The sequence below is a fragment of the Oryctolagus cuniculus genome, chromosome 6 (genome assembly GCF_051225735.1).
Source record: "Oryctolagus cuniculus isolate XC-2025 breed Fujian yellow rabbit chromosome 6, ASM5122573v1, whole genome shotgun sequence".
Taxonomy (NCBI): domain Eukaryota; kingdom Metazoa; phylum Chordata; class Mammalia; order Lagomorpha; family Leporidae; genus Oryctolagus; species Oryctolagus cuniculus.
In genome coordinates this window covers 123,842,215-123,976,296 of record NC_142872.1, presented here as the reverse complement: position 1 = coordinate 123,976,296, position 134,082 = coordinate 123,842,215, and the positions used below count along the sequence as shown (strand labels likewise).

At 43.9% G+C, this 134,082-nt stretch overlaps 1 protein-coding gene across 12 annotated transcripts; it reads right to left on the bottom strand.

Annotated features, from left to right (window-relative positions):
• Positions 1-37,992: 37,992 nt before the first annotated feature.
• On the bottom strand, positions 37,993-109,450 carry MTDH (metadherin). Of its 12 annotated transcripts, XM_051843933.3 has the most exons (13): positions 108,733-109,450; positions 92,562-92,663; positions 72,603-72,687; positions 71,682-71,858; positions 70,195-70,260; positions 68,747-68,983; positions 65,342-65,431; positions 62,994-63,092; positions 57,683-57,807; positions 50,691-50,798; positions 46,339-46,479; positions 41,632-41,788; positions 37,993-41,090 (listed from the first exon to the last, which is right to left on the bottom strand). In XM_051843933.3, exons 1-13 carry the CDS (start codon positions 109,111-109,113, stop codon positions 41,020-41,022), a joined length of 1,839 nt encoding a protein of 612 aa, XP_051699893.1. In that variant the 5' UTR covers positions 109,114-109,450; the 3' UTR covers positions 37,993-41,019. The 12 variants fall into 12 exon arrangements, with proteins under 12 accessions (XP_051699893.1, XP_051699895.1, XP_017197085.2 ...); XM_051843935.3 differs by lacking the exon at positions 46,339-46,479; XM_017341596.4 differs by lacking the exon at positions 65,342-65,431.
• Between the last annotated feature and the right edge of the window lie 24,632 nt (positions 109,451-134,082).

Below are 134,082 nucleotides of genomic sequence, written 5' to 3'. Positions count from 1 at the left end.
AAGCCTCTGCCTGCAGTGCCGGCATCCCGGGCATCCCACATAGGCACCAGTTTGAGTCCTGACTGCTCCACTTCCAACCCAGCTCTCTGCTATGGCCTGGGAAAACAGTAGAAGATGGCCCAAGTCCTTGGGCCCCTGCTCCCACATGGGAGACCTGGAGGAAGCTCCTGGCTCCTGCCTTGGGATCGGCACAGCTCCAACTGGCACTTGTGGACAGTTGGGGAGTGAACCAACAGATGGAAGACCTCTCTCTCTCTCTCTCTGCCTCTCCTTCTCTCTGTGTGTAACTCTGACTTTCAAATAAATAAATAAATAAATCTTTTTACAAAATAAATATTTAGGGAGAAAAAAACTATGAAGACAGCAGCAACAGAATATTAAACCAAGGGCAGGGCACCCACTCCTGCCTAGGCCACCCACCCATGGAGCTGGCCCTAAAGATGGGCCTCCTATCTCTGTTAGAAATTCAACACAAAATGAAACAAAACCCGCTGGGAGAGCTGCCTGGCTGTCTGTCAGATATGGAGTGGCGGCTTCCTGGAGGCTGTGATAGATGCTGGTGCTACAGGAGTGTGTGCCCGGTGACTCATCCAGGAGTCTGCCAGTGGTCTCGGGAGTCAGGCCTATGAAGGTCAGCCTGGCTCCGTCCCTGAATGGCAGCCAAGGGCAAGTCAAACCCCCTGATGGATGCGAGCTCAGAGACCCGCAGAATTAATCACACATTCATTACAGCTCGCCTCTGGGGGCTGGTCAGGTTCTGGCCTGGCAGTTGTGGGGCAGAATGCATCATGCCCACCTCCAAGAACTCACAAAGTAAAAGAAGACGACGGGCCGGCTGAGTCACCCACGGTAGGCAGTGTGGCTGACAGCAAAGCGACAAAGAGTGCTGACCAACAGCGGCGACCATCCAGCGCTCGGCCCAGCTCATGAATGGTTAAAAATTTGGAGCACAATCAAGTACATCTGAAACAGAGGGAAGGTAACATCGGCAATTGGTCACTGTGATAAAATAGTGTGCAATTGCCATCTTGACCCAGTTTTGAAGTCAAGGCTACAAACATTGAGTTTCACCAGCTGACTGCTTCCCTCATTGGACTTTTTTTTTTTTTTTGACAGGCAGAGTGGACAGTGAGAGAGAGAGAGACAGAGACAAAGGTCTTCCTTCGCCGTTGGTTCACCCTCCAATGGCCACCGCAGCCGGTGCGCTGCGACCGGTGCACCGCGCTTATCCGAAGGCAGGAGCCAGGTGCTTCTCCTGGTCTCCCATGGGGTGCAGGGCCCAAACACTTGGGCCATCCTCCACTGCACTCCCTGGCCACAGCAGAGAGCTGGCCTGGAAGAGGGGCAACTGGGACAGAATCCGGCGCCCCGACCGGGACTAGAACCCGGTGTGCCGGCGCCGCAAGGCAGAGGATTAGCCTACTGAGCCGCAGCGCCGGCCCCTCATTGGACTTTAATGTGCCTGAACTACAAGTACCACACGTACCCAAAGCCAGACGCCCCAGATGCCTAACACTCAGCGCTGGTCCCTTAATCAGGGGTCCAAAAAAGTACTACAAATATCCAGTCCCTAAGAAGCCCATGCATTTGTGGCACAGTGGGTAAAAGCTCTACCTGTAATGCTGGCATTCCATATGGGCACTGGTTCCTTTCTGGGCTGCTTCACTACCAATCGAGCCATCTGCTAATGACTTGGGAAAGCAGTGGAAGATGGCCCAAGTGCTTGGGCCCCTGCACCCATATGGGAGACCCAGAAGAAGCTCCTGGCTCCTGGCTTCAGGTCCGCCCAGCCCCAGCCGTTGTGGCCACTTGGGGAGTGAACCAGGGGATGAGAGACCTCGCTTTCTCTGTAACTCTGCCTCTTAAATAAATAAATAAGTAAATAAATAAATAAGAAGAAGAAGCAGCAGCTCATGAAACCCATCTCCCCACACCCTGCCCGCCTCCAGTTGCTGGCTGTGGAGTCCCCGTCCTGGGTGTAACCCCACTGGGGCTGGGGCCCTGTTGAGCAGCCTCCTCCACTGGAGCTGTGACTAAGATATCTGCCTATCATCTGCTGTGTTGTGTCCCACGAGCCAAAGACTGTGTCTAGGGGAGCATGTGTCCTAGCAGTTAGCATACTGCATCCCACATCCGAGCGCCTGGGTTGGAGCCCTGCCTCTGGCTCCTCCTTCAGCCTGGGAGGCAGTGGCAGAAGCTCAAGTAACCAAAGCCCTTGCCACCCTGTGCGGGAGACCTGGGCTGAGTGCCCGCCTCCCAGCCTCTGCCTGGCTCGGTTCCAACCATTATGGGTATCTGCAGGGTGAAACAGTCCGGGGGAGTTCTCTGTGTCCCTGTGCCTCTTGGGGTGGGGGTGGGGGAATGAAAAAGGAGACTCTTTAAATGTTATACCATAGTGTGATAGGGACCTTCTGGAAAGAGACGAAGAGAAGGGCCGTATCTGCTTGCTTGTAACTGTTTCAACGTCTGCTTGTCAGCACGGTGCGATGGTGCTGGCCAGTGCCAGCCAGCATATAGCTCACTATGTGTGGGGAAGAAATATTAGGTCTGTTAAGAGAAACTAGTTCAACGTTATCAGTAACTATGCACACATGAGTAGTCTTACATCTATTCCTACGTAGCATTAGAATAGCCAGTCAAAATATATGTATCCGTATAATGGAGAAAAAAAAAAAAACTAAAAGGTATGTAAGAAAATGCCCATTTGTTCAGGGCCCAGTCCTTTTGGATAGGAATCCAACTGAGCCTTATGCTCAAGTCATAATAAAGATTGCTCTCTAAGGGTCTGTTGCAGTGGCAAAGCAGGTAAAGCAACTGCCTATAGTGCTGGCATCCCATATGGGTGCCAGTTCAAGTCCCAGCTGTTCCTCTTCCAATCCAGCTCTTCACCATGGCCTGGGAAAGCAGTAGAAGATGGCCCAAGTCTTTGGGCCACTGTACCCACATGGGAGACCTGGAAGAAGCTCCTGGCTCCTGGATTCGGATCGGTGCAGCTCCGACTGTTGTGGACAATTGAAGAGTGAACCAGTAGATGGAAGATATTCTCTCTCTCTCTCTCTCTCTCTTTCTCTGCTTCTCCTCCTCTTTATGTGTAACTCTGACTTTCAAATAAATAAATAAATCTTTAAAAATAGCCCCCAACATTTAAATGTATGTTTTGATGATATTGCTGTCACTTTCTGCAAGTTCCTTTTTTTCTTAAAGATTTATTTATTTATTTGAAATGCAGAGTTAGAGAGAGAGAGCTATATGGAGACAGAAAGAGAGTGAGAGAAAGAGCATTTTATCTGTTGGTTCACTTCCCAAATGGCCTCAACCACTGGGCCTGGGCCAAGCCAAAGCCAGGAGCCAGGAGCCAGGAACTCCATCCAGGTCTCCCATGTGGGTGCAGAAGCCCAAGAACTTGGGCCATCTTCTGCTACTTTCTCAGGAGCATTAACAGTGAGTTAGATCAGAAGCAGAGCAGCCAGGACTCAAACTTGCACCCATAACTGCAAGTTTTTCAATGTATTTCCTTCAGAAGTGAGCCAACCAACTAGCTCAAGGTGTTGGGGAATCTTTGATTGAGATCCCCACAGCTCTTGGCATACCCAAAGAATCTTCTGGAGCATGTTAGGTTTATGAGACCTACGAGTATTATGACTCATATCAGCACTTTAATTTCCCACTCTCCATCCATGGTTATAAATTAACAAAGGGCTAAAATGCAATAAAGTACTTAAAAGCGTGCACGAATAATTCCTTAAGAGGGCAACACCTCAGACACTGGCAGAATCCGCAGGTGAGATCACAGCCTGGCTGTCAACTCAGAGGTGAAAGTTCAAATCCAGCAGGAAGAATGATCCCAGGCGTGTGGGCCAGTGTGCATTGCTGACCTGCTCATTGCACAATCTGTTCTGTGGTACCCCTGAAAAAATATTCAGACTGTAACAACAAACATTTTTTATTCCATCACTCAGATCCCAGCACATCCTAAGAGCTTACCATTTGTTCTTCATATTTTTTCTAAAGAAATAAAACATTACAGATGCAGTAAGTTTAAGGTTCCTGGTCCAGTGGTGTGGTGTAGTGGATAAAGCCGCTGCCTGCAATGCTGGTATCCCATGTGGGCACTGGTTCGAGTCCCAGCTACTCCACTTCTGATCCAGTTCCCTGCTAATGTGCCTGGGAAAGCAGTAAAAGGTGGCCCACGTGTTTGGACCCCTGCACTCATGTGGGAGAATGGGATGAAGCTCTTGGTCCAGACCCGGCCATTGCGGCCATCTGGGGATTGAAACAGCAGATGGAAGAGCTCTCTCTCTCTGTAACTCTGACTTTTAAATAAATAAATACATACCTATTTTTAAAGTTCAAGCTTCCCATACACCTTTTCTCACCCTATTTCTCTCCTTTGAATAGTTCATATTGTACAACTTCAGTAAATTAATCACAGAAAAAGCTAAAAACCACCAATATAACTTCGGAGGCCCGTGCTATGGCTTAATGGATAAAGCCACTGCCTGTGGTGCTAGCATCCATATGGGTGCCAGTTCTAGTCCCGGCTGCTCCACTTCCAATCCAGCTCTCTGCTATGGCCTGGGAAAGCAGTAGATGATGGCCCAACTCCTTGGGCCCCTGCACCCACGTGGGAGCTCCCGGCTCATGGCTTCACATCGGCCCACCTCCAGCCATTGTGGCCATTTGGGAAGTGAACCAGTGGATGGAAGATCTCTCTCTCTCTCTCTCAGTCTCTGCCTCTCTATAACTCTGCCTTTCACATAAATAAATCTTCAAAAAAAAAAAAAAAGAAGAAAGGAAAAAAACTTTTACTTCGAAAAAGTACACTTTTTTGGTGGCAAAACTGAGAAGCATACTTAAAAAGAAAACACACAATTTACTTTATCAACCATTGAAAGTGCCAGCTGGGGGCAGGTGTAGGGGGCAGCACGTCAGAACACTGTGTGGGACACCCACCTTTGTCATCAGAGTGCTGCTTCAAGTCTCAGCTGAAGCGGGAGACAGCTACGAGTTAACTGGAGAAGCTGAAAAAAGCAAATTCCAAAAATGCTTTTGTAGTCTGTCTCTGAGTCCCTTATCCTTGACCTTGAGGTGGGAGACATAAAAGGGATAATTAGGGAAGCTGAGAAAAAAGAAATTGCAAGCTTAAAACCCTTCACTTGGAAGCTGTATGGAGGGATGGCAGTGGCCGGATGGGCCACTCACCTGGTAACTTCAATAGGGCACTAAGCGCCCCTCCCCCAAGACCACCTCTTATAAAATCACAGCCCCAGTGATCTACCTTGAGTCTCAGCCTCAGTCTGAGCTTTGACCCTTGGCTTCTACGCTTTGAAGAAGTGACCTGTCTCTTCCTGGAATGAACCCTTGCTCTTATCCTTATCTGTGTGAGCTTCCTTCAATTCATTGTCACTAAAGAACCCATGCCAGGCTCTGTTCCCCTTTCTACTCTTGATTCCCACAGCACCACTACTCCATGCTTCCCATCCAGCTCCCTGCTAATGCTCCTGGGCAGGCAGCAGACGGCCCAAGCGCTTGAGCCCCTGCCACTCATGTGGGAGACCAGGGTGGAGCTCTTGGCTTCTGGGTTCTGCCTGGCCCAGATCCAGCTGTTGCAGCCATTTGGGGGGTGACCCAGCAGATGGAAGATCTCTCCCTTACCTCCTCCTCCTCCTCCTCCTCTTCTTCTTCCTGTAAATCTACATTTCAAATGAATAAAAATTCTTTTTTTTTTTTTTTTTAATGTTGACAAGGACAGGCGTTTGACCTAGTGGGTAAGCCACTGCTTTGGATGCCCACATCCCACACTGGAGTGCCTGGGCTCAAGTTCCTGTCCTGCCCCTGATTCCACCTTCCTGCTCAAGGGCACCCTAGAAGGTAGCAGGTGATGGCTCAAGTACTTGGTCTATGCACATAGGGGAGACTTGGATTGGGTGCCTGGCTGCTGACTTTGGCCTGGCTCAGTTCTAGCCATTGCAAGCATTTGAAGGATTTGGGTAGTAAACCAACAGATGAGAGAGCTCTGTCTCTCTCCCTCTCTCTCAGACCACATCGCATGCATTTTTTCCCCTCTCTCCCTTTCTGTTTCTCAAATAAAAAGAAAGCATTTAAAATGGTCAGAGGAGGGAGTTGAGGGAAAGATAGGACACTAATTTGTGAATATCTTATAGTCTTAGGCAGCATTACACTTGCACAGTACTGGCAAATAGCGTTGCTCCAGCCCTTATGGATGTCACAAGGTCACAAAGTTTCAGAGCTGGAATGTGTTTGGAGCCACCTTGAACCAATATGTTTGTTAGCAGAGGTGAGTGGGATAGGTTCTTGTCTGCGCAAGAAAGAATTCAAATGTGAGACAGAGAACAGCAGTAAGCAAGGTGGTGAGGTGTAATATGGTAGAGCATCTGTCAGAATAGTTGGGACAGGATCCGAGAGAGAAAGTGCGCAGTCATTCAGACCAGGGGAGGCAAGGTCACATGGCTTAAGGGGGAGAACACACGTGGCAGGAAAGGCAGGCATCTCAGGAGAGAGCTGAGAGCTGAGATCCAATCTGTATTGAGACTGGGGCTTATAAGGGATTGGAGGTCCAATTCTTCCCCACCATCCCTCCTTTCCCTCTCCCTCCTCCTCCAGGAGTGTGAATTGGGTTCTTCCTTGGGAGGAAGGCTGAGAGCACCTGTAAAGTATGGACAAGGGCAGGACGTAGTGTAAAATCCTGGGCTCCTTCCAAGGTCTGCTTCCTACCTCCTGCAGATGCTTTGTTTTCCTTAGGCCTTTCTCACACACACGAGCTAATTTCTAAATTCCTACCTAACACTGTTGCCCCCATTTTACACTTGAGAAACTGAGGCCCAGAGAGGGGGAGCAACTTGCTCAAAATCACACAGGAGATTCATGACAGAGCTCGGTCTTTGTTTCCACATAGCATCACCTTCCACACTGGTAAGGAAGACAGATTTTGGAGGGGAGCTTTGCAAAGTGGAGCTCCTGGAGGGGCGAGAACAATGCTGAGGTGTTGGAGATGGGGGTTGGAAAGGATGGAGCCTGGAGACCTTAGGAAGCCAGGAAATGCCTATTAACTGTTCACCAAGGCAGGGGTGGAGGTGGGGATGTTGCCTTGTTTGTCTGAATTTCAGGTGTTGCCTGCTGGGACTGATATGGGGGAAATAGGCAGGAAGATGAGGTAGGAATAGTTGAGATGGGAGATTTTCCACAATTTGTGCTTCTAGCCCTGTCAATCTGGTATGCCCACTTTCCCATGATGCACCTGCTTCTCCTCCACCAGGTAGAAGAAGATGCCGTACTGGCCATGTGGAAGTTAAAGTCCACGTGGCAGCACCATAAAACTCCCAGAAAGCCTCACACGCACAAAGCCCTGCCCAAACCCCACCCAGTTTGTGTATGTAATGAGGGCAGGCGACTGCTACATGAGGGAGTAACAGTCTCCCTTTGCTTTTTGGCTTCTGGCCCTTGTTGGTCCTTCCTTGGCCTCCTCCCACTCTGCCCTCTCCCACTCTCTGGCCCACACAAGACGGTATCTCTCCGTGTGGGGATGCTCACCCGCACGCGTGAATGCATGTGCACTCGCCCCTGTGCCCCCAACTTTTGCCTCTGCTGTGATTTCTTCTCTGTGGGGACAAGCATTTGGAATACAAATGAAGATACTTTCCCCTAACAGGATCACCTTGACAACCAGAGCTTCCTTAGGAGGCTGAATGGGACTTGATCAGGCTGTTACCAGTCTCGAGGGGGAGGGTGGTTGCTGGAGGAGTTTTGTGGGTTCTTTCCCTCAGCTCAGTATAGAAATGAAAAGCTAGGAAACAATTTGTGAAGCAGCAGGAACTTTTATTTGATTGGCAGGTGACAGAAAAGCCTCTGGTCCGAGAGGAGACCAGGCGGAGTGCCCAAAAGGGACACTGGCTTTGAGGAAGTGCCCCGAGTTTTTAAGGCATTACCCTCTGTTCATTGGGTCATGCTATGGGGGTGCCCATTGGACAGGGTTTTCACATACGGTTTGTTGATTGGCTTGGGGCTCATAGTGGGGGTCTCCTGGAGACAGCCCAATTCTCCTTAGGGGCTGAGCCCCCTCCTCTGCTAGCTATGGGTGGAGGATTGCAGCTAACTTAAAGATGCGATTTAGAACCACAAGGTCACACATGCAGCACAAGAAGCTATAGCGGGGGAGATGTTGGCTGGACCGGAAACACGCTTTCCAGCCACAGCTGGCAGCCTGCTTGTGAAGAGGGGCCCACAGACCCCCAGGCCCACTGGGCGGTCTCACAGGCTCTGCTCTTAAACTGGGTGCAGGGGCCTCGGTATTCTGAGGGCCCCAGAAAAGCCGGGATGTGCCAAGGCCATGGCCGGCTCCTTCTCTGGGACCAGCTCTGCAGGGGCATGGTGGTTGCTTTTGTGGTTTGTTTTTGTTCCTACGCTTTAAGGGAGGTTGCTGGCTTCTTTTGGCATTGGCTCCTTTACATTTTGCTGTGGCTTTAACAAAAACCAGAAACAAAGAATGGATTTAAATTTCGTTTCCTTCTTGAAATGAGGGATCCTATCAGATTAAGTGAATCCCAGGGACATTTTCAACAGGGTATTTTATTTTTTAATGTTCTTAAAAGATTTATTTATTTGTTTGTTTGTTTGAAAGGCAGAGTGACACAGAGAGAGAAAGTTTATCTACCTGCTGGTTCACTCCCCCAAATGGCAGCAACAGCCGGGCCTGGGCCAGGCGGAAGCCAGAAGCTTAGAATTCCATCCAGGTCTCCCATGTAGGTGCAGGGGCTCAAGCACTTCCACTTCCACTCCCAAGCATTGTCCACTGCTTTCCCAGACGCATTAGCAGGGAGCTGGATTGGAACCAGTGCTTATATGGGCTGCAGAGGTGATGGCTGCCCTACAATGCCAGCCCTCCTGCAAGTCATTGCAACCTAGTCAACCTTTTCAGATTATGGGAAGCAATCCTGTTACCTAGCCAAGTCCCCTGCCACACTGAGGATTTAGCACATGGCTCAGAGGTGCTTGAAGCAGCCGAAGGGCTCTTTGTTTCTGGGAATGCTTGGCAGCCTTCCCTGTTTTTCCCAAGGGGGGAGTGGAATTTGCACTTTTAAAAATTGGCTGGGCTAACATCCGGGACTCCATACTGATATAAACAGATGCCTGAATAAATAAATAAATTGGGGAGAAGACAGGACTTCCCCATGCAGAAAACCTCAAATAGCTATGTAGATGAAAAAATAATATGCACAATTTTAGTACAATTAAAAAAAACAGATTGCAGTGTTTAAAAAAAAATCCCCGAACTTACTATTAATTCCTGAGTTTGCTGTGCTGCCACAACACATCAAGAAATTAGAGAATTAAATATTTAGGAACATTCAACATGAGAAAAAAGCCAATCAGAAAGCTAAAACCTGCATTAAATATTTTTTCTTCTCTACCAAGAATCTTACCAGATGTGCAAAAATCTGTAGCTTTTATACTGAAGCGGATATTGAGCTGTATGACTTCATATTTTAGCGAAACCATGACCTGAGCACACACGCCTCCCCACGCATGTGTCACTGGGTTCCAGATCTGAGGTTCTTCAAGAAAAGAATTTCTCGGCCCGGCGCCGCGGCTCACTAGGCTAATCCTCCACCTTGCGGCGCCGGCACACCAGGTTCTAGTCCCGGTTGGGGCACCGGATTCTGTCCTGGTTGCCCCTCTTCCAGGCCAGCTCTCTGCTGTGGCCAGGGAGTGCAGTGGAGGATGGCCCAAGTGCTTGGGCCCTGCACCCATGGGAGACCAGGAGAAGCACCTGGCTCCTGTCTTCGGATCAGCGCGGTGCACCGGCCGGGGTGGCCATTGGAGGGTGAACCAACGGCAAAGGAAGACCTTTCTCTATGTCTCTCTCTCACTGTCCGCTCTGCCTGTAAAAAAAAAAAAAAAAAAAAAAAAAGAATTTCCAACCCAAGACAGAGAGTGGCAGTGAGCAGCTGACTGAGCTGGCGGGCACCTCAGGGAAGAACTGAGGGCACAGCCTGCATTCAGCCTGCAGTTCTTATGGGTACGGGCAAGGCCCCCCGGTTCTCCTCCCCACTCCCTCTTCTGGGATATTGGAGGCTGGAGGGCTTTCTGGGGGTGGTGGAATTCCAAAATGCCTCCCAGGAGCGGGCAGAGAAGGGTCTCCACTCAGCTGCCCCCAGGAGAAGGCTGGAACCCACCTAACAAGGCCATGGAACCAGGGCAAGCCTTTTTTTTTTTTTTTTTTTTTAAAGATTTATTTATTTGAAAGTCAGTTACAGAGAGCCAGAGGCAGAGAGAGAGCTTCCATCCGCTGGTTCACTCTCCAAATGGCCGCAACAGCCTGGGCTAGGCGGATTGGCAGCCAGGAGCCAGGAGCTTCTTCCAGACTCCCATGCGGGTGCAGGGGCCAAGCACTTGGGCCATCCTCCTCGCCTTCTGGTTCATCCTTGGAGGGCCTCTCTCTTTAGTTGCGTTTGTGCCCTTGGCACGGCGTGTGGCAGTACCCGTTTCCCGTTTCCCAATCCCCTTTAGCTTAGCTGCTCTCTGCTTGCAGGGCGGTTCATCTTGGGCTTTTAGAGCACACCCCACCCAGTGTTTTTGCAGTGTCCCCAGCGAACAGGCCTTGGTGTTCACTGTTGGCCTTTGGGTAGTTGTCAAGGCAGAACAAAAGAAGGCAGCTAGTGGTCTCTTAGGAACCTGGGGAGCGCTTCGCTTTCCCTCTGGGGCACTTCCGGGGGGATGGTAGCGTTCCAGCTCCTTGCCATGGCCAACTTTACCATGCTCTGTCTTATCTTAAGACTTAAGACTCCCATCTCTCGGAGGAGTTCTTGGAGAAAGTGGCCAGATTGATGGGATGAGGACAGGGTGTTTCCTCTTACGCACTTCCAGGCAGGGCTACACCAAGAGGATGTGTTGCTCTGCAGCTGCGTGGGCTCTCCCTAACCCATGACGCCAGAACAGCACCTGCCTGGTGCGAGATTTTCCCAGGAGTTCCGAAGAGCAGCTGGACCTAACAAGGACACTGCTTCCCCTGGGGGCTCCGTCCGGGTTGCCTTCCAGGAGTTGGAGCACAATTTTCCAGTCCTGAAGTGTGGGCGGAGCATCCTGACTTCCTTCGGATGAACCCAGCACAGAAAGGGAGAGAATCCACAGTGACTTTACCAGGAGAAACTTGCTTCCCTTCAGAAATATAGCCAAGCATGTATAACCACATAGTTTTAAATTAATGTGTCTGGGGCTGGCACTATGGCACAATGGGTTAAGCCTTAAGCCGCTGCCTGTGGCATTGGCATCCTGTATGCACACTGGTTCAAGTCCTGGCTGCTCTGCTTCTGATCTAGCTCCCTGCTCATGCGCCTGGGAAGGCAGTGGAAGGTGGCCCACATACCTGGGCCCCTGCCACCCACGTGGGAGACCCAGATGGAACTTCCGGCTCCTGAATTATCCTGGATGATCTCTCTCTCTGAGTCTCTCCCTCTCTCACTCTAACTCTGCCTTTCAAATAAATAAATCTCAAAATAAAATAAAGTAACTATTTACCTGAGAAGTGGAGATGGACACAGAGAGATGAGAGACTGAGAGAACGCCCATCTGTTGATTCACTACCCACGTGTGGCCAGCTTGGGCAAAGCCAAAACTGGGAACCAGGAACTTAACTCTGATCTCTCACGTAGGTGGCAGGAACTCAGTTACCTGAGCCATCACTATTGCCTCTGTTAGTAAAATGGCGCTGTCTTATCTGTGGCGTGATCTACGCCCCGGACACCATCCTAGGCTCTAGCCACCCTGCCGCCATTGCTGGAAGCCAGGTGACCACACGACCCAATCACAGGTGTCAACTCCACCCCCACCCTAATGGGATTCCCTGGTCCTACTTCCCTGCCCCCTCTGCAAGGGTTTAATAGGAGCTGTTCCTGTACAGGTGCTCTCTCTCTCTCTCTCTCTCTTACACTCTCCTACTCTCTCTTACTCTCTCACCACCACCACCCTGCTGGTGGGGCTTCCCTCACCCAACAATAAACCCTATCCCTTACACTGGTGCTTGGTGTGCTTTGTGGTGGCCTTACAGCCTCCCATTGTTTGCAAGAGCAGGAAGCTGGATTGGAGGTGGAGGCTGGACTCCATCCCCGGCACTCTGATATGGAATATGGGTGCTCCAAGTGGCAGCTGACCCTGCTGCACCACAACACCTGCACGTACAGCCAAGTTCTGATCAACAGCCGACACTCATATGGGACATGACCACACAACACTGCCTTCCCCTGCTCTGCCTGCCAACAGCTAACGCCCTATCCCCCTCACTCACGCTGTGGATCCAAGTCTAAAGCAACTCCTGTTTTAAAATACAAGTGGGAATCCAAGGTAATGTCTCAACACAGAAAGGTCTACAGTGACTATGCTTCTCGCCCGCTCGGCTTCCTCATGTACCCTTGCCTCCTCTCTCCACCTTCCCTCTTCCTTACGCATGAACCTCACTGGGTTCCAATTGCTTCGTGGTCTAACTTCTGCGTTTTCCCTTCACCATAGGATTCGGACCTAAGCATAGCTTGCAGTGTTCTCTACATGGCTTTGCAGGATTGACAAGCTTGTTATGAAGCTCCCTTCTCCTCTGACTGTTCAAACACATGGTGTTACCCACGTAGGTCAGTGGAGGAGCACCCAGCACAGCGTAGTGGGAAGACGTTGGCTGTCCCCTGGGGCTTCAGATCAGACAAGCATTCGATGAACACGTGTGGACTAGTGAGCAGGTGCCAGGTGCTCTGCTGGATATGGGTTGAATTAGAATTCATCAAAGCACTTCCCTTCCATCTGCACACACACATAGAACAACTGTCCCAGGCTTCCTTGCAATTAAATGGTCCATGCGGCAGGATCTGGGCCCTGAAACATGGGTGAAAGTGATGTAGGCCCCTTCTGGGCCTGGCTCACAAACAGTGCCTCATCAACATCCGCTTTCTTTCCTGACCAAGAATTCCTTCCCCTGGAGCACAGTAGATGATGGACACATACTTGGTAATTAGGTCATCTGACTCAGATTGCAAAATGCTAACACTGGGAGGGATCTGTTAGGTTCCTATCACTGAGATGACTAAAAGCAAGTTAGCACCATTTATATTGACTTCCCTCTAAAACACATTCCTTTAAAAAATTTATTTACTTATTTGAAAGGCAGAGTTACAGAGAGACAGAGGCAGAGAGAGAGAGAGAGAGAGAGAGAGAGAGAGAGAGAGAAAGAGGTCTTCCATCTGCTGGTTCACTCCCCAGATGGCTGCAATGACCAGAACTGAGCCGATCAGAAACCAGGAGCCAGGAGCTTCTTCCAGGTCTCCTGTGTGGGTGCAGGGGCCCAAGGACTTGGACCATCCTCTACTGCTTTCCCAGGCCACAGCAGAGAGCTGGATCTGAAGTGGAGCAGTGGGGACATGAACTGTCGCCCATATGAGATGCCAGCACCGCAGGCGGCAGCTTTACCTGCTAAGTCGCAGTGCCAGCCCCTTTCTAAAGCACATTCTTAGGGCAGGCGTTTGGTGCAGGAGTTAAGCAGCCACTTGGAATGCCTACAAACTGTACCAGAGGGCCTGGGTTCCTGTCCCATCTCTGCTCTCCATTCCAGCTTCCTGCTAATGCACAGCCTGGGAGGAGCGATGATGGCTCAAGTAGTTGGGTCCCTGTCAACCCCAGGGGAGACCTGAGTGGAGTGCCAAGCCCTTGACTTCAGCTTTGCCAAGCCCAGGTTCTGGTGGGTATTTGGGAAGTGAACCAGCAGATGGATTTCTGTCTCTCTGCCTTTCAAAAATAAATAAATAAATAAATAATAAATATTGTAAACACATATTAAACAAAATACACCTTTGGAGTTTGCTCAACTGAGTGATGCTTGAAATAAAATTCCTAAATACCACCGTTTCCTTATCTATTCCGCTTCCAATAACAGTATTCCAAAGCAGTTATCCGAACATTTAGTCCAGTCTTACTTCCAACATTTCTTCTGGCCCTGGGTAACATGGTTCATTGACAGTCAACCATCGCCACTCCCATAAAACATTTTGCTGCAAAGCAGAACTTCCTAGATTCATCCTGTGTGATGTTAAGCATTTTTTTTTTTTTGCTTGTGCTATAATTCTCAGATGATTATTGTAATTACTTTTCTTTCAGATTCCGGGGAATGTACAAAAGTTAAATTTTGAAAAAAAAAAAAAAAAACACAGAGAAAACCGGTCATCCTGACACAGCTTTCCACATGAAGCCCAGGCAGCTCCAGCAAAGAGTTGTAAAGTGTGAGCCGAGAACCGAGAACCGGGCAACAGCAGCTGAAGCCAGTCTTCCTAAGTGCTTGGAAGCTTCTGTGTCTACAGCAAGATAAATAAATATTAAAGATTTGTTTTATTTATTTGAAAGGCAGAGATACAGAGAGAGGGAGAAACAGATCTTCCAACTGCTGTTTCACTCCCCAAATGGCCACAACAGCCAGGACTGAGCCAGGTGGAAGCCACAAGCCAGGAGCTTCTTCTGGGTCTCCCACATGAGTGCGGGGGCCCAAGCACTTGGCTCATCCTCTGCTGCTTTTGCAGGCCATTAGAAGGGAGCTGGATTGGAAGTGGAGCAGCTGAGACTCTAACCAGTGCACATATGGGATGCCAACACTGCAGGCGGTGGCTTAACCTTATGCCAAATGCTAGCCGCCAAAACACCAGCCCCATCTACAACAATCTTTTTTTTTTTTTTTTTTTTTTTTTTTTGACAGGCAGAGTGGACAGTAAGAGAGAGAGAGAGAGAGAGAGACAGGTCTTCATTTTGCCTTTGGTTCACCCTCCAATGGCCGCCATGGCTGGCGCGCTGTCCGGTGCACCGTGCTGATCCAAAGCCAGGAGCCAGGTGCTTTTCCTGGTCTCCCATGTGGGTGCAGGGCCAAGCACTTGGGCCATCCTCCACTGCCTTCCCAGGCCACAGCAGAGAGCTGGACTGGAAGAGGGGCAACTGGAACAGAATCCGGCGCCCCAACCGGGACTAGAACCCGGTGTGCTGGTGCCGCAGGTGGAAGATTAGCCTGTTGAGCTGCGGCGCCGGCCTACAGCAATCTTAATGACAGCATAGATGCTCTGTTGGACAAGGGGTTAGAGTTCTGCTGTGCTTCATTTTTGACTCTCAGAGTCTTGGTTATGAGCAGCTCAAATAACATCAACCATCAAGCAAAGATCATCGTTAACAAGAAGGAAAGAATCCTGGAGACTTTAATAAGCTGGTTGTGTTATAGGATATGGCTAGACAGAGGTTCTTGTCTTCCTGTAAAAAGAGAATTTCAAACGTGAGACAGAGAGTAGAGGTGGGCAGGCTAGCAAGTTTTAAAGGGATAGAGCCTCTGTCAGCATGGACGGGCATCCCTCCAGGTGGATCTGAGAGTGCCCAGTCATTCACATAGGGGTAAGTGAGGTTACAAAGTTTGATGAAGAGAATACAACTGAGATGCCAGGCGACATCTCAGCAAAGAACAGAGAGCTGAGAGCCCAGTCTGCATTCACACAGGGCTTGCAAAGGAACCCAGTCCAGCTCCTCTGGCCCTTTCTCCCTTCCTTTCATTCTCTTCTCTTGGGAAAAAGGATTTGCTGGGTGTGAAATTCCTCCCAGGGTTTCACTCCGCAGTGTTATCAAGCTGGGTAGTCCTCCCCCTCCCCCCCCCCCCCCCCGCAGAGAGGGTACTCCTTGGGTGGGGGGAGTAGGCCTGCAGGTGTGGGAAAGGCGGGGACCACCTATCAAGTTACAGGGGTAGGGCAGGACTTTGTAGTGTAAAAATCTGGGCTGCTACCCAGCTTCTGAGGCTACTGCATTCCTCTGCACAGGTGCTTTGTTTTCCTTAGGCCCCTACCACACACAGGTAGGCTCATTTCTATCTTCCTAACAGTTACATCCAGAGAAAGTGTTATTTATTTTTTAGAAGAAGTATTTCTTAGACCTCGACTGTTGCCATCTGTCTCCCAGAAGTCACAGCCCAGTGATTCTGACCTATCAGGCTCCTGCTCACAGAGGGTGGGATGTCTGAGTGAGGGAGCAATGTCTGGGGACTAGCAGGCAAGCAGCACTGGACACGCTCCTGGAGGGTGACCAGATGTCCAGGGTAGCCTGGGTCAGGGGGTGGGCATAAAAGAGAAGGGTCCAGAATGCAGGATTTGCAGTGCTAAGACCAACAAAGTCCCATTAAGGTAGCTAGGTAGACAAAAATTTATGTGTGTAAGGGGGGCCAAAGAAAATAAAACTTTTTTAAGGAAAAGATTTATTTATTTATTTATTTGAAAGTCAGAGTTACAGAGAGAGAGAGAGAGAGAGAGAGAGAGAGAGAGAGAGAGAGAGAGAGATCTATCCGCTGGTTTCACGGCTACAATGATCAGGGTTGTGCCAGGCCGAAGCTGAAGCCAGAAGCTTCATCCAGGTTTCCCATGTGAGTGGCAGGGGCCCATCTTCTGCTGCTTTTCCCAAGCCATTAGCAGGGAGCTGGATCACAAATGGAAGAGCTGGGACTCCAACCAGCGCCCAAATGGGATGCCGGTGTCACAGGTGGTGGCTTTACCTGCTATGCTGGCCCCAGAAAATGAGAATTTTTAAAGAAAATGAATTTTTGTGCAATGGAGCAAGGACAGAAGCCCTGAATGCAGTCTTGCAGTTATACCTGAAGCCACTGCCCTTGTTCTCTCTCCCTGTGAGGGGTTTCAGCTCTCCTGAGGGGGGGTCCCCAAGGGAATCCCCCTGCCATAACACTGCGCTGATGTGAGGAGTCAGACGTGTCAGCAGGCAGTTAGGCTAGTCCCTGTGAACAATGAGGAAATGGGAGTCCCTCTAAGAGAGTGCAAGATGCTTGCTCCCCCTCCAAGTCTTTAGCAAGATCAAAGTGCCAAATCCCACTGTTTGTCCCCCTAAGCTGCCTTTAGCAAAACAAAAGTACCTACCCCACTCCTAAGGAGCTTCCAGTTTTATCATGAGAACAGCAAGGAAGAGGAGAGTCCACCCTTCTGATGAATTTTTGTCTTATCTTGAGCAAGCTCGACAGGACAGGCAAGATTGCAAACTCAGACTTTTGGTGGGTTGTGTCGCCGCCTTCTCATTGTTAGCTGCTGTTCTGTTTGCTTGTTTGCTTCCCCAAAAAGTGTGCTTAAAAGACTCAGACCCTCACAGTTCAGGGCGTCTGTCTCTCTTGGAGCCCCCTGCAGGCCACTTTCTAACTTAAATAAATCCTGCTTTTCTCTCTGCCTTGTCTGCGTGGAAATTCTTGCATGCAAAACAAAGAACCGAGGTCAGAGGTCGTCTTTTCACTCGTAATACTGATGGCATCCTGGGAGGATTTGCAGGAACTTACATCCAGAAATCCCCTACCCACAATTTCCCAGAGGAGGGAGGAGAGGGAAGAAGACACAGGAGACGCAGGGGCCAGCGCTGTAGCATAGCGGGTTGAGCTGTCAATTGCAATGCCCAGCATTCCCTATGGGCCTGGGGTTCCATTCTCAGCTTCTCCATTTCTGTCCCATCCCCATTGTCACAGACGCTCTCCCACTTGTTATCAAAGGGCCAGGTGGGTCTACAAAAAACCAAGTTTCCCCACCTGCCATAAAGGCCTAGTCCCATACCTAAGATAAGATAGCTGTGTGCCTTCCGAAATTGCCTTTAAGTTATAATTCCTGTATCTTTTTTTTTAAAAAAGTTTTTATTTAATGAATGCATTTTTTCATAGATACAACTTCAGGAATACAGTGGTTCTTTCCTCCATGCTCACCCTCCTGCCCCCCCCCAACTTTTTTTAAGATTTATTTTATTTATTCGAAAGAGTTACAGAGAGAGGGAGAAACAGAGAGAGAGAGGGAGTGGGGCTTTAACGTACTGGTACTGTCCCACAGCTTAGGCCCCTAATTCTTATATCTTAAAACTGTCTTTCCTTGCAGTTGTGATTTGTTAATCCCCAAGGACCTAAGATAGCAGTGTGCTCTCAAATTAACTCTTTACTGCCTTGCTAAATTTAGGCTATAAAAGTAGGGAAAGACAAGGCCGGCGCCGCGGCTCACTAGGCTAATCCTCCGCCTAGCGGCGCCGGCACACCGGGTTCTAGTCCCGGTCAGGGCACCGGATTCTGTCCCGGTTGCCCCTCTTCCAGGCCAGCTCTCTGCTGTGGCCCGGGAGTGCAGTGGAGGATGGCCCAGGTGCTTGGGCCCTGCACCCCATGGGAGACCAGGAAAAGCACCTGGCTCCTGGCTCCTGCCATCGGATCAGCGCGGTGCGCCGGCCGCAGCACGCTGGCCGCAGCGGCCATTGGAGGGTGAACCAACGGCAAAAAGGAAGACCTTTCTCTCTCTCTCTCTCTCACTGTCCACTCTGCCTGTCAAAAAAAAAAAAAAAAAAAAGTAGGGAAAGACAAAGGATCAGGCTTTACTCGTGAGACACCGGTCTCGCCAAGCCCAACACTGTGCCTTTCCTCCTGAGGTCTCCAGGGCCGTCTGGTTTCTGTGGTCTTTGTAACATCATCACGTGGTATCTCTATGCCTGATTTATTTCATGTGATACAATGTCCTCCAAGTTCACTCATGTTGCTGCAAATGATAGCATTTCATGCTTTCATTTTTTAAAAAAAGATTTATTTATTTATTTGAACGTCAGAGTTACACTCAGAGAGCAGGAGAGGCAGAGAGGGGGGAGGGAGGGGGGGAGGGAGGGAGAGAGAGAGAGAGAGAGAGAGAGAGAGATCTTCCATCCAATGGTTCACTCCCCAGACGGCCGCCGCAACAGCCGGAGCTGCACCAATCTGAAGCCAGGAGCTTCTTCGGGTCTCCCACACAGGTGCAGGGGTCCAAGGACTTGGGCCATCTTCTGCTGCTTTCCCAGGCCACAGCAGAGAGCTGGATTGGAAGAGGAGCAGCCGTGACTCGAACAGGCACCCATATGGGATGCTGGCACTGAAGGCAGTGGCTCTACCCTCTATGCCATAGCTCTGGCCCCTATTTATTTTTTCTAAGATTTATTTATTTGAGAGGCAGAGTTACAGAGAAAGAGAGAGAGAGAGAATCTTCCATCTGCTGGTTCACTCCTCAAATGGCCACAACGGCCAGAGCTGGGTTGATCCGAAGCCAGGAGCTTCTTCTGGGTTTCCCACATGAGTACAGGGGCCCAACCACTTGGGCCATATTCCACTGCTTTCCCAGGCCACTAGAAGAGAGCTGGACAGGAAGTGAAGCAGCCAGAACTTAAACTGGCGTTGCAGGTGGAAACTTAACCTCTTATTCCACAGCACTGGCCCAGCGTTCCATCCTTTTTATTTTATTTATTTTTTTATTTTTAATTTATTTGACAGGTAGAGTTATAGACAGTGAGAGAGAGAGACAGAGAGAAAGGTCTTCCTTCTATTGGTTCACTCCCCAAATGGCTGCTATGGCCAGAACTACACCAATCCGAAGCCAGGAGCCAGGAGCTATTTCCTGGTCTCCCATGCAGGTGCAGGGCCCCAAGCACCTGGGCCACCCTCCACTGCCCTCCCGGGCCACAGCAAAGAGCTGGACTGGAAGAGGAGCAACCAGGACTAGAACCTGGTGCCCATATGGGATGCCGGTGCTGCAGGTGGAGGATTAACCAAATGAGCCACAGTGCCAGCACGCATCCTTTTAAAAACATTAATTTATTTGAAAGGCAGAGTAGTAGAGAGATGGTGACACACACACCCATGTGCACACACACACACCTATACAGAGTGATATCATCTGCTGGTTTACTCCCCAAATGGCTGCGATGCCACGGCTGATACAGGCTGCATCCAGGAGCTGGAACTCTATCTAGTTCTCCCACTTGGGTGGCAGGGGCCCAAGCACCGGGGCCATCATCTGCACATCAGCCCAGAGGTGGATGGGACACAGAGCAGTCAGAACCTCTAACTTATTAATATGAGAGGCTGGCATTGCAAGCCACTGCAGCACAACACTGGACTGTCATCCCTGTTATGTTTTGGTACTATTCCATTGTGTGTATGCACCCGCTCTCCCTTATCCAGTGATCTGTTGATGGTCATCTAGGGTGAGTAGCATTCCATTGTGTGTATGCACCCCCTTTCCCTTATCCAGTGATGGACATTTAGGGTGAGTCCATGTCTTGGCTATTGTGAATAGTGCTGCAGGGAGCATGATGGCTGGCACCGTGTCCTGAACATTGCAGGTTCTCAGTACTGCAGAAAGAGAGGGTAACTCGTTGGCTCTTGTCTGCGTTGGTAGGCCAACTGCAACTTCTTTATAAAGTGGGCAACACGTTTGACCTGAATCCATCTATAGATGTGGCCATCAAATGAATATATTTTAGCATTCCGACTAATTCAGATTAGTTGTGGGCTTGAGGTGCCAGGGATACACTGATAAGCCCAACAGATACAATCTTTTATACAGGACGATGTTTAGAATAAATTCTTGGCAGCAGATCTGAGCTTGGCTGGGCTCACCTTCTCTTTTCCTTCAGAGGAGTTTTAGTTCTGTGCTTCTTACAGTAAGTATTCAATAAATCTTAATTGAACTGCTGGTTGAAACAAGGACAGAGTGGGAGATTTTAAATGTCCTCATTATCATCCCAATTTCCTCTTTAAAGATGTCGCTCGGTCACTCTTCCCTTTGAAGTTTTATAGCCCCGCAGAAATGAGCAGTTGGATAATAAGCGTGGGATATGAATTCCAATTCCTTTTCTGAGAATGTGTCTTTGTAACGCTCTGTACCGTTTCTCTTTGGACTTTGGTTGTGTAGAAATTTATGCAGAAGAGGCTTTCAGAGGCAGCTGGGCACACAGCATCACAATGTTATCTTTCCTGCTCCCAAGTTCTTAGCATTAAAGGTCTGATGTGCCACGGAAGCCCCCAGCTGCCATCCCCATTTCTGTACAGATTCTTCAAAGACCCATTTCCCTAAGCCTGAGATGTAAGTTCACTTCCAGTCAGTTATTGGAATAAAAATAGTATTTTCTATTTTTCCATCTTACATACATGTTTGTTCAAAAATGCATTTCTCGGCTCATCTGCCTTGATGGAAAGGAAAGGAAGCAGCATATTCCAGACTGGGGCTCTCCAAACGATGGAGTCTATTAGTGTTAACATGACCAGGTATGGGCTTAGGTGAGATCAAAGACAGACGTTTTTATTAACCAAGGTCAGTGTATTCTGATCTAAACACAAAGGATTTCTTTTCTAAAGATTTATTTATTTGAAAGCCAGAGTCACAGAGAGGCAGAGGGGGAGAGAGAGAGAGAGAGAGAGAGAGAGAGAGAGAGAGAGAGAATCATCTATCCACTGGTTTACTCCTCAGATGGCCACAACAACTGGAGTTGGTCTGATCTGAAGCCAGGAGCCAGGAGCCTCTTCTGGGCCTCCTGCATGGGTGTAGGGGCCCAAGGACTTGGTCCATCTTCCACTGCTTTCTCAGGCCACAGCAGAGAGCTGGATTGAAAGTGGAGCAGCCGGGACTAGAACCAGTACCCACATGGAATGATGGCACTGCAGGCGGCAGCCTTACCTGATACGGCCAGTACCTGACCAAAGGGTTTCTTTTTCTCCATTGACACCTTCATTTCCCTTTCCTGGCCCTTAGAGATATGCAGAGGACTCCCCCATTTTCCCATCCTCATCAGTAATTCAAAGTCCACTCCAGGGGCAGGTGCTGTGGGGTAGTGGGTAAAGCCACCAGCTGCAGCACCTCCATCCCATATGGTTCAAGTCCTAGCTGCTCCACTTCCAATTCAGCGCTCTGCTATGGCCTGGGAAAGCAGCAGAGGATGGCCCAAATCCTTAGGCCCTGCACCCACATGGGAGACCAGGCTCCTGGCTTTGGCCTGGTCCAGTGCTGGCTGTTGTGGCCATCAAGGGAGTGAACCAGTGGATGGACACGTGTTCTCTCTCTCTCTCTCTGCCTCTCCTCTGTGACTCTATCAAATAAAAAAAAGAAGAAAAAAGGCCCACTCCAGTGTATTATTTATTTTTTTAAAGATTTACTTATTTCACTTGAAAGGCAGAGTGACTAAGAAAGAGAGAGTTGATTCCATTTGCTGATTCACTTGTCAAGTGCCCACAACAGTCATGGCTAGGCCAGGCTGAAGCCAGGAGCCAGGAACTCCATCTGGGGTCTCCCACGTGGGTGGCAGGGGCCCGAGCACTTGGGCCACCCTCTGCTGCCTTCCCGGGTGCACATTAGCGGGATGCTGGACAGGAAACAAAGTAGCTGGGTCTGGAATAGTCACTTTCATATGGGATGTGGGCAGCCCACGTGGTGCTTCAACCCACAACGCCGACCCCTGTAACTCCAGCTTACCTCGGGCCTGTCCTCTCCCAGTGTGGGCCAGGCTGCTGCCTGGGGAAACACAGCCGGCTGGAGCATGCTGGGTGCCTCCATCTCTTGCCCTCTCCCACTTGGGAAGTGCAGGCGGGGACTAGGGTCCTCCTTGGGGACTTGCTCTTCCAGACTCCTCGTTTCTCTGATCCGGGAGAGAGGAGGAATCTATCTTCCAAATGAAGGCTCCTTTCTGTTGGAGGCTGTGACGCTTAATGGAATGTGTCACAGGTGGCAGCTTCACCTGCTGTGCCAGTGTCAGTGCCCGCAGTGGGCTGACAGAGTGCACACGGTGAAGGGCTGTCTTAGATGATCAACATTAAGGCAGTAGCCTTTGACACAGAGTATTCTTCCTCTGGGGGATCCCTTAGCGGCTCTGAAAGAACAGCTGAGACTCCCACAGGGGGCAGGAATTCTGCCTGCAGTCTGCCCGTGGGCTCAGCGGTCAGCCCCGGCCATGGCACGGCCAGAAGTACATCCCTCTGTGCCTCGATCCATCGGTGGCGTTTCTCTGGAGGAGCCCGGCGGTATCGGGGTTTCCGCTGATTCTCTGCCATCGCCAGCTGGCCCGGGTCGGTGGAGACGCTGTCTGCAAGCAGCCCTATCCGCGCAGGATTTCTCCCGGCGTTCCTCTTCGTTCTGCAGGTGAAGCACACTTCCCCTCTCCGCTGCCCAAAGCGGAGGGAAGCCCAGAGGCTGCTCTGCATCACAATCCGCCCTTGCCACTCTCTTCCCAGCTCCCCTCCTCGGCCTTTCTGGATGGCAACCGGGATGGACAAGACCGACAGAGGACGCCCCGGTGTCGGCAGTTCTCTTTGGAATGGGGCATATCTAGAGGCCCTTTGTCCTCAGCCAAAGGCCTCAGTGGTCAGTTCCAGGGCAGTGGGAACACTTCAAGTCAACATCAGTTACAATAAGCTTCCAGGATGCTGGAAGACAGTTCTTGAAAAATGAGTTCCAGGGCGGGCCTTGTGGTGCAGCAGTTAAGTGGCTTCTTAGGGACACCCACATCCCATACCAGAGTGCCTGATTCGAATCCTTGTTCTGCTTCTGGTTCCCGCTTCCTCCTAATGAGCGCTCTGGGAGGTGGCAGATGATGGCAGGTTCTTGGATTCCTGCCACCCACATGGGAGACCCAGATGGAGTTCTTGGCTCTTGGTTTTATCTTGGCCCAGACCGGGCTGTTGTAGGCATTTGGGGAGCGAACAAGTAAATGGAAGATATTTCTCTTTCTGTCATTCTGGCTTCAAATAAATGAAAATAAAGATAAAGAAAATTTTTAAAAAATGAGTTCCAGGTAGAAATATATTTAAGCATGACTAAATGAAATAAGCCCTTTTCTTTAGTGTAGGGCTTCTCTGACTCAGTAATATGCTGATATGCTGATGTGAATGTAAACTCAGAGGGGAAATAGCTAGAATGCTTAAAAAAAAAAAAAAGATGTATCTGTTTATTTAAAAGGTGGCGGGGGCAGTGCTGTGGCATATTAGGTTAAGCCTCTGCCTATGATGCTGGCACCCCATGCGGGTGCTGGCTCCTGCCCCCGCTGCTCCTCTTCTGATCCAGCTCCCTGCTAATGCACCTGGGAAAGCAGGGGAAGATGGCCCAAGTGCTTGGACCTCTGCTCCCACATGGGAGACCTGAAAGAAGCTCCAGGCTTGTGGCTTCAGCCTGACTCAAGCCTGGCTGTTGCAACCATCTGGGGAGTGAATCCGTGGATTCACTTCGATCTCTTTCTCTCTCTCTGTCTCTCCTTCACTCTGTATAACTCTGCCTTTCAAATAAATAAGAAAACTTTAAAACAAGATTTGTATTTATTTTATAAATAAAATAAACCTTAAAAAGATTTTTTTTTGTTTATTTTAAAGGTTGAGTTACAGGCCAGCGCCGCGGCTCACTAGGCTAATCCTCCGCCTTTTGGTGCTGGCACACTGGGTTCTAGTCCCGGTCAGGGCGCCGGATTCTGTCCCGGTTGCCCCTCTTCCAGGCCAGCTCTCTGCTGTGGCCAGGGAGTGCAGTGGAGGATGGCCCCAGTGCTTGGGCCCTGCACCCCATGGGAGACCAGGAGAAGCACCTGGCTCCTGCCATCGGATCAGCGCGGTGTGCCGGCCGCAGCGGCCATTGGAGGGTGAACCAACGGCAAAGGAAGACCTTTCTCTCTGTGTCTCTCTCTCACTGTCCACTCTGCCTGTCACAAAAAAAAAAAAAAAAAAAAAAAAAAAAAAAAAAAGGCTGAGTTACAGAGAGGAAGAGACAGAGAGAGAGGTCTTCCATCTGCTGGTTCACTCCCCAAATGGCTGCAATGAACGGGGCTGGGCTGATCTGAAGCCAGGAGTCAGGAGCTTCTGGGTCTCTCATGAGGGTGCAGGGGCCCAAGGATTTGGACCATCTTCTCCTGCTTTTCTAGACCATAGCAGAGAGCTGGATCAGATATGGAGCAGCTGTAACTCGAACCAGTGCCCATATGGGATGTTGGCACTGTAGGCAGCAATTCTACTCGCCACACCACACCACCTCCCCTTCCCCACCTAAAAAAAAACCCAATTTTTTTTAATTTATTTTTTTATTTTTATTTTTGACAGCAGAGTGGACAGTGAGAGAGAGAGAGACAGAGAGAAAGGTCTTCCTTTTGCCGTTGGTTCACCCTCCAATGGCCGCCACGGCCGGCGCACTGCGCTGATCCGAAGGCAGGAGCCAGGTGCTTCTCCTGGTCTCCCATGTGAGTGCAGGGCCCAAGGATTTGGGCCATCCTCCACTGCACTCCCTGGCCACAGCAGAGAGCTGGCCTGGAAGAGGGGCAACCGGGACAGAATCCGGCGCCCCAACCAGGACTAGAACCCGGTGTGCCGGCGCCGCAAGGTGGAGGATTAGCTTATTGAGCCACGGCGCCGGCTAAAAAACCCAAATTTTAACAAGAGAAAAAGGCAGAGAGACAGATCTTCCACCAAATCATTCACCTTCCAAAAGGCCAGGGCTAGGCCAGATCAAAGCCAAGAGCTAGAAACTCCATCCTGGGCTCCTGCACCTGGTCTCCCATGTAGGTGCAGGAGTCCAAGTACTTGGGCCATTTTCCTCTGCTTTCCCAGGTGCTCAGCTCCAGGTAGGGAGCTGATTAGAAGTGGAGCAGCCAGGACTCGAACTGAGGCTCCAATATTGGATGCTACAATGCTGGCCCCATTGAATTCCAAAACTTTGATCCTGGCACACTGGTTTGAGACTCAGCTCGTGAGAACTCCCCAAAGTGTGTCACCAGTGGTGACTCTGTATTCCCTGCGGATTCCCAACTGGACAGCCTCTCTGGTGTCTGGAACTAAAACAGCTTCCTGAGCTTTTGTGACTATTTGAGATGACATCCATAAAGTACCTGCTGGAAACAGAAATTTCATAAGTAATCTATTAATTAAAAGCATCTGAGGTTCACACATGTGGATAAACACTCATCATTAAAAAGTATATTTTGGGGCAGTTGTGACGTAATGGATTAAGCCACCGCCTGCAATGCCAGCATCCCTATGGGCACCAGTTCGAGCTCCAGCTGCTCCACTTCCAATTCCGCTCCCTATTAATGTACCTTGGAAAGCAGCCAATTATGGCCCAAGTCTTTGGGCCCCTGCACCCACATAAGAGACCTGAAAAAAGCTCCTGGCGCCTGGCTTCAACCTGGCCCAGCCCTGGCCATTGTGGCCATTTGGGGAGTGAGATCTCTATCTTTACCTCCCCCCTCCACTAACTCTGCTTTTCAAAGAAATAAAATAAATCTTTTTTTTTTTTTATTTTTTTTTTTTTTTTGACAGGCAGAGTGGACAGTGAGAGAGAGAGAGAGAGAGAGAAAGGTCTTCCTTCGCCATTGGTTCACCCTCCAATGGCCGCCGTGGCCGGCGCACTGCGGCCGGCGCACCGCGCTCATCCGAAGGTAGGAGCCAGGTGCTTTTCCTGGTCTCCCATGGGGTGCAGGGCCCAAGTACTGGGGCCATCCTCCACTGCACTCCCTGGCCACAGCAGAGAGCTGGCCTGGAAGAGGGGCAACCGGGACAGAATCCGGTGCCCCAACTGGGACTAGAACCTGGAGTGCCGGCGCTGCTAGGTGGAAGATTAGCCTGTTGAGCCGTGGCGCCGGCCAATAAAATAAATCTTAAAAAAAAAAGTATATCTCACCATGGTTTTTTGTTGTAAGAATCATCTAATGTATGATTTGCTGTTCAGCACAAAACCCAAAATTTTGAATTCCTTTTTAAAAACATTTCTGCTCTACTCACCCTTTTATTTTGCCATGTTTCAAACTTCATACATAGAAGAAATCAGAATATTTTCCTCAATCCTAAGAAGATCTGATCAGCTGTTTTTACTGATCACTTTAACTTCAAAGAAATGAGTGAAGTCACCAAGCTGGTTAAATATTAGAAAAGTCCATTTCCTATTACAAACATGCAAGCAGTAACCAGGATCTCCTGCAACAAACAAACAAGTAGAACCCAGGCCAGACAGGCCCTGAGATAGCAGGGATTGGGGTGTCACTAGGTTGTGTTAGCCTCTGCCCCGCCCCTCTCCATAGGAGGAGGTTGGCCTTGCGCTAGTCAGTGAGCACTTCCCTGTATCAGGGTGTGGTCAGAGTGATAACTTTCTGTTATCTTCATGCTGGTGCTTTCTGAGATGGTATAGACTGGCTGAAATTCGGTCTCAGAATGAGAGCTTGCAAACAAAGCGTTTCAAATTTATCATGATAACATGTGAAGGTACTTCAAGAAGTTTATGGGAAAATGGAATTAAGATATAATTTTATTTATTTATGAGAGAGAGCTGGAGGGCAGGAGAGAGACAGGGAGAGATTTTCCACCTACTGGTTCATTCTCCAGATGCCTGTATCAGCCAGGGCTGGACCAGGCCAACGCCAGGAGTTGGCAGAGACCCATGTACCTGAGCCAGGACCTGTTGCCTTCCAGGGTGCAAATGAGTAGAAAGCTGGAATCAGGAGCAGATCAGGATTTGAACCCAGGCGCTCTGACTTGGGAGGCCGGCAGGCCATGCTGTGCCTTAGCCACTAGGCCGAAGGCCTGCTCCTCCACCACGTTTTATCCACTACTGTAGGGTGAATGAGGAAATGACTTAACATTCAGTCATTTCTCACATGCTCAGCTGCAGGTGATAACAAAGCAAATCAACTGTCCCTAGGTGGAGTTTAAGGCTGCTTACACAGCAGCGTTATCGCATGTGACTTACTTTGGTCTAAGGCAAAGTTTATCTATCCATCATCTATCTGTCTATCTATCTAGCAAGCAGAGAGAGAGAGAGAGAGAGAGATTGAGATCTTCTGTGAGGCCGTCCAGTGGGGCTGGGGGTCTGTGGGCCCCTCAGATGTAGGTAGAATGTCCTTCACAAGCAAGCTGTCAGCTGTGGCTGGAAAGCCTGTTGCTAGGCGGAGGGCATCTCTCCCACTAACAGCTTCTTGTGACCTTGGCTTTAAATTACACCTTCATGTTGCAAGCTTCCACTCACAGCTAGCAGAGCGGGGGCTGCGCCTCTAAGGAGACAGGCCATCTTCAGGACCCTCCCCCAATCTCCATGAGCCGCAAGCCAATCAACATGTGCATGTAAAAACCCTGTCCAATGAGCCCTCCCCATAGAATGGTCCAGCGAACAGATGGCAATGCCTTAGAACACGTGGGACACTCCCTCAAAGCCAGAGTCCTACTCGGGCACTCCCCCCGGTCTCCTCTCAGACCAGATGCTTTTTCTGTTTCTTGACAATCAAATACAAGTTTCTTTTCTGTCAAATAAACGTTTCTGCCTTTTTGCAAATTGTCTCCTGGCTTTTTATTTCTACACTAAGCTGAGGGAAAGAACCCACAAAACTCGCCCTCTGCTCTGCAACCGGTAACACTCTATCCACTGGTTGCTTCCCACATGGCTAGGTCCAGGCTGAAGCCAAGAGCTGGGAACTCCATCTGGGTCTCCCTTGTGGATAGAAGGGGCCCAAGCACGTCTAATTTAAATCTAAATTTATGTTTTAAAAATATTTATTTATTTGAAAGTCAGTTACAGAGAGGGGCAGAGAGAGAGAGCGAGAGCGAGCTTCCATCTGCTGGTTCAGTCCCCAAATGGCTGCATCAGCCAGGACTGGGTCTGGGCCAGGCTGCAGCCAGGAGCCAGGAGCTTCTTCCGGGTCTCCCACATGGGTGCAGGGGCCCAAGCACTTGAGCCATTCTCCACTGCTTTCGCAGGTCATTAGCAGGGAGCTGGATCGGAAGTGGAGCAGCCAGGACACAAACTGGTACCCCTATGGGATGCTGGCACAGCAGGCCAGGGCTTTAACCTGCTGTACTGATCCACCACAGTGCCAGCCCTGGCAAATGGCTTCTTGAGTCTGGTGACTAGAACCTTGTAGGGCCAGCTGTGCCACTGCCTCATTTCAGTGAATTCCTTTGATACAGGACAGGCAAGGGACACCTTGGGCTAAGGCTGGGTCCTGCCTCTACTTTACTGGAGAACGTGAATTTGGAGGCTGGGGAAGTGGAGACAGAGATTAGAACAAGAGGAAGAGAAAGGCCGTAGGTGGAGGGAAAGACAGGGAGACAAAGAGACACAAAGGGCCAGAGATCTGCGGAGAGAGAAACCTGGGCCAGTGTTCAGAAGCACCTGCACGTGACCACACAGAGTCAAGAGAAAGGCACTCTGACTTTGGGGACAGGTGCTCAACTTCCCATTCGCCATTTCCTCTCTTGAACCATGGCAGGCACGGGACAGGGAGAGGGAGAGAATGCCCCGTGTCGAAATCGCCACCTTGTGGTAGCTTCAGATTTCTCCTTGAAGTCTTAACAATTAATTAGTTGGCCGGCGCCGCGGCTCAATAGGCTAATCCTCCGCCTTGCGGTGCTGGCACACCGGGTTATAGTCCCGGTCGGGGCGCTGGATTCTTTCCCGGTTGCCCCTCTTCCAGGCCAGCTCTCTGCTGTGGCTCGGGAGTGCAGTGGAGAATGGCCCGAGTACTTGGGCCCTGCACCCCATGGGAGACCAGGAGAAGCACCTGGCTCTTGCCTTTGGATCAGCGTGGTGCGCCAGCCGTGGCAGCCATTGGAGGGTGAACCAACGGCAAAGGAAGACCTTTCTCTCTGTCTCTCTCTCTCACTATCCGCTCTGCCTGTCAAAAAAAAAAAAAATTAATTAGTTAATTTGAAAGAGAATTACAGACAGAGAGGAAAAAAAATCTTCCTTCCACTGGTTCACTCCCCAGATGATTACAATGACTGGGGCTGGGTCAGGCCGAAGCATCTTCTATTGCATTCCCAGGCACAATAGCAGGAAGCTGGATTGGAAACCCAGCAGCAGGACTCCAATTGGTACCCATAGGGGATGACGTGGCTTAAGCCACTGCACCGCAACACTAGCCTTTTTCCTTAAGGTTTCTAAACCTGTCCTGTGGCTAACAGACAGAGGACCTACTTACCAGCAAAATCATTTCCTTGGAATAAAGATATCCTTAATAGGGCCAGCATTGTGGCGTAGCAGGTAAAGCCGCAGCCCGGGACACCAGCATCCCATACAGGCATCAGTTCATGTCCCAGCTGATCTACTTCCAATCCAGCTCCCTGCTAATGGCCTGGGAAAAGTAGGCCACCTATGTGGAAGAGCTGGATGAAGCTCCTGGGTTTGGCTTGGCCCTGGCCAATGGCCATCTGGGGAGTGAACTAGCAGATGGAAGATCTCTTTCCCTATCTCCCTGTAACTCATTTTTTTTTAAAGCTTTTTACTATTTTTTATTTTATTTATTTATTTATTTTTGACAGGCAGAGTGGACAGTGAGAGAGAGAGACAGAGAGAAAGGTTCTTCCTTTTGCCGTTGGTTCACCCTCCAATGGCCGCCGCAGCCGGTGCACCGCGCTGATCCGATGGCAGGAGCCAGGTACTTATCCTGGTCTCCCATGGAGTGCAGGGCCCAAGGACTTGGGCCATCCTCCATTGCACTCCCTGGCCACAGCAGAGAGCTGGCCTGGAAGAGGGGCAACCGGGAAAGAATCTGGCGCCCCGACCGGGACTAGAACCCGGTGTGCCGGTGCCGCAAGGCGGAGGATTAGCCTAGTGAGCCGCGGCGCCGGCCTCCCTGTAACTCTTTCAACTCGGTTATCATCTTCAGCTGTTTCTTTATAAGCCCCACTTGTCCCTTAGGGTCCTATGTATGCTTTTGTTTGCTCTGGGTTTGCCTTAAAGCCCCGGGAAGGGAAGAGGGACACACTGCAGCTGTGTGTCTGCACAGGTGCACCTGCCACCTTTCCTTTTCTTGCAGCACCCTCAGTTTTATTTTCTGTTGCCTCCTGCCTCAAAACACACACACACACACACACACACACACACACAAGGATACTTCAGAAACATGGCGGGTCAATGGAATTAAAAGACAAGTTTATTTTATGTAAAAAAAAAAAAAAAGAGAAAAATCCACACATAGCTTTCTCATAATATGCATTTTCCCTGAACTTTTTGAAGACCACTCCCTCCCATATATGCATGGATTTCAGCATTTTTTGTACCACGGTGTATCTTTGGGGGCAATGGTTAAGATGTCAGGATACCTGCATTCCATATGGGAGTGTTTGGATTTGAGTCTTGGCTCTGCTCCTGATTCCTGTTTTCTGCTAATGCACACCCCAGGAAGCAGAGATGACGGCCCAAGTGCTTGGGTCCCTGCCACTCAGGTGGAAGGCCTAGGTTAAGTTCCAGCCTCCTGGCTTCAGCCTGACCCAGCCTTGGCTGTTGTGGGCATTTGGGAAGTGAGCCAGCAAATGGGAGCTCTGTCTTTCAAAATAATTTTCTGGCACCGAGGTAAATCTACCTTTGAATGATATTTTCCATGAACCTTGCGGACATGCTCTATGGAACAAGACTACGTGATTTTTGTCTTGCTCTCATTCTGCAAGTTTTTGACCACTTTGGACCCAACGAATCATACTTATGCTCTGAGTTTACATGTCTGCTCATGGATGCCATTCGTCGTTTCCTGGAAAATCCTTGAGCAGAGTGTGGTATCAACACACGTGTCAGCAGAACTATGCTGGGGGAAATGCTGGTCTTGGTTCTGGGAGTTACCAGCTAATTTTGTATCACTAAGTCCTCCCTCCAGAGGAAGTGACCCGAACTACTTATCTCCAGGCAGCACAAGCTGTCCCTTGACTTGTGACATTGCTTCCCGGGGCTTGCGTTTTATCTATTTGGCTGCGTACTTTTTCCCCCTGTAGTTAAGTTGTATCAATCTTTTGAAAAATTGGAATTATAGTTGCACCCCCCCCTCCCCGACGCACATCGTATTTCTTCTAATATTTGAAAAGTTTGGTTTTTCTCATGTGGCTCTCTATTCCCTTGCCTTTTTTTTTAAAAAGAGATTTATTTTGTTTATTTGAATGACAGAGTTACAGGGAGGGTAGAGCCAGAGAACCATCCATCCATTGGTTCACTCACCAAATGACTGCAACAGCCAGAGCTGAGCTGATCTGAAGCCAGAAGCCAAGAGCTTCTTCCGGGTCTCCCACCCGGGTGCAGCAGCCATCTTTTACTGCTTTCCCAGGCCATAGCAGAGAGCTAGATGGGAAGTGGAGCAGCCAGGACTCGAACCTGTGTCCATATGGGATGCTGGTGCTGCAGTCCACGGCTTTAACCCACTGTGCCACAGCGCTGGCCCCAGTCGTTTATTCTTGTGCATGGGGTCAGCAATCATTTGGTCCGTGTGCCCACAGGCCAATGCCACACTCACTGGCACAGCTCTTGCAGTGGCTGCAAAGTGGGCTTCTCCTGAGAGCTCCTTCTGTTCCGTGCTTTCTCAGCTATCGCCTGCTTCTTCTCCCATGAGCTTCTGTGCCACCTTCTCCAGCTTGTTATGGTTACTTCTGGTTTTTAAAGTAGCACCTGATGGCTCTCCCCAAAGGCCTGCAACAGTTGATGCTGTCACCTGCATCCTCATTAGTGACGGGAATTCTGGCTCTTCTGGTTTTCTTTTTTTCCCCAACTCCTGCCGGTCTGATGGGTTTGAAGGGAAAGTTCTTTTCTTACTGAAATTCGTGCTTTCTTGGTGCTAGTGTGGCACAGCGAGTGAAGCAATCACCTGTGACAGGGTCATCCCATGTGAGCACTGATTCAAGGCTTGGACTTTCGATTCTGCTCCACTTTCTTTTTTTAAAGATTTATTTTTATTTATTTGAAAGAGTTACAGAGAGAGATAGAGACAGAGAGAGAGGTCTTCCATCCACTGGTTCACTCCCCAGATGGCCACAACAGCCAGAGCTGTGCTGATCTGAAGCCAGGAGCCAGGAGCTTTCTTCAGGTTTCCCACGTGGGTGCAGGGACCCAAGGACTTGGGCCATCTTCCACTGCTTTCCCAGACCACAGCAGAGAGCTGGATCGGAAGAGGAGCAGCCGGGACTAGAACTGGCACCCATATGGGATGCTGGTGCTTCAGGCCAGGGAGTTAACCTGCTGCGCCACAGCACCGGCCCCTCAGCTCCACTTTCAATCCAGCTCCCTGCTCATGTGCCTGGGAAAGCAGTGGAAGATGGCCCAAGTGCTTGGGCCCCAGCCATCCATGTAGAAGATGCAGATGGAGTTCTAGGCTCCTGGTTTCGGCTTGGCCCAGCTCTGGCTGTTGTGGTCCTTCCTGGAACGAAACAGCAGGTGGAAGAGCTCTCTCTGTCCTTTCCTTTCTCCCTGTAACTTTTAAATAAATAAATAAATAAATAAATAAGTAGTTTTTCAAATAAATCTTTAAAAAAAGAAAATTTGAGCATTTTAAAATATATTTGTAGTGCTTATACACTGATTATTTATTCCCATGATTTGTTTATTTTTTTCTCTGGAGTTTTTTCTCTTGTCAATTCTTTATGCATTTAAGTAGTAATTTGTAATTTATCAGCTGTGTTGCACATTTAAAACATTTCCATCTGACTGTTCTCTTCATATATGTAACGTTTGAGGTTTGTATATTGTTAGTTACATAAATGCAGCCCTTGAAAAAAAATTTTTATATTTATTTAAGGACAGAGTTACAGAGGGGGAGGGAGAGACAGAGACAGAGATAGAGAGGTCTTCCATCCACTGGTTCACTCCCCAAACGGCCACAACAGCTGGGACTAGGCCAGTTAGAAGCCCAGAGCCAGAAACTCCATCTGGGTCTCCCCCATGAATGGCAGGGACCATCTTCTGCTGCCTTCCCAGCCAAATTAGCTGGGAACTGGACAGGAAGTGGAGTATCCGGGACTTGAAGCAGTGCCCATCCAAAGCCAGGAGCCAGAAGCTTCTTCCTGGTCTCCCACGTGGGTGCAGGGGCCCAAGGACTTGGGCCATTTTTTTTTTTAATATTTTTATTTATTTATTTGAAAGTCAGAGTTACACAGAGAGAGGAGAGGGGAGGGGAGGGGAGGGGAGGGGAGGGGAGGGGAGGAGAGGAGAGAGGAGAGGAGAGGAGAGGAGAGGAGAGGAGAGGAGAGGAGAGGAGAGGAGGGAAGGGGAGGAGAGGGGAGGGGAGAGGAGAGAAGTCTTTCATCTGTTGGTTCACTCCCCAACTGGCCACAATGGCTGGAGCTGCAATGTTCTGAAGCCAGGAGCCAGGAGCTTCTTCCGGGTCTCCCACATGAATGCAGGGGCTCAAAGACTTGGGCCATCTTCTACTGCTACCCCAGGCCATAGCAGAGAGCTGGATTGGAAGTACAGCAGCCTGGTCTCGAACTGGTGCCCATGTGGGATGCCGGCGCTTCAGGCCAGGGCGTTAACCTGCTGTGTCACAGAACCAGCTCTGGGCCATATTCTGCTTTCCCAGGCCATAGCAGAGCTGGACTGGAAGTGGAGCAGCCGGTACTAGAACCGGCACCCATATGGGATGCCAGTGCCGCAGGCAGAGGATTAACCTACTGCACCATGGCGCCGGCCCCTCCTGTTGTTAATTTAATGATTAACACTCTTATTTATTTATTTATTTTTTGACAGGCAGAGTTAGTGAGAGAGAGAGAGACAGAGAGAAAGGTCTCCCTTCCGTTGGTTCACCCCCACAATGGCTGCTACGGCTAGCGCGCTGCGCCGATCTGAAGCTTCCTCCTGGTCTCCCATGGGGTGCAGGGCCCAAGCACTTGGGCCATCCTCCACTGCACTCCCGGGCCACAGCAGAGAGCTGGACTGGAAGAGCAACCAGGACAGAACCGGAGCCCCAACTGGGACTAGAACCTGGGGTGCCGGCGCCACAGGCGGAGGATTAGCCTAGTGAGCCGCGGCACCAGCCAACACTCTTACGTATGACATCAGTGATCACCCGAGGCTCTTGACATGAGCTGCCTTGGCTATGGAAGCATTTCGAATCCAGAAACTCCGTCAGTATTATTTAGACAAGGCCTTAAGCAAAGTGGAAGTTCTCTCCTCCCTTAAGAGAAAAGTACCTCCTTTCATGACCAATTCTTTCCACTGGGGTCTCACTCACTGAGGCACTGAAGTAACTTTTAGTATTTCATCCATATCAAATTTTTTAAAAAATCTAAATTTGGGATGGCTATTCAACTTTGTTAAACACCTCATTGGCATAATGTCATGATCATATACATTTTTCAGCTCTTATTCTGTGAGAAAATATGTGTACATATCAATACATTTCATTTGACCCATGTCTGCATTTTTTAAAAAACTTTTCCATGTGGTAAGAACATTTAACATTAGACCTACTCTCTTGTCAGATTTTAGTGGGTTTATTCTGATATTATTTGAAAGAGAGACATAGACATCTCCCATGTGCTGGTAGCTCAATTACTTAGCCATCTTCCCTGAATAGGAGGCTGGAATTGGGAGCGAAGCTGGGACTTGAACTCAGGCTAATACTGATGTGAGCATTCCAAGTGGCATCTTAACCACTGCATCAGGTGCCTGCCCCACACCTGCATCCTTGATTAGTTTTTATAAACTACTGGATTTGCTAATAGAAATGTCCCAAGTTTCTGCCATTTGGGTGCCTTCTTTCCTAGTGTCAGTGATATGAAAGGCTTCCTCTCATTTTTTTTTTTTCAAGATTTAATTATTTATTTGAGAGCCAGTTACACACAGAGAGGAGAGGCAGAGAGAGAGAGAGAGGAGAGAGAGAGAATCTTCCATCTGCTTGTTCACTCCCCAGATGGCCACAACAGCCAGAGCTGCACCAATCCAAGCCAGGAGTCAGGAACTTCTTCCAGGTCTCCTGCATGGGTGCAGGGGCCCAAGGACCTGGGCCATCTTCTACTGCTTTCTCAGGCCATAGCAGAGAGCTGGATCAGAAGAGGAGCAGCCGGGACTTCAACCGGCGTCCATATGGGATGCCAGCACTGCAGGCAGCGGCTTTACCCACTATGCCACAGTGCCGGCCTCCCCATTTTTCATTATTTTGGTCATTTCACTTCTGATCAGACATGGGAACAGCTGTCACTTCTGCAAGTAACCTCATGTTTTTACAGTATTTCAGACTGCTCAGAAGAGGAAGAAATCAGCTGTAATTACACCAGCTTGCTGCGAACAGCTCTTGGTGTTTTGCCACAAATCCGCTTTAGAGTTTGTCAGTCTCCAGTCCCATGACAAACTTCACGAGACCTCAATCTAAGCAGGGCACTGGGGCTCTTGGGACTCTGGGGGATGGCTGCTGTCTAGCAGAGAGCCTTGCTACCTGTCCTTCCTCTTAGCAAGGCTGCCACGTGCAGCTGTGTAACAACTCTGGGCCATGGTCATGGTGCAGTGTCTGGAGGAGGGCACTGGGAGGAAACTGTCAGGACAGCTTCCTGAGAGCAGGTCAGACGATCCCCGGGACCCTTAGCCACTCCTGGCACCAAAAAGGAGCTGTGCTAAGTCAGGCATCTGAGAGCAGCATTTTCATCCATGCCTTTCCTTAATCCTTTTACCAAACCACAAAAAAGGTTACTCCCAATGTTCCCTTCCAAGTACTGTTCTACTTAAAAATAAAAAAGCATCTTAAATTTTTCATCCACTTGAAAGGCAGAGTGAAGAAGGGAAGGAAGGAGGGAGGAGGGGGCGAGGAGACACACGTGCACACACAAAGTATCTTCCATCCATGGGTTCACTCGCCTAACATCCACAACTGCCAAGGCTGCCAGGCCAAAGCCAGGAGCCCAGAACTCCATCAGTTCTCTCACCAGGTGGAAGGCAGATGCAGTTATCATCTGCTGCCTCCCAGGGTGCATTAACAGGAAGCTGGATCCAAAGTGGAGGTGCCAGGACCAGAACCAGCGATCTGAGAGGGGACGCAGGTGTCCCAGCAGTGGCCAAACCTGCTACACAACACTCACACCAATGTTTTATTTCTTAAGCAGAATAATGATGGTTTCAGCGGTGTTCCTTTTATTATGCTGTAAACTTTATGTACATGTTACATATGTTCATGTTGAATGCTTCGATAGAAATGAAAAGTGAAAGCACAGAAATACAAACAGGAATAGGATTATGAATGACCTTGACTCTGCTGAAGTTTGCTTTTAAGTTAACCCATTCACAAACCTCAGGACTGTATCATCAGTCAGCAAACATGTTACAACAACACTCATGTTTTGATGCTAGGGTTAGGAATAACCTTCCTGATACAGAGTACTTGGGAAAAACAGAACAGTAGTAATGCCTTTTTGATCTTTTAAAGATTACTTTATATGCCATAGTTAATTCTTAAAGCTGGTAAAATTCATACTTGCTGTGTTAGTGTGATGGCAGGCTTCTAAGTTCTCTCAGCTGTCTCTAGAATTCAAAGCAGTCACTGAGTAGCAGAAATGTCTTCTAGAATCTATTATATTGAAGTTGGGACATTATTAGCCACGACTCTGAGTAGCATGCAAAAGCCTTCGAAGTTCCTGCTTAGCTAGAAAAGCTGAAATCTGACCTAAGAAATGAAGTTTGGGTATAGGAGATACACAGGGTGTCAACTGCATGCCAGAGACTGCTGGTGGTGACCAACGTCCAATCCTTTTCTTCGTCAGGAATGGAATACTGGCTGTTAGCTGCACCCATGAGTAACAGAAGGCTTATTTCCCACACTCCTTCACTCTGGTGCAACCAAGCAACTAAATGTGGAATGAAGTGTGTGCTGTGGGTAACTTGCAGAAGTGTTCCTAGAGGAGAGGGGGCACGTTCTTTCAACTGGCTCAAATGCGGAAAGGAAGTTGCTAGCTGGGGCACTTGTCTTCAAGCATGGCAAGAAAAGCCACAGTTGGGAGTGAGGAGGAGCAGTGTAGCAGGAAGCCGGGTGCCTGGCCCTGTGCAGGGTCACACCAGCCCTGGACTGCCTTCCCAGACTTTACCCCGTGAGAGAAACAGACTCCTACTCTGCCTAGGTCACTACTGTTGGGGGACACGTAAACTAAAGCATATGCCAGGCGTTAGTCTCATTTCTTTAACCTAAAAGGTGACACATGGCAAGTGACACATGGCTCCTGCTGGCAGAGTCATGTTCTGCTAAGACGATATAAACACAAGAGGTTTCCCACAGTGAACACCGTGTGTCACAAACACGAGTATTTTCAGAGGTGTCTGACTCCACAGATTTGAATTCCCGGTGGTAAGGCCTATACCTTGCATTTCAGGGAAGAGAAAAAAAATTAAAAACAACAAAAAAGTAAAGCTGCCTTTTGACTAGCGTAGGATGCAAAATGACTGACAAAGTCCCTTCCCACAAGAGAACTATAGCAAGCAATTTACACAAAACAAAAATGGCTTGTTTTATTTACAATACTCAAAGCATCTTACAAATAACATATTTGCATTCCCTAAGTCTTTTGGAAAGTAATTCCAGTTTGTGCAATCAGTTTACAGGAAAATCTTAAGACATCTATTAGATATCTTAAAACTAAATTCTAAATTTTGAAAGATAGTTCACACTGTGTTAATAGAGGACTGCTTTTATTTATTTAAGAAAAACTAAACTCTGTTGTTATATATTGCCCTCCAGTATCTTTAACCCAAATACAAACCGGATTCCCCTATGAAGTTATCTTTAGATCTGGGTGAATTACTTTGACCTCCCTTCCCCAATAAAATGCATGCACAAAGTAAACATGGTAAATTACATGAATCACATTTTACTTCAATCCCTTTTTTTTGGACTCTCTCAACTGTTGTTTTGTTTTATTCAATACAGGGCATAAAAAGGTAGGATTCCAGTGTGGAGAAACCCTAAAGCACTACTGCTCCAGAACAGGGCGGGCATTCCCCAAGTATGTGGAAGAAGGCCAGGATTCAGGGGACTTCAGTGGCTTCCTGGCAGGCCTTGCTTACTAATAGGAACCAGGTCCCTCCCCCAGGCCTCACAGAGCCTGGAGGGGCCAGGGAGTCCCCCACTGGCGCTTCTGAGAGCATCAAACCTGTGCCAACACAAGACAACACTCTCCTTTCTCCCCTCCTCCTGGGATCTCCACCTAGATCTCACTGCCTTCCGAGCTGACGGAAAACAGGTGCCCTGTTAGATGTCAGAAACTGCTTCGGTGTTAGGGAAGGGTCACACGAACACCTAAAGAATAAGGACCAACACTTTCTAATTGTCTAAGAGTTTGTATCTCACACATTGGGAAAGAGAATGGGACTAATTTTATCACTCATACAGCTGCCATCTCTTAAAATATAAAATCCATGCCCTGCTTAGTTCTGAGCAGAGAAGGGACAGAGCTACCTCTGTGCTGGATCCACCCCAAGTTCATATGTGCTTCATCTCCACAAACATACAGCTTTCCTTCAAAGATGGTGTTTTTAACACCTGGCACAGGTGGCTGAATGGGGAGATCCTAAGCTGCAGAAATAAAGCCCAATGTTTGACACAGCCACCGGATAAAAGGAATGGTGAGGTAGAGTTGAGAGAGTTCAATTAAACTTCTGATCATCGATCTTTTGGCACATTCTAAAATTATAGACTCCTTATTAAATTCTCTTTTGTGATACCATTCCAAAGTACTGACAACTTAGGAATCCTCACATCTATTTAAGAAACGTCTGTGTAAAGCTACTGGAATAAAGTCCTTTGAAAAAATCCTTTCCTGGCACTTTAGCTATTGTTTTCCCCCGTATTGAAGCAAATAAAAACAATACTATCCATTTGCTGAATTTATTTAAACAAATCGATTTAGAAATACCATAAAATTAAACAAAACCTCCGACATGTAAACATACCGCCATGTTCCTGAAACAGATGTTAACACCTGATAAAAGTTAACCCTTGTGAGGAAAGCCTCTATTAATAAGGCCAGTCTTCAGCAAAACTAAAACCATTCTGTTTCTTTAGCTTTCCTGGTCTGACAATGCAATATCATAAAACCACAATCAAAGACAACGCTGGATGGACAGATCAGTACCATTGGTTACAGCTGTTAAACAGGTTCATTCTTGGCGCCACATAAAAACAAGTAAGCCAATCACATCAAATAAATCATGGCTTTTTTTCTTTATCACAAGTCACTAAGTGATGTTAATTATGGTCCTTGTCAAACACGTTTGGTAAAGGCTATTTACAGTGTACATGGCTGAGCATGCACTATTTATAGTTACAAAGATACCTGCCAGTTTATTACAATAGAATTACACAGTGCCTGAAAATGGTGAAACATCTCACACATCATTTAAATCAATACAATTTCAAGCAGGAAACGTTCCTTATTTGACCACAATTGCAATAATTACATGAAAATTCTTATAAAAACACGAATCCTCTTCAAGAAATTGATGCATATTCTACGTACTACAGGTTAAGGCAGTAAAAAAATGTATTCCTGATAACTGGAGGTCTTGACAATGTCAATTAAAGCTGTCTGACTCTAGTTTTCATTCTCCATCATATACTCAAAGTGTGTGAATGATTTCAATTTTAAAGTCAAAAAATTACTAGCAACTAAGAGTTGATGCTGGAAAGAAAGTAACTGCTAGGGAAAGGAAAAATGTGAGCTGGATTTTGCCTGAAAGTTTTCAAATCATAAACAAGAGCATTATTTGTGAGTCTGAACCTTAAATGTATATAAAAGAAATACATAGTTTACCTTTAATTTAAAATATACTGTACTTTGAACAATTCAAGTAATGCAAGACTATCAAAAATAACTTCATAAGCCATACAAGTGTCAATTGCATTTTCAATGTCTGAATTAAGAATATTTTAAAAATTGTAAACTAAACCATGACAGTTTAGTTAAATAAATGATAAATGACTTTTTATTTGCACTTGTGATTCTTTTAATACAAATTGCTACCAACAAATATGTAAAGATATGGCAGATTATGCATTTGATCAAAGCACTTTGATTTAAGCATAAAATAGATTCAAATGGTGCAAGTTCGTGCATAAGATCCAAAGAGTTGCCTGCTAATTTGAAGGCAATCCTTCTCTAATCAGAATCCGTTATTCCTCAGCTGCAGATGAGATAGGGCACAATCTGTTGTAAACAGGGCACTGTTGTAAAACCAGGATAATATTCTTAAATTAAGATCATTCTCGTTCAATGAAAAGACTTTCCCAAGTGTCTTCCAGCACTGTATGTAGAATATTCTGCTGACCTCTTAATTTCATAAATTAACTTTTCTTTGATTCCATTTTTACGGTGGTTGTGTTCACAGTTTTGTTTTAAAAATTGGTTTAAATTTATATAAAACTCTGTACATGTCCACAAATTATTGCATAAACAGCATAATCTTCAAGACAGTGTTTGCAAACACATGTCCAATACAGGGAGAGAAAAAACATTCACGTTTCCCGTCTGGCTTTTTTCTTCTTTTTTATTTGTTTGGGAGATTCCCAGTTAGTTTCAGACTTGGCTAAAGGAAAAAAGGGGGGAGAGGAATAAGGAAAGAAAGAACAGTTAGGAGGATGGTAAATATTCTTGTGTTTCAATAACATAGAAGTACGAATGCTGAAAAAAATGCTACAAAATTCTCAGACTTCATGTTTAAGTTTTCAAGTCCTAGTTACATATTTTTAAGTTACTCTGTTTGCCACTCTTTTCAAGCCTGATGTATTATTAGGTTTAACCACATAGAGCTACTGATATTCAACCAGCTGCCACCAAGAAAAGCCGCCCTTTAATACTGCTCATTCTAACTACTGAGATAAAACGGAGTAGAAAACAATTTGCATCCAGACTGACAGGCAGGCAGGTGCCAAGTCTGCTCTGTCCCTCACAACTAGTCAGTCAGTTCATGTGATTTCAAGGAGTCCGGCATTCGCAAAGGAAGGAAGGGCTGGACTGTGAAACCATGAACTTCCTAGATCAGAAACTGAACGTTTACACAAGGAACATGTAAACTGTACAATACAAGAAGAAAAAGGTACAAAGGAACCAAAAAGAGGATCACTTACGCTGGGAAGGAGGCACACTATTTTGCTTCATATTTGACTTGGATTTATCTGTCTCTGATAGCATCGGTGGCACTTGGGAAGAGCTCTTGTCTGAATCATTCTTTGATAAGCTAACAGATGGCTCGGTAGAAACAGCAGGTGGAAGAGTCTTGATGGGCTATGTTGAAATAAAGTTATCTCAATTTTTTTTGTGAAAATTTCAAATAAAACTAAATATAGTGATATCAAGAAGTTGTTAACAGCAAGTAAATACTAAGATTTCTAAGATTTATCAGCAGTAACACTGTAACTCACGTCTGCCCTCTAGTGACAAAACCAAATAAAACATTACCTACAATGGGACTGCAGGCTGAGATAAAAATGAAAGCATAAAATCAGAAAAGTCTATCGAGGGGTTGGCGCCGTGGCTCGCTAGGTTAATCCCATATGGGCGCCAGGTTCTAGTCCTGGTTGCTCCTCTTCCAGTCCAGCTCTCTGTTGTGGCCTGGGAAGGCAGTGAAGGATGGCCCAAGTGCTTGGGCCCTGCACCAGCATGGGAGATCAGGAGGAAGCACCTGGCTCCTGGCTTTGGATTGGCACAGCTCCGGCCATAGTGGCCATTTGGGGGGGGCGAACCAATGGGAGGAAGATCTTTCTGTCTCTCTCTCTCTCACTAACTCTGTCAAAAAAAAAAAAAAAAAAAGTCTACTGAATCTTAAATAGGTGAAAATAATGCCATTTTCACGTTCTTTTACATTTGCTTGCTTCATTATAAATGGCATGATTTTATATTTGTCAGAGATTCAATGGTATCATCTACTTCCCATTGAACTCAAACCTTTTTATTTTCTAGGGCTGGTGCTGTGGCTTAGTGGATAAAAACCACTGCCTGTGGTGCTGGCACCCCATATGGGCGCTGGTTTGAGTCCTGGCTGCTTCACTTCCGATCCAGCTTCCTGCTAATGCTCCTGGGAAAGCAGTGGACTATGACTCAAATAATTGGGCCCTTGCACCTATGTGGGGGACCTAGAAGAAGCTCCAGGCTCCTGGCTTTGGATCGGCTCAGCTCCAGCCATTGTAGCCATTTAGAGAGCAAACCAGCAGATGGAAGACCTCTCTCTCAACTCTGCTCTGCCTCTCTGTAACTCTGCCTTTCAAATAAATTGTTTTAAAAAACCCATTTTTTATTTTCATTATTTTTTATTTATTTGAGAGGAAGGGAAGAACGGGGATAGGGAGAGCTTCACCCACTGGATCATGTCCCAAATGACTGCAACAGCCACGGCCGGCCTGGGTTGAAGCTTTCAACCCAGGTCTCTCACGCAGATGGCAGGAGCCTAAGTACTTAGGCCATCACTGCTGCCTCCCACGGTCTGCTTCAGTAGCAAACTGGAGTCAGGAGTCAGAGCTGGGACTGAACCCAGGCACTTTGGTGTGGGACAAGGGTGTCTTATCTGTTAAAGAGTTTTATCCAAGCTGGCAGTGAAATTAGAATGCTCAGGGCAGGACCTAGATTCTTGAGCCTTGCTTCTCCCTAGCCTGGGAGCAGAAAGGAGATAAAACAACTTTAAATTTGCTTCACTGAAGCGATACTTGGAGTGCCTTGAGGGTATGAGATGAGTAGATCATTTCACCCTAGAGCTCTGCTTGTGAGCATGATTCTGCCCACGGAAACCAGGGTGAGACACATTTCTCCTCTTTCAGACTCTATGGGTTCCAGAACAGGAAGCGGGCATAAGAAGAGGAAACAGTGTCAGTCATGGGAATTGCTAGTGTTTCTTTTTGCTATTTCAGGTATCTGAAGCTGTATTTGTGTTGCTCAATTTCTTTATCTTTATGCTCCCTGTATTTTACTTCATATCCTAAAGCTTTATTACCTATTTTTTTTTAAATTTACTTATTTATTTGAAAGGCAGAGTTATAGAGAGGCACAGGCAGACAGAGAGAGAGAGATCTTCCATATGCTGGTTCATTCCCAAAATGGAGGCAACAGCTGGAGCTGGGCTGATCAGAGGCCAGGAGACAGGAGCTTCTGCTGTGGGTGCAGGGGCCCAAGGACTTGGGGCCATCTTCTACTGCTTTCCCAGGCCATAGCAGGGAGCTGGATCAGAAGTGGAGCAGCTGGGACTCGAACCAGAGCATGCCCATATAGGATGCTGGCACTCAGATGGTGGCTTTACCCACTTTGCCACAGCACTGGCCCCTATTACCTATTTTTTAATCTCCTTTCCCCTCTATTTTCTCATTCTCTTTTTTTTCTTTTTAAGACTTTATTTATTTATTTGACAGGTAGAGCTACAGAGAGAGAGAGAGAGACAGAAAGGTCTTCCTTCCGTTGGTTCACTCTCCCAATGGCCACAATGGCCGGAGCTGCGCCGATCCGAAGCCAGGAGCCAGGAGCTTCTTCCAGGTCTCCCACGTGGGATCCGAAGCCAGGAGCCAGGAGCTTCTTCCAGGTCTCCCACGTGGGTGCAGGGGCCCAAGGACTTGGGCCATCTTCCACTGTTATCCTGGGCCACAGGAGAGAGCTGAACTGGAAGAGGAGTAGCCGGGACTAGAACCGGCGCCCATACGGGATGCCGGTGCCACAGGCAGAGGATTAACCTAGTGTGCCATGGCGCTGGCCCCTCTCACTCATTCTTAAAATAGATTTGAAAGGAAGAGTTGGAGAGAGAGAGAGATATGTCTTGCATCCACTGGTTCACTTCCCAAATGGCTGCAATGGTTGGGGGGCAGGGCCAGGCCAAAGCCAGGAGTCAAGAGTTCCTTCCAGGTCTTCCAAGTGGGTGCAGGAAATCAAGTACTTGGGCCATTCTCCATTGCTTTCCCAGGTGCATCAGCAGGGAGCTGGATTGGAAGCAGAGTAGCCAGGACTTGAACCAGTGCCTATACAGGATTCTGGTGCTGCAGATGGCAGCTTAACCTGCTACACCACCGTACCAGCCCCATCACTCATTTGCAATAAATCAGAGAGGGACTCAAACATTCTTTACAAGATGACTTCTGAAAATGATTTAAGCAAAATATCAAAATGTCAAATAACCCCCTTCTACTTACAATGAATCCTATGATACAACTGTATCCTTTTATTTCAAAATTACCTTAGGGAATTAGATAAAATCCAAATAAGCATGATTAAATCACTGTTTTTCATACAAGACTGTTAACAAGCTGTTTCACTAGATGTGTAAACTTCACAAAGGCAAGGCACAAGCATTCTGTCTGTTTTGTTATCTGTTGGATCCCAGCACCTCAAGCAGTGTGGGGCATACAAATGGTTCACAGCATTTTTGGAATAAGAAAATAAATGAATTATGCAACTCTTGTAGATTTTAATATATTTTAATACAATATTTACTCAAAAGATTTTGATTTCTTCAGGGCATTGGCCTAGACCTTTTATAAAATAGTCCATGTAACCGTCATTATTTTTCACAGAAGGCACATAATTCAAAAACATGTCACCAGGACTAGTGTTGTGTCGTGGTGGGTAAAGCCACTGCCTGCGACGCCTGCATCCCATATAGGTGCTGGTTTGTTTCCCAGCTGCTCCACTTCTGATCCAGTGTACTGCTAATGGGCTCAGAAAAACGGGAAGATGGCCCCAAGTGTTTGGGCCCCTGCACCCACATGGAAGACCCAGAAGAAGCTCCTGGTTCCTATCTTTGCCCTGGTCCAGCCAGGGCTGTTGGGGTCATCTGGGGAGTGAACCAGCGGATGGAAAATCTCTGTCCTTCCCTCTTTCTTTGTTACTCCTTCAAATAATAAATAATTCTCAAAAAAAAAAAAAAAAAAGGTTACCAAATTTTAAACAAATGTTACTTTCTGGAGGATGAACCTGTCCTATTATGAACAGGCTTTGGGAAAAATACAACAATTTACATTTTTTCTAAGCTATCTGTCCTTTACATGTACAGATATTTAGAAGAAGAAAATACAACATAGTATATGATACAGTACAGTAGTCCCCCATTCTTTGTGGGGGACACATTCCATAGGCTCCAGTGGATGTCTGAAACAGTAGATGGTACCACTAAGCTTTTTCCAATTTATTCATTCTCTAGATCTTAGCAATCTCAGCATATTGTTTTCTTTCCTTAACTCAAGAACTTTCACCTTTTCATTTAAGTAAGCACTTTATAGCTTCCCTTTGGTAGGTCTAAATTGCCAGCATCACTACTCTCGTTCTATGGGGCCATCATTAGCTAAGGACTACCTGAACACAAGCACTGTGATATGCTGACATTCAGCTGATACCAGGAGGCGCTAAGTGATTAACAGGGCATTGGTACTTGCAATGTGGATATGCTGGACAAAGGGATGAGAGTGACTGTCCCTGGAGGGATGGGATGGGATGGATGGGATGAGTATTCCTCAGACTACCCCAGAATCATGCTCCAATTTAAACTTATGAAGTGTTTATTTCTGAAATTCTCCAACTAGTATTTTTGAACTTTAGTCAATCACAGGTAACTGAAATGGCAGAAAGCATAATGGTGGGTAAAGGAGGACACTCCCATATAGTGGCTTTGAGTTTACTGCTGGTAACATGACCTTGGGCAAGTTACTCCACTTCTCTTGCTTTATTTACATAATGGGTCCTATCTTTCTCTTGGGGATGTTTTATAGACTAAATTAGCGTATTTAAAATGTTTAGCACAGTGCTTTGATAAAATACTAGTTAAGATACAATTCTCAAGTCAACAAAACTTTATTTCCAAGAATTACCTGACTATTTTTGACGAGTACTTCAGGTGGATCACTAGTGCTTACGGTCTTCGAGGAAAAAACCTTTTCCTGTTTTGGACGGGATTTAGAGGTATTCACTGGAAGCTCTTCTCTAATTTCTTTTTCTAATTCTTCTGTGTCCTACACACAAAAGTATTAGATAATATGAATTATTTGCTTTAGTAACTAAAATCTATTACTGTCGCTCCCCCTCTTCGCGGAGGAACGACACAGGACCCTGCGTTGTTCTTTTGTCTGCTCGGCCCTTCCCGGGTTTGCTGCTGGTTCTTCCCGGGTTGGCTGCCGTCCCTCCACCTCCGTGGAGGGGCGGGCCCCCTGCCACTTTCCCCACTTCCGCGGGGGAGTGGCACACCGCCGGCCGGCTTTCTCGGGGGTTGCTCAGATGTTATCCGGATGTCCCCCTTAGATGTTCCTGGTGCATGTTGTCTCTCTCCTCCTTTATAGTCCTCTTCCACCAATCCCAACTCTGCTACCCAGATGCCGAGTACGCTGCTCTCCTCCAATCAGGAGCAGGATCAGCTCCTGCAGGTTATTGGTCGAACTGGAGGCAGCTGTGTAAAAGCTGTTTACTCCTCTCCCAGCGCCATATTGTGGGAGAGCAGATGCATAGAATAAGGCTTAATTCCAGTAACTTAGTCTAGTCCGAGTTGCTCCCCACATATTACTGCCCCAAGGAAATAACTGCATTTTACAAACTGTCCAAACAAGTTAAAAAGCATATAAAATAACAAAATAATTACTCAAAATATTTATAATATATATATGTACATTGGAATACACATTCATTATTCCATGCTTTCCCCAGAGTTAAAATGTCAATTAAAAAATATATGGGGCACATATTGTGGAGAGGCAGGTAAAGCCACTGCCTGTGACGTCAGCATCCAATATGGGCACCAGTTCAGGTCCTGGATGCTCCACTTCTGAGCCTGCTCCCTGCTAATGCTCCTGGGAAAGCAGTGGAAGATGGCCCAAGTGCTTGGGGCCATACCACCCACATGGGCGACCCAGATGAAGCTCCTGGCCCAGTGCTGGCTGTAGTAGCCATCTGGGGAGTGAACCAGAAGTCGGAAAGTCTACCTCTCCCTTTCTTTGTAACTCTAAAAATAAAAACACACACACCAAAATGGGAACTGTTTTAATTTAAACAGACCAACTCAAACAGAATAAACTAAGCTGGTATATTTTCTGTTAAAAACAAAAGTATACAATGAGGGGTGGATATCTGGTACAGTGCTTGAGGCACCACTTGTGAGGCCTGCATCCCATACTGCAGTGCCTGGGCTGGAGGCAGCAGGTCAATGATTCAAGTAGTTGGGCTCCTGCTACCTATGTGGGAGACCCAGATTGTGTTCCAGGATCCTGGTTTCAGCCTGGCCCACACCTGGTTATTACGGGCATTCGGAGAGTGAATCAGAAGATGGAAGCCTCTGTTTCTCTTTTTGTAACTCTCTTGCATGTGCTGTCTTTCAAATAAATAATCTTTTAAAAAGCACATAATGAACTAGTCATGTTTGAACTGAGATTTTAAAAAAAAAGCATTTCACTAAGTGACTTCTTCAAGGAATGAAATATTTCTATGTAAGTGAAACTTCTAGATAGACTGAGTTTACACAGTAGAAAGGATATAGACAGGAAATTCCAATTTTAGCCCTGCCACAGTTTAGCTATTTTCAGGGACAAATCAGTTATTCTGAGCCTCAGTTTCTTCAACTACAAAATAAAATTTGTCTATATGATTTCTAAGGTACTATCAAAGCGTCAACACTTCCATTCTTAGTCTTATAGAATTTTAAGTAGTGTTAAGCACTTGAGTCATCATTTGCTGCTTTCCTAGGAGCATTAGCAGGCAGCTGGATCAGAGGTGGAACAGCCAGGACACAAATTGGTGCCTGTATGGGAAGCTGGTGTTGCAGGCAGTGGCTTAACCTGCTGTGCCACAAAGCTGACCCCAGAAAATTTCAACAAAGTAATTCTAAAGCACATTATATGCATGTATGTGAAAAATAAACACCACTGTGAAATGAACTATTCTTCAGCAAACACATACATTTAAATGGCTGTAGTTCTTTTCTTTCTTTCTTCTTCTTTTTAAAGATTTATTTGGGGGCTGGCGCTGGCTGTGGTGCAGTGGGTTAACGCCCTGGCCTGAAGCGCTGGCATCCCATATGGACGTCGGTTCGAGACCCGGCTGCTCCACTTCCTGTCTAGCTCTCTGCTATGGCCTGGGATAGCAGTAGAAGATGGTCCAAGTCCTTGGGCACCTGTACCCGCGTGGGAGACTGGGAGGAGGCTCCTGGATCCTGGCTTCGGATCAGTGCAGCTCCGGCCGTTGCGGCCATCTAGGGAGTGAACCGTCAGATGGAAGACCTCTCTCTCTGCCTCTCCTCTCTCTGTGTAACTCTGACTTTCAAATAAATAAATAAATCTTTAAAAAAATAAAATAAATATATAAATAAAAGTTTTGAAAGGCAGAGGCAGAGAGAGAGAGAGACAGAAAGTCTTCCACCTGCTGGTTCATTCCCCAGATGGCCCCAATGGCTGGAGCTGCGCAGATCTGAAGCCAGGAGCTTTTTCCAGGTCTCCCACACAGGTGCAGGTGCCCAAGGACTTGGGCCATCTTCTACTGCTTTCTCAGGATACAGCAGAGAGCCAGATTAGAAGTGGAGCAGCTGGGACTCAAACTGGTGCCATATAGGATGCTGGCACTACAGGAGGTAGCTTTATCCACTACGCCAGAGCGGTGGCCCGTTTTTCTTTTCAACTACCGGCTAAGATGATCTTAGAAGTTTCTTTTCGAGAGGCACCAAGATGGCAGAATAGGGAGGAAGCTTACTGTTCTAGTCCAGGGTAAGATAGTAAAAAAAAAACATGGACAGAGTGCAGTGTCAGGGAAGAGTTTGGGAGAAAATGGCTGAGCAAACTCCATGAAAATTAGAGGGACACTGTGGATCTACATGAAGGGTGTGGACGCGCTCAACTGAGGACCCCAGCAGCCGAGAGCCTCAGCTCCAGCTTTGGAGTGAGGTGAGACCAGACTGCAGCACCCCAAGCCACTGGCAACAAAGCTGCAGAAGAGCCTGGAATGAGCTCTGGCTTGGAGCCCTGTGGGGTTAGTATACTTGCCAACATAAAGGAAAAATAAAGGAGGCACGCTTCTCTTTCCCCTGACCCCCCAGCACCAGTGTCCTGTAACTAGCTGAGTGGGCAGGCGCCATTTTGGACATATATAACAGCTGCGCCAGCTTGTGTCTGTACCCAGCAACCAGCTGAGAGGAGACGCCTGAGGCAGGCTGGGAGAACTGACAGGGAGCTCTGTGCTCATGACTGTGGGAGCTTTGCGTGCTAGGACTGTGAAAACACTGTGGCTGCATGTAAGGGCACAGGGCTCCTTGATTCCCTGGGGAGGGTCACTGCCACCGAGGACTGCACGGATCCTTTGCATGGTTTTTGTGGTAGCGTGGATGAATGTTGTACCCACTGGGGCTAGGACTCAGGCATTGGTCTCCTTGGAGGAGAGGCAGTAAGCATGAGACTACGCCAACAGAGCTGAACAAACCTCCCCTCTGTTAAAAAAAAAAAAAAAAAAAAAAAAAAAAAAAAAAAAAAAGATTTATCATGCCCAATTTGAGAGTCACCTTGGACACTCCCCCTCACCCTGGAGCACTGACCAGAGCTCCCTGGCCACACCCAGCACACATCTCAGGGTATTCACTGAATGAACAGACACTCCACTAGGCCATCACAGGCAAAAAAAATAAACCAACAAGTATCTCTACAAATGCCTGAAAATAAATGCAGCAATTCAAGAAACAAGAATAAGGAACATGACGTCCCCAAAGGAATACAACACTTAATACTAGAATGTGAAAATGAAGAGACTGAAGGAATGCTAGAAATGGAATTCAAATATTGATCGTAGGATTCCTTAGACGTAATCAGAAGTGAATCCACAAACTAAAGAAATCCATACATGAAATTAAAGAAAATTTTTCTTATGAAATTGAGATTTTTTTTTAAACTTTTATTTAATGAATATAAATTTCCAAAGTACGATTTATATAATCAAGAATGCATTTGAAATATCTGGGATTTTATTTATTTTTGGATTTTAGCTATACTTTTGATGAGGTTTTAGAGCAATAAACTTTTAATTACAATATGCTATACTGCTTAAAATAGATTGCAATTTTTCAAATGTTTTCAACTTTGATGTCTTATATCTCTCTCATTTCTCTCATCTGTGCCCCTCATCTCTAACAACAGTACATCATTTTTTCACAATATCAGCAGTAGGTAAGTAACAAATGTTTGCTGTTTCTATATGTTACCTGTGCAAGAGAGTTATCTTCACCTTGCTTCTTCTTTTTCTTTTTTTTCTTTTTAGATTTTCCGCTTGGAAGAGCTCCCTCTCCCTTTTCTTTATCATCATCTGAAATCTGTGTAAAGCAAAAATTTAAAGTGAATCATGCTGTTTCCATTATTCAGAATTTATGAATTAAAATTTTATACATTAGATTCAGTCTTTATCCCCTAAAATGTAAATAAGAATAATAAGTAATAAAACCTGATCAAAACTTACTTACATATTAAAAAAAAACAATGAAGGAGCCAACATTGTGGTACAGCAGGTTAAGCCATCTTATACAATGCCAGCATCCCATGGGAGTTCTGGTTCTAGTCCTGGCTGCTCTACTTCTGATCTAGCACCCTGCTAACGCACCTGGGATCACAACAAAAGATGGCCTAAGTATTTGGGCCAAGGCCACCCACATGAGATACCTGGATGGAATTCCAGGCTCCTGGTTTTGGCCTGGCCCAGCCCCAGCAATCAAAGCCATTTGGGGAGTGAACCAGTGATGGAAGATCTTTCTTTGTCTCTCTCAAAGCCTCCACTTGCAGTGCCAGAATCCCATATAGGTGCTGGTTCTAGTCTCAGTTGCTCCTCTTCTGATCCAGCTCTCCGCTATGGCCAGGGAAAGCAGTAGAAGATGGCTCAAGCGCTTGGGCCCCTGGACCCACATGGGAGACCCAGAAGAAGCTCCTGGCTCCTGCCTTCAGATCGGCTCAGCTCCAGCTGTTGTGGCTATCTGGGAAGTGAACCAGTGGATGGAAGATCTTTCTGTATCTCCCTCTTTCTGTAACTCTACCTCTCAAATAAATAAATACAATCTTTAAAAACAAAGACAATTAGACAGCTATGCAAATCTCAATTCTAAAAATTCACTGGATAACTAATTCTGTTTTATTTTGGAGTTCCAATGCAGAGCTACTACCATTAAAATATAATTTGATCCTGTTAAGAGAATGAAATGACAAGTTATAGGGTGGAAGAAAATATCTGCAAATCGTAACAGTTCCCACAAAGAACTACTATCTAGACTACATAAACAACACTCAAAATCAGCAGTACAAAAGAATACAATTAGAAAACACACATAAGACATGAAGAGACATTTCACCAAGAATATATACAGACAGCAAAGAAACATATGGGAAGACGTGCAAGACCACTAGCCATGAGGTAAATGAAAGTTAAAACTGCAATGTGTTACCCTTATACACCTGATAGAATGGGTTAAACAAAAAAACAATGACAACTGCACATACTGGTTAGGATGCAGAAGAACCAGATCACACAAATATCAAGCAATACAGTCACTTTATGAAACAGCTTGCATGTTTCTTGAAATTTTAAATATACAATTGCCACACTATTCAGTGATTCACTCCTGGGTATTTGTTTTCAATGTGTTTAGAAGCCTTATTTTATAATAGCAAAAAACTGGAAACAACCTAAATGTCTTTCAATAGAATTAAGAACATGCAAACTGAGGTATACCCAGGCAATGGAGTTATCTATCACTCAAAAGGTTCACATTAGGGATATACACAACAGATTGGATCTCCAGAGAATTCTCCTGTGATCAAAACAAACAAACAAAAAGCAACAACAAAAAACCACGATACCAAAAGGTTATATCATACAATTCTATTAATATAACAGTTCTGATATGGAAAAATTAAGAGGTAGGGAATAGAATCCTGGCTGCTGGGACTCTGGAAGGGATGAAGATCAGAGGGAAGAACGTGCAGCCCTGGAAGGTAACATGAGGGGCTGGGGGGCTGGTGCTATGGTGTATTGGACTGACACTGTTTGTGATGCCAGTATCCTTTATCTGAAGGCTAGTTTTTTTTTTTTTTTTTTTTTTTTTTTTTTTTTTTTTTTTTTTGACAGGCAGAGTGGACAGTGAGAGAGAGACAGAGAGAGAAAGGTCTTCCTTTTGCCGCTGGTTCACCCTCCAATGGCCGCCGCTGCAGCCGGCGCACCGCGCTGATCCTGGCAGGAGCCAGGAGCCAGGTGCTTTTCCTGGTCTCCCATGGGGTGCAGGGCCCAAGCACCTGGGCCATCCTCCACTGCACTCCCTGGCCATAGCAGAGAGCTGGCCTGGAAGAGGGGCAACCGGGACAGAATCCGGCGCCCCAACCGGGACTAGAACCCGGTGTGCCGGCGCCGCAAGGTGGAGGATTAGCCTATTGAGCCACGGCGCCGGCTCTGAAGGCTAGTTTGAGTACTGGTTGCTCAACTTTTTTTTTTTTTTTTTTTAAAGATTTATTTTCTGAAAGGCAGAGTTACAGAGAGAGAGGTCTTCTATCCACTAGTGTACTCCCCAGATGGCTGCAGCAGCTGGAACTGTGCTGATCTGAAGCCAGGAGCCAGGAGCCAATGGCCTGGAAAAGCAGTAGAAGATGGCCCAGGTCCCTGGGCCCCTGTACCCATGTGGGAGACCTGGAAGAAGCTCCTGGCTTTGGCTTGGCTCAGCTCTGGCTGTTGCAGCCATTTGGGGAGTGAACCAGCAGAGGGAAGACCTCTTTCTCATTCTTTCTCTCTGTAATTCTGTCAAATAAATAAAATAAATCTTTAAGAAAAAAACTTTAAGACAAGGGGTACTATGAGACATTATTGTGATGGAAACATTCTGTATCTTTTTTTATTTGAAAGGCAGAGTTATATACAGAAGTGAGGGGTAGTGGAGAGGGACAGAGAGAAAGAGAAAATGAATCTATCTATTAGTTTACTACCCAAATGGTTGTTAACAGCTGGGCCTGGACAAGGCTGAAGCCAGTAGTAAGGAACTCCATAAAGGTCTCCCATGTGGGTTGCAGAGGGGTCCAAGCAGTTGGACCAGGACCACCTTCCACGAGACTTTAGCAGGGAGGTAAATCAGAACTGGGGCAGCTGGGACTCGAACCCCACTCATATAGGATGCTGGTGTCCCAGGCAGCAGCTTAACCCACTGTGCCACAATGCTGGCCCCTGCATCCTGCATCTCGACTGCATTGGTGCTAACATCTGAATTGTGATTTTGTACTATGGTTTTTCAATATGTTACCATTGCTGGAACTGGGTAAACAGTAGAGGAGATTGCTCTGCATTACTTCTTACAACTGCGTATAAATCTATAATTATTTCAAAATAAACGGCTTAGTTAAAATTGAATGTGGGGGGCTGGCATTGTAGCACAGTGGGATAAGCTGCTATCTGTGATGCCAGTATTCCATGTGGACACTGGTTCAAGTCCCAGCTACTCCACTTCTGATCCAGCTCTCTGCTATGGCCTGGGAAAGAAGTGGAAGATGGCCCAAGTCCCTGGGTCCCTGCACCCATATGGGAGACCTGGAAGAAGCTCCTGGCTCCTGATTGGCCCAGCTCTGGCTGTTGCAGCTATTTGAGGAATGAATCAGCGGATGGAAGAACTCTCTCTCTCTGACTCTGCCTCTCTGTAAATCTTTCAAGTAAAAAAAAAAAAAAAAAAAAAGAATTTGAGAAGGAACGTTACTGAAAGTAACCTGCATGCCAAAAATATGTCAAATTAGGACTATTAATATAATAAGTGCTCACAATGATTCCTTTTCACATATACTAGGTAGTTGAACTATTTTTTTTTTAAATTTATTTGACAGGTAGAGTTATAGACAGTGAGAGAGAGAGAGACAGAGAGAAAGGTCTTCCTTCCACTGGTTTACTCCCCAAATGGCCGCTATGGCCGGCGCTGCGCCGATCCAAAGCCAAGAGCCGGGTGCTTCTTCCTGGTCTCCCATGCGGGCGCAGCCATCCTCCACTGCCCTCCCGGGCCACAGCAGAGAGCTGGACTGGAAGAGGAGCAACCGGGAATAGAACCCGGCGCCCACATGGGATGCTGGCGCCGCAGGTGGAGGATTAACCAAGTGAGCCACAGTGCCGGCCCGGTAGTTGAACTATTTTAAGATTTATTTATTTGAAAGGCAGAGCTAGAGAGAGAGAGAGAGAGAGAGAGAGAGACAGACAGACAGAGAAAGAGAGGGAAGGAGAGACAGAGAGAACTTCCACCTGCTGGTTCACCTTCCAAATGGCTATAATAGCTAGAGGTGGGTTGATCAGAAGCCAGGTGCCCCATCCAGGTCTCCCACATGGGTGCAGATTCAAGCACTCGAGCTATCCACCATTGATTTCTCAGGCACATTAGCAGGGAGCTGGACTGGAAGTGGAGTAGCCAGGACTCGAACTGGTGCCCATATGGGATGTCAGCGCTGCAGATGGTGGCTTAATCTGCTGTGCCACAGTGTCAGCCTCTATAGTTTAACTTTCTATGGAAAAGTGCTATTTCTTTACTCTCAGAGGTGACAACTTAGATTCCTAGATTACCTTACTGGAAGAGATGTCATGGTTAATTGCTATTTCTCTGCTAGCATCAATAGCAATTATGTTGAGATTTCGATGATCTCATGAACAATCAAATAGCTTTACAGAAGTTGATAGCAGATGGGAAAAAAAAAAAAAAACCAACAAAAGTGGGCACAACAGGCAGGGGTTTGGCCTAACAGTTCTAAGATACTCATGTCCCACACTGGAGCATGCAGGTTTGATTCTTGGCTCTGGCTCCTGGCAGTGGTGATGGTCCATGTGATTGAGTTCCTGCCATCCGACCTGAAAAGAATTCGTAGCTTCCTGCTTTGGTCTGGAGGATCATCATGGACATTTATGGAATGAACCAGCAGATAGGAGCTATGTCTCTGTCTCTTAAAAAAAGAAAACAAAAACAAAAAACAAAACCTGGCCCTAACTTGGCTAAGCAATTTTAGTTGGCTGGCATTGGTGGAGAGAAGTATTCACAGATGAAACCCCCACATGAATATATGCATCCTATTAAGGATACTCAGGTCACAAGGACTTTCTTTGGTTTTCTTCTGAGTCTATTAGAATCCAACCAAACAAGAAATGTAGTTCTCCACAGCAAAATAGTATTTTTGTTAATGGCAAGAAGGCGGAAAACAACCTTGTATCAACCTTTTAACTCATATAAGAATTAATACTTTGACAACTTTATTTTTGGTTTTGTAAAAAATTTATTTTTCCATTCCCCAACTGATGGGTATTTAGATGGCATCCTGATTTCTGAATATATTTAGAAAAATAATTGCTATGATGTGTGATAAAGACTTTTCTTCTTTGAAAAGATTTATCTATTTATTTGAAAGAGTTAAAGAGCTCTCCAACCACGGGTTCACTCCCCAACAATGGCAAAGGGTGGGCCAGGCTGAAGCCAGGAGCTTCACCCAGATCTACCATATGGGTGTCAAGAGCCCAAGTATTTGGGCCATCCTCTGCTGCCTTCCCAGGTGTGTTAGCAGAAAGTTCGACTGGCAGCAGACAAGTTGGGTTTGGAACTGGCACTGTGATACAGCCAGTGGCTTAAGCCACTGTAACACAACATAGGCCTCATAAAATCTTTACTACATTCACTGGTTCAGTTTGATTTTGGTGATCCGGCCCATTGGAGAAGCGAAGTTCCAGTGGAGAAATAAAGACTTTTGGTTGTATATTTACTAAATGTTCAACAGCTATTTGAATGATAGTTGTGTGCTAAGGGGCTGTACTAGGAAATTTGCATAGGCCCAATCTAAAACCTTTTTCCCTTTTCAATTTTCACATGCCCTGTCAACTGTCTCTCTCTATATTTATTTATCTGTTCTCCTTGTACCTCTCCCTTTCCCTGGTCTCCAAAGCTGAGAGGTATTCTATGCTACTGAAGGTTCAACTTCTACTTGTGCCTTTGGCTTCCTTACCCCCAATACTGACTGTCTCTTCAAGAACATCACTCTCTTAGTCAATCTTCTCTCATTTATAATCAACATTTTCCTTTGGATTCTTTCCTTTCTCTACAGATATACTAAAGCAGATGCTGACAAATTACTAATTCTGGCTAATGTCAATTTTTAGAAATAAAGTTCATTTCTGTATCACCAATGGCTGCATGTAGCACAGTTAAGCAGCTGCATCAGACTGTGTGGCTTTTTCAAAGTCTGCTGTATCTGCACTAAAATCTCTCTTATCATAACATCACAAACAACCCCCCTCAACAAAACCCTTCCTGATAGCACATGCTGTCATCTGCTACTTCTCCATTCCATCTAGACTTACTTGCTATGACTACTTTTTTTTATGTTTTTTTTTTTTTTTTTTAAAGATTTATTTGAAAGGCAGAGAGAGAGAGAGGTCTTCCATCTGATGGTTCACCCCCCAGATGGCCACAATGGCCAGAGCTGCGCTGATCAGAAGCCAGGAGCCAGGAGTTTCTTCTGGGTCTCCCACATCGGTGCTGGGGCACAAGGACTTGAGACATCTTGTACTGCATTCCCAGGCCATAGCAGAGAACTGGATTGAAGTGGAGCAGCTGGGACTTGAACTGGCACCCATATGGGATGTTGGCACTGCGGGTAGTGACTTTACCTGCTATGCCACAGGGCCGGCCCCTACTTTTTTTTTTTTTTTTTTTTTTTTTTAAAAGGCAGTTAGAGAGAGAGGGAGAGGGAAGTAGAGAGAAAATCTTCCATCCATTGGTTCACTCCCCAAATGGCCACAATGGCTGGAGCTGGGCCAATCTGAAGCCAGGAACCAGGAGCCTCCTGGTGCACTTGGGCCATCTTTCCCTGCTTCCCAAGCACACTGGCAGGGGGCTGGATTGGAAGTGGAGTAGCTGGAACTGGAACTGGTGCCCACAGGGGATGCAGGCATAGCACTGGCCCCTATGGTTATTTTTTATTCCTTATTCACTCAGCTCACTGCAATACGGCTTCTAACTGTTCTAACATACCAGAAAGCAAATCCAGTGCTATTTTTCAAGCCTAATGTTACTAGTTTTGCTCTGCAGGTCCTGATGCTGTTGATCACTGTCTCCTTCTTGACAAGCTCATCGGCCTCAGCTTCTGTGATCCAGAACTCTCCTCCCTTAGTCTCTTTCATTAACAAATAAACAACTACCAAGCCCTTCCACTCACTCACCTTTTGATCATCAGGAATTGATTCTTGAGACTTCAGAAGTGAAGCTCTTTCTTCATCTACCCAGTTCCCCCATTCTTCTGCTGGTGCATTCCAATCAGAGCTGGGATCAGCAGAAGACAGACCATCTAAAATTTAACAGTGCTGATTAGGTATCTATCATTTCTGCCATAATCTAAAATGTAAAAACTAAAAATTCCTTATATTAAACTAAGCTGTGATTTTAAACTTTTGTTCTTTCTCCCAAACATTATAGCGCTAAAAAAAAAAAAGAGCCAAAAATATGATGGTAACAACCTTTCTCCAAATTCTCCTGGGCTATATGTTTGGTTGTATGGAATTAATATACTCCAGTAAATTTATTAATGAACCATTTAATTTCACTCTCCCTGTTCTTTATCAGTTTCCTGAATTTGCATTCCTTTCCCTGTCCATCTGCTACTTTGCCCTGATCATCACATTGTTGTAACTGATTTATTTTATAGGTTATGGAACATAATCACCAATATTATACTCCCCTGTCATTTCACATCTCCTCCCATCTATAAGCTTTTCAAGATTAGGTTCTTCAAATTCACCAGGTCGTGACAGAAAAACAACTTCTTCTTTTCTTTTAATATGTAACCTGTACAGATTATTTCAGGCTCTTTTTATCTGAACATCCCAAAGTATTTGAATCACTTTCAGAGCATCAGTCATACTAATCTTTAAAATACATTTTATTCTAGATTTCCTCTAGGAGGTACTTTTGTTTTTTATAAAAGATGACAGAGCCTGGGCTTTATTTTCAAATGGTAAACATGCTGTTCTAACATTGCTTGGCTGAAAATTCCAACCATTTCCCATTAATACCTAATGCTACTATTGTCTAATATTAAAATTATTTCATAGGCGCTTCAGTCTGTTTCTGAAATTTCTATTCCACTGATCAATTCCTGGGATAGTGCTACACATAATTTAACTCTGTAATACATGTTGGTATCTAGAACAGGGGTGGGGAACGTCTAGCCCCAGGCCATGTAAGGGCTGTGAAATCATTTCGTCTGCTCTGTCAAGACAAAGGGATTTGAAATTCAATAACCCTAAAAACAGGCTAATTTTTCAGCTGATCATTTTGTATGGCCTGCAAATAATGTTATAAATATCCAAATGGCCCTTGGTAGAAAAAAGGTTCCCCATGCCTGGTAAATCTGTTTGCATTACTTTTTTTTTTAGTTATTCATTTTCCATGTGAACTCTATTATTTTTGTTAAAAGGGGCAGTATTATGATATAGCCTCATAAAGACTTCAACATTCATGTTTTGGAATAATATATAATGACGTGGGAAAATACACAAAATTGCATGATATAATCCTGTATCATGAAGAAAATAATCAATATATTTTTAATAGTGGAATTACAGGAATTTTGTTTGTTATTAAACACTATGTACTAGAACACACATACACACAGATAAAAGTATTTATTTATCTGAAAGGCAGAGTTACAGAGAGAGACACAGAGAATCTTCCCTGCACTGATTCACTCCCCAGATGATACAATGGCTAGAACTGGGTCTAGAGAGAAGCCTGAAACATCTACTTTCTCAGACACATTAGCAGGGAGCTGGATCAGAACTGGAACAGCCTGGGCTTGACCTGGCACTTAAATGGGATACCAGCTTACTTGGCTGCACCACAATGTTGGTCCCCATTGGGCTGTACAAAGCCCATGAAATCATCTATTCTGGCCCTGCCAAGATACTTGTAGGTGGGACTCGAAATTCAATAAATCTTCAGCAATTTTTAAGTTGATAATTTTGTATGGCCTGTGAATGATGCTATAAATATCCAAAAGGCCCTTGGCAGAAATAAGGTTTTATATCCCTGTAGGGCGTGGCTAAAGACGAAAGACAGAAGGGGCTGTGGAAACAGAAAAGCTCAATCAATAGATGATAGGAGGATGAAGATTAAGCCAAGAATCTACAGTCTAGTAAAGGGAGGCAGCAGTGATAGCTCAAGTGGCAGACCTGGGTTGGGTTCTTGACTTGCAGCTTCAGATTGGTCTACCTCAGTCACTGTGGATATTCGTGGAGCAAACTAGTGAATGGGGGCTCTGTCTCTCAAATAAATGAAAGTTTTTTTTTTTTTTTTTTTTTTAAAGGGCTTAAGTGGCCTTAAAGTTTGGGGAACAAATATGACCTATGGCTTAGTACCTGTTAGAACACTAACAGAAGCATAAATCTCTAGTGACTTTATAGAAGTCTCATGGTGATTTTTCTATGTTTATTGATTTAGATTGTTTTTTCTTTTAATTAACTGGAACAAATAAAACAACTTTAAAACAGATCAATCAACCTAAACTTGCAAATCTTCACCAGGAGATTGTTCAATGAATAACTCTTAAGATTCATGGGTCTATTGTGCTAATAAACATTCTTAACCACAGTTTCCTTGAAAATGATACACAGTACCTAGTCTTTTCCATATTTAAATAGTTATTTCTCATATCAAAATTCTTCTATGGGAGCTGGTGATATGGTGTAGTAGGTTAAGCCTCCACCTTGGGCACCGGTTCGAGTCCCAGCTGCTCCACTTCTGATCCAGCTCCCTGCTAATGGCCTGGGAAAACAGTGGAAATGGCCCAAGTGCCTGGGGCCCTGCAGCCACGTGGGAGACACAGAAGCTTCTGGCTCCTGGCTTTGGATGGTCCTGGCTCTGGCCATTGTGGACATGTGGGGAGTCAACCAGCAGATGGAAGATCTTTCTCTCTGTCTCTCCCTCTCTATGTAACTCTGCCTCTGAAATAAATAGATCAATCTTTGAAAAAAAAAAAATTCTTCTATGAGTATATCAAATGCCTTCTCAAAAAGCCATTTTTTTTTTTCAAAAAGGTAAGTAGAATAATGTTTGAGGTTTAAGCATATCATCGCTAGTCTATATTTGGTGTTCATCTACTTCTGTTAAAACTTAAAGCAACATTAGTTTTAATAAAACAAAATAATGTTAGAAAAACATTCTCCAGTGTTTAAACAGACAACATTAATTAACCCTACTGAGAAGATTATTAATTTTGCTACTCAAAGAACACTGTCAACAACAGCAACAGCAACACTGAGTAAATATTTACTATGTATAAAGTAGTGTTCTACGTGCTTTGTAAATATTAACTCATTCAATCCTCTCAAAAACTCTATGGAAAGGAATTATTATTTTTATGGACAAAAAAACAGAGGCATAGAATAGTCATGTAACTTGCATAATGGCAAAGGCCAGGATGCTAAGATTGAAATCCATGTAGCCCACCCTCTCTTAACCATTTCACTAGGAAATAGCCAATTAACTCACTCCTGCATGCCAAGAAAAATTTGATTCTTCATAGAGGTTATAATGAAGTTGCTCCTTTACGGCCATCACTTCAAGCCACAGGTACATTAATATGTTACTCATCTCAATGTAAATGTAAAGCTAAACTTTGTGGCTTAATCCCAAACACTAAATCATGTATTCTACAAATTCAAAATAATAATTAAATTCACTGACCACCAAAAAGTACCCATTAAAAATAGTAATATAAAACATAAAATATGCAGAGAAAATGAGGTTAAAGAGAAACTTTAGTCTTAAAGGAATGCTAATACAGCAAAACAAAGTTGAGAAAGATAGTGTTCCTATCCATAATGCTTTAGGGCCAGAATACTGTGGAAAATCTTTTATTTTTAAAAATCTTTTATCAGGTTTTTCATATTCAAAGAATTCCAATATGTGTAAGATAAAAGTACAGCTATCGGTCCAAGAAGGGAAAGCTGCAACCTTGTTTGCTGTTTCTCTCAGCTTCAACTCATGGCAGCCCAGGATACCTTATTGTTAGCTATTCTCCTATAATCACTCCTCTTATTCCTAAATGACTCCTCAATTCTATTTTTTCACAGAGTTGATTATTCTTTCACAGCATAGGCTATGTTCTTAGAAAAATGTTGCTTTCATATCTTTGTAATACCTTAGATTTTAAGCTATGTTGTCATTTACAAAGAATTTCCTGTTCATACACCACCACATTAAAACCTCACAAACACCTACGGCATTACATGTGACAGATTATCCACTCCATTTTACACCTCCATCAATGCAGATTCCAAGATCAGTGACAAAGTCCAAGACACATGCAGTGCTACCCTTTAGAGACAGGACAGAAACAGATCTATGTTTCAAACTTCCCTAGTCTTTGGCCAGCAATGGAAGGCATTTCATAATATGCCCTCCTCTCCCCCACCCACCCCTGTCCCAATCGACCTTTCCAGACTTTTCTCCCTCACTCTGCAAGAACTGTGCTTCAACTACAGTGTCACATGCTTACCTCATGATTGCTATCATCACCAAAGCTGTACCAGGTAAGGGTTAAAAGCATGAAGCCTGAACCAGACAGCAAGGTTTGAATCCACCTTCTTCATTTCTAGCTGTGTGGCCTGGGGAATGTTAGGTAACCTTTCTTTGCGTCAGTTTCTTTATGGGAAAAGTATGCAAAGAAATACCTACCACAAATTGTTATAAGCATTAAATGAGTTAATAATTTGCAAATGACTTTACACCAGTGTCTGGCACACACAGCCTACTATTTTCTTTTATTATCATTAACACTACTGAATACCTATTCATAAAGAGCAAATGATAGTCCCTGCTCTTAGAAACAGAAATAAAATATATTATTTTTTTTTCGTGTGTGAAAAGACCACAGTGGTGGAGAATCCCACAGGGTAATAAAAGAAATAGTAGAAAAGTATATATAAAAATTCAGAAGAGTTAATTTTGAGATTTGGGGAAAAGATCCACATAGATAGACACATAGATATCTATTTAAATAAAGATAGTATGACCTTTATGAACATAAAAAACATTCTTTTTCCTTCCTCCATTAAAAAAAAAGACTCTTGCCTTTACTTTTCCTATGTTTTTACTTGAAACTGGGTTAATAAAGTGGTTTTCTATCAGCACAAAAATGTGCACATACCACAAATTCAGTTTTTCCTATATGTTCTATTCAGTCTGTTAAATCATGAGAAGCAGAACATTCATTTAAAACAAAAACTTTTTTAACTAAAAATACTACAGAGCAATTAGAAGAAATGTTGAAATGTTGCCTCAATCATCATGAAAGCTTATTTTGAGTTCTGTAGCTATTCGATAATTATGTTTCTAGTACATTTAGTATTAAATTATATTACACTATGACCTTTAAAAGTGAGAAGTTAGGAGTAAAATTAAAACAAAGCATGAATTCAGGTGCTAGAAAGAAAATTCAGAAAAAAAAAATTGATAATTTTTAAAAGGACATACTTAACCCAGACCATTCATCATCGATATAGGGTTGATTACGGCTAACATCCCACTGATAATCAGAAGTGGTAGACTGAGAAACTGGCTCAGCTGTAGACCCTTAAATGAAAAATGAATGCAATAAAATTAAAAAAGGAATTTCCTAATGATGGTTTATAACAAATTTTTATACTTTCCACATGGAGACTTTACTTTTTAAATTTCTCCTGAAAGAAAAAATTCAGACATTAGAAAAAGAGTTAAATTAAAAGAAAAAGTAGAATTGAGGGTAATTTTAGATTAAGTATAATAATCATTTGATCTTATTAATCAGAAATATATTTTCCCTAGTATCAGTTCATTAGATTTTGTCTTTTATAATATACACTTCAAACTACTTATCTATAAGTTTTAAGAAGTCAGTTTTCTTTTTTTGTTTAATGAAAAATTATAGAACACAAAAGAAATCTCTATCACTCATCATTCTAGTCCTGGATGTTTCAGGGTATGCCTATAACTAGAAAATATCTGAGTTAGCTAGATATTTCCTTCTGGCTAAGGAAAGCAACATAAATTAGGTGATTATCTAGAAAGGTGGGCAGAGAGAAGCCAGAGACAAGCGCTGCTGGAGGTTTAGAGACAAGTTAAGTGCAGGTGCATTTAAAGAAAATAGAATGCTGCCTTTCAAGTTTTGTTTATTTACTTATTTTTTGAGGAGGGGGAGTATTTGGGGAAAGATTAGGGATTACACAAGTCCTTTATGAATCTGATAAAGATGTGATGGCCAACTATCTAGAAATTAACAAAAAATTTGCAAATATTCTTTCAGGGCCATACAAATTCATGGGCACCACCTCTAAAACCCTTACTCTATCACCGTACATTCATTTCAGAATGGAAATGTAGAGCATTGGTTCTCCATTCCACTTATAGCCCAAGCATTCTAAATTAGAATCTCTGTGTCTATCAGAGTCCTTAAGTGACTCTGATAATCACTTTGAATTCACAGTCACTGAATTGGTTATAAGGAAATGATATCTGATTTGTATAAAAGACTTCCATCTACCATTTCTTCTCATTAGAATCCTCATTAATTCATATTTTTCTACTTGGTTATTATTAATGATCACACTAGCATTCCACTATTATAACTCTGCCTTATATATACCCAAAATAGTTATACATTTTTCATGTAGATTTTAAACAGAACCCTATAAAACTTATAATAATTAGCATTTTAGCTCCTGAGGAGCACTAGTATATAATGCTGCTTTTTACTATTCTTTCGTAGCCCCTGTTGCTTTCTTTAACTACATGAAGAGAATAGCATCTGTGTTGCACAAAGTCACAAGTGAGGAAAGCAATTAATCTGGATCTTTGGAACTGAGACACAGTCTATGAGATCAGGCTTTGGCAAACTATGATCTGCAGGCCAAATCCAACCATTTCATTTCTGTATGGCTCATGAGCCAACAACAGTTTTTACACTTTTAAATGGTTGGAAAAAAATTAAAAAGAGTAGTATTTCAGAACCAGCCCCAATTATTTGTTTATGTATCATACTTAGCTGCTTTCCTTGTACAATGAGAGTTGTGTAGCTACAACAGACAGTATGTCCCACGTGGCTGAAAATATTTACCATCTGGCTCTTTAAAGAAAGCTTACTGACTTCTAGTCCAGGCTAGTGATTCCAGACATGGTTGAAATACAGAAGTAGTTAACTGGGTCCATGAATTCCAGTGTGGAGCACTGTAAGCTAACAATGTCTCCCATATTTATGTAATATTTGTTAAATACATATACCAGGGGTCTTCAATACAGTCACGGGAAGTCAGTTTAAATTTTTTTTTTTCACCAAATCACAAGCTTATGAATCAGTTCTATTTTTCCATGAACTTTCTGGAGTACCCTTATGGCTTCTATACGTTTACTAAAAGGCATATCCATTTATGTAATGGTGAACTGACAGTAGTTTATAGGTAACAGTGTGTTTTCTAAATCAAGACAAGGTGGAGTTATTATATACAGGTTCAAAAAACCTGAAAGGTTTAGCTATAAAACTTAAGGTGAATAAGGGTGAATAGAAATAAAATGCCAGATTTCAACTAGTAAGTATGCCTGGAGCATATGAGGAATAGAAGAGTACAACTCTGTAAGAAAGGCTGCCCATGAGTTATTGTGTGCCAATGCATTCCTCACTCTTCTACAAGCATTTAGGTCTTCTTTCTTTTTGTAAAAGGCCTCTGTTACTCTTTTATTTATATTGATAGCAGTATTTGATTCTGATTCTGTTTTTCAAATAACAAGTGCTAAAATTAATTTAAACATAAATTTTTTTGTTAACTAAATGAAAGACTGTTTTCACATACCAGAAACAGCAGAGTTAAGTGTGAGAGATGCAAAAGAAGCAGAATTCTGTTCAGAGGTATTCATTCCCCTATCCACACTAGACCAAGCAGCTGTTAAAATAAAGAACGTCACTTGGAACCTTCAACTTGCAATGAAACTTGAAAGATATGTACAGAGTTAAACTACGATAACAAATTTAAAGAAAAATTTAGAAATTAGAACCATAATACCAAAAGCTACTACTTATTCAATGTCTATTATTATTGAGCCTCTTACACCAACCACTTCTAATCCTTACAGCAACTCTGCTAGGCACTTTCAGCACATAAGTGACTTGCTCAAAGCTAGAAAACAGCTGAGCCATGATTGGAACTCAATTCATTTTCTAAAATCTATACTATTTTCATTTCACCAAAGTACTAGATATAATCATTTTGGGCCAGGCATTGAACTTGGTACTAGACATTCTTCATAATCAATCCTCACGACTTAAATATGAGGTACATACAAGTAACTAGCTTAATGTCCATAGAAGACAGCAAAAATACAAAAACAGGGATTTATAACTAGTAGATCTGTATGAACTAGTTCATATTCATCTTTTCTGTTTTCTTTTCTCAATCTTTTCTTAATATTTCTCATCTTTTCTCAATATTTTCAAGAAATTTCTTTCTTATATATGAATACAGCTGTGCGCTGAATGACATTTGGTCAATGGCAGACTACATATACACCTGTGTTCCCATAAGATTCTATCACCAGTGACATTGTAGTCATGTTAGTTGGTGTAAGTATACTCTATGATGCTCACACCATGATAAAATCACCTAATGACATGTATCTCAATTTTCTGCAATACTAAGTGATACACAGCTGTATTTTAAGGAAAATGCAACTCCATGAAACCAGTCACACCTGTCCCTTCTGAATGATTCATTACAAGCTTAATTTAACATATACTTAATATATTCTCTTTCAATTTCAACAAAGTTCCTAATCCACATAGGCAGGAACTCTAATTTGCAGCTTAATTTTATCTGTAGCAATTATAAACAAGTACCATATAATCTATGTCCTAATCATGAAATGCTACAGAGCTTTCATAAGTAAATTGCAGATACTGCAAAAGATTATAGTTCTTAACGTTACTCCATAAAACTGCACTATTTACTTAATTAAATATGACAGAATGTTTCACTGCATAGAAATGTGTGTTTTCTTCTCTGCTGAAAATGAGGACAAGAATTTAGGGAGTGTCTTTCCAAAAAAGTTTTGATATTTCTACATAAAAATTGATTATGAAATGAGGAGGCGAAAGCAAACTTAAGAACAATATTAATAAACTGGAGTTTGCGTCATGAGGGTGTTAGCTTTTTTCTAAAAAAAAAAAAAAAAAAAGACAGAAGAAGCTAATAGCAAAGGAAGATATTTTTTCTATTTAAAAACACTACAATTTCTATCGCCCATTGCTCCCCCAAATTAAACAAAAATATCTGCAAAAGGTACAATAGAAAAAACTGTTATGTTTAATGCACAATTTGATTATATAAAAAAAACCAAGACAATAAAAGGCCATTAGATAAATGGCAAAGAACATGAATACACAATTCATAAAACAAATAGGGGCTGTTGTGGTACAGCAGGTAAAGCCACCGCCTACGATGTACAATGCTGGCATCCCACACAGGCCCTGGCTAGAGTCCCACCTGCTCCACTTCCAATCCAGCCCCCGGCCAAGGGGCTGGGAAAAGCAGTGGAAGATGAAGATGGCCCAACTGCTTGAGCCCTACCACCCACATGGAGACCAGGAAGAAGTTCCTGGCTTTGGCCTGGCCCAGCGCCAGCTGTTGCAGCCATCAGGGGAGTGAACCAGTGGATTGAAGATCTAACTCAAAAAAAAAAAAAAAAAAAAAAAAAAAAAAAAAAAAAAAATCAAGAAAGTTGTAGAAAAATATCCAACTCGTTAGTGCTTTTAAAAAGTTAACCAAAATACAAAATAATGTATGTGTTTTTGTTTAACTAACTGCAAAAGATTTTTTAAAAAAGTAAGAAACCTCCTCTTTGGTAAGCTTATGATAAATGGGCCCTTATACTAATGTTGAGAGCCTAAGTCAGAACAATTCTCGTAGAAAACACTTTGACAGTAAAGAGCAGAGCAATAAAAACATTCATAGTCCCTTTACCCCAGTATTACAATCCCAAGGATCTATCCTAAAGAAATAACCCAAAACCAAACATATTTAACACAACCTTATTTACAATGGTTTAAAAAAATGATTTATCCAGGGTGGGTGCCGTGTGGTGCAGAGGGTTAAGCGTCTGCAGTGCTGGCATCCAATATGGGAGCCAGTTCGAGCCCTGGCTGCTCCACTTCTGATCTGCTCCCTGCTAATGTGCCTGAGAAAGCAGCAGAGGATGGCTCAAGTGCTTGTGCCCCTGCACGCACATGGGAGATCCAGATGAAGCTCCTGGCTCTTGGCTCAGCCCAGGCTGTGGCAGATTTAGGGAATGAACCAGTGGATGGAAGATCTCCCTCTCTGTCTCCACCTCTTTTTCTGTAACTCTGCCTATCAAATAAATAAATAAATCTTTATAAAAATTATATATCCAATTATATGGGACTGGTTACGTAAATTATGCTATGCTTATACAATACTCATATAGCCATTAAATAAAAAGAGTAAGAAAAATGCTTATGTTACAATGTGTCTTAAGTGTTTGTGTGAGGGGCATAAAAATGCAAATCTTCTTTGGGTTATGCAAATAACAAAAAAACCAAACCTGTACATGGGGGAAAGGAGAGGAGATCATAAAGAAAATACAAAAACTAAAGTGATTATCACTGGGTGTTGGTGTAAGATCAAGGGGTTTTTCCTCTTCTTTTTTCAGTTTTCTGATACTTATCACAGATTTCTTTTCTATAATACACACTTAAAGATTAAGATGCTTTTAACTTGACGGTTCACAACAGAAATAAGCTTCTCAACTTTTGAGTCTTTACCATTAAAATCCAGGCGAAAATTTAATTACAAATAGGCATTTTGTAGATTGTAAAATAGTCTATAAATAGATGCTATAAACTTAAACAGACTCGACAGAGCTGTTGTAATTAATCTTAAAGTAGGCTCATGTATTACATTTATCACATCACAACCATACCAGTTTGTTACACTGATAATCAAATGTGATAAAGTATATGGAAGCACTAGATATATAGAATAAGCAATAAATATCATGATTCACTTATTTAGTTACCACTTTGCTCCATGCAAAGGATCTCTGATGATCTCATTATTACTATTATATCTTCATGGCATTACTAACTTTTCTATTCATGGATTTATTTTTTCATTCCTGGAATATTCAAAATGTACCAGAACAGCAATTTTAAATGAACTTAAAAAAATTTTTTTAACAGTTCTTACCAATGCCAGAAAATATTGAACGGTCACTCCAATTCCTTCCCCAGTCTTTTCCATTTGCATTAACATCTCCAGTGTCCTGACTCCAAGCAGATGGCTCAGTTTTCCTCTTGCCTGCAGTAGTAGGTGAAATAGAATTCCACTTCTCCTCACCTGCACTGATCTGTGAGGAGAGTTTTATAGATTTTTCATTCCAGCCTCCTCCATTGACAGTGAGGTTTTCATTTAATCCTGAAGAAACTTAAAGAAAAGAAAATAAAGATTAAAACCAGGTACATGACATCGTATTAAAACTGGGATGTTTTCAAACTTCTATAATTGCTCAGTTTATATTTCTCACTCATTGCTCCCCCCACTGTCCTTTAAGTATTTAAGAATTTTAAAGTAACATGATCACCATTAATGTCTTTTAATTTAAAAATTAAAGAAGGTTTGAATGTGAGACATACACTAGTGATGTTTCAACAGCAGAATGACTTGCTCAAAGGAAGTACAACAGAGCAAACAGGAAAATGATACATATTCTGGTATACTCAATATACTCACCCACTATAAATATGAAGACCTCTATTTAGTTAGATGTTCTTTCCTTAAAGATTTATACATTATAATATGTATAAAGCGGTGGTTCTAAAACTTGGCTGCACTTTATAAAAATCAGCTGAGAAATTTCTTAAAAAAATAGACTGAATTGCCTTGGCTTAGAATCAATTAAAATCAGACTCTCTTGGGTTGGAGTCCAGGTCTCATATGTGTAAATGTATATGTACACACGACATACGTGTGATTGTATTGTTTTAACACTTTTTTTATGATAACAATGTAGAGCCAGGATTGAGAACCAAGGCTTCATGCTTTCATTGCAAGCCTGAAATGAGAAGGTGCTTTTTTCATTTCTGAATTTATGTTTCATAACATACTTATTTTCTAGCCAGACATACCACTCTACTTAATTTAATCATTTCATGAATGAGTGAATAAAATTTACTTTCTATTTGTGAAGAACTGGATAACATTAGACTATAGTTCATTTATTGTGAAATATTCGATGCTGTCAAGGAGTGAATTTTAAAAATTATACAAACTAAGGCTTTTTTCTTAATATACAGGGGGAAATTCTTTTATCCCATATATGCCTATATTAAACCCATGTCCAACAAAGATCCTTCTCAATTGGCTTAAGTGATGCAAATAAGAATCAAAGTTGCATATTGCTTTCATATATGGGGGAAAAAAACTAGAACATACCAAAGACTGTTAGAAGTGAGAGTGATTTTTCTTTTTATCTATTTTCCAAAATCTCTGGTCTGTGATTATGTTACTTTAGTAATTAAAAATCATTTTTAAAGCCTTTTTCTTTCCTTCTGCGTCATTCATGTGAGGAAAGAGACATGTATGTAAGTTTCTATTCTGATGGGCCTTCAATTTAAGTTACATGTAATTTCTCTCACCCTGAAGTGTGGAATCTCCTTTTCCAGACTTAAAGTTGCTAACTTGAACATTTAGATGAGAATCACCTGGTTGAAATAGAAATAAAATTTATTTAATACTAAATAGGCCAGTACGCACATTAAATTAGGAGTAACATACAAATTGATTTTTACTTATTATCTTTCACAAATCGCTCCTTTAACTGCTAAATTCTTACACTGGAGAAAGTCAATTTTACAACACATTTCACATGTCCATGAGGAACTGAGTTACCATCCTCCTAGTCAACTAAAATGCCAATTAAGGACCTGGAAAACTGCCCAAGTATAAATGGAATTTGCTATTCTATAATGGTTATCGAGATTCTGTTAAGTAGGAACTGGAGAATTGGGCTCTGTAATTGGATTCAACTTTGCCACCTCTAGCAACACCAGCTGCCTTTTTCAACAGTCCTGGAAGCAAACACATCAACTTCAGAACTTTGCCAGTATTTGGGACCAGGACTTAGGAAATATGGCAAGAGGTGAGACTACATGTTGTAACACAAAAATACTATTTCTCTTACACTAAAAAGCATAAATGATCACAATGTTTCAAAAAACCAGCATGACATAGGATTGTGCTAGCAAGGAAGGCATGCACAAGACAGTGAAAAAGAGTCACCAACAAAAATACTAAAGCATAGCTAACATGTGACAGTGAAAATGAATAAGTAGAAGTCACTGATATACCATGGCAATAAATTCCAAGTTATCAAGCAAAAAAGTAAAAAGTAACAAGGCTAAGAAAGTGGTTTTGAAATAACTGAAAGATGAGGAGGTGGGAAGGTCATTAGCAAAAAGAGGAAGGAAGAAAAGCCAATTTCTTGAAGCAAATTGAGCAGTATCACTTTGCAGACCGCTATCTCCAGGGTAAAAATGATGGCATTGGAAAGAGCTAGCAAGAAGCCATCAGCAATGGGGTGTGTGAAGATCTGAAACTTGGGAGGAAGAACACTGACTGACTAAATAACCTTTGAAGTTCTGGTCTAGCATTATCAAACACCTATGGCACTTTTAGAAACCTGGGGTGATAAGTAGTCCAGACAGAACCTGCACTAACTAGAACATGCTTGTTTCATCTTGGAATGAAAATGCTCAACATGCAGAATGGTGATAAATAATTCCACTTAATAAATGTCCTATCCACGGTAACAAATGGAGATGCAAAAGAGTTGGGGCAAAGCAATACACACAAAGAAAAGAAGCAACATCATTTTCTTATGTGACTCAAGGCAGAAAGGCAAACTTCGATTTAATAGGCCATTCATTAGGCAATATGTAAGAAGTAACGCTGCTGGTGCTAGGTAAATTCACACATGGTTCACAATATTCTCATGAAGAAGGGTATATCAGCACAATGGTGTTAGCAGTTCAAAACAGTCAGATTCTGACATAGTGATATGTTGTACATCTGATTAAAAGGAGTTTGATTTGATGTACCACTTTTTTATGTTCCACTAATATACCTTTATTCTTCTTGGAACCAACAGGAAATGATGCAGTTGTAAGTTGCTCGGTGGGAACTGTGATGATATTTTCTATCCCAGGGATAGTTGAATCCAATGAACCAGAATCAGTCAGCACTTTATCACGTTTACGCTGCTGTCGTTTCTCTCTGTGACTAATTTTAGTTTCCCAGGCTCCTAACATAGCCCCAGAAAAAAAATGTTATTCAGTAAGGGCAAGACAAAAAAGTTGTAGTTTTTTTGGGGAAACGGGATGGGCATACAAAATATCATGATAAATTTAGGTATTAAGCTAAAACCCAAGAGTGCTGATTGTATTAATTTATACTATGAATCTATTCTAATCTTGTGTTATTTTAGGCAACAAACTGCTACTATTTATGCTGTTTTTTTTTAATCAAATCTGTCATCTATGGTTTAGAAAAAGCAATAAAGAATCTTGTATATCCTTTTATTTTGCTGGGTAGAGGTGATGAGAGAGTGTTATATAAAACCACTGAAAAAAGGTGTAAGTGATGATAATAAATGGCTTACTCAAGAATTTTGTACACAGCATTCCAGGATGATATATTTAACAGGGAGAAAAAAAAAAAAAAACGCAAAAAAACAAAAACCAAAAACCAAAACAAAAAAACCAAACCCACACCACACCTCTAGGAAACAAAGACAAGATGAATGGCTTTTCAGTTGCTCAAAATACTGAGCTTAAACCTTACATTTCAAGGCAGTTTCTTCAAGGAAAGCACAACCAGGTTCTTAATTTAAACAAAATTTTAAAATAACATCATAGATTTGCTTATGAAAATCTGTAATAATTAAAAAGAGCTAGGTATATAAAGTAAAACAAATGCAGCTTTTATATAATACACCTTGGTAAAAAGGATTAAAAGGTTTCTACAGTCCTTTCCCTTGCTTAAGTACCTTCATCAACTTCCTTTCCATCATGGCGAGAACTGTTTTGCACTGCTTTAGCATCTGACTTTGATTTCTTCTTATTTTTCTTTGACTGAAAGTAAAATAAAATGTTACTTAACATTTGGTATATTTTCAGAAAAATAGGAGTCAGTAAAATACATAATGAAATGTATGATGCTGACAAATGAAAAATTTAATGCTTGATTTTTAAAACATATTAAGTGGCAATAATATGAGGTTACATTTACTAAATGGTACTTTATATTTAGTGTCTTAAGTTTTCCTAGGGGGCAAGAAAAACATCACCCTGGAGATGAGCAAACAGAGACTTAGAGATATTAAGTAGGCTGTACGGAGTCATATTTAGCATTTTCTTTTTCTTTTTTTTTAATAATCAGAACTGTTTAAAATTTGAACAGGGGAAAGACAGGAGTGTGGGGGAGAAGGAGAGAGAGAGGGAGAGAGAAACTCATCCATCTGCTGGTTCATTCCTCAAATGGTCACAACAGTCTGGACTGGGCCAAACCAAAGTCAGAAGCCAGGAACTCCATTCAGGTCTCCCACATGAGTGAGAAGGACTCAAGTACTAGAGCCATTATCCACTGCCTAGCAGGTACATTAACAGGAAACTGAATTGGAAACAGAGCAGCTGGGATTCAAACCAGCACTCTGATCTGGGATGTGGGTATCCAAAACAATGCCCAGCCGAAGTCAATAAATTAAGTTGCAATTAGGAACTAGGCCTTGTTTGGCTCCAAAGTTTATGCTTTTAGACATCATATCTTAACTTATATTATAAATAAGGTATACTATAATACAAACCAATAAAACTAAAATCTATTTCCAGTGTTCAGAAAGAAAGTGTCATATATTTGTTTTCGAACCATATAAAACAAATTGTTGATATGCTCCATGGATAACAATGAGAGTCAAATTAATGTAAGAAATATTTTAACAATTTCAAAGCAATGTGAAAATATATATGATCAGATGTTTTAACATAAATATTATATTCTCTTTTCAAAAATTTGCTAAAAGTTCTATAAAGCCATGATTTCTATATTTAGGTAAGTGTTCCCAGAAAATAATCAACATTTATAAAAATTCTTTTTACTTAATACTTTGTATTCACTCATAGCTACTTACTGAGAATGTTAAGTTTACAACTAAATAAGGTTTTATATCTCAGCCTTTTGTATGAGCAAAGCAATAAATGACAGCTAATTTTTTCCTATCAACAACTTGCAAATACAGTTAGCCTCTGAATCTGCTGGGGGTTCTGCATCCTCAGATTCAACTAACCAATGACTGAAAATATCTGAGGGGAAAAAAATTGTCCATACTATGTATTTGTAAACTTTTCTGTGGGTCATTATTTCCTAAGTGATACAGTAGAACTATTTGTATTGTATTAGGTATTATAAGTAATGGAGAGATGACTTAAAGTATATGGGAGGTCATGGTAGAAGGTGAGATTCAAATACTATGCCAATTTATATAAGGGAGTCGAGCATTCTCGATTTTGGTTTCAGAGTAATGCCCTGGAACCAATTCCCCACTGACACTGAGGATGACTGTATTCTCAAGTGGCATGATTTCTTAAAGGTGACTGTCTCTCAATGGAATATATATTAGAAAAAACTATTTCTTTTACTGTTCTCATAATTGACTTGCATTTGTTTCTTTGCATGTTCTCATTATCATTAGCTTGTAGCATGTTTAAGGCACTGCTTTATTTATTTATTTTTTTTTTGACAGGCAGAGTGGACAGTGAGAGAGAGAGAGAGAGAGAGAAAGGTCTTCCTTTGCCGCTGGTTCACCCTTCAATGGCCGCCGCTGCAGCCGGCGCACCGCGCTGATCCTGGCAGGAGCCAGGAGCCAGGTGCTTCTCCTGGTCTCCCATGGGGTGCAGGGCCCAAGCACCTGGGCCATCCTCCACTGCACTCCCTGGCCATAGCAGAGAGCTGGCCTGGAAGAGGGGCAACCGGGACAGAATCCGGCGCCCCAACCGGGACTAGAACCCGGTGTGCCGGCGCCGCAAGGTGGAGGATTAGCCTATTGAGCCACGGCGCCGGCTAAGGCACTGCTTTATTATATCTAATGAACCAGGTTCATAACCACTCTAACATTTTTTAGATTTTTTAAAAATTTATTTTGTTGATTTGAAAGGCAGAGTCAGAGAGAGAGAGAGAGAGAGAGAGAGAGAGAAATAGAGAGAGATCTTCCATACATTGCTTCACTTCCCAAATGGCTGCAATGGCCAGAGCTGAGTCTATCAAAGCCAGGAGCCAGGAGCTTCTTTCAGGCCTTCCACGTGGGTTCAGGGGGCCAAACACTTGGGCCATCTTCTACTGCTTTCCCTAGTGTATTAGCAGAGACCTGGATCTGAAGTGGAGCAACTGGGACCTGAACTCAGTGCCCATATGGGATGCTGGTGTTGCAGGTGGAGGCTTAACCTGCTATGCCAACACTGGTCCCCATACCCACTTAAAAAAAAATTATTTATTTGAAAGGCAGAGCTACAGAGAGGCAGAGGCAATGGTTGGAGCTAAGCCCATTTGAAGCCAGGGGCCAGGAGTGTTTTCCGGGTCTCCCATGCGGGTGCAGGGGCCCAAGGAATTGAGCCATCTTCTACTGCTTTCCCAGGTCACAGCAGAGAGCTGGATCAGGAGTGGAGCAGCCAGGTCTTGAGCCAGTGCACATATGGGATGCTGGCACTGCAGGCGGCAGCTTTACCTGCTGCCAACAGCACTGGCCCCACCCATACCCATTTAAAAAAAATTGAGATATTTTCCATATATTATAATATTCATACTTTTAAAAGTATATATAATTCAGGCTTTTAAGTATCTGAGGTTGCACAGCTAATCACCATTATTGTCTTTACTCTCAAAAAGAAACTCTGTAACCATTACCACTCATTCCCCATCCCTCCGGCAACCACAAATCTACTTCTGTGTCTCTATCATAACTACTCAGAACACCTGTTAATTCCAGTCTAGATCAGGGGCAGCAAGCCTTTTCTTTAAAGAACCAAATAGGAACCATTTTAGACTTTGCAGGCCATCTTTTTTTTTTTTTTTTCCCGCCCCCCCAAGATTTATCTATCTATCTTAGAGAGGAGATAGAAGGAGAGACAGATCTTGCATCTACTGGTTCACTCTCCTAATACTTGCTACAGCCAGGTCTGGACTGTCTAAGAGACAAGAGACAGAAAGGGAGAGACACATCTTCCATCTGCTGGTTCACTCTCCTGATACCTGCTAGAGCCAGGTCTGGTCAAGACAGAAGTCAGGAGCCAGGAACTCCATCCGGGTCTCTCTCATGTGTGTGACAAGAATCCAAGTACTTGGGTCATCATGTGGCTTCCCAGGTGCATCAGCAGGAAGCTGAATCAGAAGTGGAGTAGCTGTGTGTGGTTGTACTATTATTTGCCCCAGCCATCTGATTGCATTGAATGTCTTATTTCTAAGTGGCTCCACTTCTACTAAGGCTATTTAAGGAAACATGGAGGTGGGGTAGATTATCACTAGCCTTCTTTGTGATGATCTTCATGCAAACAAGATTTATAAAATAGCTACTATGTGTCACACATTGTCTTAGGAGATATATAAACAGAATTGAGTAAAAGTCTACTAACAACTGTGCTATAATTAATAGAAGAAATGAAAATCAGATATCAGGAGAAATTCTTATCTTTAAGGCCTTCCTTTCAAATACTTATCTCCCAACATATCTATACTAGTCCAATTAATTTTCATTCTCACTAAAAAAAACCCATAGATATTTCCTACTACCTACAGACACTAACTTCATTATGACACACAAGGTCTTCCACAAACTGATCTCCACCTTATATTCTTTTATTTACACATACAACCATTTGGCTCCTACAAGACTGATACCTCTCCGTACATTCCTATCTTTGCCCAAGCTATGCTGACTGTAGATTTTCTCTTCAGAACAAAGTGCAGCAGCCAGCGTATAGGGTGTTTTTCTTTTCTTTTCTTTTCTTTTCTTTTCTTTTCTTTTCTTTTCTTTCTTTCTTTTTTTTTTTTTTTTGGACAGGCAGAGTTAGACAGAGAGAAAGGTCTTCCATCCATTGGTTCACCCCCCAAATGGCCACTAGGGCAGGCGTGCCGCGCCGATCTGAAGCCAGGAGCCAGGTGCTTCCTCCTGGTCTCCCACGTGGGTGGAGGGCCCCAAGCACTTGGGGCATCCTCCACTGCCCTCCTGGGCCACAGCAGAGAGCTGGACTGGAAGAGGAGCAACCGGGACAGAACTGGAGTCCAAATAGGGTGTTTTTCTTAGTACCTTGAATCATCTGCTTTCCTATGATGAATGCATGAAATGACCTGTACCCATTTTTCTAACCCAATTCAAGTTCCACTCCATCTGCTTTATTTCTGTCATTTGGACCCATTCTTTTCCCATAAATACATATAATCTTGTATATCTAAACACTGAAAACTCATAATCTGACCATCTGTCACAGACTTCCTTATGACATTTCTAATAATAATATGAAGTTACTGAAAACAAGAGATTAAAAGATATTTCACTATATTCTCAATAGAATGCTTCATGAATGGAGTCTGTCTAGCAGGGTAAACAAACCCTAAACCAAAAACTTTGGTTCAAACAGTTATCACTGACTATATCACAAGTGTTCCTAAAAATCCTATTGGCTTCCTTTACAATTTCACATTGTCTTCTGATAATAGTTCCACTAGAAAAAATGTTTATCCACGTTGAGTATGTGTATACATTTATGTACATGTGTATGTATGTGAGACATCCTCCCCAACACTTCTGAGAGGAAGTAATTAAATGAACAATGAATACACACTTACACAATAGGTATTCAGTGTATTGGAACCTAAAATAATACTTGCAGTTGAACAAAAAATGGCCCTATTCTTTTAAATCTAAACAATGAAGAGGTCCCGATAGTCATTGGATTTACTATTACTATTTTCCAACACTGCTAAATAATAGATATAAGATAGACTGATAATTCCTTAGGAAATTATGATGAGTATGAAGTTTAGAAATTTTTTTTGAAAGATTTATTTATTTGAGAGGCAGAGTTATAGACAAAGAGGGACAGAGAGAGAGAGAAAGGTCTTCCATCTGCTGGCTCACTCCACACAAACGGTTGCAATGGCCAGAGCTGGGCCAATCAGAAGCCAGGAACTTCAACCGGGTCTCCCACGTGGGTGCAGAGGCCTAAGCATCTGGGGCATCCCTGCTGCTTTCTCAGCCCATAAGCAGGGAGCTGGATTTGAAGAGGAAATGGGATGCCGGCGCTGCAGGTGGAGGCTTAGCCTACGACACCACAGCACCGGCCCCATCTTTTTTCTTTTTTAAAACATTTATTTATTTGAAAGAGTTACAGAGAGAAGTGGAGACAGAGAGACCTTCTATTGGCTGGTTCACTCCCTAGATGGCTTCAATGCCTGGGGCTGGGCCAGGGTGAAGCCAGGAGCTTCATCTGGGTTTCCCACTTGCGTGGCAGAGGCCCAAGTCCTGTTGCTTTTCCCAGGACATTAGCAGGCAAGGAAATTGGAAGTAGAGCAGCCAGGACACCAACTGGTGTCCATGTGGGATGTGGGCATTGCAGGCGACAGCTTTAAACTGCCTCAAGTTTAGAAAATTTTAAAATTTCATTAGAAGGAGTTATCCAAACTATACAAATAAGGAGCACAAACAGCCACCTGGTTATCCATGTATGAAAAATATGAATGTGGTAACTCACTGAAATAGTTAAGTAGGCATGTCAGATAGAGGTTTGCTATTGTTTTCATACTTCACTGGGGAAAAACTAAGCATATTCCCCAAAATATTTATTTTACAAATTTTATATATTTCCTTTCATAGTGATGGTTATACATTTTTTTTAAAAATTTTTTTTGACAGGCAGAGTGGACAGTGAGAGAGAGAGACAGAGACAAAGGTCTTCCTTTTGCCGTTGGTTCACCCTCCAATGGCCGGCGCACCACGCTGATCCGATGGCAGGAGCCAGGTACTGATCCTGGTCTCCCATGGGGTGCAGGGCCCAAGTACTCGGGCCATCCTCCACTGCACTCCCTGGCCACAGCAGAGAGCTGGCCTGGAAGAGGGGCAACTGGGACAGAATCCGGCACCCCGACCAGGACTAGAACCCGGTGTGCTGGCGCTGCAAGGTGGAGGATTAGCCTAGTGAGTCGCGGTGCCGGCCCGGTTACACATTTTATAAAATGTTTTAGTGAGAGCAATGTGAATGAATGAACCATTTTTTTAGTAACTTCTAAATTTCTTCATTTTAATACTTGGTATTAAATATTATCATTAATCTAGAGGTAGACATTTGGCACAGTGGTTAAGATACTACTTGGGATACCTGCATCACATTTAGGAGTGCTTGGGATCCTGTCCTGGCTCTGTCTGTGATTCTACAATCTTGCTAATGCATACTCTGGGAGGCAGCAATGATGACTCAAGTACTTAAGATGTGGGAGACCCAGACTGAGTTGTGCCTATGGCTTGGTCCAGGCCTGGCTGTTGTGGCCATTTGGGGAATCAACCAGAGGATGGAAGATCTCTTTTCTGTCTCTTTCTCCTTTTCAAATAAATAATAGTGTCATTTTTTTGAGGGGGAGAGATCCAAATGGCACATATCATTAGCCATGCTCCTAAATTATGAAACTCATTTTTCCCTAAAGATCTATTTATTTATTTGAAAGGCAGAGTTACAGAGAAGGAAGGAGGGAGGCAGAGAGGGACAGTTATCTTCTACCCGCTGGTTCACTCCCCAGATGCTCACAATGCCATGGATGGGCAGGGCCAAAGCCAGGAACCTGGAACTCCATCCAGATCTCCCATGTGAGTAGCAGAGCCATCTTCCACTGCTTTTCCCAGGTGCATTAGCTGCAAGCTGCATTGGGCTCAAATCAGCATTCATATGGGAAACCAGCATCCCGCCAGATGCCAGACCCATGGCACTAATTTTTTTTTAAAGATTTATTTATTGGAAAGGCTGAGTTACAGAGAGGCAGAGGCAGAGAGAGGGGTGGAGGATGGAGGGAGGGGGGAAAGAAGGGAGAGGGAGAGGGTAAGGTCTTCCATCTGCTAGTTCACTCCTCAAATGGCCACAATGGCTGAAGCTGCACCGATCTGAAGTCAGGAACCTGGAGCTTCTTCTGGGTCTCCCACGTGGTGCAGAGGCCCAAGAACTTGGGCCATCTTCCACTGGTTTCTCAGGCCATAGCAGAGAGCAGGATTGAAGCAGAGCAGACAGGACTTGAATTGACACCCATATGGGATGCTGGCACTGCAGACAGTGGCTTTACTCGCTAAGCCATGGTGCCAGGCCCAATACTATTTTTTTTTAAAGATTTATTTATTTGGAAGGCAGAGTTATACAGAGAGAGAAGCAGAGAGAGGTCTTCCGTCCACAGGTTCACTCCCCAATTGGCCACAGCAGCCAGAGCTGCACCAATCTGAAGCCAGGAGCGAGGAGCCAGGAGCAGGTAGCCGGGAGCTTCTTCCAGGTCTCCCATGTGGATACAGGGCCCAAGGAAAACAGTAGAAGATGGTCCAAGTGCTTGGGTCCCTGCACCCGCATGGGAGACCAAGAAGAAGTACCCGGCTCCTGGCTTCAGATCAGTGCAGCTCTGGCCCTTGTGGCCATCTGGGGAGTGAACCAACGGAAGGAAGCCCTTTCTCTCTGTTTATCCCTCTCACTGTCTGTAACTCTACCTCTCAAATAAATAAAGAAAATAAAAAAATAAATAAAATCTTTATGGGCCCGGCGCTGTGGTGCAGCAGGTTAACGCCCTGGCCTGAACCACTGGCATCCCATATGGGTGCTGATTCAAGACCCGCTGCTTCACTTCCGATCCAGCTCTCTGCCACAGCCCTGGAAAGCAGTACAAGATGGCCCAAGTCCTTGGGCCTCTGCACCTGAACAGGAGACCCGGAAGAAGCTCCTGGCTCCTGACCGGTGCAGCGCAGGCTGCTGTGGCCAATTAGAGTGAAACATCGGATGGAAGACCTCTCTCTCTCTCTCTCTCTTTCTCTCCTCTCTCTGTGCAACTCTTTCAAATAAATAAATAAATAAAATCTTTAAAAAAAATGGTTACTGTGATGCTCTGGTTTGCAGAGTAATGGCTATTGTATACAGTTTTTCACTTACCCATGACAAAAACTAGCCTATTTTCTGAGATTTTTGTCCTTTCTACCTCCATTGTGTTGAAATTCCTTTCATTTTTGTAACTGAGAATTTTTTAAAAATGCACCTGACAAAATTAAGTTGTTAGTACCATTTATTTTGAAATTTTTAGCAGCTGCCCTTCAAAAAGTCTGGGAACCATTGTTTTTAGAGTCAATTTCATGTACTTTCTGCTCAAAGAAATATACAAGTCTCTATTTTATATAGCTCTGTGTGTGGTACTATTTATTTTTCTCACTTATTTCATCACATTCACAGGTTGGATGGATCAAGAGGCATACTAGTTTTATTTCTCTGTCTATACCAGTAGTTTCAACCTTAGTAACTGTGATATAATGTCAGGAATTATCTGGACATTTTGTGAAAAGTGTTACAATTTTTTAAAGGTTTTATTTATTTATTTGAGTGGTAGAGTTAAAGGAAGAGGCAGAGGCAGAGGCAGAGGCAGAGAGAGAGAGAGAGAGAGAGAGAGAGAAAGTCTTCCATCTGGTTCACTCCCCAGATGGCCTCAATGGCCAGAGCTGAGCCAATCTAAAGTCATTGAGCCAATCCAAAGTCAGGAGCCAGGAGATTCTTCTGGGTCTCTTATGCAGGTACAGGGGCCCAGGCAGTTAGGCCATCTTCCACTGCTTTCCCTGGCCTTAGCAGAGAGCTGGAATGGAAGAGGAGCAGCCGTGACTAGAACCAGTGCTCATATGGGATTCTGGCACCACAGGCAGAGGCTTAACCCACTACACACAGCGCTGGCTCCACAATTTTTTTTTTAAAGGTAGAAACATTTGCAACTGATTTCTTTCCTCTTGTGTGTGTGTGTGTGTGTGTGGTATAATTTAAACTAGATTCAAGATTATTCCACTTTATACAACTGTGATACTTTCCTGAATGGAAGAAGCAGGAACAGAATTTCAGGTGCAGGGAAGTGCCTACAACCTGTACTTTACTTCTGTCTCCTTAAACTGTTTTCTTTCACAGCACTTAGCATCTGACTTTAGAGAATATGCTTTTTTTTAATAGTTGTTTTCTCCATTAAGCTTCATTAGAGTAGGGATTCTTGTTTTATCAACCATTGTAATCCCAGTGCTAGAACAATACCCTTCACATAGAAAATATTCAATTACCATTTGGTTTATGCAAGACTAAAAATTGACTGTATAACATAGCCCTGTCCACGTCACTTTCACTCTGTCCTCCTACTCAAATAAAATCTGAGCTATTGTATGTGCATAGTTGATCCATCACTCAAGTCATTAAGTTATTTGAATATGCCTGGAGTAGCTTCATAAGGCACAGTCTACGGTATAAGCAGTATGCTTAAAATATTTGTAAGAAATCTTCCTAAAGAACACGTTTTATCTAGCCCTGAACTCTTTCCCATATACGTGTCTCCTCGTTAAGATATAATAACAAATTCTACATTGAGACCCCATTCTCATTTAATTTTGGCATGTTTAAGATCAAATACACAGGACCAGCACTGTGGCGCAGCAGGTAAAGGTGCCATCTGCAGTGCCGGCATCCCATATGGGCGCTGGTTCAAGTCCCAACCACTCTACTTCTGATCCAGCTCTCTGCTATGGCCTGCGAAAGCAGCAGAAGATGGCCCAAGTTGTTGGGCCCCAGCACCTGCGTGGGAGACCTGGAAAAAGCTCTTGGCTCCTGGCTTTCCATAGGTGCAGCTCTGGCCGTTGCAGCCAACTGGGGAGTGAACCAGCAGATGGAAGATCCACCACCCCCCTGGCCTCATATAATAAATTTTAATAATAATAATATTTTCAAATAATAAATAAATCTTTAAAAAAATCAAATACACGGAGGGGACCATGGGAGGTGGCAGTGATGGCTGAAGTATTTGGGTTCCTAACATGGGAGACCTGGATTGATTTTCCAGCTTCTGGCTTCTCACCAACACCAGTCCTCACACCCCAGCACTCCATCACTGTGAGCATCTGAGGAGTGAATCAGTGGATGGGAGTGCTTTCCCTTCTCTGTCTTACTTGCTCTGTCTTTCAAATACATAAAACACCAAATTCACCATTTCACTGTGCTTCAATCTCTTCTTGCAACTTCCTGTCTGGTACAACCATGGTAGGGTAAAAAACAACGGACTGGGGTAGAAATCTTGGTTCTGGTCTCAATTCTTCTATCTGGAGTTTGGACAGTAGTCTGTGGGCAAAAAAAAAATATGAAGCTTCCTTGGAAAGACACTGTCTTTTACAGAAAATGGATTTGTTTACCTGAAAGGGAGCTCTGAAAACTAAATTCTTTGTGGGGGAACCAAAGAAATCACGAGGCTAGTGATTTTGTGGTACAAAGGACATAGGCCCAAAAGGTCGAGTCCAAGAGCCATAGAATCAAACCAAATCAAAGCACTCCAGATAAAACATTTTAATGAATCCAAAGGACTACAATGAGTTTAGACCGGGGTTCAGCCAAACAGGAAGGGGAGTTGTGGCACAGACCGTAAATATTTTAGGCTTTGCTGGTCCTAAGGCTTCTATTGCAGTCACCTAACTCTGCTGTTGTAGTACAAAAGCAGCCACAGACAATAAATAAGTATGGTTGCATTCAAATAAAATTATTTACAAAAACTGGCAGAGAGCCAGATTTGGCCATGGTTTGTCAATCTGGTCTTAAAGCTTATCTTTACTCATTTTTTAAAAAGAATCATTTTTTGAAAGGCCGAGTTACAAAGACAATGAGATATCAAATCAACAGAGATACTTTCCACACACATACGATATTGGAGTCACAGGCAGGGGCTTAACCCATTATTCCACAATACTGGCCCAAAATCTTAGTTTCTTTCTTTCTTTCTTTTTTTTTTTTTAAAGATTTATTTATTCATTTGAAAGTCAGAGTTACACAGAGAGAGAAGGAGAGGCAGAGAGAGGTCTTCCATCCGCTAGTTCACTCCCCAGTTGGCCGCAACAGCCGGAGCTACCGAAGCCAGGAGACAGGAGCCTCCTCCTGGTCACCCATGTGGATGCAGGGGCCCAATCACCTGGGCCATCTTCTACTGCTTTCCTAGGCCACAGCAGAGAGCTGGATCAGGAGTGGTGCAGCCATGACACGAACTGGCCCCCATATGGGATGCTGGCACTGCAGGTGGCAGCTTTACCAGAAACGCCACAGAGCCAGCCCCTCTTTCTTATTTTTTTTAAAAAGATTTATTTACTTATTTGAAAAGCAGAGATATACAGAGAAAAGGAAGAAGGGAGGGAGGGAAGGGGGGGGTGGAGAGAGAGAGAGAGAGAGATAAAGAGAGAGATCTTCCATCTACTGGTTCATTCCCCAAATGGCTGCAAGGACCAGGGCTGGACTGATCCAAACCCAGGAGCTTCTTCTAGGTCTCCCATGTGGGTGCAGGGGCCCAAGTATTTGGGGTCATCTTCCACCGCTTTCCCAGGTGCATTAGCAGGGAGTTGGATTGGAAGTGGAGCAGCTGGGACTCGAACTGGAGCCCACAAGGGATTTCAGCACTGCAGGTGGAGGTTTGATTCTCTAAGTCACAGCACTGGCCCCAGAATCATAGTTTATAAGATGCATTATATAGGCTGTTTGGGCATGCAGGTATTCTCTGTTTTGCTAAGAACCGCTCTAGTTTATGTCTGTTTAAATGTCAGCTGCCAGGGTATTATTTTGGTCCTTCTAGATGCTCATCATTCCTAAAGCAGCAATTCTTAAACTTCTTGGTCACAGAATATACCTTCAAATTAATATAATGTATTGAGGATGTCAGAGTGCCTTTGTTTATATGAGTATACATTTAAACTAAAAAATTTAGATATACAATTTCAAAGTAAACATAATAAATGAATTATGTATCTATGTAAATCAACATTTTCAAAAACATTTTTATGTAAAGAATGGCATATTTTACATTTCACAAATATCTTTAATGTCTGGCTTAAGACAGATTCATGTATCTGCTTTTTTATTCATTTTATTGTCACATGTTGTTTTTGACTGAAGCACATGAACAAAATGTGGCTGTAAATACAAGGATATATAACTGCAAAATGCATGTTTTAATAGTTCAGATGACTGTGGGTATTTTTCCTTGATGGTACACCGGAGATTAGTAGTTGTCAGGGGCTGGGAATCAGTGGAGGAGTGGAAAAATGTTCTAAAGTTAGAATGTGGTGATAACTAACCAGCTCTGTAAGTACACTAAAATCATAAACTGCTTAGCAAAATAAGAAAGAAAACCAAGGTGGCTGGGGCTTAGAGAGGCTAAGAAGTGGGAGATGAGACTGTGACACATGTATAGCTTTTAAAAGGTCATGTTCAAGGTTGTGGAATATTTTCTAAGAGCACTGGGAAGGTATGAAGGGTTTTTGGTAGAGGGAGGAAAAAAACTCACCAAGTGGTAGTTTTTAATAGTTGTTGCAATATGGAATCTGAAATGGCATCAATGAACTTTCCACACTTGATTACAATAATTCCAATTAGCCTATTTTGCACTTTAATGAGTGATTTTCCAATATGCAAGCACTGGTCAACTGAGAAATACTGGTTTACTAAGTTATGCATATTTTCCAAAATGTGAAAACATTCTACTTTATATTTTTCCCACAAAATCTCATTTGTTAATATCACAACTGCTATTATCAGAAATTCTTTAAATACTAGGAAGGTGTCAAGCTCATAAAAGCAGACACAAATTTCCAATTTTTATTTGGAAACAATTTTATCATTTATAACATATACTATCAGTTGTTTTCCTTGATGTAACAGGATCATCCTTTTTTTTTTTTTTTAATGTTTATTTTTATTTACTTGAAAGACAAAGAGATATAGAGATAGATCTTCTAGTGCTGGTTCACTTCCCCAATGCCCCTAACAGCCTGGGCCAGGCTAAAGCTGAGAGTCAGGAACTCCATCGTGGTCGGGAGACCTATGTGGTGGTAGGGACTCAAATACTTGAGCCATTGTCTGATATGTCTCACCCAACCAAGATACACATTAGCAGGGACTTGATTTGAAGTAGAGATGCCCAATAAGAAATGTGGGCATCTCAAGCAGTGGCTTTTGTTTTTTTAATTAACTGATTTATTTAAAAGGCACAGAAAGACAGATAAAGATACACACACACACACACACACACACACACAAATAGATTGATTTTCTATCTGCTAGTCTGCTGGTCCACTCCCTGAAAGGCTGTAATAGCCAAGGCTGGGCCAGTCTGAAGACAGGAGCCAGGAACTCCATCTTGGTCTCCCACATGGGTTGCAGGATCCCAAGTTCTTGGCCCATCCGCTGCTTTTCCAGGCACATTAGCAGGGAGCTGGATCGGAAGAGCAGTGCACTCAAACCAGCAATGATATGGTATGCCGGCATTACAAGTGATGGCTTAACCAGCTGTGCCACAATGCCTGTCCCAGGAGAAAACAGTAGAGAAATATCCAAGTCTAAATAATTATGGTTTTATCCATCAGTCTTTCAAGTAAACCTGAAGTAACAAGTGGCTCAGGACAACCATCATTCATATGCAGCATACTTTATGCATCTTTCCCATTTCACACATGGAATTAAAAAGTATGCATTCACAGACTGAGATTTAACAAAATTAATAATCATTTTCACTGCATCAGCAAGGACATTCTTAGGTGAAATTACATTTTTTTTTCCTTTCCAAAAACTGTGAGTGGAAGACAGCAAAGAGTACAAGGACTACTGGTAGTATGGTGTCACTGTTTTGATTCATGTTAAGGCCGTCAGCAGCTTTATTCATTATTGCTTTTGCACCATTAGCGCAAGCAGCAACACAGTTAAAGGGAAAATACTGTTTTAGTTATCAGGAAAATAGTTTTATCTTCAGGGACCCAATAAAAGGGATCCTGGGGCTTGTTCCCAGAGGTTCAACTGACCACAGTTTGAGAACTGCTTCTTTAGAGAAAGTGAAGCAGCATGACTTACTAGCTACATGCTCTTGGGGAATTCACTATTATTTTTATTGGGCTATCCAAATGAATTATAATATCCCCCCAGAGTTGTTCAACAGGATTGAGATGTAAAAAAGTTTATATAATGTGTAGCATAATAAAAATGTAAGAACTTATTAATAATACTTATAATGAAGGATATCAGGATTTCAGGGCTAAATCATTGACTTTATCTTGAAAACCAACCTGGTGGTGACCAAATTTTATACAATCTGCTACTGTAGTTTCTCTTACTAGCAATCTTTATACATTTACTTCAATTCAGACCCTTACAAACATAAATGCAAAATTGCTTCATTAATTATAAATGGTACTGTCAGCTGAACACATCTAACAGCTGAACATATCTAAGTTTTTTTCCTATAACTATTGTACTCTGACCAGTAAAGCTTATCTAGGGCTTTCCCTCAAGTATGCTGGTATATGTTCACTTGTTTCATCTAAATAATATCTGTGCGCATTTCTCTCCCCTTTCAAAATTGCCCACTCCCCACCTTCTGCTTACTGAAATATCATATCAATAAAACCAGGCTCTTCTGGCTACCCAAGTAAAATAACCTTTCTCTTGTTAATACTTGGCACCTAATGCCTGATATTACTTAGTATCTTCTCTTTGTCTTTCCTTAACTAGACTGTAATTTATTGGAGGGTAAAGAATCTTGTATTTCTCTTTATTCCCTTTGATATCTATTAACACAATGCATTCAGCCTGATTAATGGTCCTCCTATGTGTATTTTATAAGAGACAAGCATCAATGAAGCACTGACCTTCATAATAAGTAGAGACCTAGAAAACTACACTTTATAGACCTAGGATATACAGCTCTTATCACAGAATTTCCAGACAAAGTTCTGTCTGTAAGGCTTACCCAACTGGCAGGACAGGGTAACGAATGTCACAGTTTAGAGCACAATTACTCTATGGGGAAAAATTGTATTTTCCCAAGTGCCCAATATGTGGTTCTGAGAGTTAAACAATATATGACAATGAACACTAAGGTGCATAAATCACCTATTTGAGACACAGAAACATACACAGTGCAACATAAAAAAAGAACTGAAATGAGTTACTTGGGCTGAATCAAGTTAAAAAGCATAAATTCTAGATTCCAGATGGCAAAAAGGAACATCAGGCATGAGGCACAGCATGACTTTATTTAAAAAGTCAAACCAGGGCTGGGCATTTAGCCTATTATTAGGATACTAAGTCCTGTCTCCAGCTCCCAATTCCAGTTTCCTGCTGTTGCAGACCCTGGGAGGTAGCATTACTGATGGCTCAAGTAGTTGGATTCCTGCCACCAATGTGGCAGATCTATATTGAATCCCCGGCTCCCAGCTTCAATGGGCCCAATCACTGCCATTGTGAGCATTTAGGGGAATGAACCAGAAGATGGGCGCTCTGTCTCTCAAGTTGAAAAAGGAAAAACACCAAAAAACCAAAGTCAAATCAACTAAGTCAACAAACCAAAGGTTGAAGCTTTGTACTGAAAAAGCAAGAACTGAAAGGTGGTACTGTCAGGTAATAACAGGAGCAGAGACTTTGGTGTCAGAATAAGATGGGTTCAAATCCTAGCTCAGAAATTGTATGAAATCATGAAAGCCTACACTTTGGAGCCCTTACCTGTAAAATGGGACTACTGCTATCTGCCTAGCAAAGTTTTTGAGAGGATCAGAAACACAGGGGAGTATAAACTGCAGACTTTGATATGGGTCTGGGTTACAACTGATAGTATTCCTTTTAAAAAAGATTTATTTATTTATTTGAAAGTCAGTTAGAGAAGGAGAGAGAAAGAGAGAGAGAGAGAGATAGATAGATAGATAGATTCTTCCACCTGCTGGTTCACTCCCCAATTGGCTGTAACAGCCAGAGTTGCACTGATCTGAAACCAGGAGTCAGGAGCTTCTTCCGGTCTCCCATGTGGGTGCAGGGGCCCAAAGACTTGGGCCATCTTCTACTGGTTTCCCAGGCCATAGCAGAGAGCTGGATCGGAAGTGGAGAAGCTGGGACTTGAACCTGCGCCCATGTGGGATGATGGCAGTGCAGGAGGCAGCTTTACCCACTATGCCACAGCACCAGCCCCAACTTATAGTACTTTTATACTTAAGACTCAGGTTTCTCATTTTTTAAAAAATATTTTTAAAATTTGAGGGGCTGGCGCTTTGGTACTGATGGGACAAGGACATAAGGCTCAGCCATTCTCCCTCATTGCCCAAAAGAGATAAACTTTGGAATGTATTCCTTGCCCTTGAAACTCATTTGGGTCTCACACCCTATTGCCTTCATACCCCACCCTGCATTCTTTTCCAGGTTCCCAAGGCCTCGCCCAGTTCCAGGATTCCCCTCCACCTGCTGCCCCCTACTCCCACCCCCACCCCCAGCCCTCCTTAAAAATGCCCGGCCCCTGGGAGTCAAATACAGGCAGGCAGTTGGTCATCCACCTCTATGGATTTATTTTCTCTGAATAAATTCGGTCTGGCTGTAAATTAATACATTGCCTCCTCTCTATTCTGTGACTCTTTTCCTAAAATATTGGTGCCCCGTGAGAGGAGGCACCAATCTGCAACTCTTTCCTAACAGGTACAATGGACTAAGCTTCCGCCGGTGGCACTGGCATCCCATGAGTGTCGGTTTGTGTCCTAGCTACTCCTCTTCTGATCCAGCTGTCTGCTATGGCCTGGGAAAGCAGTCTCTCAAATGAATAAACAAAATCTTAAATTTTTTTTTTTTTATTTCAAAGTCAGAATTAGAGAGAGAGAGAGAGAAACCTTCCATCTGCTGGTTCACTCTCCAGCTGGCTCCAATGGATAGGACTGGCCAGGCCAAAGCCAGGAGCTTCATCCAGGTCTCTCACATAGGTGTCAGGGGCCCCTGCTGCTTTCCCAGGCTATTAGCAAAGAGTTGGGTCAGAAATGGAACAACCAAGACATGAACTGATGCCCATATGGGATGCTGGCATTGCAAATGGCTTTACCTGGTATCTGACAACACCAGCCCCAAGTTTTCCATTTTAAGATAGGTATGATGAAATCTCCTTGAAGCTCTTGTGAGGGGGTGTATGTGTGGTGCTGACTGTTACACTGCTGTTTGGGGGGCTAGTGCTGTGGTGTAGTGGGTAAAAGCTGTAGCCTGTGATACCGTCATCCCATATGAGCACTGGTTCAAGTCCTGGCTGCTCCACCTCCAATCCAGCTTCCTGCTAATGTGCCTGGGAAAGCAGTGAAAAGCCCAAGTACTTGGGCCCCTGCACCAACATGGGAAACCTAGAAGATGCTTCTGGGCTTCAGACCAGCCCAGTCCTGGCCATTGTGGCCTTTTGGGGAGCAAACCAGTGGATAGAAGATCTCCATCTCTCTCTCTCTCTCTCTGTAATTCTGCCTTTCAAATAAATAAATGCATCTTTAAAAAAAAAATATGCTGCTTCGTATGCCTACGTCCTATATTGCAGGGCCAGTGTGAGTCCCAGTTCTTCCACTTAGGGTCTAGTTTCTTGCTTATGTGCTGAGGAAGACAGCAAAGGACAGCCCATGTACTTGGGTTCTGCTTGTGGGAGTTCTGGATGGAGTTTCTGGCTTTTGGCTTCAGCCTAACTCAGAACGGCTGTTGTGGACATCTGGGGAGTGAACCAGAGGATGGAAGATCTCTGCCACTCTGCCTTTCAAATAAATAAATCTCAAAAAAAAAAAAAAAAAAAAAAAAGTTTTATGAGGATAAATAAAACAATGTCTATAAGGTGGTTTTTTTTTTTAATTTATTTATTTGAAAGGCAGAATTACAGAGAGGCGGGGGGGGGGGGGTCTTCTATCTGCTGGTTCACTCCCCAGATGGCCACAATGGCCAGAGCTGCACTGATCCAAAGCCAGGAGTTTCCTCTGGGTCCCCAACGTGGGTACAGGGGCCCAAGGACTTGAGCCATCTTCTACTGCTTTTCCAGGCGATAGCAGAGAGTTATATTGGAAGTGGAGCAGCCGGGACTCGAACTGGCACCCATATGGGATGCCGGCCCTGCAGGTGGTGGCTTTACCCACTGTACCACAGCACCAGCCCCTGTAATGTCTTAAAAGTATACTTAGAGTTTAGTAAGTTGTCTACTGGGTATTATGTAGATATATTCATATATATACCTCACCTTACATGATGCCTGCTTTAGTATATCTAATATGTGTTGACTAATATGTATTTCTAATCATGAGAAACTCCAAAATAATCATTATAAACGATTATAAATGTTAAAGTGTGATTTTACACTTTGTAACATATGACTAACTGATCAAGAATAACAGAAGTTCATTAATTATTCTAACTATTGACTTTTTTCAGGATAATTCAGGGAGTGGAAGAAGGATTAAGCACAAAATGCTTATTAACACAGAGGAAGTCCAACAGCAAGGAAACACTAGGTGGGAGATATGTAAATCAGTATCAGACATATCAACTATTCACCCCAAAAACTTGCAGTCCTTAAATTACATACTCATTTGTTAATCAAAGTCATTTACTAATTTTTTGCCAAAGGCAAAGTCAGACATAAATTTAATTCTTTCTTACAACCCTCCTTTACATCAAGCTACTACCTATAGTTTTCTTGGCCCTAGACCAATTTCACTGGTTTTGGGAGAATAACTAACTCACCAATTGTTCAAAGACATTTTGAAATTCCAAGTGTTCAGAAACCAGAGCAACCATTTCACATCACCATTCGGGGGGGCTGGAGCTGCTATACCCTGGTTCCTAGAAACCAGCTGCTCACCTGCGGTAGTTGAAAATTTTTCTGCCTGAAACAGTTATACATGTATAAAGTGAAAAAAGGGGGAGGTAATTAAGCGGCTAAGATGGAATTCAGTAACGTCTCTCCCCAGCAGAAAAAAACCACTATTAAGGATTTATTTTGCCTACTTCTAAAATAGATTAAGTTAAGTAAAAGTTCTTTTAACATAGACAGCTGGAAAATTAACAAAATCCCAGGAATGTACCATTTATAGGCTACAACAGATTGTCTTAAAGGGAAAACCTCCCACCCAAGCTAAAGTGTACAACCAGACCTCTTAATAGAGACTTGGGCCAATGTTGTGGTGCAGTGGGTTAAGCTGCCACTTGAGACGCCAGCTCTGCTTCCGATCCCTGCTGATGTGCCAAGGAAAGCAGCCCTGAGTACTTAGGTCTCTACCACCCAGGTGTGAGACTGGATGGAGTTCTGAGCTCCTGGTGTTGGCTTGGCCCAAGCCCAGCCATTACGGCCACCTGGGGAGTGAACCAGCAGAAGGAAGAGGGATCTCTCCCCCCCCCTTCCTCTGTATTTCTGCCTTTCAAATAAATAAATCTTTTTTTAAAATGATTTGATTAAAGAACATTTTCATTTGTTAAATACAGTTACACTGTGTCCAACATGTAGACAATTATGTCTCCACCACAATAGAAATCACCTTTAACGTAACGGTGGACAACTCTGCTAAGCTTTAATGCTAGAGGTATACTGTTAACAGGGTAATACAATTCTGTTTTTGAACAAGAGTTACATATCTGGAAACTTACTCATACAAAAGATGTTCAAGTCATGAGTAAAATGTTTTTGGTGTAATGAATATTTAATAATACCACAGCGATAACACTTGGTGATAAATCTTTCCTTTAAAAACAAACAACACACTTAAAACTTTCACTATCTGTTCACCATGAATAATTCAATTTTTAGTTTTACTCAAATGGGGGTATACATACAATCTTACAAAACAGAAAAGCATCATTTTAATATGTTACTCTTTTTTCTTAGGAACTCTGCATACAACTTCATATGCTCCCAAATTTACCTTTTCATTTTTCTTGTCTGTCTCTGGTGGCTGTTTTGCTGTTATACTTCGAGGAGTTCGAACAACTTCATCCTCAGCCACTTCAACAGTCCGTCCATTTGGCTGCAGAAGCAAAAAAATAAACCATTTTACCACACTGCCTGGCAGATCAACCAGTCTTACACTCAAGAAAAAGCATAAACTACAGTCAAATTCTGCCCCGATCCAAATTAAAAATGTTTTGTATAGTAATATTATCTCAGACTTGTGGACTACTGCCTCTAGTAACAGTGTTTTGTATAATTACAAAATTCTGAACCACAAATTTTCTCATCTCATCCAGATATCAATATCTCTTACAAAAATAATGGAATAGAGGCAGCTAAAAGGAGAAATAAACTGTATTTGGACTTTGCCCACCAATTAGCTATGCAATCTCAGATCATTTCACTCATTATCCTTGAACCTTTTTCTCCATATACAAAATGAAGGTTTGATCTATTTAAAATTAAACAGATTTTTTTTTTTTCTATAAAGGGCCAGAAAGAACATATTTTGGGCTTTGTGTGCTATAGCATCTCTGCTGTAGCTGCTCAGCTCTTTCAAGGGCAGCACACAAGCTGCCATATGCAACATATAAACAAATGAATGCTGGATGATTTCCAATGTCTCCTATAATTCTACAATTTAATGCCTCTACTGTTTTAGGATGAAGAAACCTTATCAACCCATTGCATTGGCTTAAAGATGCTACCTCAGCTTTCTTAACATTCCTAAAACAAAATAACAGCACTTAAAGATGTTCATAAGAAAAATCAAATCTGTGATCCCCAAATCTGGCTTTTAGTCAGATTTTTTTTTTGTTCCTTTTAAATGCACATCTGAGGCCTATGACCAGAAATGTAGCAGATTGAGGAGTATGAAGAATGGTACCGAGGTATCTGTATTCTAGCCCTTTTTCTGGACCCTACTTCTCCTCCTCACTTGTGCATTCTTATCATATCCAACATGATACAGTCAGTAAATCAATGTAGTAGTGTCAATGGTTTTATGTACAGTTCTTACAGAAGACTTCTACTAGACTGCCTCCTCACTAGCAAAGCTATACTCAAAGTTATGAATGTTTGAAGTTTCTATGTTATCTGCAATTGTTAAGAATGATTAGAGATAAAATAGACATCATTTATATATATATTTTAAAAGATTTATTTATTTAAAAATTAGAGTTACACAGAGAGAGAAGGAGAGGCAGACAGAGAGAGGTATTCCACCCGCTGGTTCACTCCCCAATTGTCTGCAATGGCCAGAGCTACGCTGATCCTAAGCCAAGAGCTGGGAGCTTCTTCCCGGTCTCCCACATGGGTGCAGGGGCCCAAGCACTTGGGCATCTTCTACTGCTCTCCTGGGCAAGAGCAGAGAGCTGGATGGGAAGTGGAACAGCCAGGACTCGAAACAGCGCCCACTGAAGGCCGCGGCTTTACCCACTTACAGTGCCAGAGTGCTGGCTCCATTTATATTCTAAAACACAATTTGTAGACTTTCCAATGATCTGTGGCAGAAAATCAAAACAAAAGCTGTCTTTTAGCTGATTAAATTCGCATTTAATTCAAATTTAATCTGCTGGTTTGAGGCAAGCCTCCCAAATGAAAGATGAAATAATCTTTCTTTTCAGTACCTAAAGTTCTCAATCAGTGATCAACAGCAGGCCTGTAGGTTCAAGAACATTCTGCTTCTATTTCATAGGCTCTGACTGGCAAGGTATCTCCTATCTGTGCCAATTTTAGTTGCTTCTTTATAACATCAACCTATACAATGTCTGTAACTTCAGCTATTCTCTGTGGCCTATGCAGACTTCCTAATTTTCCATGAATTCTGCAGATTTATCACGCTCTCATCACTATTGGGATTCCAGAAATTATCAAGAATTCCCTATACACACCTGATACCATAAAACAATAAGCCTCCTTTCCCAAGAATAAAGTTGGGTAGCAGGAAAAGGATACACTGTGATAGTTCCCCTATCAAGCATCAGCACCAATCTGTCCTTCTATTCTCCCACTAACTGTTCAATGAGGAAAATCACTGACATTATTTAAATGCAGTATTATATAGATCTGTTCACATAAAAGGTAACTAGCTGCAAACCAACGCTTCAAATCCAATGTGTCTGCTCTTCTGAACTGTGATGTATGAGAATATGGTAGGTTCCTTTCTTTTTTTTTTTTTTTCAAATTGCTTTCTGATTGTTTTTATACTTTTTTGAAAGCTTTTATTTAATAAATATGAATTTCATAGGTACAACTTTTGGGATATAGGGGTTCTTCCCCGCAAACCTGCCTTCCACCCCCACTCCTGTCCCGCCTCCTATTCCCTCTCCCATCCCATTCTTTGTCAAGATTCATTTTTAATTATTTTTATATACAGATCAACTCTATACTAAGTAAAGATTTCAACAGTTTGCACCCACACAGACACACAAAGTATAAAGTACTGTTTGAAGACTAGTTTTATCATTAATTCTCATAGTACAACTCATAAAGGACAGAGGTCCTACATGGGGAGCAAGTACATAGTGACTCTTGTTGTTGATTTAACAATTGGCACTCTTATTTATGATGTCAGTGATCACCCAAGGCTCTTGTCATGAAGTGCCAAGGCTATGGAAGCCTTTTGAGTCCACAAACTCTGACATAACTTAGACAGGGCCCTAATCAAAGTGGAAGTTCTCTCCTCTCTTCAGAGAAAGGTGCCTCCTTCTTTGATAGTCCCTTCTTTCCACTGGGATCTTATAGATCTTTCATGTAGGCCATTCTTTGCCACAGTGTCTTGGCTTCCATTGAGTTTATGGTAGATTTCTAGCAATTATATGGTCCTTTCATTGTAACCCAGTAAAAAATTCTCTGGGGCCAGTGCTATGGTGCAGCGGGTTAGCTGTGGCCTGCAGCGCCAGCATCCCTTATGGGTGCCGGTTTGAGTTCTGGCTGCTCCACTTCCAATCCAGCTTCTGTTAATGCACCTAGGAAAGCAGTGGAAGATGGCCCTAGCGCTTGGGCCTTTGCACCCATGTGGGAGACCTGGAAGAAACTCTTGGCTCCTAGGTTCAGCCTGGCTCAGTACTGGTCATTGTGGTCATTTGGGGAGTGAACCAGAGGATAGTACATCTCTCTTTAACTCTGCTTTTCAAATAAATAAATACATCTTAAAAAAAATTGCTGGATATCTTTGAGGTGTTTCCTCTAGAACCAACCAAAGTTAATTTCATAGAGAGTATACAATCTATAATTTATGTTAAAGATGTCCTTCAAATTTGATGAAAATCAACCAGAAACAGAAAAATGATACAACTGTTTAGTTTATATGGACAAATTCCTCACAGGCTTTGTGATGTCTACCTTATTGTTTTAACTCCTCAACTTTCATCCCCAGATCCTTTTTTAAAAACACATGCACTGAAGAACTCTGTGTGTGTGTGTGTGTGTGTGTGTGTGTGTGTGTGTGTGTAGGGGGAGGGAGGCAGCAATCTAGAATGAAGATATCTAGCTGATAATTAGATGGAATGGAAGCAGGAGCCACATTGCAGTACAGCTAAAGCTTATTTCATGAATCCTGATTTTAAGGAAATAAAATTAAAATTGTTGGGGCCAGCATTGTGGTGTAGCGGGTAAAGCTGCCGCCTGCAGTGCCAGCATCTCATATGGGCGCTGGTTTGAGTCCCGGCTGCTCCACTTCCCATCCAGCTTTCTACTATGGCCTGGAAAATCAGCAGAAGACGGCCCAAGTCCTTGGGCCCCTGCACCCGCGTGGGAGATTCAAAGAAGCTCCTGGCTCCTGGCTTCGGATCAGTGCAGCTCTGGCTGTCGCGGCCACCTGGGGAGTGAATCATTGGATGGAAGACATTTCTCTCTCTGCCTCTCCTTTTCTCTCTGTGTAACTCTGACTTTCAAATAAATAAATCTTTAAAAAAAATTATTCATGCTAGTCAATCTTCAATTTATTACACCATATAATTCTATAAATGTTAATAAATATTTAAGTCCCAAGCACTGGACAAGAACTGTGAGAACAGTTTATATGAAAGGAATCTGTCCTCAAGGATTTTAAAATTCAGAACAATAAGATATGCTGTGCAACAGGCTTCTACTTCATTTGAGCAGTCCTTACATACAAATTGCAGAAGAACTTCTATCTATGGTTCACTTGGCTAATCCTCTGCCTGCGGCGCCGGCACCCTGGGTTCTAGTCCCGGTTGGGGTGCTGGATTCTGTCCTGGTTGCTCCTCTTCCAGTCCAGCTCTGTGCTGTGGCCCAGGAAGGCAGTGGAGGATGGTCTGAGTGCTTGGGCCCTGCACCCGCATGGGAGATCTGGAGGAAGCGCCTGGCTCCTGGCTTTGGATTGGCATGGTGTGCTGGCCCTAGCAGCCATTTGGGGGGCGAACCAACGGAAGGAAGACTTTTCTCTCTCACTGTCTAACTCTGCCTGTCCAAAAACAACAACAACAACAACAAAAAACTTCTAAGGTAAGCATATATAAAACTTAACATTTGACTTCATTTATAACCTTACTTTCACTTAATTATATAAATTTTGTTTCTTGCCACAAAATGTAAAGATCATAATTTCAAATTATTTGGAAATCTATCAGGTTTAAAATCAGAAGAGCAGTCTGCCAACTACCAAAAACTGAAATAGGAACAGACCATGGGCTTTGCAATTAGAGAAACCTGGGATTAAAGCCCAACTTCTATATTCAATACTGTGACTTTAAGCATTTTCCTTGACTTAATCCTGGATTTCATAATTTGAAAATATGAGAAAAAATGTGTACTGTGTAACAGGTTTCTTGTAAGACTTCACCAAGTGAGACGGCATGGAAAAGCTCAAGAAACAGTTTGTCTAACAGCATTTTCTCTGCAAAGCTTTGATGACCCACAGTAACTATCCCCGCTGTTTAGTATTCAGGTCACTTTTCATACCAACAAGTGCAAAATAAATTTTAAATTCTGGTGGTGAAAAGGGTGTGGACATGCATCTGCCAGGCCCAAGGCTTCGGACAAATTCTTTTAACAAATATATCCTTTCCGAGGCTAAAAACAGATCAGGCTTACTGCTTTCTAAGAAAACAACAATATTCTATGTTCATTTACTGAACTCTCATGTAAGCAAACAAAGTAGAATCACACTTAGAACCATTACAACCTTGAAACAAAGCACATTCCTGCCCTTAAGAGGCTTAGAACTGCAGCCAGTGCTGTCCTGTACTGGGCTAAGCTGCTGCCTGCAATGCTGGCATCCCATGTGGGTGCTGGTTTGAGTTCCGGCTGGCTCCACTTCCAATCCAGCTCCCTGCTAACGGCCTGGGAAAGCAGTGGAAGATGGCCCAAAATCCTGGGCCCTTGTACCCATGTGGGGTGATGGGATGAAGCGCCTGGCTTCGGCCTGGACCAGATCCAGTCCTGGCTGATGCAGCCATTTGGGGAGTGAACCAGATGGAATCTCTCCTCCCCACCCCGTAACTCTTTCAAATAAAGTAAATAAATCTTTTGTTTTAAGAAGCTTAGAATTCAATAAACAATAGAACATACTAAAATACAAAAAAAAAAAAAAAAAAGCAAAAAAAGCTCTCCTTTTCTAAGAGAAAAAAAAGGATGGGTTTTGAAGCCAAAATGAGAGACCAGAGTTGAAATCCCAAAAGTTTGTCACCCTGGGCAAGTTACTACTTTACTGGAATCTCAATTTTCTTTTCTGAAAGCTATACTGAGCATATAGGTATATTAAATGAGGGGGCTTCATGAAGTTTAGGGAAAATTCATAATCCTCTTACTATTATGTCCATTAAAAGAAGGCAAGATATCATAGAAATTCAGAAGAGACATATTCTTGAGCTGACAAGTTAGACTTGAAGAGTCTAACAGTAAGCTAATTATTTCCAAATACTTGTCATGGGCCAAGCCCCTGCTAGATGCTTTTACATACATTGTCTCATCAATGGACAAGACCTAGAACTGGTTAATTTCTTTTTTTAAAAGATTTATTTATTTGAAAGTCAGAGTTACACACACTTACACACACACACACAGACAGACAGAGGTCTTCCATCTGCTGCTGGTTCACTCCCCAATTGGCTGCAATGGCTGGAGCTGCACTGATCCGAAGCTAGGAGCTTCTTCTGGGTCTCCCACATGGGTACAGGAACCCAAGGACTTGGGCTATCTTCTACTGCTTTCCCAGGCCACAGCACAGAGCTGGATTAGAAGTGGAGCATCCGGGACTTGAACTGGCACCCATATGGGATGCCGGCATGGTAGGTGAATGCTGGCACAGTAGGTGGATGCTTAACCTACTATGCCACAGCATTGGCCCCCATACTAAATTTTGAAAGTGGTGAAATAACACTAATTCCTCACTTAGATCTCTTGGATTTTGCTTGAGTAACAATTAAAAGTACTTTCAGGGGAGGAATGTTTAATCTAGAAGTTAAGATGTTTGCATTCTGCATCACAGTGTCTGGGTTTGATTCCCAGCTCTGGCTACAGATTCCAGCTTTCTGCCAATGCAGACCCTAGGAAGCATCAGTGATAGCTCAAATAAGTGGGTTCCTATTACCAGTGTGGAAGACCTCAATTGAGTTCCCAGCTCCTGGCTCTAGCCCCAGTTGTTGCAGGCATTTGGGGACAGAAACAGAAGATGGGAGCTCTTGGCTTCTGTCTCTCAAATAAAAATAAAATAAATTTAAAAATATTCTCAAGGCTTTCACAACCTTCAGAGGTAGTACAATAATCAATAATGTGGAAGGACAGCAAAAATAAGTGTTCAGAGGGTTTACTGCTATTCTTGGTATGTAAGATCAGCATAACTATATGCTTGGCCTCTGGCAGAATACAATGAAAAGATGAAAGTCCCATAATAACCAAACAGATAGAGCCAAAATTCTGGAGCTTTTGTAAAGGTCATTATAATTTTCAGCAGAAACTTCTGATTCTAAAAGTAACAAAGCTGTAACTCAGGAAAAACAGAATTGTTATCTGAATGTAATATCCTGAATATGCAACTGAAACCAGAGAGGGTATAAGTATAGAAAAAAAAAACAAAACAAAAAAAAGACAGCCTAGAAATTAGGATACTGTTTTATCTTCAAAACTCTTTTGTTCTATGACCTTGAATAATTCACTTCTCTCTGAATCTCAAGATTCTTCCTGCATGAAGTTGGGAATATTTGTTTTACCTATCACTTGGGAGTTTGGTTAAATGTAAGAATTAAAACAGATATAGTGACTTAAAGGTAAAAAGAAAACCCTGTAGATGGCAAGTGATATCATTTACTTGTAATATTACCACCAAGACCACAAGCTAAACATAATAACACAATTCTAGTGAGAATATATTAAGAAGAAATTATTTAGCTCAATAATGGATTATCCCATTAAACTCTCGAGATGTCATTTTAGCATTTAGTTTAATAACAGATTAATTACCAAAGACTAGCACTGTTTACCGCTGGCTTACAATCTAATATGGGGAAAGACCCCCCAAAAGTAAACACATAAGTAAATAACTTACAAACTGTGATAACTAATTTGAAGGGAAACATTAAGATGCAGAGACAGAAAACAAAAGACGATGCCTATTTCAAATATGGTGATTAGAAAAGGACTTTTCCAGGAAGGTGACTAAAGGTCAGATGTAGACTGTTGATGGTGCTGGTGCTACGGCATACTAGGTTAAACCTTCACCTCTGGCACCGGCATCACATATGGACGCTAGTTCATGCCCCGGCTGCTCCATTTCCAATCCAGCTCACTGTTAATGTGCCTGGGAAAGCAGCAGAAGATGGCTCAAGTGCTCAGGCCCCTGCACCTATGTGGGAGACCCAGAAGAAGTTCCTGGCTCCTGGCTTCAGATTGGCCCAGCCCCGGGCCATTTGGGGAGTGAACTGGCGGGATGGAAGACCTCTCTTTTTCTATCTTTCTGTCTATAATTCTGCCTCTCACATTAAAAAAGAAGAAGACGGCTGTTGACAACTGTTTCAGAGCATTACTGATACCTCAAGTAAAGGCACTAGGCTATGAAAGAATCTGAAGAACTGAAAAGAGTGGTGTAGTTAGAAATACCAAATGAGAGGAAACAAATTCAAAATTAGCTTGGAACGAAAAGCAGGAAAAAAATTTGGATTTTAAACATAAAAGCTACTAAAGTACAGTTTAAAAAAAAAAAGATTTATTTATTTGAAAGTCAGAGTTATAAAGAGAGAAGAGAGGCAGAGAGAGAGGTCTTTCAACCGCTGGTTCACTCCCCAATTGGCTGCAACGGCCAGAGCTGTGCCGATCCAAATCCAAGAGCGAGGAGCTTCTTCTGGGTCTCCTATGTGGGTGCAGGGGCTAAAGACTTGGGGCATCTTCTACTGCTTTCCCAGGCCATAGCAGAGAGCTGGATTGGAAGTGGAGCAGCTGGGATTCGAACCAGCACCCATATGACCCATATGGGATGCTGGCACTGCAGGCGGTGGCTTTACCCACTACATTACAGCGCTAGCCCCAAGGTATAGTTCTTATGCAGGCTGTGATGTGTAGTTTTTTTTTTTAAAAAGATTTATTATTTATTTGAAAGAGTTACACAGAGAGAAAGGAAAAAGAGAGAAGTCTTCCATCTGTTGGTCCATTCCCTAAATGGCCACAATGGCTGGAGCTGAGCTGATCCAAAAGCCAGGAGCTTCTTTCGGGTCTCCTACATGGGTACAGGGGCCCAAGCACTTGGGCTATCTTCTACTGCTTTCCCAGGCCATAGCAGAGAGTTGGATTCGAAGTGGAGCAACTGGGGGTTTTGATCCGGCACTGCAGGTGGTGGCTTTATCTGTTACGCCACAGTGCCGGCCTCGTGATATGTTTCTTAAAAATATTTTATATATATATCTCTTATTTGACAGAGTTAAGACAGTGAGAGGTACAGACAGAGAGAGTCTTCCTTCCGTTGGTTCACCCCACAAATGGCTGCCATGGCTGGTACTGCACCAATCCGAAGCTAGGAGCCAGGTGCTTCCTCCTGGTCTCCCATGTGGGTGCAGGGCCCAAGCACTTGGGCCATCCTCCGCTGCCTTCCTGGGCCACAGCAGAGAACTGGACTGGAAGAGGAGCAACCAGGACTAGAACCCAGCGCCCATATGGGATGCTGGCGCTGCAGGCAGAGGATTAACCAAGTAAGCCATGGTGCTAGCCCCACTTGATATGTTTTTAAAAAGATTCCTTACTAGTATCTTAATAAAGGTTTGGAGGCAGTCAAGGAAAAGCTGTTGCTCAGGTGAGCCAAGGTGAAAGTAGAAAGAGACAGTGGTCTGGATGCAAATACGGACAAACATACAGTTCATTTGTACTATTGATCCTGCATTGCTGAATTTGTCTACTTGCTAAAAATTTTAACTTCTAAGTCAGCACTGAAGGTGCTTTTGTGGTCATTTGTGGACATACACGATACTATAAAAATTGAGGTCAGAGCAGCACTACTTTGTTTTCAACACTCATAATTGTAAAAAAAAAAAAAAGTGTCCTTTATGAGGTCTATGTAGTGCCACATATTTTACATTTGCAGGCTCTTAGTTGGTAATTTTGCCTTTTTTTGGGGGGGGGTTGTTTGTGAAAAGATTCATCTATTCACTTGAAAGGTAGAATGACAAAGAGGGATAGAGAGAGAGAATGATCTTCCATCTGTTGGTTCACTCCCCAAATGTCTGCACAAGGCCCGGACAAAGCCAGGAGTCAGGAAATCCATCCAGGTCTCCCAAATGGGTGGCAGGAACCCAAGCACTTGGGCCACCATTCTCTGCCTCTCGGGTGAATCAGCAGGAAGCTGGAAGCAAAGTGCAGGGTAGCCAGGACTCAAATCAGATATTCAGGATACAGGATGCAGGCATCCCAGTGGCGGCTTAATCTGCTGCACCACAACTCCTGCTCCAATTTTGCTTCTTAAAATGGCCTCAACCATAGTGCTGAAGTGCTGTCCAGGGTGCCTACGTGCAAGGCCATAATGTGCCTTACAGAGAAAACATGCACATTAAATAAGCTTCATTTGTGCATAAGTCTACTGTGGGCCATGAGTTAAATGTTATTCAATCAACTATATTAAATAAGCTGTTTAAATAGAAACACATATAAGACAAGGTTATGTATTGATTGGTTGGTAAAAATACTGTCACAAGAGACTTGCTAAGAACCTAATCTTGCATTTTCCCTAGGAGCACCAGTTCACACCACTCACAAATTCAGTGTTTATTGCCACTTTACAGAGCATAACTACTACAATAATGAGAATCAACTATATTGATCTGTTCCTTTACTGTTTAGCTGGGGAGCTAGGGAAGGCTTTACAGTTGAAAATTTCTGTGGCTGGGCAAAAATTGGTAGAAAGAAAGGCCTTTTACCCAAAGATAAGAAAGCAAATGATGAGATACACACAAATAAGCTAGCTAAGCAGAAGTGATTACTTTAGGGGTAATCGTGAGAGAAGCCTAAGGTACAGGTAGATCATGAAGAGGTCAGTGTACCATACCATGGACTTTGAATTTTATTCAACAGATTATAAGGAAATTATTGAAAAGATGTGACCATGAAATGTCACATGAACAGGATTGGGCTTCAAAAGATTCACCTTGCATGAATGGGTAAAAGAGACTGTGGAGTAGAAAAACCATTTAGGATGTTGTTCAGGGGCCAGCACGGTGACACAGTAGGTTAATCCTCTGCCTGTGGCTACGGCATCCCATATGGGTGCCAGTTCTAGTCCTGGCTGCTCCCTTTCTGATACACTCTGCTGTGGCCTGGGAAAGCAGTAGAAGATGGCACAAGTCCTTGGGTCCATGCACCCATGTGGGAGACCTGGAAGAAGCTCCTGGCTCCTGTTTTCCGACTGGCCCAGCTCCTGCCATTGTGGCCATCTGGGGAGTGGACCAGCAGATGGAAAACCTTTCTCTCTGTCTCTCCCTCTCACTGTCTGTAACTCTAGCTCTCAAATAAATAAATAAAATTTTTAAAAAAATAGTGTAAGCAAAGGGTAATGAAAGTCCTAAAGTAGGGCAGTGGCAGTAAAACCAGAATAGAAGTAATAAACTCAAAACACATTGCTACCACTAGAATAATACTTCCATGGGTCACCTTATTATATTATGCATTCAATTTTTTTTTCATATTTTTTAAACATGTATTGATTTATTTGAAAAGCAAAGTGACAGAGAGATCTTCCAACTGCTGGTTTACCCCATAATTGTCCACAATAACCAGGGATACACCAGGATGAAGCCAGGAGCTTGAACTCTACCTGGGTTTTCCAAGCACTTGAGCCATCCTCCATGCTGCCTCCTAGGACACATCAGCAGGAAGCTGGATGGAATAAGCAGCAGCAAGGACTTGAATTGGCACTCTGATATGGGATGCAGGTGTCCCAATGGCCGCTTAATGTGCTGTGCCACAATTCCCTCCCCAATAATAATTTTTTTAAAGTGCCAAGCATTATGCAAGGCTGTACAGTAGCAAACAATATTCTTTAATTTGCTTAGCACAGAAATATTGACAATTACACTATGGCAAATCTTTTTTTTTTTTTTTTAAGATTTATTTATTTAATTTGAAAGGCAGAGAGAGTGAGTCAGAGGCAGAGAGATAAAGACAGGTCTTCCACGTAGGTGCAGGGGCCCATGGAACTTGGGCCATCTTCTACTGCTTTCCCAGGACTATGACAAATCTTAATGAAATTTCCTACAGTAATATACAGATAACTTGCTCACTGAAGTAAATTTTCTTTGGAGTTGAACCTGATTATGTACTTCTGGTTGACATTCAACTTCTGGATGTCCTAGGGCCGGCTCTGTGGCACAGCGGGTTAAGCTGCTGCCCACAGTGCTGGCATACCATATGAGTGCTGGTTTGAGTCCTGGCTGCTCCACTTGTGATCCAGCTCCCTGCTAATGAGCCTGGGAAAGCAGTGGAAGATGGCCAAAGTGCTTGGGCCTCACCACCCACATGGGAGACTGGGATGGAGCTCCTGCATGGCCCAGCCCTGGCCACTGTGGCCATTTGGGGAGTGAACCAGTGGATGGAAGACTTCTCTCTCTCTGCCTCTGCCACTTTCTCTCTGTAACTCTGCCTTTCAAATAAATAAATCTTAAAAATAAACAAAGACCAAGTATCTGAAATCTCACAGCCATCTAAGTTATTACTCAGATTAAAAGTCAAATGAAGAAATATTAACAGAGTGCCTATTTAACATGTACATTGAACTACGTGTCATGGAAAATACGTATGATAATAATGACTTCAAAAATGCCAAGAACTTCGTCAGTGTAAAGTCTCTTTCTTTTCAGTTTTAATGTTAGAACAAACTGTAATTCATACCCTGAAAAACTTACTGCAATATTTTATTAAGAGATAAAAACCAAATGAATCCAAGAATTTCAAAAAATGCCTATGACTAGATTGACATACAGTTTATAAAAAACAAACTACCACCTATTCCTCAAATAAATCATTAGAAACAAATTTTGAAAATAGAAGTTGTAAAATTTTGAATGATTCAACAGAAAACTAAAAACAGTGGAATAAACAAATGAATGTAAAATTATATTTAAGTACAATGTCCAAACAAAAGTTCTTTCAAGGAAACTAGTTTACATCATCTAACCTACTTGAATAAGTATATCCTAAGATATCAAAATGATGCAGTAATGAAGACATGGACTATAAGATTAAATATGGCTCCACTTGGAGATCTTAACAGTCTGGTTCCAGTAAGTGATTTTGAAACTAATGGGCAAGGACTCAGCAAAACAGCGTGTTAAAAATGGAAATCCCTTGGAACCAGTTCCAGATTTTAAGTTTGTAAGATCTATAGCAGGACCTAGGAATCTACAAATTTTAACAAGCATTCAGTGATTCTATTCCAAGAGCCTGAAATGATACTTTAAAGAATCCTGCAGTGTTTTAACTCAACTAAGATCTTCCATTTATCAATAAGATAAGCTAAACAGGGCAAGGCTGAGAGTCCCCCATTCCTGCCAGGCTGATGGATTCCCACTCTGGGCCTCTGCTGCTTCATAGGTTTCTCCCACAAGCTTGGTTTTATCTACTTTCTAAGCCAACTCCTGTGATAAGGCATTTTATGCCCATCTGGACTCACCCTGGGGTTGTGCCATCAATTTTTCTAGCAAAGTCATTCCTAAGTAACCGGGGGAATCTTTTCCAGGATCCTCCTTGGCTAACAAAATCTTTTGGTGATCAAATCCCATATATGAAAGATTATGGTATTTGCATATAACATACATACATCCTACCATATACTTTAATCATATCTAGATTACTTATAATACTAACCAATGCCATGTAAACAACCATCATATTTCATTATTTAGGAGGTGACAAGGGGGAAAAGTCTGCACATGTTTAGTACAGATGTAATTTTTTCTTGAATATTTTCAACCAGTGGTTGAATCTGAGAATGCAGAACCACAGAGAGCTGACTGTATAACTTCTTCCACACTGGAATTTACAGCCCCATGAGGAGAAACTGAGCTTTTGCTTTTGTATCCCCTTTTCAGTAAGACATAGGAATATTGTATTCTCTTTGAATGCTTTCAATATGTAAGCAATATCTTCCTTTTGTGCAAGTACTTAGCACAGTGTAAGGCATAGACTGAGTCTTGAATAAATGGCAACTGCTTCACAGTTAAATGTAAGAACAATTTAGTGGGTCACAAATAACAGTAAAGAAAACAAGTTATATATATATATATGTTGTGATGTATGTTTTTCTTATTGTGGGTTGCAGTAAAAAAAAATATGAAAGTCACCACTTCTTAAATATTAAGCTAAAGTTCTCCAATCCACCTTAAACATTCAGCAAGCAAAGATACTTTCTCATTCGATTAACAAGCATCTGGCCAGTGCTGCAGTTCACTAGGCTAATCCTCCGCCTTGCGGCGCCGGCACACCGGGATCTAGTCCCTGTCAGGGCGCCAGATTCTGTCCCGGTTGTCCCTCTTCCAGGCCAGCTCTCTGCTGTGGCCAGGGAGTGCAATGGAGGATGGCCCGAGTGCTTGGGCCCTGCACCCCATGGGAGACCAGGAGAAGTACCTGGCTCCTGCCATCGGATCAGCGCAGCGCACCGGCCGCGGCGGCCATTGGAGGGTGAACCAACGGCAAAGGAAGACCTTTCTCTCTGTCTCTGTCTCTCTCTCTCTCACTGTCCACTCTGCCTGTCAAAAAAAAAACAAAAACAAAAACAAAAAACAAACAAACAAAAAAACACAAGCATCTATCCAGTTTCCAATTCTCCAATCTTCAAAGGTAACACTGAGTTCGTTTATTCATTCCTCCCTTCCTTAGGCTTAACTCAAATGAAGAGGCGGCAGTAAGTCCCAGGTCTAGCGAGCACTTTTCACAGTGTACACATTCACTGGAGTCTGTGCTCCTTCAGATTAGTCAGCTGAGTGTTATGATGCACTTCAGATGAGCTCTTAGAGCACCTGTCTCTCAACTCAAGTCCATCTGAAATTCTAGACATCCCAAATAAGGCCTTGAAATGTTCCCAACCTGCTTCATCCACACAAGGCTTAGGATTAACGTGTGCAGTTTTCAAGATCACCTTCCTTCCTCACCTTGGAACCAGATTCACTGTTTCTACCACAAAACTACTTTCTGGTAATCCTTGACACTTTCTACAGATTTTTAAATTATAATATGTTTCAAATAGGTCTTTATTTTTCTCTTCCACTACTATCCACATTAACAGTTATGCCCTTTTCTAGGTTTTCTATCTTGCATCTTCTCAATCAGCAAGCAACACATGAATGCTTATCTAGGCCTAATAATGCATTAACTATGATCTGTCACGTGTCTAATACAGCTTTCTTTTTTGCTGTTACCAACAACACTCTGATTAGTTTCAACTCCAACACCACTTCCTCCAATAACTTCCACTGCGATCAGTCTTCCACTCTCCAAACTTCATTCACCCTCTATACATACCTTGACATCACCTATGGCTCTGCAATATTAGAATTATCTATGAACCTGCTGCCTGTACCAGTCTCTACACTGCCTCTAACTCCTATGTGTGTATACCTCCAACTGCCCACCAAAGAGCACTCCACACAGTAGGGCCCTTCTGCTGGCTTACTGAATGGTACTGAAAGGTGAACAGCTTAATCCAGCAGATATAAAAATAGGTTAGGAGATGTTTCTAATTCTGCTCATCCTTCATATTCCCAGTTTGCTCAACTGTAAAGTATCTTAAAATATATGCATAACGCTGCAAAAGACATATAATGGAAGAACCATGAGCAAGTGGCAATAAAGAATGTAGAAGTTAACACACAGAAGGAAAAGGCATGTGATGCCCTCTGCATTTCCACACGTGGTCCAGTGAGTTGGTGCCTGAAACCCTCTCTCAGCCTTCACCATTCTGCCCTGTCATCCCCTTTTACTCTATTTCAAAAACCTCCCGCGGCACGGAGGAACCGCAGAGCACTTCGCTGAACTTGCCTCAGTCCTTGCTCATTGAGTCACATCCCACCCCCACACCCCCCGCCATCCCCCTACCAGTGTATATTAGGTAACCGACTCCCGTTCCGGCCTCCACAGGCCACACTCCCCAGAACCAGAGTGGGCAACCATTTCCCTTCAACAGTCCCAACTAAAATGGAAGTGCGTCTGGACCTGGACACCCTTAATCCCCTGTAAGCCTCTGAGTTTTCTAGGTCACCAGAGTTCTTCTACTAGCTACTGTCTCGACGTGACTTGAGATAGCCATCTGTCTTTCCACAACTTTCCAACACTACCTCCAGGTCCCATTACCAAGCTCCACATGCAGCCTACCCCGTAGGCCTCAAGCAAGGATGGGCCGCAGTTCCTGCGGTCAAGGCTCCTAGAGACGTCTAGAGCTCTGGGCACTTAGACTTAATTGTACCCCGAGTGCTTCTAACTACTTTTCCTCGAAACTGGGCTTCCCCTCGTGTCCATACTTCGCGAGTTTCCCCCATTCTCACCCACTACCTCCTCCACTCTGGGGGATCTGCGTCTTGACTCCCCAGAACCTCTCTCTCTCTCTCTCCTTTTCCCAGAGGGGTTCAGCCTTCCGTCGCTCGAGGGTCTCCACGCCGGCGGCCCAGGACCGGCCCCCATCCCCTACTCTCCCCCGCCGCTCCTCCCCTACTCACTTTGGGCTTCTCGGGCAGTTTCTTCCGGTTCTTCTTCTTCTGCTCCTCGCCTTTGAGATTCTTCAGCAAGGCTAGGTCGTCAGGGGCCGAGGCTGGCGAGGCCGCCACCTCCTCCCGCTTGCGGGGCGGGCTCCTCCGTTTCTTGCGGGCGCCGGCGCAAGCTGCGGCCCAACCGTAGCCCAGCAGGAAGAGCAGCAGCAGCCCGAGCGCGCCCGTGCCCACCAGGATCACCCAGCCCGGGTACCGCTTCGGCTCCAGGCCCAGGTCGAGGCCCAGCTCGGTGCGCAGAAAGCCTAGGACGGCCGAGAGCATTTCCCGCAGCCGGGCCGAGCCCTCCTCGGCCTGCTGGGCCAGCTCGTCCTGCCAGCTCCGTGCAGCCATCTTCCCTCCCGGCAGAGGGACTTGCAGGATGACGCTGGGGCGTAGGAGACGCCTTGGAAGTCAGGGGAGGGGAGGAGGGCCGGGCCGGAGAGCCTCAGGCCGAACGCATCGCGGCCGCTCCTCGTGCCGGAGCCGGGGATCGGCCGCTGCCGCCGCGGCGAGGGCAGAGAGGGCTCCCAGGTTTCCCCTAGTCAGCCTCACTCCGCCGCCGCCAGGAGGAGAGGGGCAGGCGGGAGCGAGCGTCTCCAGTGCCGGCCGCTAAGCGGCGTCTCGGCGCCAGCGCCAGGCCCCGCTGTCCTCCCTCGGCGGAACAATGGCGGCTGCGGCCGCGATCCACGCCGCGCGCGGGCACCGCCGCAGGTCACGTGAGGCTCGGGGGCGGGGCGTAGGGGTCACGTGGGCGGGGCCGGAGCCGGTGCAGCGAAGGCACGGCGGTTGCGGTTGGCTGTGGCCCACTTCGGGCCTGGTTGGGGCGCGGAGCTTGGGGCTGGGTGACTCTGGACTGGGGGCTGGGAGGGCTTAGCCGGGGGAGGTCTCCCCCGGGTGGCGGGTGCGTCGGAGCTAGGAGACGTGGCGTTCTGAATGAGTGCAGGGGAGGGGCCCGCGTGGAAGCGGGGCGGGGAAAAGGGTGAGGAGCGGGGAGCCGGGTCGGGGGGTCTCGGGCAGAGTCGCCGGGGTAGCCGTGGGGCTTTTCGTTCTTTTATTCTGGAGTGGTGTTGGCGTGAAAGAGGCTTTTTTCCCGCGGTAGGCTCGACGCTGCCCGAGCAGACTCGGCGGAGCCGGAGGCCGGGCGCTGTTCTTGCGAGGCCTGCGTTTAACAGGGTGTTTCCCTCACGCGCGCGCCAGCCTGGCTGGGCGCCTTCGCGTCGTGCGGCGCCTTCGCTTTGGCCCTCGCTGTGGTTCGTCCTGAGAATTCAGAAGTGGAAAGTGCCGTGGGCGGCCTCGCTCTTTTCTGCTAATTTGTAGCTTTTGTGAGAAGAGGGAACACATAAGATTGTGTTTACTTGTCGAGGTCTATTTCTCGTTGCGTTTTAAGCCTTTACACCCCTAGAAGGATACAAAAAGATTCTACTTTTATGTGCTGTGTTGACCATTTCTAGGACATAGCATTAGAAGGAAACGAATTACTTTTCTAGGTTTTTAAGGACCAAAAAAGAAGAAAAAAAGACGTTTGGGGGCGGCCTTAGGGTTTTGAAATTCCACTTTACTATAAGGAGGCAGTGTTTTATCATTAAAAGATAATTAGCTTGTAATCAAGTGTCTTAAGTGAGCTAAATACAGGCTTTCTCAAAGAATAGCACAGGGGTATTATTAATAAGTCCTGTGGGCTAAAAATGTATGAAGGGGTATTTTGACCTACTTTGCAAAGGTGTTGTAATGCATGTTGGGATTAATGGGTGTATGACCATTTTGTAGATAATAAATGGAACCTGCTCTTTCTAAGCTTTATACTAACTTCTAATTAAAGACTTCAAGTTACTAGACCAAGAACTTAGATGTTATTGGCATCTGCTTTAACTCTAAAAATTTCCAAATTCCATTTATTTTTGTGAAGATTTATAATCCCACATACCTATTTTGGTTCCAGGGACAGGAAGGAAGGGGATTTTCTTAAGACGCTCCACTGACCATTCTAGATTAATATCCTGTGGATTTATAACTTTATTACACTAGTAAGATGGGTTATGCCGGTCCCTTTGACAGCCTAGTAAGTATTGATTTGCTCAAGTCATTATCACCTTTCTTCTTTGTGACTGCCCTTTAATATTTTTTTAAGATTGATTTATCTGTTTGGAAGGCAAAGGTAGATTTTCCATCTGCTGGTTCACTCCCCAGATGACCACAAGGTCTGGGGCTGCGACGCTGAAGCCGGAAGCCAGGAGCTTTTTCCAGGTCTCCCAAGTACTTACATCTTCTGGTGCTTTCCCAGGCTGGTTAGTAGGGAGCTGGATCAGAAGTGGAGCAGCTGGGACTGCTGGCGGATGCTTCACCTTCTATGCCATAGCACCCGCTCCTGCCCTTTAGTATTAAAAATAAAACAATTGTTTTCTGTTACTTGGTATTACAGATATGCTCTTTTTAAAAAAGATTGATTTAGGGGCCGGCACTGTGGCGCAGCGGTGAACACCCTGGCCTGAACCACTGGCATCCCTTATGGACGCTGGTTCTAGTCCCAGTTGCTCCACTTCCAATCCAGCTCTCTGCTATGGCCTGGGAAAGCAGTGGAAGATGGCCCAAGCCCTTGGGTCCCTGCACCCGCGCGGGAGACCTGGAGGAAGTTCCTGGCTTCAGATCAGCGCAGCTCCACCCATTGTGGCCAATTGGAGTGAACCATTGGATGGAAGACCTCTCTCTCTCTCTCCTTTCTCTGTGTAACTCTGACTTTCAAATAAATAAATAAATCTTAAAAAAAAAAAAGGGAGATTGATTTGTTTATTTGAAAGTAAGAGTTAGAGGAAGAGAAGCAGAGAAAGAGGTCTTCCATCTATTGGTTCATTTCCCAAATGGCTGCAATGGCCTGGGCTGGGCCAGGCCTAAGCCAAGAGCCTGGAACGCCATCCAGATCTTCCACATGGGTGCATGGGAGGGACCCAAGTACTTGGGCCATCCTTCGCTGCTTTCCCAGGCGATTATCAGGGAGCTAGATTGGAAGTGGAGCAGCCAGAACTCTAACCATTTCCCATATGGAATACAAGCATCACAGGCGGAGACTTAGCCCACTGAACCACAATGTTGGCCCTAAGATACACTGTTGTTTTTTTTTTTTTAACATATATTTCCATGTATTTATATTTAAAAACAAAAATTAGACCATATGCTATTTACCGCTTTGCTCTTGTTGTCTTGAGCATTCATTTCATTCAATATAACCTATTTGATAAAGCCAACTAGGAACACACCTGTAGTTCCACAAATTAGGTTAATTTGCATCTGGGTGCTTAGAAAAACTCAGCAGTGCTGTATGTAAAAGACCTAATATGCAGTCTGGTTTGAGTGGACTAAGAATCCTAATTCTTTGTGAATGACAAAGTTAAGATAAAATGTAAAATGTTGTGTCTGAAACCCTTGCCCAAAGCTTTGCACCTGGATTGGAAACAAGGGCTGCTTTTTCTTTTTTTTAAAGATTTATTTATTTGAAAGAGTTACACAGAGAGAGAAGGAGAGGCAAGAGAGAGAGAGAGAAGTCTTCTATCTGATGGTTCACTCCCCAATTGGCTGCCAGGTGGAGCTGCATTGATCTAAAGCCAGGAGCCAGGAGCTTTTTCCAGGTCTCCCACACAGGTGCAGAGGCCCAATGACTTGGGCCATGTTCTACTGCTTTCTCAGGCCATAGTAGAGAGCCAGATTGGAAGTGGAGCAACTGGGACTTGAACCAGCGCCCATATGGGATGGCACTGCAGGCGGCGGCCCCAAAGGGCTGCTTTTTCTAGGAGTGACCCATTCAATGGAATACCACTGAGAACTCAAAAGGAATGAACTGTAAATACATGTAGTGAATTTGAATGAGTCTCAATATAATTATGTTGAGTGAAAGAAGCCAGACAAAAAAAGAATGTATACCATCTGACTCATTACATAAAACTAGGCAAGCTAATCTACAGTGACAGAAAGCAAATTAGCAGTTATTTGGTTTTGTGGGGGAGGAGCAAGGAGAGGTGGGAGGGAGAGATTACACAGGAATACCAGGAAGGTTTCAGGAGTATTGAGGTGGTGCTGGGCTTACAGGTGTATATGTACTTCAGAATTTACCAAATTGTATACTTTATTGTAGTTTATTTTAATTTTATCTCAAAGTTTTAAAAAAAGTGACTCGGATAGCTCCAAGCAAGAATGGGATGTGCCATTCCCAAAGGATTTTGTGCAAAGGTTTTGTCAATCTATGATTCCAAAGGACAGGTGTTCACAACATTATTTCCTTGATGTTAATTAATAAAAGGAGTTTATTTTTTACAGATTTGCATAGTAAACATTTATTTATAGTATTTTTTTGAAAGGCGTGGAACCGCTAGTTCACTTGCAAAATACGACAGCTGGGACTGGGCCAGATTGAAGCCAGAAGCCTAGAACTTAATCCCACATGGGTGGCAGGGACACAAGAACTTGAGCTGCCTCCAAGGTGTGTATTAGCAAAGCTGGATTTGGTAGTGGAGCTGGGACTCAATCCCAGGCCCTTTGGTATGGAATGCAGGTATCCCAGATGGCATCTTAACCTCTGTGGGAAATGTATACCCAGGTTCGGTATTTCATTTTGCCATTAAATGTAGTTTTGTCCTGACCATGCTTATAAAGCAATCTTTTTTTTTTTTTTTTTTTTTTTTTTTTTTTGACAGGCAAAGTGGACAGTGAGAGAGAGAGAGAAAGGTCCTCCTTTTCCGTTGGTTCACCCCCAATGCCTGCTGTGGCCGGCGTACTGCTCTGATCCGAAGCCAGGAGCCAGGTGCTTCTCCTGGTCTCCCATGCAGGTGCAGGGCCCAAGGACTTGGGCCATCTTCCACTGCTTTCCCAGGCCACAGCAGAGAGCTAGATCGGAAGTGGAGCAACCGGGACAGAATCCGGTGCCCTGACCGGGACCAGAACCCGGGCGCCAGCGCCACAGGCGGAGGATTAGCCTATTGAGCTAATAGAGAGGTAAAGATAGAGAGAAAGGTCTTCCATCGGCTGGTTCACTCTGCAGATGGCTGCAATGGCTGGAGCTGTGTCGATCAGGAGCCAGGTGCCTCCTTCGGGTCTCCCACGTGGGTATAGGAGCCCAAGGACTTGGGCCATCTTCCACTGCTTTCCCAGGCCACAGCAGAGAGCTGGATCGGAACTGGAACAACTGGGACTAGAACCGGCACCCATATGGGATGCCGGCGCTTCAGGCCAGGGTGTTAACCTGCTGTGCTACATCGCCGGCCCCTTATAATACAATCTTCATGAATACTCAAAACCCCTTAGGATAGAATCCTGGTGCTATAATTGAGCCATAGCCCACACTACTGTATAAGACATTCTCAGTTTGAAAATTTTTTTTTAAAGATAGTTTATTTGAAAGGCAGAGTTAGAGGCAGAAGAAGAGAGAGGTCTTCCATCCTCTGGTTCACTCCCCGAATGGCCACAACAGCTGGAGCTGGGCCGAACTGAAGCCAGGAACCAGGAGCTTCTTCTGGGTCTCCCACACTGGTGCAGGGGCCAAGCACTTAGGCCATAGCAGAGAGTTGGAGTGGAAGTGGAGTAACCGATTCTCAGATGGACATCAGCATTGCAGGCAGCAGCTTTCACAGAGCCAGCCGCAGTTTGGAAGTTTTAAGGGACCTGCAGAAGTGCTACTTTCTCATGTTATAGGCAGGAGGGTGAAGAGTCAGAGTGGCTGAGTTCAGACTAGAACCCAGACCTGTCGTTGCCCTTGATGTATATTGTGCCTCCAGTCGCTGGGGTTAATGTGTGGACTAGTTTGCTAAGACTGCTATAACAAAATAGAACAGACTAGGGCCGGCATTGTAGCTTAGCAAGTAAAGCCACAGCTTGCACTGCCAGCATCCTATGTGAGCACCAGTCCTGGGTGCTGCAATTCAGATCCAGCTTGCTGCTAATGGCCTAGGAAAGGCAGTAGAGGGTAGCCTCAGTATTTGGGTCCCTGCCACCCACATGAGAGACCTGGAAGAAACTCCTTGCTACTGTTGCAGCCATCTAGGGAGTGAACCAGCAGATGAAAGATTTCTCTCTCTTTGTCTTGCCCTTTCTGTAACTCTTCCAAAATAAATCTATAAAAAAAGAAACTCCAAAAATAGAATAGACTGGGTGGCTTAAACAACAGATAGCTGTTTTCTCACAGTTTTGGAGTCTGGAAGTCCAGTAGGGTGACAGTGTGGTTGGATTATGGTCATGGCCAGGGCTCTTCTTGGGCCCTGCACCTGCATGGGAGACCAGGAGAAGCACCTGGCTCCTGGCTTCAGATCAGAGCGGTGCGCCGGCCACAGCGGGCATTGGGGGTGAACCAACGGAAAAGGAGGACCTTTCTGTCTCTCGCTCTCACTGTCCACTTCCTTCTGTGTCCTCATGTGGCAGACAGCACGTGAGCTTTCCCTGATGTCTCTTCTCATAAGGACATAATTCTTTCAGATCAGGATCCTACTCCTATGATCCCAGTTAACTTTAATCACTTTCACAAAGGCCATGTTTCCAAATGTAGCACATTGAGTTAGGACATCCATATAGGGATTTTGTGGGAGACACCAAACATTCAGTGTTGGAACCTGACTTCCACGTAAGTAGTTTCTGTCCCAAGACTGATGAAAAAAATGTATTTGTGTGGGTCTTTGTAGAGATTGCTGGATCATGGGGTGGCATACCTTGCAGTGTGATTTTACAGTAGAGCAGAGAGCTATAGTTGTGTGTGCCAGGAATTGGAGTTGCAGTCAGGAAAAGGCCATGCTTAGAATGAATAAAGAAACTGCCTTCAGGGGCTGGCATTGTAGTGCAGAGGGTTAAGCTGCTCTTGTGACGATGGCATCCTATCCTAGCTCCTCTTCTGATCCAGCTCCCTGCTAACGTGCCTGGGAAGCAGCAGAAGGTGGCCCAAGTGCTCAGGCTCCTGCCACTCACATGGGATACCTGATGGAATTCCATGCAGTGATGAATGTATCATAGAATGGAATATTTACATCTTTATACCATGCACTAAAAGTGTAAAAAAATAAAAGTGTGCAAATGCATAGGTAATGATATAAAACTATGCATTAGAATAATTAGTATCGGCCGGCGCCGAGGCTCAATAGGCTAATCCTCCACCTAGCGGCGCCAGCACACTGGGTTCTAGTCCCGGTCGGGGCACCGGATTCTGTCCCGGTTGCCCCTCTTCCAGGCCAGCTCTCTGCTGTGGCCCGGGAAGGCAGTGGAGGATGGCCCAAGTGCTTGGGCCCTGCACCCCATGGGAGACCAGGAGAAGCACCTGGCTCCTGCCTTCGGATCAGCGTGGTGCGCCGGTTGCAGTGCGCCAGCCGTGGCGGCCATTGGAGGGTGAACCAACGGCAAAAGGAAGACCTTTCTCTCTGTCTCTCACTATACACTCTGCCTGTCAAAAAAAAAAAAAAAAAAAAATTAGTATCAAATTTGGGATGCTGGTTATTACTAGGGAGAGTGGGAGAGAAATGGGATTGGCATGAAGTATGGGGGAATTGTAAACATATCTATAATGTTTTATATTTTAAACTAGGTTATGAGTACAGAGCATGCCTTATTATTTCTACTGTTATGTTCCTGACATACTTTGTAATTTAAGTGACAGAAATTAAATAACATAAGCACTAGTTTAGGAGCAGGAATTGTGGGGCAGCTGGTTGGTGCCACTTCAGATATCATCATTTCATACTGGGGTACCTGGGATCTAGTCCTGCTTCTTCCTGGCCAGCTTCCTATTAATGAGCCTGGGAAGCACAGATAATCACTCAAGTACTTGGGTCCCTACCACCTATCTGGGAGACCTGGGCATTTAGGAAGTGAACTAATAGAAGAAATCTTTCCTCTCCCTCAACTTCTTTCCCCCTCTGCCTCTGCCCTCTCTCTGTCCCTCCCCTCCTCCTTCCTTCTCTCTCTCTTTTTCTGTTGCTCAAGTTTTCAAATAATAATAAAGTAATACTTTGCATAGAAACTAGACAAAATAAATAGAGTCTTCCCTGACTGCAGAATTGCTGGGGAATCTTACATTAGGGAAAAAGAACATTTGAGTGATCTAAGCTCAGTAGATCTCTCCTAAGGTCATTGAACCTCCCTTGCTTTGATTTCATGCTCAATACACCACATCCAGATTGTAATGTGACTCCTCCCATAGATTTTACTACCTAAGGAGAATGAGCTGAAGAACTGACTTAGGAAATCTGACCCTCTTAGCGGTTGCTGGTGTTAATTTTACATTCTCAAAGGAGCGATGTGGTTCCCCTAGTGGTGAAAATCTTTAGTTCTCAGAGACAAAAAACTTAATCTTTAGTGTATAAAATTCAGAACGATTATGTACACAAACATACAAAGCATCTATGCAGTCCAAACTTCATAGAGAGCCACTACAAAAGGTCTAAAAAGGCTCCTGTAGAGGGTGAAAATGAAAAATGATTGAGAAACATTGGGATGTAAAGGAAAGAAATTGACACTTGTCAGTTAGGATCCTGTCAGTCCACTTAGGTCATTTATTCAGTTATTCCTTCACTAGATTTTTATTAAATTCCAACTCTGCTTTAAATACATGGCATCTATTCTAAAAAAAAATCTCAAAACCAAGCAAGGACAGGGAAATCTGCCTTAGTACAAGGAAATATGGCTACTGTGAGTTGCTTTGAGCATGGAGATTGCAGTGGATACTGTGATGCAACTCCTGGATCCCCCTTCAGGAATGAAGACTTTATTCCCCAACACTAAGGGTGTTGCCAGAACACATTCCTTTGCTGTTGTACTTTTGGGAAGATTACTGAGCAAAACATCCTCACCCAAGGTCATGCCTCCTTCCAGGACAGCCCACATCCAATGAATGATCATTCTAGGAAGGTATCAAGTCATGGGCTTCTTGTTCAAACTTGGAACAATCCCCAGGGCCACCCTAGTCCCAGTGGACACCATGGGCTTGGCTGACTGTTGGTACAGTCAGTGTACCACTCCGTGCTCTCTCTCCAGTCATACTTCCTTGACCTTCCACTGGCATTGGTTCCAAGATCACTTCCTGATAGACATCCTGCAGGCTAGTCTTTCTCAAAGTCTACTTCCCAACCTGTAACAAAGATGGTGAGTTACTCACCAAGTGTTTGATCTCACTGAGAAAGAGATGATTTCTGCACAGGAGTAGTGAGCACTTCAGATGCCATATGTTTAGGTTCAGTCTGGAAGGATGAGTTAGGTTGTTGTGGGAAGAGAAAGGAGTGAGAATGGAGAGGAATTTCCCAGTGTGATGACCAGCAAAAGCAAAGGCTTGGGAATGTGAGAGTACATGATGTGTCTGATTATGTTGAGCACTGTTGTGTAACTTAGTGATAAAAGCTGTAGGATTTGCTGAGGGGTGGAGAAGAGGAACTTGTCAAGAATGACTTCTAGATTTCTCACCTCCATTTGGACAGATGCTGGTGCCATTCACTGAAATGGGCAACACTGGGAAAGAAATTTTACAAATGAAGTTTTGTGCAAATTGATTTTGAAATATTCATAGGAAGATGCCAAAGGCAGGTGGTGCTGTGAGTGTAGAGCCAGAGAGATTGGAGTTGGAAGTACCACTTGGTTTCCTTGTTCCAGCTTTTCATTCTTCAATCATCTGATGCTGTCTGCAATCACAAGCCCCTTGCACTTGCTCTTCCCTGTGCATGGAATTCATTTCCTTGGTTCTCTTAGTCAATTCCTGCTTTTTTTTAATTTCAAAGAAATATCATTTTCTCCCAGAAACTGTGCCCAATCACTAGATCAGGTTACCATGAACTTTCATGGTATTTGTCAAAATCATAATTTGTCCTTTATGCTTGCAATTATTTTCTCTTTCCTTCTATAATTTCCATGAAAACAGGAACTGTATTTTTTTTTGCTCACCACTGTACTATATCCCATACCTAGCATAATATCTTGGATATGGTAGATGCTCAGAATAGTTTATGTTGATATTCATGTGTATAAAAAGACTAACAGTTATTTACATTTTTGGAAACAAAGATGTATCTGTAATTGAAGGCATCTGTTAGTATTTTGTGGAGGAAACACGCTAGATGCCCACCAGTTATTCCCACCTGCTAATATTCACACCCTGTGTAATCCCCCTCTGTTGAGTATGGAAACCTGTGACTTGATTCTGATTGATAGAATATGGCAAAAGGTGATAAAATACCACCTTCAGGGTTATGCCACATAAGATTATAGCTTCCATTTTGCTAGTGTGCTGTTTTCTGGCTTTGTTGCAAGAAACAGGATGGTGTCTTACCAGCAGCCAGCAAGGAAGCAAGACCCTCAGCCTGACAACCCAGAAAGAATGGAGTCCTGCCAGCAACCTCATGAGTCTGGAAACAGATTTCTCCCTGGCTGAGCATCAGAAGAGACCAAGCACTTGGGCCATCTTCCACTGCTTTCCCAGGTGCATTAGCAGGGAGCTGGATCGCAAGTGGAACAGCTGGGACTCGAACTGGTGCCCATAGGGGATGCTGGCACTGCAGGTGGTGGCTTTACCTGCTATGCCACAACATTGGCCCCCAATAAATACCTTTTAGAAAGAAATACCTAAAAATGTGGAAGTGGCCAGAGGGTAGACAAATTTTGAGGATCATAGTGGAGAAAGTCCAAATTGCCTCAACAGTGAGAATATTTGTAGCTCTTTTCCTTTGTACCACTGTAAATTGGTTTTCTAGTGGGGAAGAAAACCTGTCTCTCTGAGGTGGGCATTTGGCTAGGACACCCACATACCATATGAGATTACCTGGGTTCAATTCCTGGCTCCAGTTCAGACTCTAGCTTCCTGCTAATGCCTTCTTGCTTTCTATAACCCCATTTCCTTACATAATTTGCTGCTAACTTAGCTCGTTGAGTGAATGTCATTTTGTGATCATATTACAAAGGTTTCTGACTTCTGTCTGTCTAGCAGACTTTATCCTTTGGTGGCTGTGCTAAGGCAAGTTGCCATGTTGGAGAGGCATACGTGCTAAGGGACTGAGGGCAGCCAGCTGGGGACCAAGGCCCTCAACCCAACAACCAAAAGAAATTGAATGTTGCTGGCAACCATGTAAGTGAGCCTGCAGGTGAATCATTTGTCAGTTGAGCTTCCTGATGAGACTTCAGCCCTGGCTCACATTGATTGCAGCCTGGTGAGAGACCTTAGGTACAAGACCCAGTGAAGCTGCTAGGACTCCTGATTCACAGATGCTATGAGATAATGTGCTCTCCCTGCTATGTTTGTGGTAATTTGTTACATAGCCATAGAACTAGTATACCTATTATACTGCCAGCATGATAGAAGATGGACAATACCCAGAGTTTGCAGGGTTGTAGGGGAAGAGGCATTCTCATACAGTGTTAGAGTCAGTTGATAAATGATATTCACTTATCTTTCAGAAATATGCTTATTACTGAACTATAAAAAATTTCTTCTGATAGTTTTAGTTAAAATTACTTAATTTATTTGCAAGGCAGAGAGAGAAAAAGAAAAGGAAAGACAGAGTTCCCATCCACTGGTTCACTCCCCAAATGCTCCTAATGGCTGAGGCTGGGCCAGGCTGAAGCCAGGAGCCAGGAGCTTCATCTGGGTCTCCCACATGGGTGCAGGGGCCCAAGGGCTTGGGCCATCCTTCACTGCTTTCCCAGGCACATGAGCAGGGAGCTGGATTGGAAGTGGAGCAGTTGGGTCTTGAACCAGTGCCACAGGGTCACCCCATATAATTTTTTTTAAACAAATGCTCGGTATAGTTTTTTTTTTTTTTTTTAAGATTTATTTATTTTACTTGAAAGAGTTACAGAGAGAGAGAGCGAGCCTTCCGTCCACTGGTTCACTCCCCAAATGGCTATAACAGCCAGAGCCTTGCAGATCCGAAGCCAGGAGCCAGGAGCCTCTTCTGGGTCTCCTGCATGGGTACAGGGGCCCAAGGACTTGGGCCATCTTCTACCACTTTCCCAGGCCACAGCAGAGAGCTGGACTGGAAGTAGAGCATTCTAGACTTGAACTGGTGCTCATATGGGATACAGGCAGCAGCTTTACCCACTATGCCACAGTGCCGGTGCCCTGCCCTGTATAATTTAAATTTAAAATGCCTCCTTGGGAAATGCTGTCTGAGAGTTACAGGGCTTATTTAAGTGCTGTGTATTGAGGCTCATTTTGCTGAATAATGGCACCACTAAATGTTGGCATGTCAATATCCATGTCATTTATTAATATACCCTGTGGCTTGGAATTTTCCAGTTAAACCTTAAGATGTTTTTCTAAAGCTGTGAAACCTTTATTACTAAAAGGAAAAAACTTCTCTAGGAGGAGCCTCTCCTGAAAAAGAAAAAAAATAACACCTCAAACCACACTTAAGACCTAAAGTTCATGAAAATGAGCAGCTCTTCTGGTGGCTGAGCAGAAAGGAAAGAGACAGCTGTGCCTGCTGGGAAGGACCAAAGGGTTTATGTAAATTAGTAACCTCAGATACTCAGAAGCCAACAAAAGAACCGAGAGTATAATCTAAAAAATAAGCTTTGGCAATGAGCAAGCTTACAGCACCATGTGGCCTTGCTTTAACTCATAAATTCTACATCTGATAAATTACTGGAACGCAACAATTTTTCTTTTTCTTAGTATGTGGTACATGTGGATTGCAAGTATGGTTTCTTTTTGGATTAAATTCATGTTTTCCAAACTATGACCCTTACTCCTGATAAGCCGTTTTATGAATATTTATGATAGGTTTGACTGCTTTAGTACAAAGTTATCACCACTACCAAAAAGATCATTTTGGTATGTAAAATGTCTTTTTCAGATAAATGTTAGGGCATTCTTTTTTTTTTTTTTTTTAGTTTGAAAAAGTATTTTCGGAAGTATCATTATGGGCCTAATATTGTATATATGAGATCTGTTCTTTTTATGTAAATAAAAAATCTTAAAAATTAAAAAATAGGGGCCAGCGCAGTGGGTTAAAGCCCTGGCCTGAGGTGCCGGCATCCCATATGAGCGCCGGTTCTAGTCCCGACGGCTCCTCTTCCGATCCAGCTCTCTGCTATGGCCTGGGAAAGCAGTGGAGGATGGCCTGAGTCCTTGGGCCCCCGCACTTACATGGGAGACCCGGAGGAAGCTCCTGGCTCTTGGCTCCTGGCTTTGGATCGGCACAGCTCTGGCTGTTGCGGCCATCTGGGGAGTGAACCAGTGGATGGAAGACCTCTCTCTCTCTCTGCCTCTCCTCTCTGTGTAACTCTGACTTTCAAATAAATAAAATAAATCTTTTAAAAAAATTTAAAAAATAGAGAACACATTTTTTTAAAGATTTTTTTTTTATTTGAAAGAGTTACAGAGAGTGATAGAGACAGAGAGAGAGGTCTTCCGTCTGCTGGTTCACTCCTCAGATGGCTGCAATGGCCAGAGCTGTGCCGATCCAAACCAGGAGCCAGGAGCTTCTTCCAGGTCTCCCACGCAGGTGCAGAGGCCCAAGGACTTGGGCTATCTTCCACTGCTATCCCAGGCCATAGCAGAGAGCTGGATGGGAAGTGGAGCAGCCGGGACTAGAACTGGTGAACCCGTGCCCATATGGGATGCCAGCGCTTCAGGCCAGGGCATTGACCCACTGCTCCACAGCGCTGCCCCCCCCCCCTTTATTTGACAGGTAGAGTTAGAGAGAGAGAGACAAAGAAGTCTTCCTTCCATTGGTACACTCCCCAGATAGCCACTATGGCCAGTCCTGCACCTATCCGAAGCCAGGAGCCAGGTGCCTCCTCCTGGTCTCCCATGTGGGTGCAGGGGTGCAAGCACTTGGGCCATCCTCCACTGTCCTCCCATGCCACAGCAGAGAGCTGGACTGGAAGAGGAGCAACTGGGACTAGAACCCGGTGTCCATATGGGATGCCAGTGCCACAGGTGGAGGATTAACCAAGTGAGCCACAGCACCGGCCCCTAAAATTTTTATGACATAAAAAATTGTACATATTTATGGAGTACCACATGATTTTTTAAAAAAAGATTTATTATTTATTTATTTGAAAGGTGGAGTTGCAAAGGCAGAGAGAGAAGACTTCCATCCACTGGTTCTCTCCCCAAATGGTCCCAATGGCTGGAGCTGTGCCAATCTGAAGCCAAGAGCCAGGAGCTTCTTGGTCTCCCACGTGTATGCAGGGGCCCAAGGACTTGGACCATCTTCTGCTTTCCCAGGCCATAGCAGACAGATGTGTTGGAAGTGGAGTAACTGGGACACGAACTGGTGCCCATATGGGATGGCAGCACTGCAGCTGTGATTTTACCTGCTATGCTACAGGGCTGGACCTCCCAGTGTGATATTTTGATACAAGTATAGTATAATATCCAATTGGGGTAAACATGTCTGTCTCCTCAACACTTAACATTTCTTTATGGTGAAAACTTCCAAAATCCTATCTTCTAGTTTTCTCTTTTCTTTTTCTAGAGACATATACAGTGCTCTAGCATGATCTATAGTCACCCTATTGTGTGATACAATTCAGAAACTACTTGCTATAACTTAGCACCTTCTAATTAAACTTTCTCCATCCCTTCCTCTCTGTTTTCCTCTTCAGCCTCTGGTACCCACCATTATACTTTTACATCAATGAAATCACCTTTCTTTAGACTCCATATGAATGAGATCATGTGATACTTGTCTTTCTGTGCTTGGCTAATTTCATTTTAATAATGACCTCCAGTTCATCCATCTTTTTGTGAATGACAAGATGTCTTCCTTTTCATGGTTGAGTAGTACTCCATTGTGTAGTAGTTTCATCTACTCATTAGTGGGTGGACTCTTAGGCTGTTTCCATATCTCAACTATTGTGAATAGTGCTGTAATCAATATGGGAGAGCAAGTGTCTCTCCAACAGACTGACTTAATTTCTTGAATATACACCCAGTAGTGGAATTGCTGAATTGTGTGGTAGATATACTTGTAATTTTTGAGGAATTTTTTTTTTTTTTTTTTTAAATTTTTGACAGGCAGAGTGGACAGTGAGAGAGAGAGACAGAGAGAGAAAGGTCTTCCTTTGCCGTTGGTTCACCCTCCAATGGCCGCCGCTGCAGCCGGTGCACCGCGCTGATCCGATGGCAGGAGCCAGGAGCCAGGTGCTTTTCCTGGTCTCCCATGGGGTTCAGGGCCCAAGCACCTGGGCCATCCTCCACTGCACTCCCTGGCCATAGCAGAGAGCTGGCCTGGAAGAGGGGCAACCGGGACAGAATCCGGCGCCCCAACCGGGACTAGAACCCGGTGTGCCGGCGCCGCAAGGTGGAGGATTAGCCTATTGAGCCACGGCGCCGGCTTTGAGGAATTTTTTCTTCTTTTTAAAAGGTTTGTTTGGGGCTGGCACTGTGGCACAGTGGGTTAAAGCCTCAGCCTGCAGTGCCGGCATCCCATATGGGCACCAGTTCGAGACCTGGTGCTTTACTTCCAATCCAGCTCTCTGCTATGGCCTGGGAAAGCAGTAGAAGATGGCCCAAATGTTTGGGCTCCAGCACCTGCATGGGAGACCCAAAGAAGCTTCTGGCTCCTGGCTTCAGATCAGCACAGCTTTGGCTGTTGTGGCCAGTTGTGGAGTGAACCAGCAGAATGGAAGACCTCTCTCTCTCCCTCTCTCTCTGCCTCTCTGCCTCTCCTCTCTCTATGTAACTCTGACTTTCAAATAAATAATTCTTAAAAAAAGAAATTTGTTTATTTATTTGAAAGGCACAGTTAGAGAGGGAGAAATGGCCGAGAGAGGGAGAGAATGAATGAATATCCAGGGGCCGGCTCTGTGGCATAACAAGTAAAGCCACCTGTGGTGCTGGCATCCCATATGGGCGCCGGCTGGAGACCTGGCTGCTCCACTTCCAATCCAGCTCTCTGCTATGGCCTGGGAAAGCAGTGGAGGATGGCCCAGGTCTTTGAGCCCCTGCACCAGCCTGGGACACCCAGAAGATGCTCCTGGATCCTGGCTTTGGATCAGTACAGCTCCAGCCATTGTGGCCAATTGGGGAGTGAACCAGCAGATGGAAGACCTCTCTCTCTCTCTCTCTCTGCCTTTCCTTCTCTCTCTGTTAACTCTGACTTTCAAATAAAATAAATAAATCTTTAAAAAAAAAGAATGAATATCTATCTGGTTTAATCCTCAAATGGCTACAATGACCAGTGCTGGGCCAAGCCAAAGCCAGGAGGCTAGAACTCCATTGGAGTCTCCCACATGGGTGGCAGGGCCCCGAGCACTTGGGTCATCTTCTGCATTCTTAGACACATTAACAAGGAGTTGGGTTGGAAGTGGAGAAACTAGGACTAGAACTAGCAACCACATACATGCCAGCATTTCAGACAGCAACTTAACCCACTGTGCCACTCTGTCAGCCCCAAGGAATTTCTGTGCTTTTTATTATAATGGTTGGAATAATTTACATTCCCACCAACAGTATGCAAGAGTTCTCTTTTCCCCACATCCTTGCCAGCTCTTTTTGTCTTTTGTCTTTTTGTTAATAGCCAATCTAACCTTAGTGAAGTGGTGATATTAGGGCATTATTTTTTGGAAAAATATAGACAAAGTATAATAAGAAATACCTAATTGCTTTAAATTAAAATGCATAATTATACCTTGTTTTGGCCAAGATAATTATAAGCTTCCCTTGAATGTCAAATGAAGTCTATGTATGTGGAAGTGCTGGACACATGTGAATTTACCAAGCAGGGAGTTACTTTTTGATTGTTGTTCTTAAGAGGTTGTTTAGTTCCCTGTTGTACTTCATCCATAACTACAGTAAAGAAACCTATCATGCTTTAGTTGGCTTCACTGGAGCTGAGGGGTGGTGCCAGGTCTGGAAGAGCACCAGGATGTGTCAGTCCCCTTGGGCAGCTGTAATAGAACACTGAAACGACTCACAGCTTTGGAGGTCAGAAGTTCCAGACCAAGGGCCCGCCATGATCAGTTTCTCACCAGACCACTCTGGTTTGCTTCTAGATGATCTCCTTCTGCTGTGGCCTCACATGTCCTTTCCCCTGTGTGTCCTTGGAGGGGGACAGAGCTCTCTGATGAGTCTTCCTCTTATACATTGTCATTGTATTTACATTCATTGATACCCTCCCTATTTTCAGACCTGTTATGTTGCCATTCCCTCTCCCCTTTTCTTCACTATACCTATTTTTCCTATATCTTTGCTTTTAATTGACACATAATTGTACTTATTTATGGGGTGCCATGTGACATTTCAGGACAGGTATACAATGTGCAATGGCTTCCTTTCCTTGTAAGGACACCAGTCCTGTTGCCCTTGAGCCCTAACCTGTGGCCTCATTTAACTTTATCTCCTTGAAGGCTGTACGTCCCAATACCATCACGGAAGGCATTCGAAATTCATGTGAATTTGAAGGAGGGGGCACAGTCCAGTTCATAACACGAAGAAGATCTGGGATTATTCTGTAGTCTGTGAAGACAAGAAGTCATAAACTTAGTTTTCTAGCATCCTTTACTGGAACATAAACTCCAGGGGCACAAGAAACATGTCTACCCTGTATACTGTGGCGCTCCTGGCACTTACTGCAGTACCTATCATTATAAGTATTTGTTGAACTAAGAAATTAAGGAATGTGTGATTAAAAGGTGGGGGAAGGAGGCTCTTTCAATGGTAAGATATGAGATGCCAAGTGCCTGGATTCAGTGGTTGTGGGAATGAAGAGAAAGGGTGACTGTGAGTGACAATAAGCATTGAGAATAAGAAGTGGGGGTGAAAAGAAAGGAAGACTCTGGTGTTGCTGGTGTTCTGTGACTGACATGGCGATCACTGTTCCTTTTGTGAGAATCAAGCAGTTGAGAGAGATTAGTTCCTTACTGCTAATGCTCATCCTGGAATGAGATGACTCCTAGGGCTTTTTCTTGGTTTGTGAAGCAGAAAGTCCTCATGGCCACCCCCAGATGGTTGCGGAGGTTTCTCTGAAGTTGTGAGATTTCTTTCTCTTCCAGTAACATTCACAGCTCCTCTTTCCTGGCCACTTTAATCCTACTCTGGTGGCCCAAAGGTAGTTTGAAGCAGCAGAATACACATTTTCCTTCCCCTTCTAACAATACTACTTGTTTTCTCTGTAGTTGCCACAGTAGAAATAGAAATTATGGTTATATCTGGCATGACACTGACGTAAAACTTCTAAGCACTGGTGCTCTTTATTTCAAGATTATTTTTTTCTTTTCCTGACTGCTTCCTTGTCTTTATAAGTCTAAGAGAAATGACTCAATATGTTCTTTCTCAGTTCCCTAGCTGAGTTATTTATGAATGGAAATTTGCATCTAATAACAATCTACTTTCTGAAACAGCTCATAGTCACAGCAATCTCAGTTTACATTAGAATCTTTTTGAACTTCTCCATTATCTCTTCTGAATAAATTATTTTTAGCCAACTTTAAATCTGAAATGCAAAGAGGTACTCAATATAGATTTGGAGTAATTGGATTACATCTGCTATAGGATTTAGCATCATGAAATTACTTGTTTATCCTGAGTAATTGGGATGTTTTCTTCTAGCTTCTGCCCTAGCTATTCCAAAAAGTCAAGAACCAAGTTTAATGTTCAGACATAATTCCCTAAAAGGATGTTAATGTTCTTTTTAAAGAAATTATTTGATTGGTGCTGCCATAATGGCATAGTGGGTTAAGCTGCCATCTGCTGTGTCAGCATCCTATATGGGTGCCCCTTTTGGAGTCTTGGTTGTTCCACTTCCAATCCAGCTTCCTGCTAATGTGCCTGGAAAAGCAGTGGAAGATGGCCCAACTCTTTGGGCTCTTGCACTCACGTGGAAGACCCAAATGGAGTGTCAGTTTCCTGGCAATTGCAGCCATTTGGAGAGTGAATCAGCTGATGGGAGATCTTTCTCCATGTGTTTCTTCCTCTCTGTAACTCTGCCTTTCAATAAATAAAGAACATCTTTTAAAAAATTATTTGAGAGGCAGAGAGAGCAAGTGAACACTCCTACCACTGGTTCACTCCCCAGATGCTTGGGACAGGTAGGCCAAAGCTGGGAACTGGGAGCTCAATCCAAGCCTCCTACACGGTTAGCAGGACTCCATTTTCTTAAACCATCATCTGCTGCCCCCCGGGGAAAGCATTAGCAAGAAGCTGGAGTCAGGAGCCAGAGGTGGGGACTCAAACCCAAGCACTCTGATTTGGGACACTGGCCTATTAACTGGTATCTCAACCACTGGATTAAGTGCCCACCCCAGTGTTAACATTCTTTATCAGTAGGCAACATTTTGCAGAACCTTGAGAATGGGGTTTGTTCACTGGATTTGGACTTTTATAATTCACTGATAAAATGATCTTTTGGAACCTTTCGTGATATTAATGGCCATCAATTTTAGCAGAATTATTGTTCCTCTTTGTACAGAAATATTTATAATTCTCTGGGTATTTTATTACTTTTGGCATTAAAGACTCTAACAATTAGTGAAAGTGAAATTGCAATTAATTAGTAATTTAAAAACATAAATTTGAAATGCAACACAATTGAAATAGAAATTATAGGATTTTTTAAAAGATTTTTTAAAATAATTATTTTATTTATTTGAAAGGGTTACAGAGAGAGGTAGAGACAGAGAGAGGTCTTCCATTCTGCTGGTTCACTCCCCAAATGAGTGCATCAGCCAGAGCTGAGCTGATCTGAAGCCAGGAGTCAGGAGCTTCTTCCAGGTCTCCCACACAGGTGCAGGGGCTCAAGGACTTGGGCCATCTTCTACTGCTTTCCCAGGCTATAGCAGAGAGCTGGATTGGAAGAGGAGCAGCCAGGACTCGAGCCAGCGCCCATATGGGATGCTGGCACTGCAGGCTGAGGCTTTAACCCATTGCGCCACAGTGCTGGCCCCAATTATAGGATGTTTTAATTAGGATAAAGATTCAGCTGCCTGAATGAAGACCAATAGCATTTAAACAAGTCTCCTGTGACACAGAGTGCCGCAGTGCAAGGGGCAGGGACTGCACCTGTGTATATGTTGCCTCTGGTTTTTCTTCCCCTCTTCCTACAAAGTCACTGTGATTCAGTCAGGTTGTTGGATTAAGTCTCCACCCTCTTGATACTTCACATTGGGCCTTAAACTTCACCACATAAAACCCTGCAGGGCACACTGATAGCACTTAAAATCCGTAGTACTGTGCATTGATGGAGAGTTAATTCCAGGACCCCTGGCCCTGTGGACTCCATCCAGACTCAGAGTGCTGCAAATGCACTGGAAGAGCTCTTGGAGGACTGACACAGAGCCCTAAGTCCCTTGGCGTTTCCTGGGTGATAGGAACACCTCTTGTTCTAAGGATGTGATCTCTGTGGGCTCCAGACTGGGGCACTGGGTACCAGAAAGACCCACTCCTGGTTGGAAGCTTGGTGCTGTCAGCTGCACCCTCTCTTCTGAGAGGACAGATGTTCCACCTCACCTGCTGTGCCTTGTTGTCCAGGTGTTCATATGCATCCTTTATTGATAAACTTGTAAACACAGTAAAGTATTTTCTCCTGAGTGCCATGCGCCACTCTAGCAAAGCAGTCCAACCCAAACAGGGGGATTGTGGCAACTCTGATTTAGAGCTGGTTGGTCGAGAGCACAGGTCACAACCTGAGGCTTTGTGATTGGCGTCTGAGGTGGGGACGATCTTGAGGTACTGAGACTTCAACCGACAGGAGCCGACGCTATCTCAGGGTAGATAGTGTCAGAACAGGATAGAGTTATGGCACCCTCCTGCAGAATACCTCGGTCAGTGTGGGGGCTGGGAATACCCACACCTTTTGTGTTATCTTTTGTATTGAGAGTGTGAGAGCAGAGAGAAAGAACTGTTTTTGTTATTTGGAGACTGCATCAAACACAGTGTTTAGGTACATCCTAAAGGAAAATTTCACTGGATCCTTAGATGCAAGTGCACATAATATGCCAGAAAAAAAGTTGGTGTAGCAGCACAATATTAAGACATAGTCTAGTTACATTGTTGACATTCAAGGATGACAAGAGAAGTCTCATCTCTGAGAAGGAGATTTAGACTTGCTGTTGACTTCCCCACAATGTTCAAAGCCAGGAGGCAATGGATACCTACAAACTTTTAAGGACAAGACAGCATACCCAGCAAAATTGTTGTTCTGTTATAAAGTCAGCAAGCATACCTCCTCCACCCTCCCTTCGATCATGAAGATCACAGGGAATGGTGCTCATAACCTAGACTGCAAGAGATTGAGAATGTGCAGGCTCTTCTCAAGATCATTTCACACTGAAGTCCAGCCAAAGGAATGAGTGAAGATCAAGAATTTAGGAGCAGTAAAAGTTCTAGAGATAGGCACTGGATCCATTTTAAAATAGAACAAAGATAAATAATCATGCGTATCATAACTGGGGCGGGTGCTGTCGCTCAGTGAGTTAAAGCCCTGGCCTGCAGTGTCGGCATCCCATATGGGCGCAGGGTTTGAGTCCCAGCTGTTCCACTTCTGATCCAGTTCCTTGCTCAAGTGCCTGGGAAAGCAGCAGAGGATGGCCCAAGTGCTTGGGCCCCTGCACCCATGTGGGAGACCTGGAAGAAGCTCCTGGCTCCTGGCTTTGGATAGGCTCAGCTCTGGACGTTGCGGCCATTTGGGGTGTGAACCGGAGGATGGAAGACTCTCTCTCTCTCTCTTTTTCTCTACCTCTTTCTGTAACTATTTTTCAAATACATAAAGAAAATCTTTTAAAAAAGTATCATAACTGCAGACCACAGTACAATGGTTAATAACCTGACAAAGTAGAATAGGATATAAATAATGAAAAAAAGGATTGGCGAAAAGTTTAGGTAGGATAAATTAAGATTGTAATCACCTCATCTTTCTCAGCAGAAAGTCAACCCGTCCCATCTAAAATTAAACCATGCAGTGAAAAAAATAAAAGTCCCTACCTTGGTCGATTTCTATAATCTCTTGACTTAAGCTGAGAGCCAGTGAGGCTAGCCAGCATCTGGGTGCCATATTCGCCTGCAGCTGTTTTTTGGTTTGGCCAAGCCAGTGCAGTGTCCTTAAATATTTTAAAATCTGAATGTCCTTGGGTGTGAGTCCTCTTGCCAGGGAACCCCTGTTTTGCACCTTTGTATTTCACGCATTTAGGGGCCTGCCTGTCCTCATCTTTGGAAGACCCTTGAGGTACTAACATTTCGTACAGTTAAGAATTGTTTGTCTAAAGTGCAATAAAATAATAACTGGCCAATAGGTGCATTCCTCTCATTTGTTTTGTGAAATGCCTTGTTCTGTGGCTTAACGAGTGATGTTTTCCTGTATGTTATAATGACATAAATCTGTCCCTGGCAAATGTAGGTTCTGCTACTTCCACTTTCTTCTTAGCTTGGCAGTCATTGGGCCTATGAGTGTTCATGATGCACCGGGTGACTTTGGCGAACCAGCTCTCAGACCACAGAGGACTGCTCTAGGGGTATCTAGCTCTATTTAAAACCTTGGCGCTTGGCTTCTGTCACCTCTTAGCTATTTCTTGGCTCGACTTCAACTCTCAGTCCTTTAAATAGAGTACGGGTTGGAGCCAGAAGAAACAGCTGATTGGCTGTGAAGGCTCGGTTGGAAAGTTCTAACTGAGGCTGAGCCGGTCAACATTAAGAGCAACTGAGTGGGAAGCTCCAGAGTCCACTCTGATGGCTTTAGGAGGGACAACTGATGGTAGCCGGAGGCCTGGCATTGCAGCAGGGGACAAGAGATGAGGCATTGTAAAAAGAATCGTAGACTTCAGTTAGTATTTCCACATACAGCTGGAAGGGGTCCCAGTTTAATGGATCTGTTGAAGACACAACTAATACTATCTTAAAAAGCAAAACAGGGACTGATTAATACATAATGGATTTATTCTTTTTTTAATGAATCAGTAAATATTTTTAAACTTCTAAGATTTAATTTATGTTATAGTAAATATCAATAGTTGTAACTTAGGACTGGTGTTGTGATATAGTGGGTAAGCCGTTGCCTGCAATACTGGCATCCCATATGGGTGCTGGTTCAAGTCGCAGTTGTTCTACTTCTAATCCAGCTCCATGCTAATCTGCCTGGGAAAGCAGCAGAAGATGGCCCAAGTCCTTGAGCCTCTGCACCCATGTGGAGACCCAGATGAAACTCCTGGCTTTAGCCTGGCCCATCCCCAGGCCAAACCTCTCCAAACATTTAAGCAACTCTTGTAAATATGAATACATTTGAATTAATATACAAATTTCTGTTAAAATTATTTATTTGAGAGGCAAACACACATACACATACAGACAGGGACAAGGACAGAAAGAGAGAGGTCCTATCTGCTGGCTCACTCCACAAATGCCCACAATGGTGTAGGTCAGGCCAGAACTGGGAGCTGGATTCTCAGGGTGCATATCACAGGAAGCCAGAGTCAAGAATGGAGCCAGGACTGGAGCCCCGGAACTCTGATATGGGATGTGGTGTCCCAGCCAGCATATTAACCTCTAGGCCAAATGTCCACACCTAGATTTATAAACATAGCATATATTAAGGATTAAAATACTGTTTAAAATTATAATACAATTCTGTTACACATCCTAAAATAGTTTAAAAAAATTGAAAATTTCAAAAAATCATAGGGTTGTTTATTTCCATAATATATCAGATTCTCTTAAGCATTTCAAGCATCTTAAACTGCAAACACACTAAGATTTTTTTTTTTTGAAGTTTATGGTACAACACAAACTGACACTTGAGTTTGGTTACTTCATCATCCTTATGTTTATTTTTATGCCTCCATAGTGTTGTAGAGTCAGTATCCAATGAGCAAATTCATCAACTCAGTTGGATGGGTAAATGGGTCTTGATACCCCCTGTAGGATTATGGGTTAGATCAGTGGTTCTCAAACCTCTTGGTTTCAGCATCTGTCCAAATTCTAGAAATTATTGAGATCTCAAAGAGCTATTGTTTATGTGAGTTATAATTTTTTAAAAAGATTTTATTTATTTGAAAGGCAGAGTTAGAGAGGGAAAGACAAATATCTTCCATCTGCTGGTTTACTCTCCAAATGGCTGCAGCAGCTGGGGCTGGGCCAGGCTAAAACCAGGAGCCAGGAGCTTCTGAGTCTCCCACATGAGTTTAGGGGCCCAAGAACTTAGAGAATCTTCCAGTGCTTTCCCAGGCACATTATCAGGAAGCTGGATCAGAAGTGGGGTAGCTGGGACCCAAACTGGCCCCACATGGGATGCAGGCATCACAGGTGGTGGCTTAACCTGCTACACCACAACACCGGCCCTGAGTAACAACTATGGATATTTTCTATAACAGAAATTAAATCTGAGAGATTTAAAAATGTTTACTGATTCACTGAACATGAATAAATCCATTACATATTAACATATAAAAAACAGTTTTCTGGGATAAACTGCTTTTTCTAAAGCTCCTCTTCCAAAATAAATCAGAGACACAGTGGCATTGTTTACTTTCTGCAACTCTTTTTCAATGTCTGCCTTAATTAGAGTTGTATTCTTTTCTCTGCTTCTGTGTTCACTCTGGTGACATCTCAGGTCATGTAGTCTCTGGAAAGCACCACTAGATACTAGTGAGAGAATGAGAGAATAAACAGCTACTACTTACATGTTTTATTATGACAAATAACTTTGACCTCATGGATTCTCCCAAAAAGGTCTTTGACACCCCATGAATCCGGACCACACTTTGAGAACTACCAAAGTAGTCAAGCCAGGACCTGGGTGCTCCATACCTAGGTAATTCTACACAAGTCACAGGTAACCATCCTGAGCCCCTCTTATGGCTGATTTGTCTGCCGTGCCAATGGAGGCAAGTCTATGCCTTTCATCGTGTGTCCACCAGGCATCTTTTAGGTTTCATCATGACTCAGTGTCTTCAAATGTTATCTAAGAAGATGGAGATCTTTCTCCTGCATGATTGGAACTCATGGAATTCTCCATTCCCTCATTTAGATTCTAATATTTCTCTTTGATATCTGGTTGGACAGGTTTTATATTTTATATATTTTTCTTTTCTGGCTCTGGATGGCAGTTTTATGGTCACCTTACTGTTGGGACCCTAACTCATGTTCTCTTGCATGTAATGGCTGCTTCACCTGTGTTCTACAGTAGCTGGTTGTTGGCTGGAGAAATTGTAGAAGCACAACTCTGTCAGTAGGCAGGAAATTGGACTGGGCCAATGATCGTAAAGTTTTTCATCCTAATATTCTTCGCTCTTTTGAACCCTGAAAATGTCCAGGCCTTTCTGAGGATCAGTGTGGGACAGGCCCTGGTGCTTGCTTTCTCTCGGTTCGGTCTCTCCTCTTTCCCTCACGTGACAGACTAATTGTATTTAGAGCATTCAGGTGTCCAGTTAACAAAATGTTAT

Coding starts and splice junctions, on each gene's coding strand:
- MTDH (XM_051843933.3), bottom strand. CDS start 109,113: ATGGCTGCACGGAGCTGGCAGGACGAGCTGGCCCAGCAGGCCGAGGAG. Junction 50,799..57,682: donor CAATTCCTGATGATCAAAAG/GTGAGTGAGTGG, acceptor TGCTTTACACAG/ATTTCAGATGATGATAAAGA. Junction 41,091..41,631: donor TAGTGTGCCTCCTTCCCAGC/GTAAGTGATCCT, acceptor TTTTTCCTTTAG/CCAAGTCTGAAACTAACTGG.